General features: G+C 38.8%; 1 protein-coding gene across 4 annotated transcripts; it reads left to right on the top strand.

Moving 5' to 3' along the window:
* The first annotated feature begins 27,348 nt into the window (after positions 1–27,348).
* Positions 27,349–124,279, top strand: Etl1 (SWI/SNF-related, matrix-associated actin-dependent regulator of chromatin, subfamily a, containing DEAD/H box 1). Of its 4 annotated transcripts, none has more exons than XM_070095147.1 (23): positions 27,349–27,382; positions 31,618–31,784; positions 33,326–33,427; positions 43,333–43,605; positions 47,566–48,035; positions 50,508–50,690; positions 59,583–59,832; positions 79,006–79,090; positions 79,878–80,052; positions 84,696–84,898; positions 87,741–87,934; positions 88,802–88,943; positions 90,014–90,149; positions 96,168–96,305; positions 96,986–97,093; positions 100,075–100,185; positions 105,144–105,292; positions 107,426–107,570; positions 111,370–111,463; positions 112,937–113,054; positions 113,582–113,764; positions 123,048–123,154; positions 123,464–124,279. In XM_070095147.1, the coding sequence occupies exons 2-23, from the start codon at positions 31,652–31,654 to the stop codon at positions 123,577–123,579; spliced, it is 3,615 nt and encodes a 1,204-aa protein (XP_069951248.1). In that variant the 5' UTR covers positions 27,349–27,382; positions 31,618–31,651; the 3' UTR covers positions 123,580–124,279. The 4 variants fall into 4 exon arrangements, with proteins under 4 accessions (XP_069951248.1, XP_069951247.1, XP_069951250.1 ...); XM_070095146.1 differs by lacking the exon at positions 27,349–27,382 and adding an exon at positions 27,389–27,685; XM_070095149.1 differs by lacking the exons at positions 27,349–27,382; positions 43,333–43,605 and adding an exon at positions 27,389–27,685.
* Positions 124,280–137,317: the final 13,038 nt, after the last annotated feature.

Genomic DNA, 137,317 nt, shown 5'->3' with positions numbered 1-137,317 from the left:
TAAATTGGAAGTTGGGAGGAGGTGGGGGATTACCAAAACTGTTGTCCAGAGGGCTGGGGGAAGGGTTGTTGAGGTGGTTAAACAGAGAATATTTTAAACAGAATGATTTCCCCGGGGTGTATCAGTCTGTAGTGGGAAAGGGAAAGGGGGGTAGGGGCCCGGGCCCAGGAAAGGGTTGGGGGGAGGTAAAAGGGGGCTTTGTGGGGCTTCCCAGCAGGCATGGTGAGGTTTTATGGAGTGGGAAAGGAGACAAATGGTTTTTTAAAACTTTGACGTTGTTTGGGGTGTGAGCAAAGTAACATTTATGAAGGGGGTTTAGGAAATTTCAGGCCGGACTTGAGTCCTGGAGATGGGGGAAATACAGTGCCTGCACTCTGAAGGAAAGGAGTTTTAAAAAAAGTGTAAAGCACCCTTCTGGCAAGACAGGAAGGAATGATGGTGGGAAAATTTTTTTTTTTTTGGGGACCCTGCCTTTGGGGGGAATCGGGCCCAAAAAAAAAATAATAAAAATAAATTTTGGAAGAATTGGGGGAGAAGTTTGTTTATAGGAGGGTGGGGGGAGGAGGAAAAAGGGGGATTTTGAAATGAAGAAAAGGGGGTAAAAGAGAAAAGGTAGTTTTTTGAGAGGTTTTTTCAAAGGAAGTGTTATAAAAAAGAGTATATGGAGAGTAAAAGAAAGGTAAAGAGAGTGGGGAGAGAGTGCAAAAGGGGAGCAAAGATAGAGTGGGAGAGGCACTGTCAAGAAATTTTAAATGAAAAAAAAGAAAAATTTTGGGGTTGGGGTTCAAGTTAAAAAAGCCTAGGAAAATGGGTTTGCAGTTAAAAACAGAGTAGGGGAGTTAGTAGATGGGGAGAAGGAGGTATTGGGTAGATTTGGGGGAATATTTTGAGGAACTTTAAATGTTAAGGAAGAAACAGAGGCAGTAATTTCATGCACTGGGCAGGGGGTATACCATCTTTTTAGGAGTGAAGAAGAGCAGAATTTTAAGGGGGGGAGGTACGGGGGGCCCTTAATGAAAGGGGGTAAAAAGGGTGGGAAATGAATGATCATGATAGGGAAAAACAGGGGATATAGGGGAGTGGTTGGTACTTTTGTTTAATAAATGTATGAAAGAGGGGAAGGTACCTAGGGGTTTGGGAAAAGAGATGGGTCCCCTTTTAAAAGGGGAAAAGGGGGCAAAAGACTGTAAAAAAAATTTTGAGGAATTTTACTGATATACCCCGGAAAAAGGAATGAGGGTTATAATTGAAAGAATTAAGGGGAAAATTTTAGGGTTGGGATGAGCAAGGGGGTTTTTAAAGGGGGGAGGGGTGTAGATTTGTTTCATTGAAGCATATATTTAACAGTATTTGATAAAAAAAAAAGTTTTTATTGCATTTATGGGTTTAGGGGAAAAGGGAAAATGATAGAGTGGATAGAGGAGCAATGTGGCAGATGTTAAAAATATATGGGAAAAGGTGGTGTTATTAAATGCTGTAAAGAGTTTTTAAGGGGGATAGTGAGGCTCAGGTTAGGGGGTGTAGAAGAGAGGGGGACTACTTCCCCCAAAAGTAGGTCTTAGGGCAGGGATTTTAATGTCACCATGGTTGTTTTAAAATATTTATAGATGGGGTTGTAAAAAAGTAAATGCTAGGGTGTTTTGGGGGTGGATTAAATTATGGGGGCAAATTAAAAAGGGGAATTAAAGGTGTTATTGCAAAAGGCGAAAAGGAAAGGAATGGCGTTTTGGAAGGGAAAATGAAAGGGGAAAAAAAAGAAAAAGGGGGGAGAGGGGGTTAAAATGAAGAAAAAAAAATTGATTATCAAAAGAGGAGAAAGATTTAAAATTTTTCAGATACTTAACCCCCTTTATTGTGGGAAAAAGGAGAACCCAAACAAGAAATGAGGGGAAAAAAAATTATGGTGCCTTGGGGTTTGTTTGGAGTCAAAAAATTATTTCAAAAGGGGTGGAAAATATTACCAAACCATTTGTCCAAAAAAATACGTAAATTAACAATTTTTTTCAAGGGGAAAACAAAGAAAATTTGAGGTTAACACCCCCGGGGGGTATTAAAAAAAGAACCCGGGGGGGAAAAGATCAAAATTTTTATTTAAAAAATACAAATCATAAATTTTTAACCCCTAGGGGAAATGCAGGGGGCAGGGGGAAGGGGGGCGGAGAAGGGGGAAGGGGGTTTGGGAACTTACTTCCGAAGGGAGAAAGGTTTGAAGGGGGAAGGAACAAGGTACTTGGGCCTTCAACTTTTATGGCAATAAATTTTAAAGGGCAAACCCAATTTTTGGGGGGCCCGGAAAAGGGCCCGCCCAAAAGGGGGGGGGATAAGTAAAAGGGGTCTTAATTTTTTTGTTTTAATTTTTTTCTGAGCACCCCTGCAAAAAAAGTGATAATGTTATGTGGTGAAAGTGGAATGATGATGAAATTTTCTTTTTGGGGTTTTTTTTTTGGGTCACCCTGCCCCGTGGGGGAACCCAATTTTTTGGAAAAAAAAAAAAAAAATTTAAAGGGAAAGTTTTTTATTGGAAGAGGCTTGGGTATTCAAAAGCATGTGGAGTGGTGTTAAGAGAGGAGGAAGGGGGGCAAGTGGGTTTTTTTAACTTGATGTACTGTTTAGGGGAGAAAATAAATTTTTGAAGGAATTAGGGAAAACCCTTAGCAACACTTTTGAATGGAATTTAGAGATAGGGGGTAGCAACCAGAGGGAAAGGGTGGGTTTAAAAATAAAGGAATAAACTGGCCAAGCCCTTTCCCAGCAAGACAGTGATAGAGTGGGAGGGTAAAGTGTTTTTTTGTTTTTGATCACTTCCTCCAAAAGGGTCTGGTGTGTTAAAAATAAAAAAAGTATTTCTATTTATGGGGAAGCACAAACCCAAAGGGGAACACAGTGCTTAGGGGAATGGGAAAGGGAAATATGAGGGGGGGGGATATTTTTTTAAAGGGTTTAAACATATGGGAAAGGGAAAACTGACCCCCGCAAAAAGATTTTTTTAATGCGACTTTCCCCTTTTATGCAGCTCTGAATTGGGGGTTTAATAAAGAAATGCTTAAAATCTTTTGGGGAAAAAAGGGTTTTTACTAATGCTTTTAAAAAATTTAAAAAAATTTAAAAGGGGAATTTAAACCCGAATCAGTGAACTTCAATATTAGAACCTAATTTACAAATTTAGGGGAAAATGTTTTTCCAACAAATTTTTTCAACAAATTATCCCCCATCATTCATTTTAATTTTCAAAGTTTATATGTTAAGAAAATATTGTTTAATCAACGGAAGAAGCAGAAATATTAGGAAGAATTTTCTTTTTCACATATTGTTAGTTAGGGTTTCAAATCATGGCTGGGTTTGTACTACTGTTTTTGAAGTGCAGAAATTTTTACCCTTATAGCTTCTCTACATAATGGATGGATGTTCTGATCATTCATCTAAAAAATGGAAAAATTATTCATTCTAAGTGTTCACATTCATAATGGAAATTAGTCTACCACGATGACTTTTTTTTTAATTTTTAGATGCCACACCAAAAAGGGAAACAAAAAAAAAGTTTGGGGGAAAAAATTTTTTAATTTTACCAAGGGAAAAAAATCACGGGAATTTTAAACTCAAATTAAAAACAAAAAATAAACCATAAGTGATACAAAAAAAAAAATGGGGTTGAAAAAAAACCTTCCAGAGGGAAAATGCTAAAGGAAAATCACCAAGCTTTTGTTGTTGATTTAGAATATTTTTTAGTTTTTTTATCCCTGCTATGTGTCAAAATTATTTATTTTAATCACTATATGTTTACTTTACTGATTGCTTTTCAAGAAAAACCCCCGCAAAATTTCCCCTCTTCTTTCTTTGCAACCATGAGAAAAAATTACTCTCAGTCAGGCTGTCACACAGAAAAAACAGGGGATTTGATTATTTTGATCTTCCACTTTTCTTTTATTTTTTTGACACACAAAGTAAAAATTTGGGGCCCCACAGCTCATCTTCAATCTCTTACTATTTTTTTTGGGAGTCAAACCTTTTTCTGATAAACTAATTTCCAAAAAAAAACCCCCAGACTTGGAAAATTAAAACAGGGGGGAGCTTTGTGGCTGAAAATTTGGGTTGTGGAGATGGGAAAATGAAAAAACACCCCAAAAATTAAAAATCTTTTGTAACTAACAACTTTTCTGTTTCATTCAAACAGTTGTCCTAGCAGATCTTTCCCAATTTGTTCCATTTGAAATTTACTTTCCATAAAGGTGCACTTTTTGTAATGTTTATGTTCCCCAAATTTGATTTTTTTTTTTATACACTGTGTTTATCAAATGGTATACACTACTGAAGGTTGGGAAAAAACATTAAAAAAACATTTTTTGCAACCCTTTTTTCCAAACCCCCCTCCATTCAGGCTTCTTCATCATACAGAAAATAGGCAGGAAAAGTAGAGATGTGAAGACATGAACCCGCCCCTCACCCTTTTAAGTTTTTTTTTTTGGGGTTTTTCCCCCCACCCGGAGAATTTGGGTTTCCAAAAAATCTGAACCAACTGAAGGTCAAGACAGGGAGAATTTTTTTAAAAAATTGCTGTCTATGTTCATCTACCAACCTGTCGGGGATTGTATAACCCTTTGATAATCACTCCCGCCGGGGCACTGCAAACAATGGGAAATTTTTGGATAGAAGAGAAAAAAACCTTGGACAACTTTTCGGAGAATTGTTTTTTCTGAGAGGGAAAGACCCCCCATGGACATTTCACCACTAATACCGCACCTCTCCTTCCGCAGCATTTTAAATCTCAACACCCCGATCTTTTAAAATTTTCCAGACCCGGGGAAAAAACCCCCCAGGCTGAGGGATAAACCCCTATAACCCCCAAGGGTGATGGACTGATTACATCGCCCTTTAATTTCATCCCTGCCTACTTTCTTTTCATTTAAGAAGCCTACTGTGTAGGCGAAACGCCCAATAAAGTTGCCTAAAAGGGGTTTTTTGTCTTATTCCCCCCATGTTTATACTCTACTGTAAAATTCATGCAACTACAAACAAAAGGAGGTAGACTTTTGAGTATAACCAGTTTCTTTTTTGCATATAGGGAGAACACTGGGAAGAAATTGTTGAGAAGAGTTAAAAAGGAAAAAAAATCAGGGGATGCTTTTCCCCCCAAAACAATTTGCAAACAGTCATCAGATTTAAAAAATTTGTTTGGGGGAAAGATACTTCCAACCTTTTTTTGTTGGGTGTCCTAAGTCTGGGCTCAAAGAATGAAATGGGAAGGGGATAAAAGGTTGATGATGAGGATTTATCTTCGATGATCCCTTTGGGGGAAAGGCAAGGGAAAACCCCCTTCAGGAAATTGATTTAAAACGACTATATTGAAAACCTTTTGGTACTAAGAGGATAGTCAAGGTTTACACCTTTTGGGAAAAAAAGGAAAGTTTTTTCTTTTAACATGCTAAACCATTCCCCTTTCCAAGGGACATGACCCAACACTTCCCTAAACATTTTTTTCCCCGAGGAGCCAATACTCATTTTGGGTGCCCCCCAAACCCAGAATCTCCACATCTTTCCCTTTAGGGGGCAGGCAATTTTAACTCCCAATCCAGGACCCCAAGCCGGGGTACCTGGGGAAAAAACTGGGTTTAAAATGGCCCAAAAGCAAGGGGTAGTAACCTCTTTTTCTGGGTTCCCTCGAGCCACAGCAAGGGGGGGGAAACCCCCCCTGTATAATAAAAATGTCAGAATGATAAAAACTCTTTTTTTTTTTTCCCCCCTCCCAGTGGGAGATGGCAAAGTTAAAAAAATTGTAAAAAGGTTTCGTTTCACCCCGTTTTGGATTTAAAATTGTTTTCTAAGTTTCTTTAAAAAAAAGTATTTGTTTAAAAAGTTTTAAAATTTGATACCAAAATTTCCTTTTCCCTGGATGTTCCTTCATGTTATGAAATGTTCTTGTTCCAAGGGAATTTGGGTCTGCACCCCTTTCTTGGATTGGCCCGAATACCTATCATTTCCTAGGGGAACCCAAAACCCCCAAAAGGTTTAAAAAAGGGACAAAATTTAAAAATAGAAATAATATAATAATTTCATTGGGGAAAAGGGGGAAGAATCTTCCTCCAAAACCATGGATGCTGTAAGAGGCACCAAAAAAGCAGGGGGCAAGGGGGGAATTTTTCCTTTTAAAATTATTAAATGTAAAAAGAAAAACCCTCAGAAAACATTTCTTTTTTTTCACAACCCGATTGACCAAGGCAAAAGAAGAGCACAGCCCAAAGCTGGACCCCTTTGGTGCCCCTCGCCCCCTCCAGCCCTTTCCCAAGACCCCAATCCCCTCTTCCTTCCACACAGATTTTAAACCTCCAAATTTTATCCTCTTTTATCCCCTCTCTAAACAACCAACCCAATACCCCTTCAAAACCTTCTGGAAAAACTTTTTGTGACTCTGCACCTCCTAACCCTGCTTCAGAGTTTTGCAAACAAAATTAATTTCCCCATTGGGCCCCGCCCCATCATCTCCACTGTTTTCCCCGCCCCTTTTTCCCCACTTTGATCATTCACAACAAAAAGTTTTACATCCATATAAAATTGGGACCATTACCTTTTTTTTTTCTATGGATAACATTTTTGTTTTTACAGATTCTTTAATACACCACTTTACCTTTTTCCCCCCATCAGTTCCCCCTGGGTTTACCTGCCTTTTTAAAACCCCCTTTTTTATAAGTCCAATTTTCGGATCTGGGGCACATTCACTTCCCCCATACCCTTTGGTAATTTCTTTTTGAAATACAGAAACATCCATTGTGGTACCTCATATTTAATGGATTTTTATTCTAATTTGGTTTTTTTTTAAATGAAAAGGGTTTTTCATTCTAAAAACTTTAGATAGACTAATGCAATGTATGTTATTTTGAATTTCAGATGCCCCCAGAGGATTTGGATTTGTCATTGGTCAAGATGAAAGCTTATCCTAACTTACCAATATTGGAAATCAAGGAATTCAGTGTCTAGATTAAACCATTGAGTAACTTTCAAGTTATGGAAGGTAAAAAAACCCTTTCCCGGGGAAAAAAATGGTGGTTGCTACCAAGCTGGTTGGGTTTACAGAAAAAAAATTGTCAGGCAGGGCACTGAGCTCATGGTAAATTGGGCAAAGAAAAGAACACATTTCATTCTGGTTTTATGTATTGTTTAAAGTTCATTTCATCTTCCTCGCTTTTTTTTTAATGACCAGCAAACTATTAGCCTTTTCATTCCTTTTTTCTGCAAAAAATTGTGACAAGAATGCTACTTTCACAGTCTGGGTTGTCTAACAGAATCTGGGGATTTTCTGATTTTTATCTCCCCGTATTTTTTGATGTTTTTGTACAAATTTTTAAAGAGTTGACACAAACCGTGTTTTCCCGTCTCTGGCTTGTTCTCTTACATTGTATTCATCCTTATCTTGATGCAGTACTATGACACCGTATTTCTTATGCATGTGACGTCATTTGATTAGATTTTTTTATTGAAATTCCACTGTCATATATGCAACTACTTTTTAAAAAAAAGGGGTACAAAATTATTCTCAGATTTTCCATTTGTTTCTGCAGACGTCCGAATACAAGCCAAGAACTACTGGGGAGTTGGGAAAGGAATTTAAAAACATGGAGTCCTAACTTTACAAGACATAAAACAACTTTAAATTGTCAGGGGCAACTATAACTGTTCTAACACCAAGGAAAAATCAAAAAACCTCTTTTTTTTTAAATTTAAAATGGATTTCAAGGATGAGAATGGGAAAAGCAATAATGTGGGGGGGATAATGATAATTATCATCTAACAGTCCCTTTGGGGGGAAAGTCAGTGAAAAAAACTCCCGGGAAAAAGACAAACTGACTAAGGATTCTGCAAAAAATTTCAGGCACCGAAGAAGATAGTAAAATGATGCGGGATGTGCCTTGTTAAAAATTTATTTTATTTAAGGAGTGCATAGGGGGATTGATGAACATTTTTTTTTTTAACAAGTCCCGCCCCCACCAAGGCAGGTGACCCAAAAAAAAAAAGAAAATCCCCAAAAAGAAAATACTTTCATAATCATTCCCCTTTCAACCCCATCACAATAATCACTGTTTTTGCAGAGGGGTTTTTAAACAACAGTTTTGGGAAACATATACATAAAGATACACAACATATCCCCCCCAAACTGCTATCCAAAACCCCCCTTTTTGGGGTGCAGGCATTGTACTTCCCCTTTCCAGGACTCAAGTCCGGCTATATAAAAAAAAAAGTTTCCTGAACCCTTTTTACTAAATATTACCCCACCCACCCAACAGATCGCCCGGTCCCAAATACCATTCTTCTCCATTCACTCCTATCGAACACGCCATGCACGCCCGCTGGGAAATCCAAGCCCTCACCCCAAAGTTTTCCTTTTTTCCCCTTCCCTTTCCCAAACCTTTTAGGAAACCCCCCCCCCTCCCTTTCCTACAGATTTAAATGCTTTCCATTATTCTTTCTTTGATCCATTTTTCTCTAAATGACCAAACCAATTTTAACAACCCTCTTCAGCCCCCTTTACTAATACTTTTTTTAACTCCACGCCCCCCTAATTTCCAAACCCCCAATTTTTTGCATAATATTTACACCCCACCTTCCCTTAGAAGGGGGAAATTTCCAATTTTCCTTCCCAAACCCCCCCTCGCTGCTGGGATTTACAACCCGGGGCCCCACCCATATAAGAATTTTTGGTACTTTCTATACTTTCAAAATTCCCCTTTTTTTAAAACCGATAAATTTTTACTCCAAATACCCAATGCACCAATTTTCCACTTTTCCTTTCATCAATTTGTGATTAACCCCATCCTTCATAAATCCATCCCTGGGAACCCAACTCCCGGGGCTGAAAACATTCACTTCTTCCATTTCCCTCCCCAATTTAAAATCCAACCCTTTTTCTAAATCATTTTATACCTATCACCTTCTTCTTTTTTATGCTCACTTTCAACTTTCTACCTTTAAAACACTCCCCAAACTCATCCACTAACCTTTGCAATTTTTCTTTTGAATCTCCCATAACACAGTATCATCAGCAAAAAGTAACTGTGTCAATTAACATTTTGATTTTATTTCCCATAATTTTAATCCCCCCCCTCCCAACACCCAGCATTTACTTCTTTTTTCGAATTTATCTATAAATATATTTTTAAAAACCATTGACATTACAATCCCCGTCTAAGACCTTTCTTTTTCCGGGAAGTAGCTCCCTCTTTCCAAACTTAACCGAGCCCCCACTATCCTCATAAAACTTTACAGCATTTAGTAACCCCCCCACCCATTCCAAAAACGGGAACATCTGCCACATTGCCCCTCCCTATGCACTCTATCATATTTTTTTTTTTTTTTTAACAAGTCGGTCGTCTCCCCAAAAGGCAGGGGGACCCAAAAAGAAAGAAAATCCCCAAAAAGAAAAAAACTTTCATCATCATTCAACACTTTCACCACACTCCCCATTATCACTGCTTTTGCAGAGGTCCCAGAATACAACAGTTTTGAAGCAAATGATAAAAATACAACATATCCTCCAAACCCAAAAATCCCAAAACCCTTTAAAGTGCAGGCATTGTATTCCCCTTTCCCGGGGGACTCCTCCCACTATATGAAAATAACCGGTTTTCTTTTAATCCTTTAAAAATTACCCTGCTCACACTCCAACAGATCGCCCGGTCCCAAGTATCATTCGCCCCCATTCACTCCCATCTAACACGCTCATACGCTTTCTGGGAAATCCAAGCCCCTCGCCCCCCAAAACCTCCTTTACCCCCCTTTTTTCCCAACCCCCTTTGAGGACGACCCACCCCTTTTTCCCTTCCCCATAGATTTTTTGGGGTTTCCATGTCATTCTACTTTTGATCCATTCTTCAAATGACCAAAACCCCTCAACAACCCCCTTTTGCCCTCTGACTAATGCTTTTTTTTCCCCCACCTTTTTCCTAATTTCCCACCGAATTTTTTGCATAATATTTATCCCACATTGCCCCAGACAGACATTCCACTGCTTTTCCCAAAGCCCCCTCGCTGCTGCATTTACCACCCAAGCTTCACATCCAATAAGAGTGTTTACTACTTTTACTTTCATACATTCATATGCCTTTTCTAAATCCATAAATGCAAAAAAAATTCCCTTTTTATCTATTAACCCTTTTAGGGTCGACAGGCCCCCTCCAAACTCGCTTCAGGGTTTGGGCCCAAAATTTTAAAAAAAAAAAGGTTTTTCTTATGAAAAGGAAAAGAACTTTTCCCCATCATAAAGACACCAAAAGTTTGAAATTTGATGGAAAAAAATTACGAATTATGCTCCGGGTTTGTGGTCTCGCCCATGTTTACGATCAGCGATTTTGCCCCCTTTTAGTTTTATTTTTTAATTCCACTGTAATTTTGGGCAAAAAAATGAATACCTTTGCTAGAACTCCCTTTTTTCAAACAATTTCAAGAAACCACCCATTTATCAAATTCAACTATCCAGTAAAGTGGCGGGAAATTTTGCAATTTTGCCACTTCACACAAATTTCAAAAAAATGCCAACCGGAAAAGAGTCCAGAATAAACAAGAAAGACATTCCTGGCACTAAAATGACATTTCCCCCTGGTCATTAGTCAGTTCATTTCCCTCTATATTTTTTTTGCTTTCCACTTTGAATTTTTTTTAAACACAAAAATATAAATTTACTGTTATGGACTTCAATTTTGTGAAAAAAGGTATAAAAAATTATTGGCGGACTTTTTGAAAGAATAATTTGACTACCAGTTATTATTTTATTGGGCGCCAAAACATTTGTTTACTTTTAAAAATTTGGAAAAATCGAACATTTCTTTCTACTTTGAGCTCAATTCTCGGACCTTCATTGTAAAATCAGTCAAAATCATCTCAATTTTTGTAAAATGTCTTCCATTCTATAAAAAAGAGACCAAGAAAACTATAATACAACAATAAATACCAACGAAAACAATGGCCGCTTTTTTTATTCCAAAAACGGTTTAAAGTTTTGTTTTTCCCATTTGCACTTTTGCTGCAGGGTTTTTTAGACTGTGCAAAATGACCCATAGACCCCTTCTTTCATAATGAAGGCCTACCAGCTTTTCCCACTAGATTTGGGCGCTAGAATTTAGGGGTACTAGTATGTCAAAACCCCTTGGGCTGTTTACTAGTATGTCTGAAACCCCCAAAGGGTTAAATACTGTTCACAAAATGCTTCAATGTAAAACTTGGGTCTAAAATCCCATACCCCCTTGAAACCTCCTTGCTCATCCACAATCCCCCCCCTTCCCGTCTTAATTTAATTTTTAATAATAACCCTACCGCACACTTTTCTGTTATACCAATAAATTTTTCCCCTATAATTTTTTTAAAACCCCTTTTTCCCTTCCTTTAATATAAAGGACTATAACATGCTTCTTCCCTTATTTCCTTCCCCCCTTTCATACATTTATTAAAAAAAAGTACCAAAAAATTTTAAAACTATATCCCCCCTGTTTTTTTAAAATTTTACAATCCCATCAGTTCCAGCCGCTTTACTCCCCTTTCATTCTCTGTAATTTCCTTTCATACTCCCACACTTACATTCTGCTCTTCTTCACTCCTAAAAAAATGGTATAATTTCCAAAACATGAAAATTTACCCCTCCCCTTTCTTCCTCAAAAATTTAAAAATTCCTCAAAATATTTTCCCCTCTACCTAATACCTCCCTCTCCCCCTCTACTAACTCCTACTCTGTTTTTAACCACAAACCATACTTTTTCCCCAGGCTTTCTTTTAATTTTTTGAACTCTAAAAAATTTTTTTTATTTTCATTAAAATTTTTTGACAGGTCCTCCCACCCTTTTATCTGCCCCTCCTTTGACCCTTTACCACTCTTTCACCTTTTTTTACTTTCCAAAACTCTGCTCTTCTTTTAACACTTCTGCTTTGTAAAACCCCCATAAGCTACCTTTTCTCTTTTATCACACCCCTTTTCTTCATCATTCCACCAATCCCCTCTTTTCCCCCTCCCCACCCTCCCATAACCACAAACTTCTGCCCCCATTCTAAAACTGCATTTTAAACTCATCCAACCCTTCCCTTTAACCCCCCCCACTACTCATATTTCAAATTTGCCTTTCCTTTTCTGCCAATAGTCGCTATATCTCACCCCCAACTTCCCCTCCCTTTTGTTTTACACTTTCACTTCCTCCCCACTTTGTTGCCACCTTCCTTTTCCCATCTACCTTTTTTCCCAACTGTAGCTAAACCAAAAATGATCCGATATATTTAGTTGCCCCCATAAACATTTCATCCTGGGGCCTACCCAAACCCTTTTTTCCACCACATACATGTTTCATACATACATACATGTCCCAAACAAAATATATACACCCCTCTGTTTTTTTTATTTTCTTTTTGTTTTTGTTCTTGTTTTTTTCCTTACCCCCTGGGGAAGTAACAGAATTCTTCCTCCATGTTTATAAGGGTTTTAAGAGTGCTTACTAAAAAAGCCAGGAGCAAGGGTCAGAACCCCCCTCCCGATAAATTTAAATTTAAAAAGGGGGAAACTTTCTTTCTTTTCCCCAACCCCGCCTTTGGGGGGTACCAAATTTTTTGGGGGAAAAAAGGGGAAACTTTGGGGTTTTTTCCTTTTTTAAACCCCCCGGGGGGATTGGGCCCGTGTGTTGAATGAAAGAAGAAGTTTTTTTATATAACCCGGAAAAAGGGATGGTAGGGGTTTTTATTGGAAAAAATTTGAGGTAAGACAGAGGGTAGCATTGCAGATGAACAAGGAGACTTAATGGGAGGGATTGGGAGAGCAAGTTTTACAAAGAAGTATATGAAGTTTTAAAATAATATATGCCTGTGGGGGACGGGGACTTGTTGAAAAAAAAAAAATTTAAAAAAGGTAAAAGTTTTATTGAAGGATTTTGGATATGGGGGAGTGAATAGGGGAAAATGTTAAAATGAATATTAAAAAGGTTAAAAAAACCAATTTTTAGGGATGACAAAATTTAAAAGTTCGGATCTTTTTTTCAAAAAAGCTTACTTAATAGAAGCTTCTTCAAAAAGAAAATACAGAAAAGTTGGGTAGAAGGGGAAGATATGTAAACAAAGGGAATCAGTCATCACCCCTGAAGTTTTGAGGTGGTCAGTCCCCTCAGTCTGAGAAGAGTATTGTTCCAAAGTTTGAAACAATATGGAGTTAAAGGGCAGGATGGAACCCTATACCCAAAGGGGGAATAGGGACTGAGAGGTAAAATGGTGTTGGTAGGCTGGGCCCTCCCAAACCCCGCCATTTCATAGTAGAAGTTGTCCAAGTTGTTTTCTGTTCTGTACCAAGAAACCATTGTGTTGCAGTGTCTGACAGTGAATATTAAAATGGATAAAATACCCATAGGGGTTTTTAGGAAAAACACATATGCAAAAGTTTAGGGATCTTTATTTAAAACGTTTGCCTTCCCGTAGGCTTTTCAGTCGAAATACAGAAAAAATTGGGGTAGAAGCAGAAGAGACGGAAGACAAAGTGAAAAGCCCCACCTTAAAATTTTGAGGGGGCAGTCCCGCCCGAAAAAGAGCCCTTCCAAAGTCCGAAACAATTTTTTGGGGTTGAAGGACAGGATGGAGCCCAAATGCCAGATTAATTTCCAGTATGTACTTGGAATACAAGACTTTTTTTAATAATGTATAATTGGGCATTTTTTTGTTTTTCTGTCAGCCAGCATCTCAGGGCGGGCGCCCGGGCAGAGCCCATAGCCTTTTTTATGATGAGTTTTTCATGTTTTTTTAATGAGTTTTTTTTTTTCAACAGGTAGAAGATGAGGAAAATAGGGGCAGTGTTGTGAAGACGAATTTGGGGGGGGAGTTGATGAGCAAGTGATTTTTCCATAACCAGAATTTTTCATCTGGTTTTCTTTTATAAAGGAAAATTTCTTTGACAACCCCCTTTAAAAAAAAAAGAGAGTTCTCTTTTATGATACACCATATTTGATTTAAAGAAGAAGGAAGTTCAGCAATAAAAATGAGATTGATGATTACCTTTTCTTCAGCTTAACAGCTGGGAAAGTTAAAGACAGAGTTTTGCTTTATGATGGTTTTATTAATAATATTTAGACTTTACAATGGTGCAACAAAGATTCACTTATTTGTCATCCAACTTTATTTTTAAAAAATTTTCCAAGCCCATTATATCTGGGAAACGCCCCAAGGTGTCTCCCGCTTCGGGATTTAGTTAATGCATTCATATATTTATTTATTTATTTATATATTCAAATTTAACTTACAATATTTTCAACTTACGGGGTGTTTCTCCGAACATAACTTTGTCGTAAATTGGAAAAAACCATGTATCTGTCCAGTCATCTTAGATGCTGAAATTATTAAAACCGAGGAAAAGGGTAGTATAAAAAAAGGGTTTTTTTTTCAAAAAGAAAAATTTTATTGCCTTTTAAAATTAATCATGAAATACTGTACTAGTTTTTGGGAAAATGCAGCAAAATGTAGCACAAGTTGCTTCCCCAACTTTCATATGCACTGAAAGTAATATATATAACAAATTAGGGGTTTTGGAATTAGCTCACGGAAAAAACTGATAATTGCAAACATGAGTTTTTTTACCACTATTTTCTTTAGCATTGGGGTGATAAATTATTATATTGCCTTCCTGGGGAATTGGGGGAAAATTTTACGGTGAAGGCCCTTTTTTATCACCAAGTGTAAAATTTTGTTACTTCCCAAAATCAACCTTGATTACCTTCCCCAGGGACTGTATGAGCCCCATGTTTAAAGGGACTTCCCCATAATTATGATAAATTTCAGATATCATCTCCAAAAAATTAATTGCTTTTGGTTTTATTTTTTTTTCTTTTCCGGGTAATTTTTGAAAGTTGACTAGATTAATTTAAACCTTTTTATATTAATGGATTTTTTAACTTGATGCAGTATGTGGGATTCATTTTCTTAAAAATGGGGGTCCTATTATCACTACTTTACATGTAATAACTTTTCTCCAGGGATCACTTGGTCATTTTAAAGGATTTAAAGTATTGAAGGATTTTATTTATAAAAAAATAAAATTTTTTTAAAACCCCTATTGTGTACAATCCCCCATGTGGGGAAGGGGGGATTTGGGTCAAAAAAAGGTTCTTATTCCCAAAGGGAAATTTAATTTAAAAACCCTTTTATTTGGGTTGCTCTCCCATTCCCAAAGGGACTACAGAAACCCCATGGGTTTAGCAATGCCATGAAATAATTATACACATGCCTTTTTTTCCAGGTGATCTGTTCATTAATCTTGAAGATTTTAATTTTCCGCTCCAAAAATATGGGGGTTAATCTTTTTTAAATTTACTTCAAAAAATTAAAAACTTTTTTTAAAATTTTTTTTTTAAATTTTTTCATTTTTTGGTTAATTTTAACAAAAGGGTTTCAGAGCAAATTACCCCAAATTTGTAGTACATATGCTTTGGATTACAGTATAATTAAAGTGGATTTTAATTTTTATGTAAATGGGCCCAGGCTTGAGGAGGAAAAAATACTAGTCCATCAGTGATTTGCGACGGGTCATTGGGTAAAAAAATAAAAATCCAATATTTTATTACAGCAAATGGGAAAAGTATGAAATGTGTGTCAAAAAAAATTATTTTGCAATTTTTAATTTATCAGGTATTTAATGTTTTTTTGTATATTCCCAAAAATATACTAAATGTGCCAGATCTTAAAAATTAGCTGGTTGCTTTTGTACAAATCACCCCATCAAACTCTTTTCACACACCCCCCAAATAAAGAAGTTTTAAAAAGATAAAAAAAAGTATTAGTACTAAAATTTTTTTTAAGGTTTTAAAAAAACAGGGACCATACCTACAGTAAAGAAAAAAAATAATACAGCTTTCCCCATTTTGTAAAAGCATTTGTTTAATGAAACCCGACTTAAATGGGGTTTTTTGGCCAGTATGCAACTCTACATAATGTATATTTGGTTTATTTTTATTCTGTTTTTACAATATGCAGAACTACTGTATAAACATTTAAAATTTTACTAAAAAAATTTTTTAAATTTCGAAAAAATTAAATTTCAATGTCAAAGATTTATACAAACTCAATACCTTTTTTTAGTAAGCTCCTTTTCTTTAATAACAAATTCATTTACTGATGGGCTTAGAACGGAATTTCCCATTAAGGAGGGGAGGGGCCCGGGGGCCCCAAATCACCCAAATGCCCCCAAATTTAATTATTTATTGAAGGGGCCGGCGGTATGTTTGGGGGGGCTGAAATGGGCTAATTTTTTTACAATATTCCCTTTGGGAACAAATTCGGTTTTAAAACTTGTACCTTGAACAATTTGGAATGAAAAAAAATTATAATTGGGGGCCAATTGATTTTTAAAAAAAGGAAAAAAAGTAGTTTGATGGGTTTTTTTTTATCCTACATATCTTTTAAATGATAAATATCATTTTTTAAATGGCCTTTACTTTTAAAGCCTTCAGTGCTTGATCCGTTCAATGGGACGCCCCCTTTTTCTTTTAGTTAACATTGATAGTTCATCCAAAAAATTTTGGGGGAAGGACTTTTTCTTTTTCTTTTAAAATTTCATGTTAAACATTGTTGACCCTTTCACAAGTGTTAATTATCATCATTAATGAGACCATTTGGGCCCCAAATTTTTACAACCCAAAGTTTTTAATAAGAACATAAGAACATAAGAACGAAGGAACACTGCAAAAACCTTATTTTGGCCCCCCAGGCAGGTCCAAGTTTCATCGGGGGAAGCCAAGCACCCAACCAGTTTGGGTCAGGTCACAGGGCTTAAGGGAAAACACGCAATCCAAACGGGAGCACGGGATCAAAGGCCTTTAAATCACACCCCCCACATCCACTCCCTGTATTTAAACCAACCCATTTTTAAAGCACACAACGTTTTGGCCTCTTTTAACGGGGTTTTGGGGGTTTGGGTTTCCCCCTTATCCCCAACTCATTACCAAACCAGATTTCCTATCCTTTTTGAATTTTGAATTTTTCCAAAATTAAAACCCCTTGCTGGGAGTCCTGCCCCAGGCTAGAATTTTCGACACTTTTTTTACATCCCCTTTTTTTTATTCCTGTCTTCCATTTAAAAACCTCAACATATCCCCCCCAAAGCCCTTTTTAAAAGAGTGCAGATTCAGGGCCCCTTTGTCTAACCCCCATAGGGAAGGTTTCGATACATGGGGTCAATCTTTCCCTCCTCCTTTTGTACATTTTCCAGAGAATTTTAAACCATTTTGTTTCGGGATCAAAAAATTTGCAGCAAAACTAAAGGGGGCCAACCAAGGGTGTATAGAGTTAAAAAAACAACCTTAGGGTTTTATTATTTATGTTTTGAAAGAAGCCAAATTTTATTGTTTTTTTTAAACACTTTTGCATGTTGTCTTGGTTTTAGAACAAGCCCGGGAACTCCCCAAAACTTTTTTGCAATCCGAATTTTTAAGATCTAATTATTTTGTTTTTATGGCATGGGTTTTTGTCCTGTCCAAATTTTGAATCCCCTTTCATTTTTATAAAACCGATCTACTTTCCACCAATTTTACGCTATTCAAATCTTCCTGGAGGCTCAAGGTTTCCCCCGAATGAATTCCCACTTTATTTTGGTGTCATCGCAAACCTGCCCCGGGGCGCCTTTTTTGCCCTCCTCTCTTTTGACCAATCAGATATTTTAATCTATTGTTCATCCATTTAGGATCATTTTTGTTTGATCTGATTTCCCTATTTGGAACATAATTTGACTGAGCAGCTAGAACTATGCCCTGGAAAGCATCATATCGGCAACCATCACCACCTACCTGACCCTTAGTCAGGTCATTCCAGTTCAGCCCACCTAAGTAATTTTTCAGTCCTATGAAATCAGCCAAGCGAAAGTCAGGGACGGAGACTTGATTGCCATTATTAGGGGAATTCCATGATATATTAAAACTGAGTGATTTGTGATCACTTTCCCCAAGCTCATCATTAACCTCAAGATTATTAATTAGTGTTTCCCTACTGGCAAGAACCAAGTCAAGGAGGTTATTTCCCCTAGTTGGCTCTGTCACAAACTGTTTTAAAAAACAATCCTGGATCGTATCAAGAAAGTCACCTGACTCTAAATTTCCTGTCAAATTGCTCCAGTCAATCTGTCTATAGTTGAAATCTCCCATTAGCACAACATTTTCGTATGTAGATGCCTTACGAATTTCGTCCCATAGAAGTTTACTGCACTCCCTATCAAGATTTGGGGCCCTGTAAATCACACCCAAAATTAGTCTGAGATGATCTTTCCCAAGCTGTACAATGTTATCACAAAGTTTCAATATATGATTCAAAACTAGTAAAATCATTGGAACAATGCTGTAAAAGAAATTGCCGAACAGCTCTCATGTTGCTCGCACTTACTTCAGGCCATGATTCAATTATGTTTTCAGCTGCATTTCAGATATTGTAACTTGTCCAAAATTCATTTAAACCTATGGCATTTTCTCCCATTGTTACTTTTATAACTTAGCAAACGTATGTCTAGGAGACTCTAGGCCTTAAATGTGGCAGTGACATCCTGATCCATTGGCTGCAGTAATGATGTCATGTTCAGTGGCAGGAAAATTACATTGACATTTTCATTCAAGTCAGAAAGAGAAGTAGGATGACCTGGTGGATTGTCCAGTTACAACAAAATTTTAAAATCCATGTCATTATCTTTGCAATAACATTCAACTGCAGGGCAAAAATAATTTGCAAACTAATCTTCAAACAATTGTTTCATTACCCGGCTTTCTTATCTGACTGCCATGTAACAGGAAGAGCATTTTTTGAACAGGATTTAAGAGCCCTTGGATTTTCCATACACCAGTGTAGTCTCTAAAGTTACCAGATGCATTCCCACCTTAAAAAATGTGTTAAATGGTCTTTGGAGACTCTATAGCCTGGTTGTGATGATTTTTTTTTTTTTGCCAAGTTAGTAGGTGACGGCATCATCTTTCAAAACAAACCCATTTCATCTACATTAAAAATTTGTACATCTTTGCAGCCATTTTCTTCAATCAAATTTTTTAGATCATTAGGAAATCTTGCAGTTGCCTCATTGTCTGCACTGGCCCTTTGACCAGTAATTTGAACTTTATGAAGTCTCATATGCTTTTTAAAGTTGTAAAACTAGCCATGACTTTCCAAAAAACTTTCCCTTCATTTCATTTTCTTTTTATAACATCGAATAGAGACTTATTGCTTTAACGTGAATCGTCATCTGACTTAATGGAAATCTTTTCTGGCTGCAGTCTTCAGTCCATAACATTAAAAGACATTCAGTGTTATCTCTTTCAGAGGTATGATTTTTAACAGTCACTTATGGCATATGAGATGCTGTAGACATTCCATGTCTTTTTATTTTAACTTTATTCCTTATATACGCATGTACCAATGCTTCGTTCGTTTTCTTGTCATGTGCTATTTTAGCATACAATTCACCATCTTCATGTTTTATAATTTCTAGTTTTTTATCTAATGTTAATCATTGACGTTTACTAAAACGTTCATTGCATGTACTCTTTGCATTCATATTTGCTTATAAAAGGGGTACCAGTACTTTATATAATAAAGAAAAAAGCTGTGTATACCAGTGGTGGCTCATAACACCAGTAATACCTATACTATTGTACTGCATCAAACTTCTATTGTTAATCATTTTTTTATCTCGTTCCAACAAAAATAAAAAAATAGCTTATAAATACGTTGAAAATAACATGCAACAGATTTTTCTTGTAATATATTTGTCAGTTGCAAATTATTTTAGCGTAAGGTTGATGAAGTCATATGTCTGGCAGTGAGCATCTGGGGGGACTGCAGCTCCTATGGATGAGCCGCCATTGGTGTGTACATATGTACTATATAAGACTACACAACTTCACTGCTCAGAGTCTGGAGCAATACTGATGTTGGCATCGCACTAGTCCAGTACATACCAGCAGTCTAATATCGGTGCGTAATGCAGTTAAATCAAATTTATATTATTATTATTATCACACTGGCCGATTCCCACCAAGGCAGGGTGGCCCGAAAAAGAAAAACTTTCACCATCATTCACTCCATCACTGTCTTGCCAGAAGGGTGCTTTACACTACAGTTTTTAAACTGCAACATTAACACCCCTCCTTCAGAGTGCAGGCACTGTACTTCCCATCTCCAGGACTCAAGTCCGGCCTGCCGGTTTCCCTGAATCCCTTCATAAATGTTACTTTGCTCACACTCCAACAGCACATCAAGTATTAAAAACCATTTGTCTCCATTCACTCCTATCAAACACGCTCACGCATGCCTGCTGGAAGTCCAAGCCCCTCGCACACAAAACCTCCTTTACCCCCTCCCTCCAACCTTTCCTAGGCCGACCCCTACCCCGCCTTCCTTCCACTACAGACTGATACACTCTTGAAGTCATTCTGTTTCGCTCCATTCTCTCTACATGTCCGAACCACCTCAACAACCCTTCCTCAGCCCTCTGGACAACAGTTTTGGTAATCCCGCACCTCCTCCTAACTTCCAAACTACGAATTCTCTGCATTATATTCACACCACACATTGCCCTCATACATGACATCTCCACTGCCTCCAGCCTTCTCCTCGCTGCAACGTTCATCACCCACGCTTCACACCCATATAAGAGCGTTGGTAAAACTATACTCTCATACATTCCCCTCTTTGCCTCCAAGGACAAAGTTCTTTGTCTCCACAGACTCCTAAGTGCACCACTCACTCTTTTTCCCTCATCAATTCTATGATTCACCTCATCTTTCATAGACCCATCCGCTGACACGTCCACTCCCAAATATCTGAATACATTCACCTCCTCCATACTCTCTCCCTCCAATCTGATATTCAATCTTTCATCACCTAATCTTTTTGTTATCCTCATAACCTTACTCTTTCCTGTATTCACCTTTAATTTTCTTCTTTTGCACACCCTACCAAATTCATCCACCAATCTCTGCAACTTCTCTTCAGAATCTCCCAAGAGCACAGTGTCATCAGCAAAGAGCAGCTGTGACAACTCCCACTTTGTGTGTGATTCTTTATCTTTTAACTCCACGCCTCTTGCCAAGACCCTCGCATTTACTTCTCTTACAACCCCATCTATAAATATATTAAACAACCACGGTGACATCACACATCATTGTCTAAGGCCTACTTTTACTGGGAAAAAATTTCCCTCTTTCCTACATACTCTAACTTGAGCCTCACTATCCTCACTATTATTAAATTTATAACTGTATTACAGTATCAAAACCCATACTGTTCAAAACTGTACTATGCAAGGTATTGCTGTACTGTGATCATTGTTGGAAAAGATGAATTGGTCTTTGGGAGATTTCATAATCGTGATCATTGTTAATTTAACCTTGAAAGCAGGGGTGACTCCAGAAGTTTTATAAAGGAGGGGCCTTGGGATGCAGAACTGCAGTTCAAGCATGGGGGAGGGTAAAGGTAATTCCCAAATTCTAGTCTCGATGCACTGTATGATTCCTATAGGTTTAGTACTTCCCCATGAATAATTCATCAGTTTGGTGATATGACCCACTACACCACTAGACACAAGGGCTCTACTCTACAATAGCTACAGACACCGCTGTCTCGTTCATGATTCTGATCTCTCACAAGTGGAAGTGAATGGGTGAGTGAACTGACTGCTGAAGCTGAGTCTAGTGAGTGAACTGACTGCTGAAGCTGAGTCTAGTGAGTGAACTGACTGCTGAAGCTGAGTCTAGTGAGATGACTGCTGATGTTATGTGAATCAGGTAAGTGAGCTGACTGCAGAAGCTGAATAAGTCATGTGAGTGATTGATAGGCTAAATAACATGAAAGCAAATTTTTGTTTTGTGCTGGACTTGAGTCCTGGAAATGGGAAGTACAATGTCTGTACTTTAACCCTTAAATGGTCCAAACGTATATATACGTTTTTTCAACATCTGAAAGTATGTAAAAAAATATAGATCTTTTTTTTTGTTTTACATGTGAAAATGTGTAAAAAAACTTTTATCTTCATTTGTTTTTTGTTATATTTGAAAATATGTAAAAAAAAGTATATCTACTTTTGTAGCACTACGAATTTGAACGTCGATCTGTTTGGACCGTTTGAGGGTTAAAGGAGGGATTTGGGATATTGGCAGTTTGGAGGGACTTCTAAACTGTCGTATCTGAGAGCCTCTGCAAAGACAGTGATTATGTATGAGCGATGGTGAAAGTGTTGAATGATGAAAATATTTTTCTTTCTTTTTGGGTTTTCTTTCTTCTTGGGTCACCCTGCCCAGGTGGGAAATAGCCAATGTGTTAAAAAAAAATGGTAGAACATACTGACAGGTATATTAATAAGACAGTACATGTATACACTTATGGCATTTTATTGAGAAAACATATCATGCACCTTGGACTTTACCAATTGAAAAAGTCTTTGGTGGGACTTTTTCAATTGTCTTGTTTAAATACACAAAATTTTTAGTGAGCAAAATCACATTATAATGAAATGCAAGAACCCTACTAATGTGCTAGTGATATAGGTGGGGTAATACAATGCACAGATAATATGCATTAATGGTAGTCATTGTAGCCCTGCTGTAGCCAGTTTTAATGTACACAAACTTTTCTTCCTCATGGAACTGTAGAGTATTAACCCTTTCAGGGTCCGTCCCGTAGATCTACGGCTTTACGGTGAGTGTCCAAACCGTAGATCTACGCCATGAGCTCAGCTCACTCTGATAAACTGTGAGTGGTACATTTGGGCCTAGATATGAGAGAATACATCTATGTGGTATGTGTGCACCACATAAAACAGATCCTGCAGCACACTGTGTATAATGAGAGAAAAAAAATGAAATCATGATTTTTCGATTAAAACAGCAACTTTGCAGTGTTTTTTCGTATGTTTTTTATAGTTGTATTTACGATTTCTTGGTCTCATTTGATAGAATGGAAGACATATTACAGAAATAGAGATGATTTTGATTGGTTTTAGCACTGGAAATGGCTTGAAACTGAGCTCAAAGTAGCGGAAATGTTAAATTTTTGCCGATATTCAAGAGTAACCAAACGACCTCACACGTCTAATACACATCAGCTGGTGGGTCTAATATACATTCACAAATATGGTGATGATATTTATACAATTATTACAGTATTGAATAACAGTAAATCTTCTATTTTTTGGTGTGAATAAAAATTCAATATGTGAATAAAAAATCAAAATGGAATTTATTTGTAAAGCCTCAAAACATAACTAATGAACAGAGGAAATGTTAGTTTAGTGCCAGGAATGCCTACATTGTTTATTCTGGACCCTATTTTGAAATTGGAATATTTTGAACTTTGTGTTAAATTGGCCAAATTAACAATTTCCGATCACTTTATTTTGTAGTTGAAACAGTTGACTTGGCGATTTCTTGTGCTCAATCGATAGAATAGAAGTAATACTAGTGAAATAGCTAAGAATTTGGTTGATTGGAATAATGTAATTGGCCTAAAATGGGAGTCAAAGTCGGCAAAATCGCCGATTCGTAAATATCGCTGACACATCAAAATTCGCGAGAGCATAATTTCGTCAATTTTCCACCAAATTACGTACTTTTTGTTTTATTACCTTCACAAAAAGATTCTCTACGATTTCATAAGAAAAAATAACAAATTTTTTTTTTGAAAATTCTTGGACACTGGTGCGTGACTCCAGATTTGGGCCTTGGACCCTGAAAGGGTTAAGAATGTACACACATGCACAGCACTGCTGTAAGGCATGTGCACATGTATGTTATGTGCATTTTTACCATTTTAACTGCTAGGGCAAGTTAGATTTCAACATTCCACAATAAAAAGGCAAGTAAGTCTTTTATTATTTTTCAATTTTCTTTTCACATTTAAACTTGGTTATTAAGAGTTGTATGACCCATACCATGGGCTTAGTACTTCAGTTTATTATTATTATTATTATTATTATTATTATTATTATTATTATTTTTATTATTATTATTATTTGTATTCTTGATTTTCAGTGTTTGTTATGGCATAAATATTTTCAGTGACTAAACTGAATACAGCTCCTGTGTCTCTTGATTTTGTTGGTATACAGCTCCTGTGTTTCTTAAGTGTGTTGATCTACAGTTCCTGGGCTTGATGAGTTAGTCTACAGCTCCTGTGTCTTCTGTGTTGATCTATAGCTCCTGGGCCTGTTCTGTGTTTTTTGAGTGTGTGGTCTGCAGCTCCTGTGTCTCTTGAGTATGTTGCTCTACAGCTCCTGGGTCTGCTGAGATATACCTTTGTATTAAGGTACCATCACACTGCTGCGACTACAGCACATCATCTAGCTTGTGAACTTTTCCAGCGATAACCCATCTGGGTTTAGCACATTTTTATTCTGCTTAGAGACAAAGTATACACATGACTGTAGAGATAGAGAGAGGGATACCTGAAGGATGCTTCCAGGGTCACTGTCCCCACAGCCTGGTGCCAGACCAGACAGAGCAAAACAGTGTAGAATAACAGCAGGGATACACAAGAAAGTGTAGAGAAACAAAAGGAATTCACAAGAAAGTGTAGAGAAACAACAGGTATAAACAAAATAATGTAGAAAAACAGTAGGGATACACACAATAATGTAGATAAAAACAGTAGGGATACACACAATACTGTAGATAAAAACAGTAGGGATACACACAATACTGTAGATAAAAACAGTAGGGATACACGAGAAAGTGTGGAGAAACAGCAGTGGATACACACGACAGTGAAGAACATCATGGGTACACAGGGTAATTAAGAGAAACAACAGGACAATGTTGAGAAACAGTAGGAATACAAAAGACAATGTTGAGCAACAGTAGGAATACACAAGACAATGTTGAGAAACAGTAGGAATACACAAGACAATGTTGAGAAACAGTAGGAATACACAAGACAATGTTGAGAAACAGTAGGAATACACAAGATAATGTTGAGAAACAGTAGGAATACACAAGACAATGTTGAGAAACAGTAGGAATACACAAGACAATGTTGAGAAACAGTAGGAATACACAAGACAATGTTGAGCAACAGTAGGAATACACAAGACAATGTTGAGAAACAGTAGGAATACACAAGACAATGTTGAGAAACAGTAGGAATACACAAGACAATGTTGAGAAACAGTAGGAATACACAAGATAATGTTGAGAAACAGGAGGGATACACAAGACAATGTTGAGAAACAGGAGGGATACACAAGACATTGTTGAGAAACAGTAGGAATACACAAGATAATGTTGAGAAACAGGAGGGATACACAAGACAATGTTGAGAAACAGGAGGGATACACAAGACATTGTTGAGAAACAGGAGGGATACACAAGACATTGTTGAGAAACAGGAGGGATACACAAGACAATGTTGAGAAACAGTAGGAATAGAAGATAATGTTGAGAAACAGTAGGAATACACAAGATAATGTTGAGAAACAGGAGGGATACACAAGACAATGTTGAGAAACAGTAGGAATACACAAGATAATGTTGAGAAACAGTAGGAATACACAAGATAATGTTGAGAAACAGTAGGAATACACAAGATAATGTTGAGAAACAGTAGGAATACACAAGATAATGTTGAGAAACAGTAGGAATACACAAGATAATGTTGAGAAACTGAAGGAATACACAAGATAATGTTGAGAAACAGGAGGGATACACAAGACAATGTTGAGAAACAGGAGGGATACACAAGACATTGTTGAGAAACAGGAGGGATACACAAGACATTGTTGAGAAACAGGAGGGATACACAAGACAATGTTGAGAAACAGCAGGAATACAAGATAATGTTGAGAAACAGTAGGAATACAAGATAATGTTGAGAAACAGTAGGAATACACAAGATAATGTTGAGAAACAGGAGGGATACACAAGACAATGTTGAGAAACAGTAGGAATACACAAGATAATGTTGAGAAACAGTAGGAATACACAAGATAATGTTGAGAAACAGTAGGAATACACAAGATAATGAGAAACAGTAGGAATACACAAGATAACGTTGAGAAACAGTAGGAATACACAAGACAAACAGCAGGAGACGCAAAAGAATACAGATATACAGCAAGGCATACTCAAAATAAAGTGAATCAGAAGCGGATACTTTGTCTACGCTGTGGTATACCCTTCAGGCCTCTTTATCCAAGAAATTACACCTGCCCTCCCCTTTCTCGGATGAAAATTGAATGCCTCCCATTCCGCAGGGTGTTGCATGACTCCCAACAGGTTTAGCGCTCCTCTCTTAAATGTGAAAATCACGTGGATCAAGAGCCCTTCACCGGATCAAGGGATACTTATAGTGGTGAAATTGAAAAAAAAAAACTTTACCAAGGTATAGTAATATCAATAATGTAACATTAAAAAACAGTTATATTTTACAAATATAATTGCATCGCTGTTGTTAATTTTGTTAACAAAAAACGTCTGTTGTTTGATCGGTCATTTATTTATTGTCAGTGTTAATTTTCATCGTTTAATTCATTTTCTAAATTTAATTTCTTTTCGTCCCGTAGCTGGATCGCTAGCACATTCAGCTCACACACAGGTCCGGGGTTCAAGTCTCCTCCAGTACGGCTGGAAAACATAAGGGACGTGTTTCCCTTCCCTAAGACACCTGCTGTCCCTGTCCCTGTTCACCCATCAGTTTAAAATTGGTACCTGGGTGTTAGTTGGCTGGTGTGGGTCGCATCCTGGGACAAAACTGACCTAATTTGCTATATAGTAGTATGTCAGTGATGTCAGCTATGGTCTATATACCAGAAATAAAGATATGATTATTATTGTCGTTATTTTGTGTATATATTGGAAAACGTTTTAGTTTATCCTTATAAAACTATTAAAATTAGCACTTTGTATTCACGAGGAACATATTTAAATAGATGGAAACAAGACAATTATTTTACTTAAAATTTATGGGGAAGATTCTTAATTAAATTAAAAATTAAATAGGGTAAATATGTGAGACTAAAAGAATGTAACCAGCCAAGGAAGATTTTTGAAGCCAGTAAAAATCTCATGATGCGGGGAATTGGAGCTACCCTTACATTAAATATAATTAATTATCATTTCCATGGCACTGCATGGCCCCTACGAGTTGAGTTCCCCATAATTATGATGATTATAATTATTCTAAAAGAATGTAATTTCACGAACTACTAAAAACTTTGACCATTCATAGTTCATGTGAATCGAGGGTTAAAAAAAAAACACGTACTCAGTTTTTAAAAGCGTTTCAATAGTAAGTTTTCTTAAGGGTCTTTGTTATTTGTTAGTGGTGAAGAGGAGACTTGGGATGAATAAAAAGAGATTTATGAGACGTGAGACAGTATAAGTTGCATTTTTGAATGTTCTTGTTTACCTTCCCGGAGCCCGCTGCCCTGGTATACACTACACTGCCACGCTGTGTTATAATGCCCTGTTTTACCTCTCTGCCAGTGTCTACGTAGCTCCTAGCACCTCTATCTCACCATATTTATATTAGAATTATGTTGGAAATGCGTGGAGGAGGAGAGCATCTTGAGGTGTCTTGGGAGACCATGTGAAGTCACCTAAGCATCTTGGCTTGTGTGAAGGACCCGATGATTTTTCTTTGAAGTTCAGTTTCTTGATGCTCGTGAAGAACTCGTAATTCAAGGAACTGGAGTTGCCATCTCCTTCCTCGGATCAAGCCTGATTACTTTCCGGTACCCTTTCGGTCCTATTTTTTTCCTCAATTTGTATATTGAGATCTTTTATTACGACTAAAAAATTTTTTTTAGGCTTTATGTACGTAACATAATTTTTTTTTGCAGTGATCTTGAGGGAACACATGATAGACACCCAAAATGTACATTATGTAGTGTTAACCAAGATTTACCTAATACATCACAAATACAATTTTTATTTCTTTATGCGGTATAAATAATGTAGTTTACATGTAATTAAACATTGGTAGGCACAAAAAAAAACACTAATTATGCAATGCATTTCGGGCAATTACTAAGGCTTGAATGTTACTTATTTGCAGTGTTTCACTTCTTGATGTCATCTGTTTTTTCATATTCTTATATAACCTTATAGGTTGTTATTATATCTTTGTTGCTTTCAGCCTTTCATCATATCTCCTTGTTATTGTTTTTTGGCTCCTAGATCCATTTTGCAACTGTTCTTAGATTTTTTTTTGTCTCACCCCACATGTGCCTTTAGATGTGGACACTACATAGTACAGTGTTGTGCTCCAACTCCTGGCACCACCCAGGGTTGTACTTCAGTTCCTTTACTCAACCAGGGTTATCCTCCATCTCTGTAGGCCAACTGGAGTTGTGCTCCAAGTCCTGGGATCTCCCAGGGTTCTTCTCCATTACCTGAGACCACCAAGTATTGTGCTCCAGTTCCTGGGATCTCCCAGGGTTGTTCTCCATTACCCAAGCCCACTCAACATTGTGCTCCAGTTCCTGGGACCATCCAGTTGTGCTCCAGTTCCTGGGACCATCCAGTTGTGCTCCAGTTCTTGGGACCATCCAGTTGTGCTCCAGTTCCTGGGATCTCCCAGGGTTGTTCTTCATTACCCAAGACCACCCAACATTGTACTCCAGTTCCTGGGACCATCCAGTTGTGCTCCAGTTCTTGGTATCTCCAGGGCCCAAGACTGTTCAACAGCCTCCCACCAGCAATAAGGGGGATTACCAGTAGACCCCTGGTTGTCTTCAAGAGGCAGCTGGACAGATACCTAAAGTTGGTGCCGGATCAGCCAGGCTGTGGTTCGTACATTGGAGTGTGTGCTGCCAGCAGTAACAGCCTCATTGATCAGGCCCTGATCCACTGGGAGACCTGGTCGTGGACCGGGCCGTGGGGGAGTTGATCCCCAGAATACCCTCCAGGTAGACTCCAGGTAGGGTTGTTCTCCATTACCTGAGACCACCCAACATTGTGCTCCAGTTCCTGGAAACTCCCAGGGTTGTTCTTCACTACCTGAGACCACCCAGCATTGTGCTCCAGTTCCTGAGACCATCCAGTTGTGCTCCAGTTCTTGGTATCTCCCTGGGTTGTTCTCCATTACCTGGGACCACCCAACATTGTGCTCCAGTTCCTGGCATTTCCCAGGGTTGTTCTTCAATTCCTGCAATCAACCAGAGTTGAGTTTAAATTCCTGAGACCACCCAGCATTGTGTTCCAGTTCCTCTGATCACTCAGTGAAGTGTTTCAGTGCCTGTGACCACTTAGGGTTATGTTGTAATTCCTAGGACTACTCTGGGTTGTGCTCCAGTTTCTGGGACCACCCAGGATTGTAATTACTTATGGGTATTTGTTATTACAAGAGCAGAGCTCTGCTTATATCTTTATAATTTGATTATCATATATTTTTTTGTAATTTCCAGTAGTTTAGCACTTAATATTCTACCTCATTTTTTAATTCATTCCTTCAGTCTACCACATTCACCCATAGTTAGTTCTATTTTGTCATTGCACTGCCACCCATGGTTGGTTCTACCTAGTTGCATGTCACTTAGTGCTGGCTAGAGTTGATTCTACCTGGTGTCATGTTAGTGCTGGCTAGGGTTGGTTCTACCTGGTGTCATGTCACTTAGTGCTGGCTAAGGTTGGTTCTGCCTAGTGTTATGTCGGTACTTCTCATGGTTGGTTCTACCTAGTGTCATGTCACTGTCACCTATGGTTGATTCTGACTAGTGTCATGTCACTGTTGCTCAGGGTTAGTTCTACCAAGTGTCATGTCAGTGTCACCTGTGGTTGGTTCTACCTAGTGTCATGTTACTTAGTGCTGCTCATGGTTGGTTCTTTATGATGCCATGGCTGAAAAGAGTCACAAATATCTCACACTTTGAAGAGAAACATTTAATAATAATAATAATAATATTTTATTTTGACATGAAACGTAGTTGTACAAAGGAATATAATAGTTGAGTGTACATGCCAAAAGCCCCTTGTATTACCTGGAGTTTACCTGGAGAGAGTTCCGGGGGTCAACGCCCCCGCGGTCCGGTCTGTGACCAGGCCTCCTGGTGGATCAGAGCCTGATCAACCAGGCTGTTACTGCTGGCTGCACGCAAACCAACGTACGAGCCACAGGCCAGCTGGTCAGGAACCGACTTTAGGTGCTTGTCCAGTGCCAGCTTGAAGACTGCCAGGGATCTGTTGGTAATCCCCCTTATGTATGCTGGGAGGCAGTTGAACAGTCTCGGGCCCCTGACACTTATTGTATGGTCTCTTAATGTGCTAGTGACACCCCTGCTTTTCATTGGGGGGATGTTGCATCGTCTGCCAAGTCTTTTGCTTTCGTAGTGAGTGATTTTTGTGTGCAAGTTCGGTACTAGCCCCTCTAGGATTTTTCAGGTGTATATAATTGTGTATCTCTCCCACCTGCGTTCCAGGGAATACAGGTTCAGGAACCTCAAGCGCTCCCAGTAATTGAGGTGTTTTATCTCCGTTATGCGCGCCGTGAAGGTTCTCTGTACATTTTCTAGGTCAGCAATTTCACCTGCCTTGAAAGGTGCTGTTAGTGTGCAGCAATATTCCAGCCTAGATAGAACAAGTGACCTGAAGAGTGTCATCATGGGCTTGGCATCCCTAGTTTTGAAGGTTCTCATTATCCATCCTGTCATTTTTCTAGCAGATTCGATTGATACAATGTTATGGTCCTTGAAGGTGAGATCCTCCGACATGATCACTCTCAGGTCTTTGACGTTGGTGTTTCACTCTATTTTGTGGCCAGAATTTGTTTTGTACTCTGATGAAGATTTAATTTCCTCGTGTTTACCATATCTGAGTAATTGAAATTTCTCATCGTTGAACTTCATATTGTTTTCTGCAGCCCACTGAAAGATTTGGTTGATGTCCGCCTGGAGCCTTGCAATGTCTGCAATGGAAGACACTGTCATGCAGATTCGGGTGTCATCTGCAAAGGAAGACACGGTGCTGTGGGTGACATCCTTGTCTATGTCAGATATGACTTAATAGCAAACTTAATAGCATCATTAGTACTTTTTGTCAGTCTGAACCCAAACTGACGGGTTGAGTATGTTGTGGGATACTAAGTAGGAGCAGACTTGTTTGTGAATTAATTTTTTGAAGATTTTAGATAGTAAGGGCAAGTGTGATATAGGCCTATAGTTGTTCAACTCAGTTGGATCACCACCTTTGAGGATTGGGGTGACCCTTGCTGTTTTAGAGTATGGATGGGAAGGTGGAAGGTTCAATGGATTTGTTAAACAGAGTTGCTGGTAATGGGCTCTCATTCCAAGGACTTGGAGCCATTCTTCCCTTTGGGTCAAACCTATTTGCTTCATATTCCTCAGCAACTGTGGTGAGGGGCTCTTGATCTAGGGAATTGGATCTGTGCTCCAATTCCCTGAATTGAACCTGAATGCTTTTTATAACCTTCCCCCCCCTCCCCAGGAGCTGTATAATCCCTACAAGTTTAACACTCCCCCATGATAATAATAATAATCATAATTATTATTTTAATAATAATTATTTTAATAATAACAATACTGTAATAATATCAGCCATTAAAGTCTTACTTTTTGTTTTTCTTCCAAAAATTTGTTCAGGTTTTAATTTGCGTTTTGACATTTTTCTTAAACGTTTTAAAAAAGGTGCTTTCTTATTTTCATTTCAGACAACCTTAGGAGCTTTGGGTAATTTTTTTCAACATGGAAGATGGAGAGGAAGGGGCCACTGTCAGCAGCAACAGTAGTTTAAATGGAAGTCTTTCCCCTAAGAAAGGCTTAAGGGACGACCTTAGAACTTTCCGTATGGACAAGGATGAAGCAAATAAAAATCAAGGTACTGTAGTACTTATGATTTTCATGATTCTTTCAAATAGTGACTTAATTGGTGTTGGAGAATTTAGATTACAGCATGATTAATAACCTAGACTAGCAACAGACTTCACATTACAGCACAACACCAGTAATGGCTATAGAGACTTTGTCACAGCTCATAACAGCCACAGGGACTTCACATTACAGCACAACAGCAACAGAGGCTCCATGTTATGATACATAACAACAACAGAGACTTCACATTACAGCACAACAGCAGTAATGGCTATAGAGATTTTGTCACAGCATATAACAGCCACAGGGACTTCACATTATGGCATAACAGCAACAGAGACTTCACATTACAGTTCAACAGCAACAGAGACTACTCCATGTTATGACATAAAACAGCAACAGAGACCTCACATTACAGCACAACAGCAACAGACTTCACATTACATCACAACAGCAACAGAGACTTCACATTACAGCACACAACACTAAGCTGCTTGCAGATGCCCCTCAGGTAAATACCTTGCTGCTGGTGAGGGACTTGAGTCAAGGAATTGGACCTGAGCTACTATTCCTTGAATTGAACCTGTTCTTTTAACCTCGGCTCTCAGGCCATTAACATTGATTGTTACAACCTTGAATTATGACAGTAAAGGCGGCTTGCCCCACCGCCTTGGAATGGCACCCGCGTGACCTGGCTGCTGACTAGAGCCCCGTTTGTCACCTTGTCTGTCCAGTCCCCCAACCCTACCTCATAGTTCCCAGGGTGATGTATGGCTCTTAGAGTTTTAGCACTTCCCCCATGAATATAATAAGAACAATAACTGATGAGCACATGACCCGACCTCTACTACCAGAAATTAACATTCTTGATGTTATCATCTCCATTATTATTAGCTATATTTAACAAGAAATGACAGGTTATAATAATTTTGAGGGCATATTTAGTTAATATTGTCACATATGGAGTGTACATATTCTCTCAAAGTCTAGACTGGGTCAACAGCTTGTGTACTGTATTATTTGTGAATGTGATAAGCTGGGCCCATGGCCGGGCTCTGGGAGTAGACTCTTGAAACGCATCATCAAAGGGAGGTTGGCAGTTGAGAAAAATTGAGCTATAGTGGTTCATATAAGAAATTTGGAAAAAGTAGGGCCAGAGACTGCCTGTATCACTAAAATCTGGACTCCCCTACTCTGTACACTAAAATTAATTTGGTTGATTGATGTATTAAATAGGGATGTGCCACAGTTAGGGTATCAGCTAATTTTGTTGGCATTAGTATCTCCCAAAATTGAGTATAAGTTTAGGTATCAATGGGTATCTGCTAATTTTGGTATTATCGGTATCAGTTTTGGTGCATATCAGCTAATTTGGATGATATCGATATTGGCCTTAAAGTGAGTACCGTATTGGTATTGATATTTGCAAAAATTTTAAATTTGTATTTGAGGATTGTTGCAACCAGTGGTGCTTTATCCTATAGTTTTAATTTTAATCTTTATTCATGTTTACTGTGTATCATTCAACAATGTTTTTCTTATTTGCAGTCTCACTTTTGAGGTATTTTCGAAGTGAGGTCAAACCATCCGGAAAAGAGAAGTCTTCAGACTCGATGAAGAAGGAAAGTTCTGGTGACTCAGGAAACAGTGGTAGGTTATATTATGGCACTGAAAAATATTGTTCATTTGCAAAGCAAAGCAAAAATTTAACTTCCAAAAATGTATACAATTTCTACAAAATTTGGTAACATTTCATTCATTATGAAAAGCTCCTGGTTATACTGAGCATTTAAAGTTTGATATTCCTATCAACTTACTTTTGAAAGAATGTCCACTGTTTAAGAAATTGTTAGATATGTGGTGGTTGTAATTGAAGAATTTTGGTTTGTTGTCATGGTGTATACCTCAGTTTTCCCTCATCTTTCAAACTATTTCCTTGCATCTGTCCCTCCTGTAAGGAAAAGACGGGGAAGACTTAATGCTGGTGAAGGGTTCTTGATTCAGAAAACTGGGGCTACTCTTCCCATTTTTGGATCAAACCTAATTGCACTCCTTCCCTCCCATTCCTCAGGTGCTGTATGACCCTTATGGGTTCACTTCTTGCCCATGAATATGATAATAATATTCCCCATTTTGAAGCTTAGTGATTCAGTGGAGAATATCATGACTAACTAAGCCATTGTTGTTGGCACTCTGCAGCTTGTCTCCTTATGTTCTTACATTGTTATTATCTCACTTTTAGTTTTTATAATTACCTTCACAGGTCCTCCTAGGAATTAGAGCTACTCTCCCCTTCCTCAGACCAGCCTAATTACTTCCCATTCCCAAAGTGCTGTATAACCCTCTTGGGTTTAGTGCTTCCTAGTGAATATAACAAACCCTTCCAGTATTTTTATCTGTACATGATGGTAAAATATGGAATATGTATGCAGTAGTTTCCCTGTATCCTTGGAGGATACATTCCAAGACCTACTGTGGATACCCAAACCCGTGGATAGTTGCGAACTCTATATATAAGTCTTTTTTCATTTACATTCATACCTATGATAGTTTAATTGATAAATTACACATAATAAGTTGAGAATTAGCACTTTTTTTTACTGATGGAAGCACTTCACGACTTCTCTTAGGCTTTGAAGAATTACCATCATCACTACTTTTGTACTTTCGGGTCATTATTAAGCAAAATTAAGGGTTATTTTTGGGCCATGGTAAACTGCGGATAACTGAAACCACAGAAACTGAATATGTGGATGCAGGGGTTCTACCATATCAGAGTATAGTGGCACCAACACTTTTATATGAGTGAAGCATGGAGGAGGTAGCTAGAGGTAGTGAGGAGGCAGCTGGAGGTACTCCTCTTCAGTACCTCCAGAGTGTAGAAATTAAAAGGCGATGTGGGGTCACCAAAGGTATAATTCAGAGGGCTGAAGAGGGAGCTCTTGAAGTGGCTTGGATATGGTAGAAAATGGAGAGGCATAGGATTATGATAAGGGTGTATTCATTTGTCCATATAAATGCTAATATAAGTACACAGAAATGTTAAAAGCAGGTGGGGATATAGTTTTGGAGTGGTTGGTGCTATTTAATAAATGTTTGGAAGAGGGTAAGGTACCTAGGGATTGGCAGAGAGCATACATAGTTCCTTTGTATAAAGGCAAAGGGGACAAAAGAGAGTGCAAAAATGATAGGGGAATAAGTCTGTTGAGTATACCTGGTAAAGTGTATGGTAGTTATTATTGAAAGAATTAAGAATAAGACAGAGAATAGGATAGCAGATGAACAAGGAGGCTTTAGGAAAGGTAGGGGGTTTGTAGACCAAGTGTTTACAGTGAAACATATAGGTGAACACTATTTAGATAAGGGTAAAGAGGTTTTTGTGGCATTTATGGATTTGGAAATGGCATATGACAGGGTGGATAGGAGGGCAATGTGGCAGATGTTGCAGGTGTATGGAATAGGAGGTAGGTTACTGAAAGCGGTGAAGAGTTTTTATGAGGATAGTGAGGCTCAGGTTAGAGTATGTAGGAGAGAGGGAGATTATTTCCCAGTAAAAGTAGGTCTTAGACAAGGATGTGTGATGTCACCGTGGTTATTCAATATACAGTAGACCCCCAGATTACGTTCTCACCGGAATTCATAATATTCAGAGTAAGTAATGTTTTTTCATCAAAATATTGGCTCGGTGATCGTCATTGAACTCGGTATTAGTCATTCGTCATGAACGTGTCCGCACAGCTCGAGTGGTCCGACACGCCATTTACAGTTAGTGTGCTATTGTTTATCAGCCAGTGACGACAATCCCACGTGTTCATACGATATATTTTGTATTATTCCATTCTTTTTATTGCTTGCAACTGCTAAATAAGCCACCATGGGCCCAAAGAAAGTTCCTAGTGCCAGCCAGCCCTTCGGTAAAGGGCTGAGAGAGAGAGGGGAGAATGTGCCTTTTTCAGTGATTCTGTAATACGTAGATACTAAAGCAGCAGGAGTCGATAAAGGCTATAGTGCCAGTCAGCGATAAAGTGTAGCATTAACAGTGCAGCAAGTAAGTCAAGCGATTAATTGCTAGAAAAAGAACAGCATGAAACTGACTTTTCCATTGTTGTTGGAGGTACATAGGGCTACTGACTAACACAGCTGCCTATGCTGCCTCTTGCTGCCGCCTTCACCACCACTATGTAAGGCTTATCTTTCAGTGGCCCTTATACGCCCAACAACAAACAACACACCACCACTCGTGACATTCTTAATGCCATATTTTATTCATTCTAGAGTATATATCATGTTTCTATATTATTAATATTGTTTATTATGTCATATTAGATGAATTATGCTAGATAAATAAGCCATAGAGCTGATATTAGTGTCATATTGAAGGACTATCTTGTCCTGTCTCCCAACACAATTCCTAACATTTGCCAGAAACAGACCTCTCTGGAACACTTTTTTGAGCTACAGGGGTCCAGTGACTCTCAGGCTGGTACTAGTGGCATTAAAAAACAAAGAAGGGAAGTAACCCAGGATAAGAACTTGGTACCTGAAGTCTTTATGGAAGGGGATTACCCTTCCAAACAATTGTAAACTCCTCCATCTTCTCCCCTCCTCCCCTCTTCCATACATCACCATGTCTTCAATAAAGGTAAGTGTGATGTATTGTTTTATTTTTCATGTATCATTGTTTTCTGTGTGGGTAAGTGTATGTTTCACGTAGAAAACATTTTTTGTTAATCCGTTTCAGACACCCAAAAGTATTAATTGGATTTCAATTATTTCTTATGGGGAAAAAAAATTCAGAATTTGTCACTCTCTCTCTGGAATGGATTAATTACGAAAACCGGGGGTCCACTGTATTTATAGATGGGGTTGTAGAGAAGTGAATGCGCGGGTGTTGGCAAGAGGTGTGGGGTTAAAAGATAAAGAATCTAACACACAGTGGGAGTTGTCACAGTTGCTCTTTGCTGATGACACTGTGCTTTTGAGAGATTCTGAACAGAAGTTGCAGAGGTTGGTGGATGAGTTTGGTAGGGTATGTAAAGGAAGAAAATTAAAAGTGAATATAAGAAAGAGTAAGGTGATGAGGATAACAAAAAAAAATTTTGTGACGAAAGATTGGATATCAGGTTGCAGGAAGAGAGTATGGAGGAGGTGAATGTATTCAGATACATGTATTTAGGAGTGGATGTGTCAGGAGATGGGTCTATGAAGGATGAGATGAATAATAGAATTGATGAGGGAAAAAGGGTGAGTGGTGCACTTAGGAGTCTGTGGAGACAAAGAACTTTGTCCATGGAAACAAAGAGGGGAATTTGAGAGTATAGTTATACCAACACTTTTGTGGGTGTGAAGCATGGTGGTGAATGTTGAAACAAGGAGAAGGCTGGAGGCAGTAGTATGTCATGTCTGAGGTCAATGTGTGGTGTGAAGATAATGCAGAGAATTCATAGTTTGGAAATTAGGAGGAGGTGCAAGATTACCAAAACTATTATCCAGAGAGCTGAGGGGCTGTTGAGGTAGTTCGGAGGATAGAACAAAATAGAATGACTTCAAGAATGTATAAATCTGTAGTGGAGGGAAGGCTTGGTAGGGGTTGGCCTAGGATAGTTTGGCAGTAGGGGATAAAGGAGGTTTTGTGTGCTAGGGGTTTTTTACTTTCAGCAAGCATGCATGAGCATATTTGATAGGAGTGAATGGAGACAAATGGTTTTTAGGACTTGATGTGCTGTTGGAGTGTGAGCAAGGTAGCATTTATGAAGTGATTCAGGGAAATGGGCAGGCTGGACTTGAGTCCTGGAGATGGTAAGTACAGTGGAATCCCAGATTTCGCATGCACCGGATATCAAATGTTTCAGATTTGGAACACTTTTTTGGGCGAAATTTTGCTCTGGATTTCGTACCTTGTCCCGGGAATCTTACATATCAGACGTGTCCGCCCACTGGGACACAGCCTCAGTCTGGCTCTGTCATTGGTTGAGTGACCATTCATCTGAAACATTTTGCAAATTTTGTGCTTGTTTATTGATTAAGACTGTGAAATAAGCCACCATGGGCCCAAAGGAAGTTCCTAGTGTCAGCCCTTTGGTAAAGAAAGTGAGAACATGATAGAATTCAAGAAAGAGATTGTAGAAAAATGCGAAAGTGGCGTACATTTAGCAAGACTTTCAACTGGAACAGCAACAGATTGCAGCTGAGGAAATTGCTTTAGAGGAGGAGGAGGAGAGAGGGGAGAAGGTGCCTTCGTCAGTGATTAAGGACATTTGTGCAAAATGGAATGAGGTGCAAACTTTTGTTGAAGAATATCACCCTGACCAAGCTGATACAAGCTGTATTTGCAACATGTTCAGTGACAATACCTTGTCCCATTTTAGGCAAATCTTAAAGAGATGCCAGAAACAGAGCTCTCTGGACAGACTTTTAGTGTGACAGGGGTCCAGTGACAGTAAAAGATAAAGAAGGGAAGTAACCCCAGAGAGGGCTTTGATATCTGAAGTCCTTATGGAGGGGGATTCCCCTTCCAAACACTAACCTCAACTCTCTCTCCCCTCCTTGCCTTCTTCAATACGCCAACAAGAGTCTTCAATAAAGGTATGTAATGTTCATTTATCATTAAAGTTAGTGCTTTATATTTATTTCTTAATGTTTTCTGTATGTAAAATTATAGGTATTCTTTAAAAAATGATTTTTTTGTCAATATTTTTGGGTGTTTGGAATGGATTAATTCGATATACATTATTTCTTATGGGAAATATTACTTCGGATTTTCGTACGTTTCAGATTTAGAATGATCTTCTGGAACGGATTAAGTATGAAATCCGGGGTTCCACTGTACAGTGTCTGCACTCTGAAGGAAGGGTATTAATGTTGCAGTTTTATAACTGTACTGTAAGCACACCTCTGGCAAAACAGTGATGGAGTGAATGGTGAAAGTTTTTCTTTTTCGGGCCACCCTGCCTTGGTGGGAAACGGCCGATGTGTTAATAAAAAAATAAAAGATATACACATGCTGTGGTGTCACTTCTAGTCTCATTCAGTCCATGCTTCCTCCATTATTATGTTGAAATTCTTCAACTTTATTTAGGAACATTGATCCTCTGATCATTTGGTCAACTGATGTAGCATGTTTAAACCATTCCTACATTGTTCTGCATAAAGTGTCTGAATCACCCTTTGTGCCTCACACAAGCCTGTTGGCTTGTGTGAGACAAATCTTGCTCACAAGTGAGTGGAGGCAAGTGTTGTTTATGATTTGATGTGCTGTTCTTGTGTAAGCAAGGTAATATTTATGAAGGGATTCAGGGAAACCAGTTAGCCAGACATGAGTCCTAGAGGTGGAAGTACATTCCATATACTTTATGAATGAGGGGGTGGGGATGTTGCATTTTGGAGGGGCATCAGGACCGTAATGTCAGCACACTTAGGCAAGACAGTGATTGAATGAGGGACAGTGAGTTTTTTTTGTCTTTGTCAGGTCACACGACCTCAGTGGGAGACAGCTGGAATGTGTTAAAAGAGAAAGTTTATGTTTAGAGGGTTATGTCTGAAGAAGTTTTTAATAATTTCTACCTTTTGTCTTATAAATTTGTACACTGATGCTGTACTCACCTATCCAAATGCATGAGAAATTTGGCTTTATTGTCCAGCATTAACAAAGGCCTCTTATGCTTATTAGGTGTTTAAGAACTTTTTCTTAAAAAGTTATCACAGTACACTTGTTGATGGTGAGAGCAAAGAAATATCATAACCCTAGAGGCGTAGGTGTGGTGGGTGGGTGGTGGTTCGTGTACTAAGGTTTTGCTAATGAAGAATCTGTGTTCTCTCTGCAGACCTCTACTAGTAAAAAACACTGCAAAGGATGTCCTCTCATGTCCTTTATGACTCCAGTATGTTTAGCACCTTTCCATGAGGATAATAATGCTTTGGTTTGACTGACAGATGGTGCCAATGATTATATTAGTGAGTTTATAGAGCAAGTCATTATTTTGACAACTTCTTTGTTCATTGTTATGCTTTATTAAGTTGTGACCTGATTAAGCTCAACTCTGAGCAAAATATTGTCAGAGTAAAACCTTGCTCAAGAATCTCTCTCTCTCTCTCTCTCTTTTTTTTTTTTTTTTTTTTTTTTTTTTTTTTTTTTTTTTTTTTTTACACATGGTTTGACAAGGTTAAGGATCCCTAGCTTTATTGACAAGCTATTTACAGGTTAAGGATTCCTAACTTTATTGACAAGCTAAGAGCTGTTACCTACATCAGCTCATTTGAAAGCATTTTTATTGTTATGAGACATACAAGTAGGGAACAGGATGAAGTTGGAGCCATCTGTGGGCCAGCATTTTCATTTGATCAACTGACGTTATCTCGTTGACATCATTATGCTGAACGAATGTGTTCCATACTCGAGTCATCCTGGGTATGTATGATCTCAGATGGAGTGATGTTCTGGAGAAGGGTACAGCCAGAGTGAAGTTGCTGCTTTCTGCCCGTCTTGTGGCATAAAAGCTTGTTTCGCGCTGTCCTCGAAGTGGATCTCTCTCCCTCTCCCTCTCCCTCTCCCTCTCCCTCTCTCCCTCTCCCTCTCCCTCTCCCTCTCCCTCTCCCTCTCCCTCTCCCTCTCCCTCTCCCTCTCTCTCTCTCTCTCTCTCTCTCTCTCTCTCTCTCTCTCTCTCTCTCTCTCTCTCTCTCTCTCTCTCTCTCTCTCTCTCTCTCCCTCTCTCTCACTCTCTCTCCCTCTCTCACTCTCTCTCTCTCCCTCCCTCTCTCCCTCCGTCTCTCCCTCTCTCTCTCCCTCTCTCTCTCTCCCTCTCTCTCTCTCCCTCTCTCTCTCCTCTCTCCTCTCTCCTCCTCTCTCTCTCCTCTCTCTCCTCTCTCTCCTCTCTCTCTCTCCCTCTCTCTCTCACTCTCTCTCTCTCTCTCTCTCTCTCTCTCTCTCTCTCTCCCTCTCTCTCTCCCCTCTCTCCCTCTCTCTCTCCCTCTCTCTCTCCCTCTCTCTCTCCTCTCTCTCTCCCTCTCTCTCCCTCTCTCTCTCCCTCTCTCTCTCCTCTCTCTCTCTCCTCTCTCTCTCCTCTCTCTCTCCTCTCTCTCTCCCTCTCTCTCTCCTCTCTCTCTCCTCTCTCTCTCTCCTCTCTCTCTCTCTCTCTCTCCTCTCTCTCTCCTCTCTCTCTCTCTCTCTCTCTCCTCTCTCCTCTCTCTCCTCTTTTTTTTTTTTTACAGGGTTTGACAAGGTTAAGGATCCTAGCTTTATTGACAGCTATTTACAGGTTAAGGATTCCTAACTTTTGTAAGCTAAGGCTATTACCTACATCAGCTCATTTGAAGCTATTTTTATTGTTATGAGACATACAAGTAGGAACAGGATGAAGTTGGAGCCATCTGTGGGCCAGCATTTTCATTTGATCAACAGCGTTATCTCGTTGACATCATTATGCTTCGAATGTGTTCCATACTCGAGTCATCCTGGGTATGTATGATCTCAGATGGAGTGATGTTCTGGAGAGGTACAGCCAGAGTGAAGTTGCTGCTTTCTGCCGTCTTGTGGCATAAAAGCATTTTCCGCTGTCCTCAGAAGTGGATCAAGTGTGTATTTTGACAATATTGGCCTTGTACATAACAGTAGGCCACCCACATCCCTCCTATGTTGAAGGCTCTGCTGAAATGACAGATCTATCAGGATGGGTCCAGGCGAGAGATGAGGCGTCTTGCTCTGTTCTCTACTCTGTCAAGCGATGCAGATGAGAGGGGCAGGCAAACCAAGAAAGTGGAGCATACTCAAGGTGTGGCGTACTTGTGCCTCGTGCAGGATCTTGCACCTACTGTCAAGCAGATGAGATCGGAAGTGCTGTAAGCTTCCTGGCTGCCTTGTTTGCAAGATTTACAACATGGTTCTTCATGGTTGGTTTGGAGTCAAATTTCACCCCAAGGATATCAACTTCTTCTCCAGGTGCCAACATCGTCCCATTCATCCTTACTACTGCACAGCATTACCATCATGGTGCCTAGAGGCGATCATCATTTGCGTTTTCTCAGGTGCAAATGTTACTTGCCATCTATTTCCCCAAGCTGATATGCTCTCAGCTGGTGATTGATGTAACTAGAGCAGCTGGCATTTCTTCTCTTGGATAAGTGAATGTCAGTGTACAGTCGTCTGCATATGCATGTGATTCTGGGATGAGATGAAGAAGGTCGTTGAAGTAGACATTCCATAACAGTGGACCCAGCACACTTCCTTGTGGGCACTTGCCCCAATAGGATGCCTTGCTGATTCCGTTCCATTGAGGACTACACTTAGAATCTACCATGAAGGTAATCACTGAGGAGACATAGCGTAGAGCCTGCAATTCCCAGTGCTTGAAGTTTTGCTAAGAGGCCCTGGTGCCACCCCGGTCGAGCGCCAGCAATGCCCAGTGCTACCACACAGCTGACTTTGGATTCATCCAGTGACTGGTGCCACTTAGTGGAAGGTTTAACAACAGATCAGCAGCAGAGTAACCTTTCCTGAAACCATATTGACGATCACAAAGTAGTGAGTGGTAGTAAAAAAATCTGTCTTTTGTCTTGAGATTATTGTCTCAAGGATCTTACCAGTGATTGACAGGGTGACACTGGTCTGTAGTTGCTGATTTCTGCTCTGCTCTTCTTTTTGTGAACAGGGACTACATTTGCCTCTTTCCATGGAGAGGGCCATTTGCACTACTAGGCAGTGCTGAAAGATGCGAGTTAGAGGTGCTGCTAGCTCGTCTGCACATCTTCTCAACAATCTTGGGCTCAACTTGTCTGGGCCCTGCCTTTCCTGGTCAAGTGATTTAGAAGGAAATGCACCTCCTCCTGCCTTATTGTCACCACTGACTCTCTCCTCTCCCCCTCTCTCCTCTCTCCCCTCTCCCCCTCCCCCTCTCTCTCCCTCTCTCTCCCTCTCTCTCCCTCTCTCTCCTCTCTCTCCCTCTCTCCCCTCTCTCTCCCTCTCTCTCCTCCTCTCTCTCCCTCTCCCTCCTCTCCTCTCTCTCCTCTCTCTCCTCTCTCTCTCCTCCTCTCTCCCTCTCTCTCCCTCTCTCTCCCTCTCTCTCTCCTCTCTCTCCCTCTCTCCCTCTCTCTCCCTCTCTCTCCTCTCTCTCCCTCTCTCCTCTCTCTCCCTCTCTCCCCCTCTCTCTCCCTCCTCTCTCTCCTCTCTCTCTCCCTCTCTCTCCTCTCTCTCCCTCTCTCTCCCTCTCTCTCCTTCTCTCTCCCTCTCTCTCCCTCTCTCTCCCTCTCTCTCCCTCTCTCTCCCTCTCTCTCCCTCTCTCTCTCTCTCTCTCTCTCTCTCTCTCTCTCTCTCTCTCTCTCTCCCAATAACAGTATTAGCAACAATTCCAGACTTACTGTTCATCTTGCCTGCTTATGATTCAATTGCTTCCCTGCCACACAAATGCACAGAATCTTGAGGGCTGCAGTTAGGTGCTGGATAGTAGAGGTTCCACTGTATTTATACTCAGGATCTAGCACCTCATTTATTACAAGTTTAAATTTAAATCGTTCTTATAAGAGTGATACAGTGGAATATATCCCCTCTCAATTTCTCCTTTCAGCCGAGGGCTCAACTAGTCCAGTTTTAAAATCTTCTATCCCAAGAAAGTCATATGATGGTGCAGCCAGAGATTTAGTCCTCAAATCACGAAACTGTAATTTCACCTCAGTTACTTTAGTGAATAAACCGTCGACTGTTGTTTCTTTTCGACATTCAACTCCGCCCACATCAACAGCATCATTAAGGGATCACAGTAAACAACTAACTGTGGGTGGGGACACAAGTGAGGATGAAACTTCAGCTCAGAAAATTGATAGATATAATTATAAAAAAGGTGTGTGGTATTGATTTAGTTTTTAAAGTGCAGTATAAATGATAATTGTTGCTATTTACACTGTGATAGTTTATGTAACTTTTCTTTGAAAAAAGTAAAGAAGAGATGGTTGCAGAAAGGGCTTTCATTGGGACAACATTTTGATGTGTTAAGATTTATATCAAGTTATGACTTGATAAAGATCTTAACAAATCAAAACATTGGGCCAATGAGAACTCCTGCAAACATGTTTTTCCTTCACTATTGTTGGCAGTAAGCCTTTTGATTCTACTCTAACTCAAAAGCTGTTAATTACTGCATGTGTTTGAGAACAATGTTTGGTATGAATATTATGCAAAGGGTTCAGAGTGTAGAATTTAAAAGAGGGTGTGGGGTCACCAGAGGTATAATTCGGAGGGCTGAGGAGTTGTTTAGGTGGTTTGGGCATTTACCGAATTGTGATGTCAGCATACTTTTTGAATGATGGTGAATGTGTTTCCTTCTTTGGGTCACTCTTCTTTGACAAGAGATAGCCATTGAGGTAAAAAAATAAAAATAAAAATTCTTAAGAAAATGAGTGAAATGAACCTTGATTACCATTTGTATACTGTTGTATAGTGGGAAATAAGTTTTGAATGTGTATAAACTCTTGGAACTGGCTCTGGCTTTTGCTGCACGAGACTTGGAAACTATCAGGCATAACCCTTTTGCAGGGGAGAAGACTCCTCAATTCAAGATTTCACATTTGCTGGGGCGCTGCTTACTGCATGTTGTTGATCTTTTGTATATTTTGCTTAAATTTATCTCTTATAGTATTTCATTTTGTTTGGTTTCTTTGCAGTATTGTTAGGTCTGCATACTCTACATTTTTGTTGTAATGCATCCTCTTGTTCTGTGTGTTGCTCTTTTTTCATTTCCTGAGTAATACTTATAGTTGTGTGCTGCTTGTTTTGTTTACAGGAATATGATTGCTTTTGACATGTGGGTTTAGTTAATTAATTTTGAGGACTTTTTCTTTTTTAGAAGAGATTGGCACCTCTGCCCAGACATAATATTGGCCAAACAGTTTCTGCAATTTTGGATCATTTGTATTACCGATAGTCATCTAATAGGCATGTAACATGTTTGTGGGTCACAGACTGAAAGGCAGTGGGTGCCCATCTTGTGGCTTTGCATAAGGTTTTGGCAACAGTCTTGAGTGAGACTGGTCTATAGTTTAGAGTTCTTCCTTATCACCTCTTATAATATCACTCCCTTCAAAGGGGTAGTCGATACTGGGGAAGGGTTCTTGATTCAAAGAACTGGAGCTACCCTTCACTTGTTTGGATCAGACCTAGTTATCTCACATTCCCTAAGTATTTCATGATCCCTTGGGTTTAGTGCTTTACCATGAATCTTTCAACACATCGGCCGTATCCCACCGAGGCAGGGTGGCCCAAAAAGGAAAACAAAAGTTTCTCTTTTTAAATTTAGTAATTTATACAGGAGAAAGGGTTACTAGCCCCTTGCTCCCAGCATTTTAGCCGCCTCTTACAACACGCATGGCTTATGGAGGGAGAATTCTGTTCCACTTCCCCATGGAGATATAATGTAGTTACCTACTGTATATGAGTTTGTGAAGGATTAGCTGATGGTCTTGCCTCCTAACTTTAGACCAGATAATGTGAAATTGCTTTGTGTGAAATGTATTGCATATGAATGCATTGACTTAGTTCACCTTTAGTTAAACATTTTGATCCTTGGACCTTAATTACCTCAAATACACAAGGAGTATGAGAGGAGGCAGGCTGTATGTAGCAGCAGGATAGTGCAGTAGTGGTAGTAGTTGTAGTAGTGGTGGTATTAATAGTAATTGGAAGTAGTAACTGTAGTTGTCAGTTAAAGACTCTGCATCCTTAACCAACTGTTACCACTTATTATTACACTACTACTACACTCTCTTGCCCCTATATATAGCCTGCTTTCTCTCATACTCCTTTATGTACTTGAAGTGTTCAAGGTTCAAGTACCTAAATCTCTTTCAACACACCGGCCGTATCCCACCGAGGCGGGGCGGTCCATAAGGAAACACAAAAGTTTCTCCTTCTACATTTAGTAATATATACAGGAGAAGGGGTTACTAGCCCCTTGCTCCCGGCATTTTAGCTGCCTCTTACAACACACATGGCTTACGGAGGAAGAATTCTGTTCCACTTCCCCATGGAAATAAGAGGAAATAAACAAGAACAAGAGCTAGAAAGAAAATAGAAGAAAACCCAGAGAGGTGTGTATATGCTTGGAGATGTATGTGTAGTGTGACCTAAGTGTAAGTAGAAGGAGCAAGACGTACCTGAAATCTTGCATGTTTATGAGACATACAAAAGACACTAACAGTCCTACAATCATGTAAAACAATTACAGGCTTTCATTTTACACTCACTTAGCAGGATGGTAGTACCTCCCTGGGTGGCTGCTGTTTACAAACCTACTACCTATGAAGTACCTAAATGCTTACAATAAAAGTATCTTATTTGAATATATTCATGTCCATTTTGCTAAGGTTAGTGGCGGTGAAATTGCTTTATCATTAGAGGTGCCAAGTGGACAAGTGACAAAAGTAAAAAAAAAAAAAAAAAAAAAAAATTGTAGAAAACGCATTTAAAAGTTTGTGGTTGTGAACTAACTTTCATCTTTAGCAAACATAGTTTAGAATGTGTAAATTATAATGGTATAGAAGAAAGTAAACATACATTATTCTAGTAAGAGGTATATTATTTTGTTATATTTGCATGCTAATAACAATGAGTTAATGATGATAAACTGGCTTATTAAAAAATAATCAATATCAAACAATTCTTCATAATTGTAGCTGAAGCTTTTACAAGAAAATTCTGCGGCATGAAACAAGTCTTTCTGGGAAATTTATTTTTTTAACCACATCGGCCATTCTGGCACCAAGGTAGAGCAACCTGAGGGAAGGAAGCACACTCACCATCACTCATTCAATAGCTGTTTTGCCTTTTTTTTTTTCTTTAGAAGAAAAATGTGAGGTAGAATCTTTGGAAGTTTGGAAGAGAAAATGAATGATGTACACCGTGACATATAAGAAAGATAAATGGTAAAGTGTGTTTATAAGGCATATTACCCACAAGGGCAGGTCTTAGATGCTTGTCAGAGGCTTTTGTTTTGAGTACTAGTAAATTTTGTTAAAAATATAAATTAACAGAAAGTGAAAATTACTTTATAAATGTTTTATGGGAGGTTTAGCGAGGAAGGGAGCGGTTTGAACTACAGTATTGTTTGACTGCACCTGGTGCTGTGTTTCCTCTACTGTGTAGCCTAGTACTGTACAGGCATGGAAAACGTCTGGGCTTGGCATATTTTGATCTGGCCTCTGTGGTACATTGTTCAGTATTTTATATGCCTACTATGTAGGAATATTAAAGGCTTCATAAACTTGACAAATGGTTTTTAATACTTGACGTGCTGTTGGAGTGTGAGCAAAGTAACATTTATGAAGGGATTCAGGGAAACCGGCAGGCCGGACTTGAGTCCTGGAGATGGGAAGTACAGTGCCTGCACTCTGAAGGAGGGGTGTTAATGTTGCAGTTTAAAAACTGTAGTGTAAAGCACCCTTCTGGCAAGACAGTGATGGAGTGAATGATGGTGAAAGTTTTTCTTTTTCGGGCCACCCTGCCTTGGTGGGAATCGGCCAGTGTGATAATAAATAATAAAAAAAAAACTTGACTATTAGCATGCAAGCTGGATCAAAGCATGCCTCAGACTGAATCAAAACATGCCACAAGCTGGATCAAAACATGCCACAGGTTGGATCAAAAGATGCCTCAGGCTAAATCAAAACATGCCACAGGCTGGACCAAAACACCTCACAGGCTGGTGCCTCTAGCACCACCATGTATCTAATGTCCAGTTAATATTTAATGTAGGCAATTTAGGTGCTAAAGTTAAGATCTCAATGATTTGTATTATTTATTTAAGCAGACCAGAAAGGAAACACAAGCCAAGTATCACTGAGAAATTTTAAGAAAGACATGGATGACTCAAATCGTAACTCCCCAAGAAAAGTCATTATGGGACCATCTGATGTCACCTCTGATACATCTCGGAAAAAAATTATAATGAGGCCATCGGATATTCGGTCTCGTATATTGTCCAGACCACTTTTCGTTGATGCTCCAAGTCCAGTTTCAAAGGAAGATGAGGAAAGTAGCAATACTGAGGTTGATGATGATGATGATGATGATGAGGATGATGATGATGATGAGGATGATGATAATGATGATGAAGAGAATGATAATGGTGAGAAAGATGATGATGATTTATCATCTGACAGCCCCTTGGGTGGCATGTCAGTGAAGAGGCTAGTCAACAAGATGTCACCAACAACGAAGGCAGTAAATATCTCAGATGCTGAACAGGACAGCCAGGATGGGCCACTTGTTAGAATGAAGGTATGTAAATTTTTTTAGACAGATTCATTTTAAGTGCCTGAAGGACTTTGACCTGTATCTGTAAATTGTAAAAAGCGTATACAGCCTCTCCTCACTTAGCGATGTACTCGTTTACCAACCACTCGGACTTACTACAAGCTCTCCAACCAGTATGCAAACCTAAGTAATGTGTATTAGAGCTGATTTCCTCTATTTTGTTTATTACAGTATACAGTACACTACTATAATCATTTAAAAATATACTAGAAATGTTATAAATGGTGCAAATGTGATATTAAAAAAATGTCCGAAGGTGGTTCACACAAACCCACTACAGGTAAGCTTTTTGCTTACCGACCTACTCTTAGAAACCCCATTGTTAAGTGAGGATAGGCTATATTACAGTTTGGGTTGCAGTGAGATATAGAGTAATTTTCAAATAGGGCAACATTAATAATCATGGTACAATACTGTACCATGTTAAAAGATAAAGAATCACACATAAAGTGGGAGTTCTCACAGTTGCTCTTTGCTGATGACACTGTGCTCTTGGGAGATTCTGAAGAGAAGTTGCAGAGATTGGTGGATGAATTTGGTAGGGTATGCAAAAGAAGAAAATTAAAAGTGAATACAGGAAAGAGTAAGGTTATGAGGATAACAAAAAGATTAGGTGATGAAAGATTGGATATCAGATTGGAGGGAGAGAGTATGGAGGAGGTGAATGTGTTCAGATATTTGGGAGTGGACGTGTCAGCGGATGGGTCTATGAAAGATGAGGTGAATCATAGAATTGATGAGGGGAAAAGGGTGAGTGGTGCACTTAGGAGTCTGTGGAGACAAAGAACTTTGTCCTTGGAGGCAAAGAGGGGACTGCATGAGAGTATAGTTTTACCAACGCTCTTATATGGGTGTGAAGCATGGGTGATGAATGTTGCAGCGAGGAGAAGTCTGGAGGCAGTGGAGATGTCATGTCTGAGGGCAATGTGTGGTGTGAATATAATGCAGAGAATTCGTAGTTTGGAAGTCAGGAGGAGGTGCGGGATTACCAAAACTGTTGTCCAGAGGGCTGAGGAAGGGTTGTTGAGGTGGTTCGGACATGTAGAGAGAATGGAGCGAAACAGTTTGACTTCAAGAGTGTATCAGTCTGTAGTGGAAGGAAGGTGGGGTAGGGGTCGGCCTAGGAAAGGTTGGAGGGAGGGGGTAAAGGAGGTTTTGTGTGCGAGGGGCTTGGACTTCCAGCAGGCATGCGTGAGCGTGTTTGATAGGAGTGAATGGAGACAAATGGTTTTTAATACTTGACGTGCTGTTGGAGTGTGAGCAAAGTAACATTTATGAAGGGGTTCAGGGAAACCGGCAGGCCGGACTTGAGTCCTGGAGATGGGAAGTACAGTGCCTGCACTCTGAAGGAGGGGTGTTAATGTTGCAGTTTAAAAACTGTAGTGTAAAGCACCCTTCTGGCAAGACAGTGATGGAGTGAATGATGGTGAAAGTTTTTCTTTTTCGGGCCACCCTGCCTTGGTGGGAATCGGCCAGTGTGATAATAAAAAAAAAAAAAATACTGTACAGGCACACCTCGTTAATACAGTGCTTGCTTTAGAGCACTTTGCTAACACAGCGCTTTTCAATTATAGTCACATTTATGATTTTGGCTCCTCTCTTGCTCTTGGCGATGGTTTTCTGCAGTTTTCAAAAAAAATCATTAATTTTACTTCTGTATGTTTTTTAGGCTTAGTTCTATTGTGCACTTAATAAATGAAAGTGTAAACATGTTTTTTGGCTTTTATATGCACTGGCAAGTGAAAAAAAAGGCTGTGACTCACTTTAAGGTGATACTCTCTTTATGGTGGCAGTCTGGAGCCTAACCCAAAATATTAGTGAAGTATGCCTGTAGTATACAATTTCATTTCAAATTATCAGAAAATCTAGAAAATCTTCCTAAACATTTTTGTTGTCAATATTAGGGACCATCAATAATCTTATTGTACTACTGTATTTAGAAACTGACCCTGATTTGTGTGTGTTGCTTATATGCAGAATGCAGGCCCTGGAAGTATTAAAATTTTAAGTAGTAAGAGATGGCAGAGTAATGAACAGGAATATGAGAGTAGTACAGTATGTATTTGGAAAAAAATGCCCTGTATAAAAAATAGAGAATGAGTCCTTAAATTTTGTTTGTATGTCGGGGAGGGGAGTGGTGGGACACTGGTCACCAACTTACAAATGTGATGCATTCCTGGTTTGTCAACTTACAAACAACTTAGCTTAGAAAACAATGGTACAAAATGCAATAGTGCAAAGAATAATTATATCTCCCACATTTGTATTGCTGCTTGGCAGCTGGTGAACCAGGCTGTTGCTACTAGTAGCCCTTAAGCCTACATAACTCTCACAGCCTGGATGATCAGGCACTTGAAGTAGGTAGCAGTCCAGTTTCTTCATGAAAAATTCTTTATTCCAGTAATATTTCTGATCACAGCTTATTTTTTCTCGCAGGTTGTTAAACGTGCTCGACTTGTTTCCAGTGATGAAGATGAAGATATAACACCTCCAGCTAAAAAACAACAGCTAAATGGCCACAATAGTGCTTCAGAAGATTCATCTAGCATGCCAGATGATGAAATAATTGAAAAATTCATTGAAATGTGGGAGAAAGTGTATCCATATATGGAGAAAATGGTAAGTCACATCATAGTTTATGCAGTATGGGATGTTAAACTCCACATATGTGATTTTTTTTTTTTTTAACATACCAGCCATCTCCCACCAAGGCAGGGTGACACAAAAAAAGAAAAAAATGCTTTCATAATGTTTGTCTTCCTTTTAAAATTAATTTATACAGGAGAAGGGATTACTAACCACTTTCTCCCAGCATTTTAGTTGTCTCTTGTGACACCCATGGCTTATGGAGAAAGGATTCTTCTCCACTTCCTCATGTAGAATATACAGTGGACCCTCGGTTATCGGTCGTAATCCATTCCAGAAGGTCGGCCTAAATCCGAAAAGGCCGAAAACCAAAGTAATATTACCCATAAGAATTAATGTAAATCCAATTAATCCATTTCAGACACCCAAAAATATTAACAAAAAATACATTTTTTAAAGATTAACTATAGTTTTACATGCAGAAATCAATGAGAAATAAATATAAAGCACAAATCTTGAAGAAGGCAGGAAGGGAGAGGGAGTTGGGAATCCCTAACTCCCTCTCCCCTCTGTGTAGTGTAGCCCCCCCCTGGGCTACACTACACAGCCATATTATTACCATGTTCACTGAGTTTAATAGTTTCTAACAACTACCTTTAGATGCCAGCATAAACAAAGGGAGAAGTAATGAATAATTCATGCCGAGAATTGTAAACAAATGCATATGAAGGGCGGTCACTGGGCGAGACTCCAAATTCATAGTTTTCTCTAACGTTGAATTGGAGAAAACGTAATGTTTCCTCTCCATCCGACTCTCTACTCGATGGCATATAAGCATTGCTTGTTTATATGCTATGTGATGTATTTCTTATATAATTTTGAAGAAAATATCATAGATGGATTATAGAAAATATCTATATTTACCTAAAATACGACAGTGTGCCCAAGAGTGACTATTATTAAACATAGAGGGGCAATGTGGCAGATGTTGCAGGTGTATGGTGTAGGAGGTAGGTTACTGAAAGCAGTGAAGAGTTTTTACGAGGATAGTGAGGCTCAAGTTAGAGTATGTAGGAAAGAGGGAAATTATTTCCCAGTAAAAGTAGGCCTTAGACAAGGATGTGTGATGTCACCGTGGTTGTTTAATATATTTATAGATGGGGTTGTAAGAGAAGTAAATGCGAGGGTCTTGGCAAGAGGTGTGGAGTTAAAAGATAAAGAATCACACATAAAGTGGGAGTTGTCACAGTTGCTCTTTGCTGATGACACTGTGCTCTTGGGAGATTCTGAAGAAAAGTTGCAGAGATTGGTGGATGAATTTGGTAGGGTGTGCAAAAGAAGAAAATTAAAAGTGAATACAGGAAAGAGTAAGGTTATGAGTATAACAAAAAGATTAGGTGATGAAAGATTGGATATCAGATTGGAGGGAGAGAGTATGGAGGAGGTGAATGTATTCAGATATTTGGGAGTGGATGTGTCAGCGGATGGGTCTATGAAAGATGAGGTGAATCATAGAATTGATGAGGGGAAAAGGGTGAGTGGTGCACTTATTAGTCTGTGGAGACAAAAGAACTTTGTCCTTGGAGGCAAAGAGGGGAATGTATGAGAGTATAGTTTTACCAACGCTCTTATATGGGTGTGAAGCATGGGTGATGAATGTTGCAGCGAGGAGAAGGCTGGAGGCAGTGGAGATGTCATGTCTGAGGGCAATGTGTGGTGTGAATATAATGCAGAGAATTCGTAGTTTGGAAGTTAGGAGGAGGTGCGGGATTACCAAAACTGTTGTCCAGAGGGCTGAGGAAGGGTTGTTGAGGTGGTTCGGACATGTAGAGAGAATGGAGCGAAACAGAGTGACTTCAAGAGTGTATCAGTCTGTAGTGGAAGGAAGGCGGGGTAGGGGTCGGCCTAGGAAAGGTTGGAGGGAGGGGGTAAAGGAGGTTTTGTGTGCGAGGGGCTTGGACTTCCAGCAAGCATGCGTGAGCGTGTTTGATTGGAGTGAATGGAGACAAATGGTTTTTAATACTTGACATGCTGTTGGAGTGTGAGCAAAGTAACATTTATGAAGGGGTTCAGGGAAACCGGCAGGCCGGACTTGAGCCCTGGAGATGGAAAGTACAGTGCCTGCACTCTGAAGGAGGGGGTGTTAATGTTGCAGTTTAAAAACTGTAGTGTAAAGCAGCCTTCTGGCAAGACAGTGATGGAGTGAATGATGGTGAAAGTTTTTCTTTTTCGGGCCACCCTGCCTTGGTGGGAATCGGCCAGTGTGATAATAAATAAGAAAAACATCACATATAAACATTGCATGTTTTTATATACTATGTAACGTGTTTCTTATATAATTTTGAAGAAAATATCATAGATGGATTAATGAAAATGTCTATATTAACCTAAAATAAGACACTTAATATGCTCAAGAATGATTTATTGCCCATCCAGTACGGCCGATAACTGGGATAGAATTTCGGCCAAAAAGCCAATGTTCGGAACAGCTGATAACCGAGGGTCCACTGTATGTTTTTTTTTTTTTTTTTTCAAAACTTGATGTTCTGTATATGTGATTTAAGATATGTCTACAACTAACTTAAGAACTAGCTTGATTCTAGACAGTGTATAGCTTGTCTTGGACTGTTATCATGTCATGACTAGTTTCAGCCTCAATTTATGGGTTAGTTGTGAATTGTTCCAGCTTTGGTTTTGTGACTTAACCTTTATTCTGCATGACTTAATACAGTGTACATATTGAACCTTCATCATTTATTTCATAATTCTGGCTCTTGGGGTTTAGCTTTGTGACTCAAGTATGTATTAGTGGCATAGTTGATAACTTTGTGATTCAAAATATGTATTATTGGTGTTGTTTATAACTTTGTGATTGAAAGTATGTATTGGTGAATAGTTTTCCATCTTTGATCTTTGGATTTTTTTTTTTATTATAGCTTCAATCAAGCCTCTTTTAAATTTGCACATATATTCCAGAATTCCATATTAATTTTAGATTCTTGGGAGGAATGTGTAACATTTAATTGTTCATTTTTACTTTCAGTTTGTGTAATTTTCATTATTCTTTGTTATAATCCATCCAGTTATATTTCAGTTCTGACCATTGACCATACTGGAGCTATGGTTTGGCCATCAACCTGACTCTAGTTTCACGGTGTCACACCCTTAATACATAAGAACATAAGAAAGGAGTACTGCAGCAGGCCTACTGGTCCATGCTAGGCAGGTCCAAGTCACCAACTGGCCCAAGCCAGTCACACCCACCCACATCCACTCATGTATTTCTCTAACCTATTTTTAAAACTACACAATGTTTTTGCTTGAGTGACACTACTCTGGATTTTGTTCCACTCATACACAACTCTATTACCAAGCCAGTGCTTTTCTATATCCTTTCTAAATCTAAATTTTTCCAACTTGAACCTATTGCTGCGGCTCTTGTCCGAATTCTATGCTTTCCTAGAGAGTGCAGATTCAGGGCCCTCAATCTATCCACATAGGAAAAATTTCTGATACATGTACATCAAATCAACTTTGTCATCCTTCTTTGTACGTTTTCCAGGGTACATATTTATGTCCATTCTGTAATAGTGACCAAAGGTGCGCAGCATAATCTAAATGAGACCTAACCAATGATATATAGAGTTGAAGAATATCCTGGGAAACCTGTTATTTATGCTTCTTGATATGAACCCAAGAATTCTATTTGCTTTATTGTGAACACTTACACGCTGTTGTCTTGGTTTAAGATTACCCCTAACCAGAACCCTAAATCGTTTTCACAGTCAGTGATATTAAGATCTTCATTATTATTTGTTATTTTTTTTATTATTATCACACTGGCCGATTCCCACCAAGGCAGGGTGGCCCGAAAAAGAAAAACTTTCACCATCATTCACTCCATCACTGTCTTGCCAGAAGGGTGCTTTACACTACAGTTTTTAAACTGCAACATTAACACCCCTCCTTCAGAGTGCAGGCACTGTACTTCCCATCTCCAGGACTCAAGTCCGGCCTGCCGGTTTCCCTGAATCCCTTCATAAATGTTACTTTGCTCACACTCCAACAGCACGTCAAGTATTAAAAACCATTTGTCTCCATTCACTCCTATCAAACACGCTCACGCATGCCTGCTGGAAGTCCAAGCCCCTCGCACACAAAACCTCCTTTACCCCCTCCCTCCAACCCTTCCTAGGCCGACCCCTACCCCGCCTTCCTTCCACTACAGACTGATACACTCTTGAAGTTATTCTGTTTCGCTCCATTCTCTCTACATGTCCGAACCACCTCAACAACCCTTCCTCAGCCCTCTGGACAACAGTTTTGGTAATCCCGCACCTCCTCCTAACTTCCAAACTACGAATTCTCTGCATTATATTCACACCACACATTGCCCTCAGACATGACATCTCCACTGCCTCCAGCCTTCTCCTCGCTGCAACATTCATCACCCATGCTTCACACCCATATAAGAGCGTTGGTAAAACTATACTCTCATACATTCCCCTCTTTGCTTCCAAGGACAAAGTTCTCTGTCTCCACAGACTCCTAAGTGCACCACTCACTCTTTTTCCCTCATCAATTCTATGATTCACCTCATCTTTCATAGACCCATCCGCTGACACGTCCACTCCCAAATATCTGAATACGTTCACCTCCTCCATACTCTCTCCCTCCAATCTGATATTCAATCTTTCATCACCTAATCTTTTTGTTATCCTCATAACCTTACTCTTTCCTGTATTCACCTTTAATTTTCTTCTTTTGCACACCCTACCAGATTCATCCACCAATCTCTGCAGCTTCTCTTCAGAATCTCCCAAGAGCACAGTGTCATCAGCAAAGAGCAGCTGTGACAACTCCCACCCTGTGTGTGATTCTTTATCTTTTAACTCCACGCCTCTTGCCAAGACCCTCGCATTTACTTCTCTTACAACCCCATCTATAAATATATTAAACAACCACGGTGACATCACACATCCTTGTCTAAGGCCTACTTTTACTGGGAAAAAATTTCCCTCTTTTCTACATACTCTAACTTGAGCCTCACTATCCTCGTAAAAACTCTTCACTGCTTTCAGTAACCTACCTCCTACACCATACACTTGCAACATCTGCCACATTGCCCCCCTATCCACCCTGTCATACGCCTTTTCCAAATCCATAAATGCCACAAAGACCTCTTTAGCCTTATCTAAATACTGTTCACTTATATGTTTCACTGTAAACACCTGGTCCACACACCCCCTACCTTTCCTAAAGCCTCCTTGTTCATCTGCTATCCTATTCTCCGTCTTACTCTTAATTCTTTCAATTATAACTCTACCATACACTTTACCAGGAACACTCAACAGACTTATCCCCCTATAATTTTTGCACTCTCTTTTATCCCCTTTGCCTTTATACAAAGGAACTATGCATGCTCTCTGCCAATCCCTAGGTACCTTACCCTCTTCCATACATTTATTAAATAATTGCACCAACCACTCCAAAACTATATCCCCACCTGCTTTTAACATTTCTATCTTTATCCCATCAATCCCGGCTGCCTTACCCCCTTTCATTTTACCTACTGCCTCACGAACTTCCCCCACACTCACAACTGGCTCTTCCTCACTCCTACAAGATGTTATTCCTCCTTGCCCTATACACGAAATCACAGCTTCCCTATCTTCATCAACATTTAACAATTCCTCAAAATATTCCCTCCATCTTCCCAATACCTCTAACTCTCCATTTAATAACTCTCCTCTCCTATTTTTAACTGACAAATCCATTTGTTCTCTAGGCTTCCTTAACTTGTTAATCTCACTCCAAAACTTTTTCTTATTTTCAACAAAATTTGTTGATAACAGCTCACCCACTCTCTCATTTGCTCTCTTTTTACATTGCTTCACCACTCTCTTAACCTCTCTCTTTTTCTCCATATACTCTTCCCTCCTTGCATCACTTCTACTTTGTAAAAACTTCTCATATGCTAACTTTTTCTCCCTTACTACTCTCTTTACATCATCATTCCACCAATCGCTCCTCTTCCCTCCTGCACCCACTTTCCTGTAACCACAAACTTCTGCTGAACACTCTAACACTACATTTTTAAACCTACCCCATACCTCTTCGACCCCATTGCCTATGCTCTCATTAGCCCATCTATCCTCCAATAGCTGTTTATATCTTACCCTAACTGCCTCCTCTTTTAGTTTATAAACCTTCACCTCTCTCTTCCCTGATGCTTCTATTCTCCTTGTATCCCATCTACCTTTTACTCTCAGTGTAGCTACAACTAGAAAGTGATCTGATATATCTGTGGCCCCTCGATAAACATGTACATCCTGAAGTCTACTCAACAGTCTTTTATCTACCAATACATAATCCAACAAACTACTGTTTATTATTTGTGTCATGGTTATTTTTCTTTCCAACATTTAGAACTTTGCATTTGTATGTATTAAACTGCATCTGCCACTTTTCCAGCCATTGCAACAGTCTCTTTTAGTGTCCTCATCAGAATTAATTTGACAGCCTATTTTGGTGTCATCGGCAAACTTGCTTTTGTCACTTTATTCCTTTATCCATATCATTTATGTAAATTGTGAACCAATATTGACCACAGTGAAACACTGCTTGTGACTTGTCCCCCGCTCTGATTTCTCTTCGTTTATACAAAAGCACTGTTGCCTGTCTGTCAACCATTCCTCTATCCAGGAAAAAATTTCTCCTATTCTGTGAGTCTCTACTTTCCTCGGTAACCTCCGATGTGGAACTCTATCAAAAGACTTACTGAAGTCCATGTACACAATATCATATTCATTACCATGATCTACCTCTTCAAAAACCTTAGTGAAAAAAGTTAGTAAATTTGTAAGGCAGGAATGCCCCTTTGTAAAACTGTGCTGAGATTCATCGATCAATTTGTCTTTCAAAGTGGCTTCGAATAGCCTTGGCAGTTATTGATTCCATCAATTTTTCCACAATGGAGGCTATTGTTATTGGTCTATAGTTTGAAGCTAAGGACCTGTCTCCTGCTTTGTAGACAGGAATCACATTTGCCATTTTCCACTTATCTGGCAACTATGCCAGTTTGTAGTCATATGTTGAATAGACTAGCCAGAGGTTTGCTAAGGTCTTCTTTGCATTCATTTAAAACCCTTGCTAATAATTCATAGGGCTCGGGGATTTGTTAGGTTTTAATTTATCTACTTGTCCGAGAACCATGTAACTGGTGACTCTGTGCATGACTTATTTTTGTCTAGTTCAACATAATGTATCATTTCTGGAATTTCACTAGTATTTTCCTGCTTGAAAACTGAGAGGAAATGAGTGTTAAAGGTTCTTTGCATTTCTTTGTCACTGTCAGTGAGCTGACTCAAGTAGTTTTTGAGTGGGCCTATCTTGTCCATAATCTTACTCCTATATACCAGAAAGAAACCTTGTGGGTTAATCTTTGACTCCCTTGCAACTTTAACCCAAGACTCATGAAATCGTAATGACACGATTGCAAACAAACCATACCATGGGCGGGATTTGAACCCGCGGTCAGAGAGTCTCAAAATTCCAGACCATCGCGTTAGCCACTGGGCCAGCTATCTTCAATAAGATTCGTCCAACTAGGTGTATTTCTACACCATAGGAAGGTTAGCATAGGCACCACTGTGTCCACAAATGCAAGTTTTTATAGACGAATCTCCCGCTAGCATGGCCGTGATGAACTCTAGCTCAGGTCCCCTCAAAGCCGTCAACATGACTCATGAAATCGTAATGACACGATTGCAAGCAAACCATACCACGGGCGGGATTTGAACCCGCGGTCAGAGAGTCTCAAAACTTCAGACCGTCGCGTTAGCCACTGGGCCAGCTAGCTTCAATAAGATTCGTCCAACTAGGTGTATTTCTACACCATAGGAAGGTCTGGAGTTTTGAGACTCTCTGACCGTGGGTTCAAATCCCGCTCGTGGTATGGTTTGTTTGCAATCATGTCATTACGATTTCGTGAGTCATGTTGACGGCTTTGAGGGGACTTGAGCTAGAGTTCGTCATGGCATGCTAGTGGGAGATTCGTCTGTAAAAACTTGCATTTGTGGACACAGTGGTGCCTATGCTAACCTTTCTATGGTGTAGAAATACACCTAGTTGGACGAATCTTATTGAAGCTAGCTAGCGCAGTGGCTAACGCGACGGTCTGGAGTTTTGAGACTCTCTGACCGCGGGTTGAAATCCCGCCCGTGGTATGGTTTGTTTAACTTTAACCCAATAATCGCTCTTTGACACATAAATATGTACTGTTTTTAAACCTTTTATTCTTATATTTTTTATATTCTCCTGCTTGTTTGTGTGTCAGGAATTATTGAAATTTCTTCTCTAAGTAGCTGATGCATTGGCCTGTGAATGTTAGGACTCTTGGGTTCAAACTGTACTAGTTCCTTTTTTTTTCTTTTTTTTTTTATATGAAAAATGTTTTCTGCTTAGTACAGTTTTATAAAACTGAAAATGATAAGCTGTTAAGCATTATTACCATAGGTGTAATGAGTTATGCTCCATAATGCTGCTGCTATTCCTCGATAAGAAATCTTAGTTAATTAGAACGTCACACAGATATGATTGTTACTCTGACCTTTACCATTGGTAAGGATTGACAACATTCATTAAAAACCATGTCATAAAGTTTTGCAGGTGAGAGGTACAGTGCCTGCATTCTGAAGGATATGTGGGGATTTCAGTTTGGATGGCCATCTTACCTTGGTGAAAGATAGCTGATAGGGTAAAAAATCAAGCATTAATTATGGTACTTTTTTTTTTATCTTATTGGCCTTCTCCACAGAAGTAGGGTGACCCAGAAAAGAGGAAACACATTTGTCATCATTTATTCAACTGTTGTTTTACAAAGGCTTGCTTTTGTTTCATATTAATTGCTCTCTTGCTTTGCAGGAAGTCTTGGATGTATATAAGGAAAGTAAGTGGGATGCACAGCTTACCATGGCACAGTTGGAGAAAGTAAATAGAATACGAAAAGCAGAAAAGAAACTTCAAAAAATTGAAGAGGTGATTTCTAAGAAACAAAAGCAAGCTGAGATACGGGAGGAAAAAAAGAAGCAGAAAGCAGCTGAGAAAGAATTAGAAACAATGGCAAGGACAGCAATGAAGCAAAAGTTGAAAGCTCGAAAGGCTGCTTGGAAAGGTAAGACTATTAAGCAGTTTTGCTGAAGCAATTTGTAAAATAATTTGCATTTTTGATGAGAATCTTGGATTCACTTTTAACCCTTTCCGGGTCCAAGGCCAAAATCTGAAGTGGTGCACCAGTGTCCAAGAATTTTCAAAAAAAAATTTTTTTATTTTTTCTTATGAAATGGTAGAGAATCTTTTTGTGAATGTAATAAAACAAAAAGTACGAAATTTGATGGAAAATTGACAAAATTATGCTCTCGTGAATTTTGATGTGTCAGCGATATTTACGAATCGGCGATTTTGCCGACTTTGACTCCCATTTTAGGCCAATTACATTATTCCAGTCGACCAAATTCTCAGCTATTTCACTAGTATTACTTCTATTCTATCGATTGAGCACAAGAAATCGCCAAGTCAACTGTTTCAACTACAAAATAAAGTGACTGAAAATTGGTAATTTGGCCAATTTAACACAAAGTTCAAAATATTCCAATTTCAAAATAGGGTCCAGAATAAACAATGTAGGTATTCCTGACACTAAACTAACATTTCCTCTGTTCATTAGTTATGTTTTGAGGCTTTACAAATAAATTCCATTTTGATTTTTTATTCACATAATGAATTTTTATTCACACCAAAAAATAGAAGATTTACTGTTATGCAATATTGTAATAATTGTATAAATATCATCACCACATTTGTGAATGTATATTAGACCCACCAGCTGGCGTGTATTAGACGTGTGAGGTCGTTTGTTTACTCTTGAACATCGGCAAAAATTTAACATTTCCGCCACTTTGAGCTCAATTTCAAGCCATTTCCAGTGCTAACACCAATCAAAATTATCTCTATTTCTGTAATATGTCTTCCATTCTATCAAATGAGACCAAGAAATCACAAATACAACTATAAAAAAACATACGAAAAAACACTGCAAAGTCGCTGTTTTAATCGAAAATCATGGTCTCAGTTTTTTCTCTCATTATACACAGTGTGCTGCAGGATTTGTTTTATGTGGTGCACACATACCACATAGATGTATTCTCTCATATCTAGGCCCAAATTTACCACTCACAGTTTATCAGAGTGAGCTGAGCTCATGACGTAGATCTACGGTTTGGACCCTGAACGTAAAGCCGTAGATCTACGGGACGGACCCTGAAAGGGTTAAAATTCTGATGGGTTATACATGTAGTAAACCAGTTAGTCTTGAGAAATATTAAATGATTGGCTTTTATTTGGCTATTCTAATGTGAAATGTCATTGACTTGTGTGATATATTTATTAATACAGTGGACCCTCGAGTTTTATAAGCTTTGCGCTTCGTAAATTTTGCCTTTTGACAACTTTTTTCGTCAAAATATAGCCTCGCGGTTCGTAATTTGCCTCGCCATTCGCCTCTTGTCTGGAACGTGTACAAGTGGCCTCCCAGTGTCCATGCCACACAGAGGCACCCCACACACCATTCCCAGTCAGTGTTGCATTGTTTATTGCCGAGTGACCACCACCTCACGTGTTCATGCAATACATTTCGTAATATTCCATTCTTTTTTGTGCTTGCAACTGCTAAATAAGCCACCATGGGCCCAATTTAGAAAGGATACAGGAAAGTATTGGTTTGGAAATAGGGTAGTTAACGAGTAGAAGTCTGCCTAGTAGGGTTATCGAGACTAAAACCTTGGGGTGTTTTCAAATTTAAGTTGGCGAAATACATAAGTGAGAGGGGTTGGATTTGAGTGGGACTTGCACATGGGTAAACAGAATTTTTTTTTTTTTTTCCAGCAAGTCGGCCGTCTCCCACCGAGGCAGGGTGACCCAAAAAGAAAGAAAATCCCCAAAAAGAAAATACTTTCATCATCATTCAACACTTTCACCTCACTCACACATAATCACTGTTTTTGCAGAGGTGCTCAGAACACAACAGTTTAGAAGCATATAAGTATAAAGATACACAACATACCCCTCCAAACTGCTAATATCCCAAAATCCCTCCTTTAGAGTGCAGGCATTGTACTTCCCATTTCCAGGACTCAAGTCCGGCTATATAAAAATAACCGGTTTCCCTGAATCCCTTCACTAAATATTACCCTGCTCACACTCCAACAGCTCGTCAGGTCCCAAATACCATTCGTCTCCATTCACTCCTATCTAACACGCTCGCGCACGGTTGCTGGAAGTCCAAACCCCTCGCCCACAACACCTCATTTACCCCCTCCCTCCAACCTTTTCGAGGACGACCCCTACCCCTCCTTCCTTCCCCTTCAGATTTATACGCTCTCCATGTCACGTTTAGTCACGTTTTAGTCACGTTTAGCCTTTCTAATTCCCTTTTTTACTTCTCTTTTAAGTTGAGCATATTGGTCAGTAAGGTTAGCCTCTCCTCTTCTGATGTGCCTATAAATTCCCCTTTTCTCCCCTAATAGATGCTTTAGCCTCCTGTTAACCCATTTGGGATTGTTTTTTGTTTTTTTCAACAAGTCGGCCGTCTCCCACCGAGGCATGGTGACCCAAAAAGAAAGAAAATCCCCAAAAACAAAATACTTTCATCATCATTCAACACTTTCACCTCACTCAAACATAATCACTGTTTTTGCAGAGGTGCTCAGAACGCAACAGTTTAGAAGCATATACGTATAAAGATACACAACATATCCCTCCAAACTGCTAATATCCCGAAACCCCTCCTTTAGAGTGCAGGCATTGTACTTCCCATTTCCAGGACTTAAGTCCGGCTATATAAAAATAACCGGTTTCCCTGAATATTTTTTTTTTTTATTATCACACCGGCCGATTCCCACCAAGGCAGGGTGGCCCGAAAAAGAAAAACTTTCACCATCATTCACTCCATCACTGTCTTGCCAGAAGGGTGCTTTACACTACAGTTTTTAAACTGCAACATTAACACCCCTCCTTCAGAGTGCAGGCACTGTACTTCCCATCTCCAGGACTCAAGTCCGGCCTGCCGGTTTCCCTGAATCCCTTCATAAATGTTACTTTGCTCACACTCCAACAGCACGTCAAGTATTAAAAACCATTTGTCTCCATTCACTCCTATCAAACACGCTCACGCATGCCTGCTGGAAGTCCAAGCCCCTCGCACACAAAACCTCCTTTACCCCCTCCCTCCAACCCTTCCTAGGCCGACCCCTACCCCGCCTTCCTTCCACTACAGACTGATACACTCTTGAAGTCATTCTGTTTCGCTCCATTCTCTCTACATGTCCGAACCACCTCAACAACCCTTCCTGTAAATCACACCCAAAATTAGTTTTTCTCGGCCCTCGAGAAGCTGTAACCAAACAGATTCAGTGGCTGACGCTTCTAATTTAATATCTTGTCTAACACAACAATTTAAATTGTCTCTGACATACATCGCTACTCCACCACCTTTCCTGTTGACCCTGTCAGTGTGGAATAATTTATAGCCTTGTATGTGACATTCAGAGGGCATCTCTGGAAAGAGGAGTGATCGGCTGAATGATGAGGTAAAGGGTGTGATAAAAGAGAAAAAGGTGACTTATGAAAGGCTTTTACAAAGCAGAAGTGTTATAAGAAGGGCACAGTATATGGAGAGTAAAAGAAAGGTGAAGATAATAGTGAGAGTGCAAAAAGGAGAGGAACTGATAGAGTGGGAGAGGCAGTGTCAAGAAATTTTGCTGAGAATAAGAAACCTTTGGAGTGAGATAAACAAGTTAAAGCCTAGGGAGAGAATGGATTTGTCTGTTAAAAACAGAGTAGGGGAATTAGTTGATGGGGAGCTGGAGGTATTGGGTAGATGGCAGGAATATTTTGAGGAACTTTTAAATGTCGACGAAGAAAGGGAGGCACTAATTTCATGCACTGGCCAGGGAGGTATAACATCTTTTAGGATTGAAGAAGAACAGGATGTGAGTGTAGGGGAGGTGTGTGAGACATTATGTAGAATGAAAGGGTGTAAAGCAGGTGGAACTGATGGGATCATTACAGATATGTTAAAAGCAGGGGGAGATATAGTGTTGGAATGGTTGGTATTTTTGTTTAATAAGTGTATGAAAAAGGGAAAGGTACCTAGGGACTGGCAGAAAATGTGTATGATTCCTTTATGTAAAGGGAAGGGGGACAAAAGAGATTGTGAAAATTATAGGGGAATAAGTTTACTAGGTAGTAGGTTGGTAGACAGCAACCACCCAGGGAAGTACTACCGTCCTGCCAGATGACTGTGAAACAGAAACCTGTAACTGTTTTGCATGATGGTAGGATTGCTGGTTTCTTTTTGTGTCTCATAAACACGCTAGATAACAGGGATATCTTGCTACTCCTACTTACACTTTGGTCACACTTCACAGACACGCACATGCATATATATATATACATACATCTAGGTTTTTCTCCTTTTTCTAAATAGCTGTAGTTCTTCTTTATTTCTTCTATTGTCCATGGGGAAGTGGAAAAGAATCTTTCCTCCGTAAGCCATGTGTGTCGTATGAGGCGACTAAAATGCCGGGAGCAATGGGCTAGTAACCCCTTCTCCTGTAGACTTTTACTAAAACAGAGAAGAAAAACCTTATAAAACTGGGATGCTTGAATGTGCGTGGATGTAGTGCGGATGACAAGAAACAGATGATTGCTGATCTTATGAATGAAAAGAAGTTGGATGTCCTGGCCCTAAGCGAAACAAAGCTGAAGGGGGTAGGGGAGTTTCGGTGGGAGGAAATAAATGGGATTAAATCTGGAGTATCTGAGAGAGTTAGAGCAAAGGAAGGGGTAGCAGTAATGTTGAAGGATCAGTTATGGAAGGAGAAAAGAGAATATGAATGTGTAAATTCAAGAATTATGTGGATTAAAGTAAAGGTAAAGTAAAGAGAATGGAGCGAAACAGAATGACTTCAAGAGTGTATCAGTCTGTAGTGGAAGGAAGGCGGGGTAGGGGTCGGCCTAGGAAGGGTTGGAGGGAGGGGGTAAAGGAGGTTTTGTGTGCGAGGGGCTTGGACTTCCAGCAGGCATGCGTGAGCGTGTTTGATAGGAGTGAATGGAGACAAATGGTTTTTAATACTTGACGTGCTGTTGGAGTGTGAGCAAAGTAACATTTATGAAGGGATTCAGGGAAACCGGCAGGCCGGACTTGAGTCCTGGAGATGGGAAGTACAGTGCCTGCACTCTGAAGGAGGGGTGTTAATGTTGCAGTTTAAAAACTGTAGTGTAAAGCACCCTTCTGGCAAGACAGTGATGGAGTGAATGATGGTGAAAGTTTTTCTTTTTCGGGCCACCCTGCCTTGGTGGGAATCGGCCGGTGTGATAATAAAAAAAAAAAAAAAAAAAAAAGTAAAGGTTGGATGCGAAAAGTGGGTCATAATAAGCGTGTATGCACCTGGAGAAGAGAGGAATGTAGAGGAGAGAGAGAGATTTTGGGAGATGTTAAGTGAATGTATAGGAGCCTTTGAACCAAGTGAGAGAGTAATTGTGGTAGGGGACCTGAATGCTAAAGTAGGAGAAACTTTTAGAGAGGGTGTGGTAGGTAAGTTTGGGGTGACAGGTGTAAATGAAAATGGGAGCCCTTTGATTGAACTTTGTATAGAAAGGGGTTTAGTTATAGGTAATACATATTTTAAGAAAAAGAGGATAAATAAGTATACAAGATATGATGTAGGGCGAAATGACAGTAGTTTGTTGGATTATGTATTGGTAGATAAAAGACTGTTGAGTAGACTTCAGGATGTACATGTTTATAGAGGGGCCACAGATATATCAGATCACTTTCTAGTTGTAGCTACACTGAGAGTAAAAGGTAGATGGGATACAAGGAGAAGAGAAGCATCAGGGAAGAGAGAGGTGAAGGTTTATAAACTAAAAGAGGAGGCAGTTAGGGTAAGATATAAACAGCTATTGGAGGATAGATGGGCTAATGAGAGCATAGGCAATGGGGTCGAAGAGGTATGGGGTAGGTTTAAAAATGTAGTGTTGGAGTGTTCAGCAGAAGTTTGTGGTTACAGGAAAGTGGGTGCGGGAGGGAAGAGGAGCGATTGGTGGAATGATGATGTAAAGAGAGTAGTAAGGGAGAAAAAGTTAGCATATGAGAAGTTTTTACAAAGTACATAGAAGTGATGCAAGGAGGGAAGAGTATATGGAGAAAAAGAGAGAGGTTAAGAGAGTGGTGAAGCAATGTAAAAAGAGAGCAAATGAGAGTGGGTGAGATGTTATCAACAAATTTTGTTGAAAATAAGAAAAAGTTTTGGAGTGAGATTAACAAGTTAAGGAAGCCTAGAGAACAAATGGATTTGTCAGTTAAAAATAGGAGAGGAGAGTTATCAAATGGAGAGTTAGAGGTATTGGGAAGATGGAGGGAATATTTCGAGGAATTGTTAAATGTTGATGAAGATAGGGAAGCTGTGATTTCGTGTATAGGGCAAGGAGGTATAACATCTTGTAGGAGTGAGGAAGAGCCAGTTGTGAGTGTGGGGAAAGTTCGTGAGGCAGTAGGTAAAATGAAAGGGGGGTAAGGCAGCCGGGATTGATGGGATAAAGATAGAAATGTTAAAAGCAGGTGGGGATATAGTTTTGGAGTGGTTGGTGCAATTATTTAATAAATGTATGGAAGAAGGTAAGGTACCTAGGGATTGGCATAGAGCATGCATAGTTCCTTTGTATAAAGGCAAAGGGGACAAAAGAGAGTGCAAAAATTATAGGGGGATAAGTTTGTTGAGTATACCTGGTAAAGTGTATGGTAGAGCTATTATTGAAAGAATTAAGAGTAAGACGGAGAATAGGATAGCAGATGAACAAGGAGGCTTTAGGAAAGGTAGGGGATGTGTGGACCAGGTGTTTACAGTGAAACACATAAGTGAACAGTATTTAGATAAGGCTAAAGAGGTCTTTGTGGCATTTATGGATTTGGAAAAGGCATATGACAGGGTGGATAGGGGGGCAATGTGGCAGATGTTGCAGGTGTATGGTGTAGGAGGTAGGTTACTGAAAGCAGTGAAGAGTTTTTACGAGGATAGTGAGGCTCAAGTTAGAGTATGTAGGAAAAAGGGAAATTATTTCCCAGTAAAAGTAGGCCTTAGACAAGGATGTGTGATGTCACTGTGGTTGTTTAATGTATTTATAGATGGGGTTGTAAGAGAAGTAAATGCGAGGGTCTTGGCAAGAGGCGTGGAGTTAAAAGATAAAGAATCGCACATAAAGTGGGAGTTGTCACAGTTGCTCTTTGCTGATGACACTGTGCTCTTGGGAGATAACAAAAAGATTAGGTGATGAAAGATTGGATATCAGATTGGAGGGAGAGAGTATGGAGGAGGTGAATGTATTCAGATATTTGGGAGTGGATGTGTCAGCAGATGGGTCTATGAAAGATGAGGTGAACCATAGAATTGATGAGGGGAAAAGGGTGAGTGGTGCACTTAGGAGTCTGAGGGCAAAGAGGGGATGTATGAGAGTATAGTTTTACCAACGCTCTTATATGGGTGTGAAGCATGGGTGATGAATGTTGCAGCGAGGAGAAGGCTGGAGGCAGTGGAGATGTCATGTCTGAGGGCAATTTTTTTTTTTTTTTTTTTTTTTATCACACTGGCCGATTCCCACCTTAAGGCAGGGTGGCCCGAAAAAGAAAAACTTTCACCATCATTCACTCCATCACTGTCTTGCCAGAAGGGTGCTTTACACTACAGTTTTTAAACTGCAACATTAACACCCCTCCTTCAGAGTGCGGGCACTGTACTTCTCATCTCCAGGACTCAAGTCTGGCCTGCCGGTTTCCCTGAACCCCTTCATAAATGTTACTTTGCTCACACTCCGACAGCACGTCAAGTATTAAAAACCATTTGTCTCCATTCACTCCTATCAAACACGCTCACGCATGCCTGCTGGAAGTCCAAGCCCCTCGCACACAAAACCTCCTTTACCCCTTCCCTCCAACCTTTCCTAGGCCGACCCATACCCCGCCTTCCTTCCACTACAGACTGATACACTCTTGAAGTCACTCTGTTTCGCTCCATTCTCTCTACATGTCCGAACCACCTCAACACCCATTCCTCAGCCCTCTGGACAACAGTTTTGGTAATCCCGCACCTCCTCCTAACTTCCAAACTACGAATTCTCTGCATTATATTCACACCACACATTGCCCTCAGACATGACATCTCCACTGCCTCCAGCCTTCTCCTCGCTGCAACATTCATCACCCATGCTTCACACCCATATAAGAGTGTTGGTAAAACTATACTCTCATACATCCCCTCTTTGCCCTCAAGGACAAAGTTCTTTGTCTCCACAGACTCCTAAGTGCACCACTCACCCTTTTCCCCTCATCAATTCTATGATTCACCTCATCTTTCATAGACCCATCTGCTGACACATCCACTCCCAAATATCTGAATACATTCACCTCCTCCATACTCTCTCCCTCCAATCTGATATCCAATCTTTCATCACCTAATCTTTTTGTTATCCTCATAACCTTACTCTTTCCTGTATTCACTTTTAATTTTCTTCTTTTGCACACCCTACCAAATTCATCCACCAATCTCTGCAACTTCTCTTCAGAATCTCCCAAGAGCACAGTGTCATCAGCAAAGAGCAACTGTGACAACTCCCACTTATGTGCGATTCTTTATCTTTTAACTCCACGCCTCTTGCCAAGACCCTCGCATTTACTTCTCTTACAACCCCATCTATAAATACATTAAACAACCACGGTGACATCACACATCCTTGTCTAAGGCCTACTTTTACTGGGAAATAATTTCCCTCTTTCCTACATACTCTAACTTGAGCCTCACTATCCTCGTAAAAACTCTTCACTGCTTTCAGTAACCTACCTCCTACACCATACACCTGCAACATCTGCCACATTGCCCCCCTATCCACCCTGTCATACGCCTTTTCCAAATCCATAAATGCCACAAAGACCTCTTTAGCCTTATCTAAATACTGTTCACTTATATGTTTCACTGTAAACACCTGGTCCACACAGCCCCTACCTTTCCTAAAGCCTCCTTGTTCATCTGCTATCCTATTCTCCGTCTTACTCTTAATTCTTTCAATAATAACTCTACCATACACTTTACCAGGTATACTCAACAGACTTCTTCCCCTATAATTTTTGCACTCTCTTTTGTCCCCTTTGCCTTTATACAAAGGAACTATGCATGCTCTCTGCCAATCCTTAGGTACCTTACCCTCTTCCATACATTTATTAAATAATTGCACCAACCACTCCAAAAACTATATCCCCACCTGCTTTTAACATTTCTATCTTTATCCCATCAATCCCGGCTGCCTTACCCTCTTTCATTTTACCTACTGCCTCACGAACTTCCCCCACACTCACAACTGGCTCTTCCTCACTCCTACAAGATGTTATTCCTCCTTGCCCTATACACGAAATCACAGCTTCCCTATCTTCATCAACATTTAACAATTCCTCAAAATATTCCCTCCATCTTCCCAATACCTCTAATTTTTTTTTTTTTTTTTATTTATTATCACACTGGCCGATTCCCACCAAGGCAGGGTGGCCCGAAAAAGAAAAACTTTCACCATCATTCACTCCATCACTGTCTTGCCAGAAGGGTGCTTTACACTACAGTTTTTAAACTGCAACATAAACACCCCTCCTTCAGAGTGCAGGCACTGTACTTCCCATCTCCAGGACTCAAGTCCGGCCTGCCGGTTTCCCTGAACCCCTTCATAAATGTTACTTTGCTCACACTCCAACAGCACGTCAAGTATTAAAAACCATTCGTCTCCATTCACTCCTATCAAACACGCTCACGCACGCCTGCTGGAAGTCCAAGCCCCTCGCACACAAAACCTCCTTTACCCCCTCCCTCCAACCTTTCCTAGGCCGACCCATACCCCGCCTTCCTTCCACTACAGACTGATACACTCTTGAAGTCATTCTGTTTCGCTCCATTCTCTCTACATGTCCGAACCACCTCAACAACCCTTCCTCAGCCCTCTGGACAACAGTTTTGGTAATCCCGCACCTCCTCCTAACTTCCAAACTACGAATTCTCTGCATTATATTCACACCACACATTGCCCTCAGACATAACATCTCCACTGCCTCCAGCCTTCTCCTCGCTGCAACATTCATCACCCATGCTTCACACCCATATAAGAGTGTTGGTAAAACTATACTCTCATTCATTCCCCTCTTTGCCTCCAAGGACAAAGTTCTTTGTCTCCACAGACTCCTAAGTGCACCACTCACCCTCTTCCCCTCATCAATTCTATGATTCACCTCATCCTTCATAGACCCATCCGCTGACACGTCCACTCCCAAATATCTGAATACATTCACCTCCTCCATACTCTCTCCCTCCAATCTGATATCCAATCTTTCATCACCTAATATTTTTGTTATCCTCGTAACCTTACTCTTTCCTGTATTCACTTTTAATTTTCTTCTTTTGCACACCCTACCAAATTCATCCACCAATCTCTGCAACTTCTCTTCAGAATTGCCCAAGAGCACAGTGTCATCAGCAAAGAGCAACTGTGACAACTCCCACTTTATGTGTGATTCTTTATCTTTTAACTCCAATACCTCTTACTCTCCATTTAATAACTCTTCTCTCCTATTTTAAACTGACAAATCCATTTGTTCTCTAGGCTTCCTTAACTTGTTAATCTCACTCCAAAACTTTTTCTTATTTTCAACAAAATTTGTTGATAACATCTCACCCACTCTCTCATTTGCTCTCTTTTTACATTGCTTCACCACTCTCTTAACCTCTCTCTTTTTCTCCATATACTCTTCCCTCCTTGCATCACTTCTACTTTGTAAAAACTTCTAATATGCTAACTTTTTCTCCCTTACTACTCTCTTTACATCATCATTCCACCAATCGCTCCTCTTCCCTCCCGCACCCACTTTCCTGTAACCACAAACTTCTGCTGAACACACTAACACTACATTTTTAAACCTACCCCATACCTCTTCGACCCCATTTCCTATGCTCTCATTAGCCCTTCTATCCTCCAATAGCTGTTTATATCTTACCCCAACTGCCTCCTCTTTTAGTTTATAAACCTTCACCTCTCTCTTCCCTGATGCTTCTATTCTCCTTGTATCCCATCTACCTTTTACTCTCAGTATAGCTACAACTAGAAAGTGATCTGATATATCTGTGGCCCCTCTATAAACATGTACATCCTGAAGTCTACTCAACAGTCTTTTATATACCAATACATAATCCAACAAACTACTGTCATTTCGCCCTACATCATATCTTGTATACTTATTTATCCTCTTTTTCTTAAAATATGTATTACCTATAACTAAACCCCTTTCTATACAAAGTTCAATCAAAGGGCTCCCATTATCATTTACACCTGGCACCCCAAACTTACCTACCACACCCTCTAAAAGTTTCTCCTACTTTAGCATTCAGGTCCCCTACCACAATGACTCTCTCACTTGGTTCAAAGGCTCCTATACATTCACTTAACATCTCCCAAAATCTCTCTCTCTCCTCTACATTCCTCTGTTCTCCAGGTGCATACACGCTTATTATGACCCACTTTTCGCATCCAACCTTTACTTTAATCCACATAATTCTTGAATTTACACATTCATATTCTCTTTTCTCCTTCCATAACTGATCCTTCAACATTACTGCTACCCCTTCCTTTGCTCTAACTCTCTCAGATATTCCAGATTTAATCCCATTTATTTCCCCCCACCAAAACTCCCCTACCCCCTTCAGCTTTGTTTTGCTTAGGGCCAGGACATCCAACTTCTTTTCATTCATAAGATCAGCAATCATCTGTTTCTTGTCATCCGCACTACATCCACGCACATTCAAGCATCCCAGTTTTATAAAGTTTTTCTTCTCTTTTTTAGTAAATGTCTACAAATGTCTACTAGCCCATTGCTCCCGGCATTTTAGTCGCCTCATACGACACGCATGGCTTACGGAGGAAAGATTCTTTTCCACTTCCCCATGGACAATAGAAGAAATAAAGAAGAACTAGAGCTATTTAGAAAAAGGAGAAAAACCTAGATGTATGTATATATATATATGCATGTGCGTGTCTGTGAAGTGTGACCAAAGTGTAAGTAGGAGTAGCAAGATATCCCTGTTATCTAGCCTGTTTATGAGACAGAAAAAGAAACCAGCAATCCTACCATCATGCAAAACAGTTACAGGTTTCTGTTTCACAGTCATCTGGCAGGACGGTAGTACTTCCCTGGGTGGTTGCTGTCTACCAACCTACCAATGTGTGGTGTGAATATAATGCAGAGAATTCGTAGTTTGGAAGTTAGGAGGAAGTGCGGGATTACCAAAACTGTTGTCCAGAGGGCTGAGGAAGAGTTGTTGAGGTGGTTTGGACATGTAGAGAGAATGGAGCGAAACAGAGTGACTTCAAGAGTGTATCAGTCTGTAGTGGAAGGAAGGCGGGGTAGGGGTCGGCCTAGGAAAGGTTGGAGGGAGGGGGTAAAGGAGGTTTTGTGTGCGAGGGGCTTGGACTTCCAGCAGACATGCGTGAGCGTGTTTGATAGGAGTGAATGGAGACAAATGGTTTTTAATACTTGACATGCTGTTGGAGTGTGAGCAAAGTAACATTTATGAAGGGGTTCAGGGAAACCGGCAGGCCGGACTTGAGTCCTGGAGATGGGAAGTACAGTGCCTGCACTTTGAAGGAGGGGTGTTAATGTTGCAGTTTAACCCTTTCAGGGTCCGTCCCGTAGATCTACGGCTTTACGTTCAGGGTCCAAACCGTAGATCTACGCCATGAGCTCAGCTCACTCTGATAAACTGTGAGTGGTACATTTGGGCCTAGATATGAGAGAATACATCTATGTGGTATGTGTGCACCACATAAAACAGATCCTGCAGCACACTGTGTATAATGAGAGAGAAAAAAAGAAATCATGATTTTTCGATTAAAACAGCAACTTTGCAGTGTTTTTTCGTATGTTTTTATAGTTGTATTTGCGATTTCTTGGTCTCACTTGATAGAATGGAAGACATATTACAGAAATAGAGATGATTTTGATTGGTTTTAGCACTGGAAATGGCTTGAAACTGAGCTCAAAGTAGCAGAAATGTTAAATTTTTGCCGATATTCAAGAGTAAACAAACGACCTCATACGTCTAATACACGTCAGCTGGTGGGTCTAATATACATTCACAAATATGGTGATATTTATACAATTATTACAGTATTGCATAACAGTAAATCTTCTATTTTTTGGTGTGAATAAAAATTCATTATGTGAATAAAAAATCAAAATGGAATTTATTTGTAAAGCCTCAAAACATAACTAATGAACAGAGGAAATGTTAGTTTAGTGCCAGGAATGCCTACATTGTTCATTCTGGACCCTATTTTGAAATTGGAATATTTTGAACTTTGTGTTAAATTGGCCAAATTAACAATTTCCGATCACTTTATTTTGTAGTTGAAACAGTTGACTTGGCAATTTCTTGTGCTCAATCGATAGAATAGAAGTAATACTAGTGAAATAGCTAAGAATTTGGTTGACTGGAATAATGTAATTGGCCTAAAATGGGAGTCAAAGTTGGCAAAATCGCCGATTCGTAAATATCGCTGACACATCAAAATTCGCGAGAGCATAATTTCGTCAATTTTCCACCAAATTTCGTACTTTTTGTTTTATTACCTTCACAAAAAGATTCTCTACGATTTCATAAGAAAAAATAACAAATTTTTTTTTTTTAAATTCTTGGACACTGGTGCGTGACTCCAGATTTGGGCCTTGGACCCTGAAAGGGTTAAAAACTGTAGTGTAAAGCACCCTTCTGGCAAGACAGTGATGGAGTGAATGATGGTGAAAGTTTTTCTTTTTCAGGCCACCCTGCCTTGGTGGGAATCGGCCAGTGTGGTAATAAAAAAAATAATAAGTTTACTGAGTATACCAGGTAAAGTGTATGGTAGGGTTATTATTGAAAGAATTAGAGAAGACAGAGAGCAGGATTGCAGATGAGCAAGGAGGCTTTGGAATGGGTAGGGGATGTGTAGATCAGGTGTTTACATTATATATATATGAACAGTATTTAGATAAGGTAGGGAAGATTTCAATGCATTTATGGCTTTAGAAAAGGCATATGATAAAGTAGATAGAGGAGCAATGTGGCAGATGTTGCAAATGTGTGGACTACTTAGTAAGTTAATAAATGCTGTAAAGAGTTTTTATGAGGATAGTGAAGCTCAGGTTAGGGTGTGTAGGAGAGAGGGATGTGTAATGTCACCTTAGTGGTTTAATATATTTATAGATGGGGTTGTAAAAGAAGTAAATGCTAGGGTGTTGGAGAGATGGGTGAGATTAAATTATGTGGAATCAAATACAAAATGGGAGGTGACGGTTACTTCTTGCTGATGATATTGTGCTTTTGGAGGATTATAAAGAAAAGTTGCATAGGTTAGTGGATGAGTTTGGGTAGGTGTGTAAAGGTAGAAGTTGAAAGTGAATATAGATAACAGTAAGGTGATGAGGGTATCAAACAGTTTAGATAAAGATAAATTGGATATCAAATTGGAGGTAGGGATAATGGAAGAAGTGAATGTTTTCAGATATTTGGGAGTTGACTTGTCAGAGGAGGGGTTTATGAAGGATGAGGTAAACCATAGAATTGATGAAGGTAAAAAGATGAGTGGTGGGTTGAGGTACCTGTGGAGACAAAGAACATTATCCATGGGGGCAAAGAAGGGAATGCATGAGAGTATAGTGGTACCAACACTCTTATATGGGTGTGAAGCATGGGTTGTAAATGCTGCAGCAAGGAAGTGGCTGGAGGCACTGGAGATGTGTCTAAGGGCATTGTGTGGTGTAAACATTATGCAGAGAATTTGTAGTGTGGAAATTAGGAGGAGGTGTGGAGTTAATAAAAGTATTAGTCAGAGGGCTGTTGAGGTGGTTTGGTCATTTAGAGAAAATGGGACAAAGTAAAATGACTTGGAGAGCACATAAATCTTTTTGGGAAGGAAGGCGGAGCAGGGGTCATCCCCGAAAAGGTTGGAGGGATGGGGTTAAGGGTTTTGTGAGTGAAGGGCTTGGATTTCCAGCAAATGTGTGTGTGTGTGTGAGCATGTTATATAGGAGTGAATGTAGATGAATGGTTTTTGGGACCTAACAAGTTGTTGGAGTGTGAGCATCGTAATATTTTGTGAAATGATTCAGTGAAACCAGTTAGCCAGACTTGAGTCCTGGAAATGGGAAGTACAATGCCTGCACTTTAAAGGAGGGGTTTAGGATATTGGCAGTTTGGAGGGACATCTAAACTGACGTATCTGAGTGCCTCTGCAAAGACAGTGATTATGTATGAGTGATGGTGAAAGTGTTGAATAATGAAAGTTTTTTCTTCCTTTTTGGGTTTTTGTTTCTTTTTGGGCCACTCTGCCTCGGTGGAACGTGGCCGATATGTTAAAAAAACAAACAAACAAAAAAAAAAAAAGTGCATGTGCATGTGTACCTAAGTGTAAGTAGAAGTAGGAAGATGTACCTGAAATCTTGCATGTTTATGAGACAAAAAAAAGATGCCAGCAATCCTTCTTCTTCAACAAACTGGCCATATCCCACTGAGGCCGAGTTGCCCAAAAAGAAAAACAAAAGTTTCTCCTTTTAAATATAGTAATATATACAGGAAAAGGGGTTACTAGCTCACAGCATTTTAGTTGCCTCTTACAATACGCATGTCTTACAGAGGAAGAATTTTGTTCCACTTCCCCATGGAGAACCAGCTATCTTACTATCATGTACAACAATTACAGGTTTCTGTTTTACCCTCACTTGGCAGGATGGTAGTACCTCCCTTGGTGGTTGCTGTTTACCAACCTACTACCTAGGCTTTTCATTCTCATTTGTGACAATTATGGCCCTGAGCAGATGAAGTGTCTGAAGCTTCATTTTCATTTTGTGGATTACTTGAATTTTTCTAGTCATTGTATTGTGAGTTCTAAATCTTCATTTACATGTTCATTCTTATTTCTGAATGCCTGTTACCATCAAGTCCAGTCATATGACAGTCAAATCATCATCTTTCATTATCCTCTTGTTGACCAAGCTTTTTAAAACCCTAGACCTTCCAGTTCAAGCATTCTTTATTTACTCCATATTGTTTTTTTACCCTTTATATTCTTTGTCATGTATTCAATTTCAACACTGTTCTCTCTTCTCACGATTTTCATATACACATTATACATGGTCACTTATTTATAGTTGATAATGGCTCTCTCTCTTCATCTTAAGATGAATGCTGATCATGACATTTCAGTAGTTTGCCAGCTGCTTTGGTCATTTCAGTCTTAACAGAGTATTTATAGTTATCAAGGTATCTGTTTAAACCATGGTGAAGTTTTAGGGGATTTTTGTATTGCTAATTATTTTGTGCTTTCAATTGATACAGGGTTGTTTCACCTAGTGTGAAAGCAAGGTTCAAATATTTGGCATGCTGCCAATAATAGGCAAGAAGAAACACACTTTGTAGAATAAGCTTCTACTGGGGCAATATTTTATATAGATCTAAACAGATTGAAATATTTGTTGATAAGACATAATACATATGCAGTTTATGGCATTTTATTACAAAGATGTTTCTTCCACCAGGGACTTTTATTGAGCCTCACAATTTTCACTCGATGAGAATTGATAAAGTCCTTGGTGGACAAAACGTCTTCTAGATAAAATGCCATAAACTGCACATTGTCTTATTAACATACTTGTAGAGCAAGTGTTATATAAAAGAGGCCTGGGGACATGATTAATGAACAGAGAAAAGGTTGCTCTAGTGGCTGGAATACCTGCAGTGTTTATTTTTGACTTTTAAATTGGAATTTTCTTTAACTTTGTGTAAAATTAGCTATATTACTAACTTTTGTGCACTTTATGGAGTTGTTGTAAAGGTTGAGTGGGCAGTTTCTTGTACTTAATCAACAGAACAGAAGGCTTACTAGTGAAATAGTTAGGAATTGAGACTTCTTCTTTCTTTCAACACACCGGCCGTATCCCACCAAGGCGGGGTGGCCCAAAAGGAAAAACGAAAGTTTCTCCTTTTACATTTAGTAATATATACAGGAGAAGAGGTTACTAGCCCCTTGCTCCCGGCATTTTAGTTGCCTCTTACAACACGCATGGCTTACGGAGGAAGAATTCTGTTCCACTTCCCCATGGAGATAAGAGGAAATAAACAAGAATAAGAACTAGAAAGAAAATAGAAGAAAACCCAGAGGGGTGTGTATATATGTGCTTGTACATGTATGTGTAGTGTGACCTAAGTGTAAGTAGAAGTAGCAAGACGTACCTGAAATCTTGCATGTTCATGAGACAGAAAAAAGGACACCAGCAATCCTACCATCATGTAAAACAATTACAGGCTTTCGTTTTACACTCACTTGGCAGGACGGTAGTACCTCCCTGGGCGGTTGCTGTCTACCAACCTACTACCTTGAAGGAATTGAGACATTTTGAGCAAAGAAATTAACTTAAAATAGGTCTCAGATTGGGCAAAATTGCTGGTGCATACAGTAGGGCCCCACTTATATGGCAAGTTAGGGTCCAGGGTACCGCCGCAATGCAGACATTGCCAGAAAGCAGAACGCCATTTGTTTCTCTTATAAATGCATATAAATGCCAGATAACAAGTTTACACTAACATATATAAAGTTAACAATAGAACTAGGCATTAAAAAATTAAAAAGTAAAATTGCACACACAATGCATTCATTATTTACCTCAAAATATTTGTAGTCGCAATATAGGGCAAAAGGTAAGTAGTATTTATTGTAAGAAGTTAGGTGTGGGTAGGCATGGTAGCCCTCCGGGCCACTCCACCCACACATAATATACTACAACGCTTAAAGTGCCCTAGATTGATAAAATGCATATACAGTACACTCATTTCTTACCTTAAAATATTTGTAGTTTTAATGGTCTTGATGTAGGGTGAGAGGTGAAAAGTATTTATTTGTAGAAAGTCAGGTGTGGGAGGTAAGTTAGCCCGCCTGGCCACCCCACCCACGCAGAGTACTATGTAAACAAACGGACGAAGTGTCTGGTTATGGTTCATACACGTTCATACAAGCAACTTGTGTACAAGTTGTCTCCACAGTGGTACAGTAGAGTAAATAAAGACCAACACTTCCATTCTCATGTAACATCATTTTTAGAAGGAATGATGCTCTTGACAAGTTAGTACAGAATAAATAAACAGCAACACTCCCATTCTCATGCAACACACTATTTTTAGAGTGAATGATGATACTGTTATTATAATCAAAATAAAAAGGAAGTCCTAAACCCACAAGGGTCATGAATAGCTATAGATAGAGTGAAGGCATACAAAAGGAATATTTTTCTACTATTAAGTCACTAGTGTTTGACTTGAGAAAACGTAATTCTTCTGACACTCCTACAAACCGCTTGGTAAACAAATCTCATATTTATGTCAATTTTTATACTGTGGGTGTATGTATAATGTTTGTTACATAGCATGTTTATTACATAATTTGAAAAAAATATCATAGATGGTTTAATGGAAATGTCTATTTTTTTTTTCCTCAACAAGTCAGGTGTCTCCCACCGAGGCAGGGTGACCCAAAAAGAAAAAAATCCCCAAAAAGAAAAATACTTATGTCATCATTCAACACTTTCACCTCACTCATATATAACATTTAATCCACCCAGGAGATTATTATATGGCTCAGGAGTAGAGACACACTTAGTGATTTTTAATGTGTACCTGCATGCCAACACAGTGTGTAAGTACATTTAGGTACAGGTACACAAGTATAATTATCAGAGTACATATAAAATATGCAGTAACTTTAAAACACTTGAAATTTTGGAAAATTTCCAGACGAAATAGAGAGATGTACTCACGGAGAATGTAAACAAACTGGGTGGGGGGCACCGTATTAGAAAGAGTGCTCACTGTATGGCAAGTTTTGATCATAATTTGAAATTGCTGTGTTAATGGAATACTGTAAGGTGAAATGCTGTAAAGTGGGGCCCTACTGTATATTGCGAACAGACTGCCAACTTTGTGCTTTTCTAATTTCGTAAGTTTTCTATTGTTTCCCAGTTTTAGTGCCTTTACCTTCAGAAAAAGATTTTCTACCATTTTAGAAGAATGAAACTTTTAATGTCAGGGGTTGCAACAGGATAAGGGTTAAAATATTTTGTACATATACCACAATTTTTGTTCAGTACTCTACTGAGAAATAAATTTTTCTTATCTTTCAGTGAAAGCAGTCAGAAGAACTGATGATCAAGACTTGGAAGATGAGGAGGATGACTTTCATTTTGGAGGTTCAAAGGTGTATGATAGGTTAGTCTGGATGTTGTACAGTTTGTGAAAGATGGGTGGGGATGTGGCAGTTTGAAGAGTAATGTCTAGTTAACCAGTTTCCCATGAATCCTTACATATATACTAGCTTGCTCAAATTCAACTGCATCTTAAGCCATAGAAACCACCGGTTTTCACTCACCTTGAACTAATATGTTCACACTAACCTGCTGGATGCTCAAGCCCTTAGTACTCAAAACTTTCCTTACTTCCTCCTCCTAATCCTTCCTGGGATGACCCTTATCCTCCTTTCTTCCATCCTGGAATTATCCACTCTCTCATGATCATCCTACTCTGCTCCATTCTTTCTGAATGCCCAAACCTCAATCTTTCCTATTTCCTAACAGTAATGTGATTGTTGTTCTATATACTTGAGACTTAGTTGCTCTATGACACGTACTTTCATCAGAAATGTAGCCACGTGTAGAGTCGAGACATTTCAGATGACTCTGAATTTTAAAGGAGTACATAAAATAATCCCAAAGAATACCATACACTGACCTGCTGTCACAGTCACCTGCATGAGCATTTAAACTGTTTTTGTATCTACACAGGAGCCAGATGATATCCTCATGATTAACCCAACTTGATACTTTTGTTTATTCAGCTCATATTGTTATAGTTTTTAACACAGGCAAGATGACCCAAGGAAGGAAACGTATTCACCATGACCCATTTTCTAGCTTTCTGGAAGTGCGCAGACATCACCATTCGCATAACCCGCCTTTTATTGTTTAAGATCCATTTATTTACAGTCTTTGTTTTACAGTGAGGATGAAGACTCAGGTAGTGAAGAGGACCCCAAAAAAGCTGGAGACCGGCAACTGGTACTAAAGTTCTTCAATGAAGCTTCTGTAAGTGAACTTGCAGCCATTGGAGGCTGCTCCAAAAAGAAGGCAGAAGTCATTGTCCAAATACGACCCTTCAAAGATTGGAAAGATATTGTAAGTCTATTTTTTTTTTTCTCTCTCTCTCTCTCTCTCTCTCTCTCTCTCTCTCTCTCTCTCTCTCTCTCTCTCTTGCTGTCTCTCTCTCTTTCTCTCTCTCTCTCTTCTCTCTCTCTCTCTCTTCTCTCTCTTCTCTCTCTCTCTGTCTCTCTCTCTCTTGTCTCTTCTCTCTTCTCTCTTTTCTCTCTCTTCTCTCTCTCTCTTTTTTTTTTTGAAACATTTTTATTGTTATGAGACATACAAGTGAAACAGATGAAGTTGGAGCCATCTGTGGCAGCATTTTCATTTGATCAACTGCTTTATCTCGTTACATCATTATCCTGTCAATGTGTTCCATCTCGATCATCCTGGTAGTTGATCTCAGATGGAGTGATGTTCTGAGAAGTACAGCCAAGGAAGTTGCTCTTTCTGCCGTCTTGTGGCATAAAGCTTTTCCGTGTCTCGGGATCAAGTGTGGTATTTTGACTATTCCTTCATACAGTAAGGCCACCTCTCCTCCTTCTCTCTCTCTCTCTCTCTCTCTCTCTCTCTCTCTCTCTGTCTCTGTCTCTGTCTCTGTCTCTGTCTCTGTCTCTGTCTCTCTCTCTCTCTTTCTCTGTCTCTCTGTCTCTCTGTCTCTGTCTCTGTGTCTCTCTGTCTCTGTCTCTCTGTGTCTCTCTGTCTCTGTCTCTCTCTCTCTCTGTCTGTCTGTCTCTCTCTCTCTCTCTCTCTCTCTCTCTCTCTCTCTCTCTCTCTCTCTCTCTCTCTCTCTCTCTCTCTCTCTCTCTCTCTCTCTCTCATAGTAAAGAAATATCTTTACCCCTCAGTACATCTCTGAACTTAGTTTTCAGCTCAAAATTATAAAAATTCAGTATTCTCTCTCATTTGAAATTTTATCTATATTTGGAGTATTTGTTCAGTACATTCATGAAAGATGGAATTGACAAGATAGTGTGCATAGTTCCTTTCCTCTTCAGTTCTCCATGAAGAAGTGGAACAGAATTCTTCCTCCGTAAGCCATGCGTGCTGTAAGAGGTAACTAAAATGCCGGGAGCAAGGGGCTAGTAACCCCTTCTGTATCTATTATTAAATTTATAAAGAGAAACTTTCATTTTTCTTTTTGGGTCACCCTGCTTCAGTGGGATACTGCCGGTATATAGAGTAAAAGTGTTAAAATTGTTATTGGAAACGTTAAGGGTAAGACAGAAAGTAGGATTGCAAAAAAACATGGACTATTTAGGAAGTGGAAAGGATGTGTAGACCAAGTGTTTACATTGAAGCATATAAATGAACAATACTTAGGTAAAGGTAAGGAACTTCTTGTTACATTTATGGATTTAGAAAAGGCATGTGGACTTCCAGCAAGCGTGCGTGAGTGTGTTAGATAGGAGTGAATGGAGACGAATGGTACTTGGGACCTGACGATATGTTGGAGTGTGAGTAGGGTAATATTTAGTGAAGGGATTCAGGGAAACCGGTTAATTTCATATAGTCGGACTTGAGTCCTGGAAATGGGAAGTACAATGCCTGCATTTTAAAGGAGGGTTTGGGATATTGGCAGTTTGGAGGAATATGTTGTGTATCTTTATACGTACATGCTTCTAAGCTGTTGTATTCTGAGCACCTCTGCAAAAACAGTGATAATGTGTGAGTGTGGTGAAAGTGTTGAATGATGATGAAAGTATTTTCTTTTTGGGGATTTTCTTTCTTTTTTGGGTCACCCTGCATCGGTGGGAGACGGCCGACTTGTTGAAAAAAAAAAATGTGGAAGGGTGGATAGGGAAGCAATGTGACGGATGTTGCAACTCTGTGGAATAGGTAATAAATTACTAAAAGTAGTAAAGAGCTTTTTATGCAATCTGCTCACATTAGGGTGTACAAGGAGAGTGGGGATCTTTTTCCAATAAAAGTAGGCCTTAGGGATGTATGATGTCACCATAATTGTTTAACATATTTATAGATGGAGTTGCAAATAAAGGGAATGGTAGAGTGTTGAGGAGAGGTATGGGATTAAAAATAATGATCTTCTTTCAACAAACTGGCCATATCCCACTGAGGCAGAAAAACAAAAGTTTCTCTTTTTAACTTCAATAATGTTGTGCAAAAAAGGTATAAAATACCGACAATATGAAAGTTAAGACACATGTTCAACATCTGGATATCTTTATTGTAGACGTTTTGCCATCCAGTGGCTTTATCAATACAGATTCTAGGACATAATTAGAAGACAGTAGAACTATATACAAAAGATGAGGTAATCAATCCCTCAGTCTTGGAGTTAATGTTCACAGCATCGTGGTGGTGGACCTACTTCCACTTGGGAATTCCGCCTACCAGTGACTATGCCCTCGTCTGCTACACGTCCCTATCCACTGACACCTATATAACTGTCAGTCTCCTTGCCTTTGCTCCAGATTCTCCACCACCATGATGCTATGAACATTAACTCCAAGGCTGAGGGACTGATTACCTCATCTTTTGTATATAGTTCTACTGTCTTCTAATTATGTCCTAGAATCTGTATTGATAAAGCCACTGGATGGCGAAACATCTACAATAAAGATATCCAGATGTTGCACATGTGTCTTAACTTTCAACTTCAGTAATGTATATGGGAGAAGGGATTACTAGCTACTAGCTCCCGGCATTTAAGTCGCCTCCTACAACACGCATGGCTTATGGAGGAAGAATTCTGTTCTACTTCCCCATAGAGATGAAAGGAAATAAAAAAAAAAACTAGTAAGAAAATAGAAAAAAAACCCAGAGGAGTGTGTATATATATGTTTGTACATGAATGTGTAGTGTGACCTAAGTGTAAGTAGAAGTAACAAGACATACCTGAAATCATGCATGTTTATGAGAGAAAAAAGACACCAGTAATCCTACCATCATGTAAAACAATTACAGGCTTCCATTTTACACTCACTTGGCAGGATGGCAGTACCTTCCTGGGCAGTTGCTGTCTACCAACCTACTACCTAGGAAAAGATAATGAAATTTAAATAAAATGAGAGTTGTCATAGTTGCTCTTTGCTAATGACACTATTCTTTTGGGAGATTCTAAAAAGAGTTGACAGAGGTTGGTTGATGAATTTGGGAGGGTATATTAAAAAAGGAAATTAAAATGAACATAGGCAAGAGCAAGGTGATGTGTGTATCAAATTGAATATCAGATTGGAGGGAGGGAGGGAGTATGGAGGAAAGTAAATGTGTTCAAGTAGTATTCGGGAGTGGACCTGTCAGCAGATGGGTCTATGAAAGATGAGATAAAGACAATAAACAAGGGGGGGGGGGGGGAAGGTGGGTAGTGCTATGAGACATCTCTAGACACTAAAGAACCTTATCCATGGAGACAAAAAAAGGGGAGTGTACCAGTGTATAGTGGTACTAACAATGTTATATGGATGTGAATTATGTGTTGCAGTGAAGAGGAGGCTGGAGACAGTGGAGTTGTTGTGTTTGAGCTCATTGTGTGTAGTGAATATTATGCAGAGAACTATGAACATGGAAGGCAGAAAATGTGGGGGAAGGGGGTACCAAAAATGTAATGTAGAAGGCCAAGGAGCAGTTGTTGAAGTGGTTTGAGCATTTAGAGAGGGTGGAGCACAATAGGTTGACTAATAAGCTATATAAATCAGGGGTGGAAGGAAGGGGGGATAGGGGGTTATCCCAGGAAGGGTTGGAAGGGGGTAAAAAAGTGTGATCACATTAGATATGAGTGAACAGAGTGGAAGCAAGGTAACATGAAGGGATGCAGGGAAACTGATAGCAGGACTTGAATCCTGGAGATAGAAAGTACAGTGCCTGCATGCTGAAAGATGGGTGGGGACGTTGCAATTCAGAGGGCCATCTGAACTATGATGTCAGCACACCTCTGGCAAGACAGTGGTTGAATGAATGACAGTAAATATGCTTCTTCTTTTTCTGCATCACCCTTCCTCAGTGGGAGAAAGCTGATGCCAAAAAAAATAAATATGGAAAAGATAATATAATTTTTGAAATAAAGGACAATTATATAATAAAAGATTAATATAATAAAGGATAATCGCCATTGATATCATACTTAAACATCCTAATGAATTTTTTTTGTTTTAACACGTCGTCCGTCTCCCACCGAGGCAGGGCGACCCAAAAAGAAAGAAAAACCCAAAAAGAAAGGAAAAACCTTCATCATTCAATACTTTCACCATTACTCATACATAATCACCGTCTTTGCAGATGCACTCGGATACAACAGTTTAGATGTCCCTCTAAACTGCCAGTATCCTAAACCCTAATGAATTTACCTAATGAATTTACCAGAATTATTTAATTTATTAAACAAAATGCAGCTCAAATTTCTACTCGTGTGTTTTTATACTGTAGGATACATTGAAAATCATTGCTGTAAATGTTTTGTCTCGTGCTTTAGTGTTTATGCAGATTAGAAAGTTATCTAACCATTTCTTTATAATTAAAAAAAAAAAGCACAGGTTGTAGTTATGACAAGCTTTTATTGGGATATTTCTCTCTGTAGAGCATTTTCAAGTTACGAATTCAAGTTGCACATAGAATTATGTTTCTTCACTATTGTTGGGAGTACACCCATTGGATCCAACCTGTTTAATATTCTGTACTGCTTACTCTGACATATAGTTTTCTAAAACTTTATTATATTTCAGGTCTATAAGTTCCAGACTGAAAAATTTATCACCACCGACCTCTTAAATAATGCTAGGACAATTTTACATGTAAGAAGCACGATACAGAAGCTTATGAAAAAATGTGAAAACATAGCCAAAGATATGCAAAGCATCGTATCCAGAATTGTTAGTGGGGAGGAAGATGCAGGAATCAGCAAACAGCCCGACAGTCTTAATCCAGCGTAAGTTTATTAGAATATTTTTAATGAGCCTCCTAACATAACCATGAGGTTGAAGTTTTTTGGCTAATAGTTATAGATCTTTGGAATAAGACTGCTTATTGCAGTTGTAAGTGCATAAACAATGCAGTCTCTTGTGAACCAACTTTTCAAGTAATTTTTAGATGTAAACTGAGCAGGCTATTTCAGATGTAAACTGGACAAGTTATTTTCAGATGTAAACTGGACAAGTTATTTTCAGATGTACAGTGGAACCTCAAAAATCGAACTTAATCCGTTCCAGGAGCTAGTTCTAAATTCGAAAAGTCTGAAATTTGAAGCAATATTTCCCATAAGAAATAATGGAAATACAATTAATCCGCTTCAGAAACCCAAAAATATTCACACAAAAATTACAGTTTTACATACAACAAATACTATAGTTTTTAATTATGTATAGTAATACATATAAAATAAAATTTTTACTTACCTTTATTGAAGATTGGTGATGGCATCTGGAAGATAGGGAGGAGGAGAGAGGGAGTTGGGGTTAGTGTTTGGAAGGAGAATCCCCCTCCATGAGGACTTCAGGTAAAGCCCTCTCTGGGGTTACTTCCCTTCTCTGTCTTTTAATGCCACTAGGACAGCTTGAGAGTCACTGGACCCCTGTCTCACAAAATAACTGTCCACAGTCCTCTGTTTCTGGCGCCTTTTTAACATTTCCCTAAAATAGGACATGGTTCTGTCACTGAACTTGTTGCAAAGATGGCTTGTTTCAGCTTGCTCAGGGTGGTACTTCTGCACAAACATTTGGACATCATTCCACTTGGCACAAATCTCCTTAATCTTTGAAGAAGGCACCTCATCCACTCCCTATATTAACACCTTTCACAACATCAGCTTCCTTGATTTGTTCTTTCTTTGACAGGATAGAACCGATGGTCGACCTCTTTTTCCCATACATCCTGGCAAGCTCAACAAGTCTCACACCACTCTCATACTTCTGTATTATTTCCTTCTTCACATCTATGGTGTTTCTCACTTTCTTTACCATAGGGTCCCACTAACAAGTTTCTTTGGGCCCATGACAGATTATTTCACAGTCCCACAAGCACTAAACACAACGAAATAATCGTAAAATGCGTGAATGAGAGCGCAGGTTAGTGTTCACTCAAGCATAAACAAAGCTAGACTGCTCACGGCGCCTGCGCGGGGACATGGATAGAGCGGGCCGGCAGACGGGTCCCGTACCCGGCGGTCCGAAAATAGGGGAGCATTCAATAATAGGGAGACAGTTTGTCCGAAAAAAAGGTCCTATTTTCGAAACGTTCGATATGTGATACGTTCGATTTTTGAGGTTCCACTGTAAACTGGTTAAGTAATTTGCAGGTTAGATATGGAAAGAATGAAGAACTCAAAAGACATTGTATTGATACAAAACCCAAGAAAATATATCAACTTTTATTTTTTTTCCTTGCTAAACATTCATGTACATTTTGCTATAGGTCATGAAAATGGCCGAATAGAGTAGAGAATGGGGTTAGAGCTGTCTGCTATACCATCTAATCACATTTACCTTGACAGAATTAGAGTGAGCTAAACTATGATTACTGATTTATTTTTGCTTCTTTTTATGAAAGGAGGCATGGACAAAAACAAGATTTGTTGTTCTCTCTGCTGATGCATAATGCCACTGGAAGCTTTAAAATTTTACGATGATTTAACCCTTTGAGGGTTTCGGACGTACTAGTACGTCTTACGCGCAGGGGTTTTTGACGTACTAGTACGCATAAACTCTAGCGCCGTCAAATCTCGCGGGAAAAGGCTGGTAGGCCTCCATATGAAAGAATGGGTCTATGTGGTCAGTGTGCACAGTATAAAAAAAATCCTGCGGCACACAGTGCATAATGAGAAAAAAAAACTTTCACCGTTTTTTTGGCATAAAACAGCGACTTTGCACTGTATTTTCGTATTTATTGTTGTATTCTAGTTTTCTTGGTCTCATTTTATAGAATGGAATGCATATCACAGAAATTGAGATGATTTTCACTGGTTTTACAATGAAAAGTACCTTGAAATTGAGCTCAAAGTAGCAGAAATGTTCGATTTTTACCAAAGTTCAAAAGTAAACAAATCATGCCAAGCGTCCAATACACGTCAACTGGTGAGTCTAACATTCTTTTGCAAGTGCGCCAATATGATTTATACCATTTTTTACACTAATGCAGTAGTCTGCATAACAGTAAATCTTCTATTTTTCGTGAGAATAAAAATTCGAAGTGGAAAGCAAAAGAATGTAAGAGGGGCCTTGAGACGTGACTAATGAACAGAAGAAATGTCATTTTAGTGCCAGGAATGTATTTCTTGTTTGTTCTGGACCCTATTCGGAAATTGGCATTTTTTGAAATTTGTGTGAAATTGGCAAAATTGCTAAATTCTGACCACTGTATTGGTTAGTTGAAAATGGTAAATGGATGGTTTCTTGCACTCATTCAATAGAAAAAATGTAGTTCTAGCGAAATATTCATGTTTTTTGTCGACTAGTACAGAGGAATTGGCCGAAAATGGGGCTCAAATTGGGCAAAATCGCCGATGTGTAAACATCGCCGAGACCGCTAACTTCGCGAGAGCATAATTCCGGAAGTTTTCCATCAAATCTCATAATTTTGGTGTCATTATGATCGGGAAAAGATTCTCTATCTTTTCATAAGAAAAAATTATTTTTTTTTTTTTTAAATTTGGCCGACCCTGAGAACGAGTTTCTGAGAGGGCCTGTCAACCCTCAAAGGGTTAAACATTGAAATAAGAACACAGCAAGCATATCTCTGTTCCTCTAATTACAGATATGTAATAATTTTTTTCCCAGGATGCAGTTGAAAAGCTACCAGCTGATTGGACTAAACTGGTTAGTGCTGATGCATGAGCAAGGGTTGAATGGTGTTTTGGCTGATGAGATGGGGCTTGGTAAGACAGTTCAGGCAATCTCATTCCTGTCTCACATCAAAGAAGTGGAGAATCCTGACGAACTTAGTCTTATTATTGTTCCATCATCTACATTAGGTAAGGTATTGATTACAAAGCTGTATTATTATTAGTAGACTCACCAACCTTGTTTTAATTCATTTAATATTAGTTTGCTTCAGATTCTTCCTGGAGTTAAAATTTTATTTTGTATATTAGAAAAAGAACAGTCATGCTAGTTTTTAATAGAGATTTCCTTTCTAAGCTTCTACTGGCTGTCTTTTCTACTACTAATGTAAATTTAAATCACTTAGTAAAGGGTCTGTGCATGGTAATATTTTTGTCTTCTGAATATGGCTAACCCACTGTACAAACATTTTAAGAAACATGCTCATTAGGGCATGATATTCAATGAAGACCAGCACTGTATGCCCTTGTGGGGCATACAGTTACTCCATTCAATTTTATGTAAGAAATAAATTGGTTTTGGCAGAAAAAAATATAGTCCTACATTTACTTAAAAATTACTGTAGTGCAGAAGTTATTTGATGCCAAATATCTATCTGCATGTAACGTAACAAATGTAGATCATTATGCTGCATATGATGGTTAAAAACATAAATACCAGTGTTATCCTTGAAAATCATGATAATCAGAGGAAAGAGTAGTGTAATGTAATAGTAAGTCTTAAGTTTAGTGATTGTGAAGTTATATTTGGTAGATGGATTTTGGACACAATGAATGCTTGTAGATACTTGGGAGTGGATTTATCAGCAGATGAATCTGTGAAAAATGGAGTAACAGAACTGGTGCAGTACAGAAAATAGCAGTAATGGGCATATCTCAGAGTACATTACAGTACGATGACGAGTTCTTTGGGGCTCCCTTCTTAACTTAATAGGATATGTCTGTCAAAAAAAAATATTAATTGATCTTGAAGTTATACATTGTTTGGACATGTTTCAGACAATTGGGCTCGAGAGCTTGAGTTGTGGTGCCCTTCTCTTGAAGTTCTGCAGTATCATGGAACTCAGGATGAACGACGAGCAATTAGGTGTGGCATCATGAACAATAATTTAGAGGAAGAGCCAGATGTCATCCTAACCACGTATGATTTCTTTACTCTTGTTTGCTTGCTATTGTTGATACATATTGATGGGATTTTTGTTTTGTGTGCTATAAGGCTTTCAAAATAACATACTAGAAAAAGGCAACCATAAAGGGAAATGCAGTGGACCCCCGCATAACGATCACCTCCCAGTGCGACCAATTATGTAAGTGTATTTATGTAAGTGCGTTTGTACGTGTATGTTTGGGGGTCTGAAATGGACTAATCTACTTCACAATATTCCTTATGGGAACAAATTTGGTCAGTACTGGCACCTGAACATACTTCTGGAATGAAAAAATATCGTTAACTGGGGGTCCACTGTACCTTCCACATGCAATTGTCATTGAAGCAAACAAATATAAAAACTGAATTTGTGATTGTTTGATTAGTTGCAAAGTCAAATTAGTTTTTGTTAAACTAATTTTTACCTTTTGGTCCAGTGTATAAAATCAAGTTTAATACTTCTTGAAATATATTTTGAGAGAGAAATAGACAGAAATAATAGCTCATATTTCAAATATACTGCTTTGGGAAAAGTATTTTTTTCATTAACATGATAGGTTTGTAGTTGCAGTATAGCTTCGGTTTACAGTTACATAGATTGGAAAATGTTATTACCTCTTCTTTTATTCTCTCTAAGTTTTGATTCTGGGTTCCAGACACTTGACTTATGAAAAATTTTAAGGAATACATTTACATTATTATAAGTGGGTTAACTGTTGTATATTGTCTAGTTGGCTAGACTTTTGAGACTAACTTCCAAACATCAGATTTCCAAACAGTTCTGGCATATATAGGCATTTTTTTCTTTCTCCTATATTCCTAAACTTTGTTTCGTCTGCAATAAATATTCAGGTTTCCTTCACTTATGCAGATTTGCTGTTACATGATCTCTCATTGTCATCAGCAATTCTATTTAGTGAAAATTCCTGTTTTGTGAAATTGTTGATGGTCTGATTGAGTTTAGTACAATTGTCATGGGCCTGGAACTCATGTACTGCATAAAGGACCACTTACATTTGAGACTTGTATTACAGTATATAATGGTATCATATTGTAACTTTCAGTTATAACATGGTCAGCACTAGCACAGAGGACAAAGCTCTTTTCAAAAAACTAAGGTTCCATACTGTTGTTTTGGATGAGGCACATATGCTTAAAAATATGGCTTCTCAGCGTTATGAAAATCTCATGAAAATTAAGGTGAGAATACTATATTTTCTGTTTGTATTATATTTTAGTAGTATAATTTTTTTCTTCATAGGTAGTAGGTTGGTAGACAGCAACCGCCCAGGGAGGTACTACCGTCCTGCCAAGTGAGTGTAAAACGGAAGCTTGTAATTGTTTTACATGATGGTAGGATTGCTGGTGTCCATTTTTCTGTCTCATAAACATGCAAGATTTCAGGTATGTCTTGCTACTTCTACTTACACTTAGGTCACACTACACATACATGTACAAGCATATATACACACACCCCTCTGGGTTTTCTAATATTTTCTTACTAGTTCTTGTTCTTGTTGTTTATTTTCTCTTACCTCCATGGGAAAGTGGAACAGAATTCTTCCTCCGTAAGCCATGCGTGTTGTAGGAGGCAACTAAAATGCCGGGAGCAAGGGGCTAGTAACCTCTTCTCCTGTATATATTACTAAATGTAAAAGGAGAAACTTTCGTTTTTCCTTTTGGGCCACCCCGCCTCGGTGGGATACGGCCGGTGTGTTGAAAGAAAGAAGAATTTTTTTCTTTCTTTTTGGGTCACCCTGCCTCAGTGGGAAATGACTGACATGTTAAAAGAACAAAATTATAATTTGCTTTCAGCTCAGCAGTTTTACATACTCTGTGCTGCTGAGTATTTACTGTCAATACTGTTTTCATTACAGTATAGAAAAAACTGGTAATGTGATTATTTGGTTAATGCACTTAATGCAGTGAAGTCTACTGGTACAACTGGACTTGAGTCCTGGAGGTGGGAAGTACAGTGCCTGCACTCTGAAGGAAGGGGTGGGGATATTTGCAGTTTTGAACTATAATATCGGCGCCCCCCCTGGCAAAACAGCGATGGCGAAATTGTTTCTTTCTTTTTTTTGGGTCACTCTGCCTTGGTGGGAGATGGCCAGTTTATTGAAAAAAAAAAAGTGTGGATGGAACATTGTACTAATAAACACCACTGCATTATGGGTATTTACCACTTGTTGGCATTGTTTTTTTTTTTCCAACAAGCCAGCCGTCTCCCACCGAGGCAGGGTGACCCAAAAAGAAAGAAAATCCCCAAAAAGAAAAATACTTTCATCATCATTCAATACTTTCACCTCACTCACACATAATCACTGTCTTGAGTTCTGGAAATGGGAAGTACAATGCCTGCACTTTAGAGGAGGGGTTTGGGATACTGGCAGTTTGGAGGGATATGTTGTGTATCTTTATACGTATATGCTTCTAAACTGTTGTATTCTGAGCACCTCTGCAAAAACTGATTATGTGTGAGTGAGGTGAAAGTGTTGAATGATGATGAAAGTATTTTCTTTTTGGGGATTTTCTTTCTTTTTGGGTCACCCTGCTTCGGTGGGAGACGGCCGACTTGTTAAAAAAAAAAAATGTCACCCTAACTTCCTCCTTCCATAGTTTATATAGTTTCACCTCTCTCTCTTATTTGCTGTTGCCATTTTCCTTTTGTCCCATCTACCTCTTACTCTAACTGTAGCTACAACTAAATAATGATCTGATATATCAGTTGCCCCTCTATAAACATGTACATCCTGAAGCCTACCCATCAACCTTTAATCCACCAATACGTAATCTAACAAACTACTTTCATTACATGCTATATCATACCTTGTATACTTATTTATCCTCTTTTTCATAAAATATGTATTACTTATTACCAAACCTCTTTCTACACATAGCTCAATTAAAGGTTCCCTGTTTTCATTTACCCCTGGTACCTCAAATTTACCCACTACTCTCTCCACAACATTTTTACCCACTTTAGCATTGAGATCCCAATTACAAATACTCTCTTACTTGGTTCAAAACTCCCCATGCACTTACTCAACATTTCCCAAAATCTCTCTCTCCTCTACACTTCTCTCTTCTCCAGGTGCATAAACACTTACTATAACCCACTTTCACATCCAACCTTTATTTTACTCCACATAATCCTTGAATTTATACATTTATAGTCCCTCTTTTCTGGCCATAACTTATCCTTCAACATTATTGCTACTCCTTCTTTAGCTCTCTCTATTTGAAACTCCTTACCTAATCCCATTTATTTCTCCTCACTGAAACTCTCCCACCCCTTTAGCTTTGTTTCACTTAAAACCAGGACATTCAGCTTCTTCTCATTCATAACATCCACAATCATCTCTATCTTATTATTCGCACAACATACATGCACATTCAAACATCCCACTTTGACGGCTTTCTTCTTTTTCTCTTTAGTAGGCTATACAAGAAAAGGGGTTACTAGCCCATTGTTCCCGGCATTTTAGTTGATTTTTACAACACGCATGGCTTACGGAGGAAAGATTGTTATTTCACTTCCCTATGGATATGAAATCAAAAGCAATAAGAGCAAGAACTATTCAGATAATATCAAAGAAAGCCCAGATGAGTGTGTATACATAAACATGAACATGTATGTGTAGTGTGACCTAAGTGTGAGTAGAAGTAGCAAGACGTACCTGAAATCTTGCATGTTTATGAGACAGAAAAAAGACACCAGCAATTCTACTATCATATAAAACAAATACAGGCTTCCTATTTACACTCACTTGGTAGGACAGTAGTACCTCCCCAAATGGTTGCTGTCCCCTATAATTTTTACAGTCTCTTTTGTCCTCCTTCCCTTTGTATAAAGGAACTATACATGCTGTCTGCCAATCCCTAGGTACCTTCCCCTCTTTCATACATTTATTAACCCCTTAACTGTCCAAACGTAAATCTACGTTCTCTTGCCCAGCGCTCCTAATATTTTGGAAAATAAAAAATAATTTTTTTTTTCTAAATGAAGAGGACATTTTTTGACAAAGTGATGTAAAAAAAAAATCTAGAGTCAATACTTACCGAGATATAAGGCAGGCACAAAGTCGGCACTTGTTACTCATCTGATGGCAACATGAAGTGCTGCCACTTGCAGGTGTGTTGCTGATATACCTTTTTATCTCATTTTTTTTAATTTGTATAATTTTTGTGTTCTGATAATGACAATTTGTAGTAGTTCTTGTGATTTCATAGTTAATCTTTGTTCTGACACTAATATTAGGTACTGAAATAGTGCTCAAATAGTCACAAACACAGTGACAGGTGAACATTTTTACCTACCTTAGTCACATACTATTGTCTAGAAATATATACATAGTATTTATAGGTTCCAGCAATGTTTTGGATACACAGAAGTATATATTAATAATAATAAATAATAATAATAATAATAATGTTCCCTTGAAGCTTGATGTAAGAGTGTATCACTTGTCGTATCTTATCTCTTCACTGCTGACAATGTTGAGCTTCGTCTTATCTAATCTTATCTCTCTACTAATGACAGTGGTGACATTTGATGAGCGTCGTCTTATCTTATCTTTCCGCTAATGACAGTGGTGACATTTGATGAGCGTCGTCTTATCTTATCTCTCCGCTAATGACAGTGGTGACATTTGATGAGCCTTCACTTTATTTGTTTTCACTCTTACACTTAAACATGTCTGTCTGTCTCAAGGAGTTGCTCATGAACCATCTGGTATTACACACAATCACTATCTACAAGCACAGTATAGCACATTGTCTGGATATTTTGGGTTATCCTAGGTAATTTACACTATGTATAATTGTATTTACCTATGTGTTCCTGTGAGATAGAGACATAGATATAGACAGACGGAGATAGAGACAGCCAATCAGCCAGCCGCCAGCCAGCCAGCCTGCCAAAATTACAGTTCCAGACTTATTTCTTTTTACTTAGGGCATAGGTTATAGGACATTCTGGCAAGATGACACTTTCCTCTTAAAAGGGGAGTGTTAATACGACATAATATCAGTGAATCCTTGGTGTTTATTGCGCTGTTTGCTCTAGCTGGAGCTCAATTGAACTGGTGCTCCCACAAGGTACTAAATGGTCCCAGATTTTTTAATACAGCGCACACCGAAGGTTAAGACCCATTCTATGCTGACCAGGCATCTTAGGTCAATCGTGCCAAATTTGGAAGCAGGAAAAATAAAACGTAGATCTACATATGGAGCGCTAGCGGTAAGAACGTAGATCTACGTTTAGACAGTTAAGGGGTTAAACAAAAATACCAACCACTCCAACACTATATCCCCCCCTGCTTTTAACATTTCTGTCATGATCCCATCAGTTCCAGCTGCTTTACCCCCTTTCATTCTATGTAATGCCTCATGCACCTCCCCCACGCTCATATCCTGCTCTTCTTCGCTCCTAAAAGATGTTATACCTCCCTTGCCAGTGCATGAAATTACCGCCTCCCTCTCTTCATCGACATTTAAAAGTTCCTCAAAATATTTTCACCATCTACCCAATACCTCCAGTTCCCCATCACCTAACTCCCCTACTCTATTTTTAATTGTCAAAGTCAGCTGTTCCCTAGGCTTTCTTAACTTGTTTATCTTACTCCAAAATTTTTTATTAATTTTCAGCAAAATTTCTTGACAGTGCCCCTCCCACTCTATCATCTGCTCTCCTTTTACACTCTCTCACCACTCTCTTCACCTTTCTTTTTCTCTCCATATACTCTGCTCTTCTTATAACACTTATGCTTTGTAAAAACCTCTCATAAGCTACATTTTTCTCTATCACACCCTTTACTTCATCATTCCACCAATCACTCCTCTTTCCTCCTGCCATTATTTAATATAATTATTGTTTGCTGACTGTGGCAACCTCTCTGGTATAATGGTTGATACCTCACTCACACATAATCACTGTTTTTGCAGAGGTGCTCAGAACACAACAGCTTAGAAGCATATACCTATAAAGATACACAAACATATCCCTCCAAACTGCTAATATCTCGAACCCTTCCTTTAGAGTGCAGGCATTGTACTTCCCATTTCCAGGACTCAAGTCCGGCTATATAAAGATAATAAAAATAATATAATAAGTTTGCAAAAGCATCATTTAAAAGTCCATATTATACTCTAAATTAGGTAGTTTGACATTTTATTTGAATCCTTCCTCTGTAAGCCATGCATGTTGTAAGAGGCAAGTCAAATGTCAGGAGCAAGGGGCTAGTAACCTCTTCTACTGTATAAATTTCTAAATGCAAAATGAAGAAAAACTTTAATTTCTTCTGTTTTGGATTATCCTGCCTTTGTGGAAGACAGCAGGTGTGTTAAAAAAATTTTTGTTACTCTTATTCTTAAACTACAGGAAAAGGTGTTTATAGAATCTGATACTTTACCATTGAATAACTTCATAAAAAATCTGTATACTGCAATAAATCTTTTGTTAATTTGAAATTTGAAAAAGGCCGCTTATATTCCTTAATTAAGATCTTTGTGTTTTTACTATACTTCCTTCAAAACTAATTTATCATTTTATCTGAACTTTAACATGGTGGATTGATTTGTGATGTCCATGTGCTTTTGCTAGAAAATGATTGATGGTGAAAGTGTTTTCTTCTTTAAGTCACTTTTTCTTCATGAGAATCTGACAATGTGTTATAAGGAATTTACTCTACTGTATTTTGTTTTATTTTAATCACATTTACCTTCATTAATTTTCCTTCATACACATTATAAAATTAGCTTTTTGCTAAAAAAAAACACATTCATCAAATGCAAATCTCATTTAGCATAACAGTAAGAAGCTACTCACTTATATTTTCAATTCTACTTCCTTTCTCCAATATTCATAGTCATGAAGCTTTACCATCAGACTCACCCATACCTTACTCTCATATCCAAGCTCCCTTAGATACAAGATAAATTGTTTCCACATTTTCAAGCTTTAATTTTTTTTTTATTTGTCTTCACTTCACCTCTTCCAGTTTTTATTTTTTCTGTATTTTTAACTTTGCTGATTCCTTTTCTAATAATTTTGCGCAGAAGCACAAGTATTCTTTTGCAGTTACAGTATTTTTGTTTTTGCTCTGAACAGTGCACTGATTATGAATGAAAATTATATACAGTATATGTCAGGGGACACTGTGATTAGCTTATAAGATTATTTAAAATATTTTATTTTTTTCCTTTATCATAATACAGGCCCAGCGTCGTGTTTTGTTGACTGGTACTCCTCTACAAAATAACTTGGTGGAGCTTATGTCCATTCTTATCTTCGTAATGCCACAGTTGTTTGACAGTAAAAAAGAAGAATTAAAAAGAGTATTCTCCATGTTTCCAGTAAGTTTTCAATATTGGGAGAAATTTTTATAATATCTCTACCAAAATTGCTATTTTTAGGTAATTAGCTTTTATTTTTTTAAGCTTCGATACACTATCATTCTCTTCCATTTTCTAGATTATGTAAAAAAAATTGTCTTTCAGGGTGTTACGAAAGTTCCTAACATATGAACAAGTTGCACTCCAGGTGTTTTTAACTTATGAGTCCATATTATCATAAGGAAAATGAAAACAAATGATTGTCACTCGTGTTCATTGCTGAAAATTGGAATTCATTAAACGATTATTTATCATGCAGACCATATTGGTGAGTGTGGAGTATCATAACTTAGGGTGTTCACAAGGCAAGGACTCCTGTATTAGTTTACTTAAGCCAATGATGATTTGCCAATGGGACAGCAATTATTGTACTGTATACCTTTAGTGCTACTGAAGAAAACAGTTAGTTTATTTTCGTTCTGTGAATGTTACATGAAAGCAGTACTGTACCAAATTCTTTCTTTTTTTCTATTTTTGCCTATATAATTGGAGAGGGCTAGTTTAGTAAACCATTCCTTGATGTTTAAGTTATTGCTAAAATGAATGGTGTACACATTATTGATTATAAGTGGGAAAATATAACTTTTGAATTTTTTCTTTTAGTTCTTTATTATAAAGTTTTATTTATTACTTTTTTTCAGAAATCGGATGGTGAGAGTAAAGGAAAGTTTGAACGAGAGAGGATTCAGCAAGCCAAACGTATAATGAAGCCCTTCTTCTTAAGAAGATTGAAATGTGATGTTTTAAAGGTACAGCCAAATTTTTGTCTTGTTGTTCTCCACACTAATAAGCAAAGATTCAGAAGGTAATACTCTTTGAGATCAGTACCTAGATGTTGGTGAAAGGCTCTTGATTCAAGGAAGTACAGCCACCCTCTTGTATCACACTTGATTGCCTTAGTCCCAGGTGCTCCATAAAATCTAAGGGTTTAATGCTTCCCCACGATTCTTATTCTTCTTTCAACAAATCGGCCATATCCAAAAGTTTCTCATTTTAACTTTAGTAATGTATACAGGAGAAGGGGTTACTAGCCCCTTGCTCCTGGCATTTTAGTTGCCTCTTACGACACACATGGCTTACAGAGGAATTCTCTTCCACTTCCCCATGGAGATAAGAGGAAATAAACAAGAACAAGAACTAGTAAGAAAATAGAAGAAAACCCATAGGGTTATGTATATATATGCTTGTACATGCATGTGCAGCGTGACCTCAGTGTAAGTAGAAGCAGCAAGACGTACCTGAAATCTTGCATGTTTATGAGACAAAAAAAAGACACCAGCAATCCTACCATCATGTAAAACAATTACAGGCTTTCGTTTTACACTTGCTTGGCAGGACGGTAGTACCTCCCTGGGCGGTTTCTGTCTACCTAGGTTCCTACTACCTACTACCTAGGCTCCCCATGATTATAATAATAATAATGATTCTTTTCCACTTCTTTATCTCCATGAAGAAGTGGAGAAGAATCCTTCCTTCCATAAGCCATATATGTTGTAAAAGGCAACTAAAATATCAGGAGCAAGGGGCTAGTAACCCCTTTTGTATAAATTTCTTAATCTAAAAAGAATACCTTTCATGTCTTCTTTTTTGGGTCACCCTGCTTAGGTAGGAGATGGCCAATGTATTAACCCCTTGACTGTCGCAACCCCAAATTCTGAGGTGTCTCTTGGTGTCGCAGAATTTCCGAAAAAAAAATGATTTTTTCTAATGAAATGATACAGAATCTTTTCCTAATTGTAATGACACCATAAGAACGAAATTTGATGGAAAACTGATGGAATTACGCTCTCGCGAAGTTAGCAACCTCTGCGATATTTACGAATTGGCGATTTCGCCCACTTTGAGCCCTATTTTCGGCTAATTCCATTGTTCTAGTCAACCAAACTCATAGCTGTTTCTTTAGAACTCCATGTTTTCTATTGATTGAGTACAAGAAACTCCTCATTTACTGATTTCAACTACCCAATAACGTGGTCAGAAATTTGCAATTTGGCCAATTTCACAAAAATGAAAAAAATATGACAATTTCAAAATAGGGTCCAGAATGAACAATGCAGACATTCCTGGCTCTAAAATAACATTTTCTTTGTTCATCAGTCATATCTCCAGGCCCCTCTGATATTACACTTGCTTTCTATTTTGAATTTTTATTCAAACAAAAAATAGAAGATTTACTGTTATGCAGACTACTGCAATATTGTAATAATTGTATAAATAATGTCAACCCATTCATGACTGCATATTAGAATGGCTACTTGGATATTTATTGGAAAATGAAATCATTTGTTTACTTTTGAACATCGGCAAAAATCAAACATTTCCCCTACTTTGAGCTCCATTTCAAGGTTCTTTTCATAGTAAAACCAATCAAAAATCACCTCTATTTCTATAATATGTTTTCCATTCTAACAAATGAGACCAAGAAAATGAGAACACAACCATAAATACTCTACAAAAATAGACCACAAATTCGGCATTTTAATTAAAAAAAACGGTTTGAGTTTTTTTTTTCTCATTATGCACTGCGTGCTGCAGGATTTCTTTTATATGGTGCACACTGACCACACAGACCCATTCTCTCACATGTGGGCCTACCAGCTTTCTCCTGCTTGATTTGAAGCCGCTAGAATTTATGAGTATATATATACGTCAAAAATGGTGGCTCGTGAGAAGTATATATACGACCGAAACAATCAAAGGGTTAAAAAAATATTATTAATGAGAGTAATAACCTTATTCTCTCTGGTAAGGTCTCGCACAGGAACTCATCCTCATTTTTCAATTTGTTTTCTTTTTTATTAACCGAGATCAGTCTTTGAAAGTTTACTATTTACGAGAAATTCATTATGCAATATTAGATACTTTGCATTGTTAGTTTTCTCATGCTAAGGTCACTAGTTAAGTAACACCTTGCCTGTATTAAGCACATTTTTTTTAACACACATTTGTATTAAGCACATTTTACACCCCTGGTAGAGTGAACCTTTATGGTTAGACCACATTTTGTCCTAAATAATGATTTGTCATATCTGCATTATTGGATAGACTTAAAGAAGGCCTGTTTAAGGTGAAATTTCATCTGATAAAAGGTAGTCTCAGCTACATGTTTTTTACAATAATAATTTGTTACCTGTTAGTCATTCACTACATACAAGCTCTTGCTGAAGACTTAGCTGCACTAATGAGAGAAACCTGGCAACTGTCTCAAGTCTTTTGATATCTTAGTGGCTTAAGGATATACAGTATTTAAGATATGTGAATATTTACATGTTCTGAGAGAAGAGGCAAAATAATTGAGTGTTTACTCTGAAATTCAGTTAAATTTGGTGGCAATGATTTTCACATTAGATGAAAATGAACAAAGACAACTGATTGACTCAACTTTTTACATGTTCCTCTTCCCCTCTCTCTGTTTTGGAATGCTGCTTCAGTATTGCTTAAATGAACAGTATTTCTGGCTTTGATGTTGAGCCTTTGGCTGAAATCAGTTTTACTGATAAGTGGGTTTCTCAATAGCTTTTGTTCCTGCAATATTTTCTTTCCCATCTAGGAGGCTTGGTGTTAAACTGGGCTACAGAGTTGATGATCCCTACAATCATCAACAAATAAAAAATACTGTGTACATATTTTAAATGCTTTCAAAATTTTTCATAAACCTAAAAAAAGATTTGTATTGTTCAAACAAAAGTGTTGTCACCAAGTAATATTATTTCTAAATATATCTTTTCAGGATTTACCAGCCAAACATGATGAAGTTATACGTGTTCCAATGTCAAAACGCCAGCAGGATATATACTCAGACACAGTGTCTGTGCTAAGTAAAAGAGCACAGCAGCATGAAGTAAGTTTTAATTTGACCATATTTTCTGATATCTCAAACTTAAATATATATTCTAGCTAACAAATAAACTACTCATATGCACTATAAATTGTATACATTATTTAAAAAAGTAATCAGATTAATAAATTTTTGGAGGATTTAGTAGGAAATATATTACTATATAGAAATATTTCAAAATATTATGAGCTCTGTGACCCTTCCAGGTTTAATACTTGCTTTTTAATATAATATGATAAAATTATTAATGTAACAAGATGAAAAAAGCATTTATATTCTCATGACTGTGTGTGTTTGTGTGTATGTGTGTGTGTGTGTACTCGCCTAATTGTACTCGCCTAATTGTAGTTGCAGGGGTCGAGACTCGGCTCCTGGCCCCGCCTCTTCGCTGATCGCTACTAGGTCCTCTCCCTCTCTGCTTCCTGAGCGTTGTCATACCTCTTCTTAAAACTATGTATGGTTCCTGCCTCCACTACTTCACTTGCTAGGCTATTCCACTTCCTGACGACTCTATGACTGAAGAAATACTTCTTAACGTCCCTATGACTCGTCTGAGTCATGACCCCTTGTTTCTGTGTCCCCTCTCTGGAACATCCTATCTCTGTCCACCTTGTCTATTCCCTGCAGTATCTTGTATGTCGTTATCTTGTCTCCCCTGACCCTTCTGTCCTTCAGTGTCATCAGTCCAATTTCCCTCAACCTTTCCTTGTACGACATTCCCCTGAGCTCTGGGACTAGCCTTGTTGCAAACCTTTGTACTTTCTCTAACTTCTTGACGTGCTTGACCAGGTGTGGGTTCCAGACTGGTGCTGCATACTCCAGTATGGGCCTAACATACACAGTGTACAGTGTGTTGAATGATTCCTTATTAAGGTATCGGAACGCTATTCTCAGGTTTGCCAGGCGCCCGTATGCTGCAGCAGTTATTTGGTTGATGTGTGCCTCCGGTGACGTGCTTGGTGTTATGGTCACCCCAAGGTCTTTCTCCCTGAGTGAGGTCTGTAGTCTTTGTCCACCTAGCCTATACTCTGTCTGCAGTCTTCTTTGCCCCTCCCCAATCTTCATGACTTTGCATTTGGCAGGGTTGAATTCGAGAAGCCAGTTTCTGGACCACATGTCCAGCCTGTCCAGGTCTCTTTGCAGTCCTGCCTCATCCTCATCCGATTTAATTCTTCTCATCAGCTTCACATCATCTGCGAATAGGGACACTTCAGAGTCTATTCCTTCCATCATGTCATTCGCATATATCAAAAATAGCACTGGTCCTAGAACTGACCCCTGTGGGACCCCGCTTGTCACAGGCGCCCACTGTGATACCTCTTCACGTAGCATGACTCGTTGTTGCCTCCCTGTCAGGTATTCCTTGATCCATTGCAGTGCCATCCCTGTTATATGTGCCTGATCCTCCAGCTTCTGCACTAATCTCTTGTGGGGAACTGTGTCAAAGGCCTTCCTGCAGTCTAGGAAAATGCAGTCAACCCACCCCTCTCTCTCGTGTCTTACTTCTGTTACCTTGTCATAAAATCCAGAAGGTTTGTGACACAGGATTTGCCTTCCATGAACCCATGCTGGTTTTCATTTATAATCTTGTTCCGTTCCAGGTGTTCCACCACTCTCCTCCTGATAATCTTCTCCATGACCTTGCACACAATACATGTCAGAGACACAGGTCTGTAGTTTAGTGCCTCATTTCTGTTTCCTTTCTTAAATATGGGGACTACATATGCTGTCTTCCATTTCTCAGGTAGTTGCCCAGTTTCAAGGGATGTGTTGAAGATTGTGGTTAGGGGCATGCACAGCATCTCTGCTCCTTCTCTAATCCCTCCTTACCTGTGCATACTCATTCCTGGCTCTGCGACTAATCTCCCTATTTTCATGTGTTCTCTGCTTTCTGTACTTTTCCATTCTCTATTGCACTTTGTTTTTGCCACCTTACACCGTTGGGTAAACCAGGGGCTCGTTCTGGTCTTCCCATTGTTTCTGTTCCCCTGGGGAATAAACCTATCCACTGCCTCCTTGCATTTTGTTGTTACATATTCCATCATTTCGTTTACTGGCTTTCCTGCCAGTTCTCTGTCCCAAGGAACCTCCTGCAGGAAGTTCCTCAACCCTATGTAGTCTCCTCTTTTATAGTCTGGCTTTTCCCATTCAACTCCTGTTACTCTCTCCACTTGCAACTCTACTATGTATTCAAAGCACAGAACCACGTGGTCACTAGCTTCTAGGAGACTCTCGTATGTGATGTCCTCAACGTCTGAACTGCCCAGGGTGAACACAAGGTCCAATCTTGCTGGTTCATCCTCCCCTCTCACTCTGGTAGTGTCCTTAACATGTTGGTGCATGAGGTTTTCCAGCACCACATCCAACATCTTGGCTCTCCAAGTTTTGGGACCCCCATGTGGCTCCAGGTTTTCCCAGTCAATCTCCCTGTGGTTGAAATCCACCATAACCAGCAACTTTGCTCTGCTGGAGTGAGCTCTTCTTGCCACCTCAGCAAGTGTGTCCACCATTGCTCTGTTGCTCTCTTCATATTCCTCTCTTGGCCTCAAGCAGTTCTGTGGTGGATTATACATCACTGCAATGACCACCTTGTGCTCCCCAGACTGAAGTGTATCTACTGTGTAGTCCCTTTCTCCTGTCTCGTCTATGCCTCCCATTTTCTCGAATTTCCATTGTTTTTTTACGAGCAGAGCAACCCCTCCTCCCCCTCTGCCCCTTCTATCTTTCCTCATGATCTGGTATCCTGGTGGGAAGATTGCATCTGTTATTGTCTCCGTGAGTTTTGTTTCTGTAACTGCTATGATGTCTGGGGACTTCTCATTGATTCTTTCTTGCCATTCCTCATATTTATTCGTAAATCCATCCGCATTTGTGTACCAAACCTTCAACTTCTGTTCTAATAATGTAACTGTGGTCCTGGGGGAATACTGGGGTTGGGAGAGCAGGAGCCCTGGTGGGGGTCTGTGGGGGGTTGCAGTGGAGGTGGAGGAAGAGCTCCCATAGGGGGTTGCTGTAGGGGTAGGGTTCGTGGTGTGGGGGGTGGGAACAGAGGGATCGGTGTGTGATGGTTGGTTTGGATTGTTCAGTTGCCTTGGGGTGTCGTGGCTGGAGTCCTTCTGCAGGTGTTTCTGGGGGGTGTGCTTGTCCTTCCACCTGTTCCAGGGTTATTCTGCTCTCCTTTTTCATTTTCCAGTGCATGAAATTCCCTTTCTTTGTTAACATTTAAAAGTTCCTCAAAATATTTTTGCCATCTACCCAAAATCTCCATCTCCCCATCTGCTAACTCCCCTATCTGTTTTTAACTGACAAATCCATTCATTCTCTAGGCTTTCTTAACTTGTTTAACTAGCTCCAAAAATTTTTCTTATTTTCATTAAAATTTCTTGACAGTGCCTCTCCCACTCTATCATCTGCTCTCCTATTGCACTCTCTCACCACTCTCTTCACCTTTCTTTTACTCTCCATATACTCTACTCTTCTTATAACACTTCTGCTTTGTAAAAACCTCTCATAAGCTAACTTTTTCTCTTTTATCACACCCTTTACTTCTTCATTCCACCAATCACTCCTCTTTCCTCCTGCACCCACCCTCCTATAACCACAAACTTCTGCCCCACATTCTAATACTGCATTTTTAAAACTCTTCCAACCCTCTTCAACCTCCCTACTACTCATACTTGTACCAGCCCACCTTTCTGCCAATAGTTGCTTAGATCTCACCCAAACTTCCTCCTCCCTTAGTTTATATACTTTCACCTCCCTCTTGCTTGTTGTTGCCATTTTCCTCGTTTCCCATCTACCTCTTACTCTAACTGTAGCTACAACTAAATAATGATTCGATATATCAGTTGCCCCTCTATAAACGTGTACATCCTGGAGCCTACCCATCAACCTTTTATTAACCAATACATAACCTAACAAACTACTTTCATTATGTGCTGTATCATGCCTTGTATATCAATTTATCCTCTTCTTCATAAAATATGTATTACTTATTACCAAACCTCTTTCTACACATAGCTCAATTAAAGGCTCCCCATTTTCATTTACCCCTGGCACCCAAAATTTTCCTACTAATCCCTCCACAACATTTTTGCCCACTTTAGCACTGAAATCCCCAACCACCATTACTCTCACACTTGGTTCAAAACTCCCCACACATTCACTCAACATTTCCCAAAATCTCTGTCTCTCCTCTACACTTCTCTCTTCTCAAGGTGCATATATGCTTACTATAACCCACTTTTCACATCCAACCTTTACTTTACTCCACATAATCCTTGAATTAATACATTTATAGTCCCTCTTTTCCTGCCATAACTTATCCTTCAACATTATTGCTAGTCCTTCTTTAGCTCTAACTCTATTTGAAACCCCTGTCATAATCCCATTTATTCCTCTCCACTGAAACTTTCCCACCCCCTTCAGCTTTGTTTCACTTAAAGCCAGGACATCCAGCTTCTTCTCATTCATAACATCCACAATCATCTCTCTCTTATCATTTGCACAACATCCACACACATTCAGATTTCCCACTTTGACAATTTTCTTCTTATTCTTTTTAGTAATTATTACAGGAAAAGGGGTTACTAGCCTATTGTTCCCGGCATTTTAGTTGACTTTTACAACACGCATTGCTTATGGAGGAAAGATTCTTATTCCACTTCCCCATGGATATAAAAGGAAAAGTAATAAGACCAAGAACTATTAAGAATGTAACTTAAAAATAAATAATTAACATTCATAAAAGTCTGCTCTTCATGTGGAATTAGGTAACAGCCAAACTTTCAAGAAGTTTGTGTACACGACTTTCAATTTTTTGCTGTTGGAAGAGGAAAACAAGGATTTTTGTTGTTGCTGCTTTTTTGTTGGAAAAGAAGTAAAGTTGAAAAATTAATAGATAGAAGTACAGTATTTATATCGTTATATATGCAATTAACCACTGACATCATTTTTTTTAGTTAGAGCTGGAGCAGCTAGATTTAAAAGAGCTAACAGAAGTAGATGATCTGGAGGGTACCAGAACTACAGTAAAGAACAAGGACAGGGATGGCAGTAGCAACATGGTGACCACTCTTCGCAAGATAGCCAACCATCCCTTATTAATAAGGTTAGTACAAGTAATGTAGGGAACTAATGTCCATATAGGCAACTGGGAGAGCACCAGACAAGCCTGGCCTAAGGTTGCCTCTGGGAGTACAAAAACTCTTGGAACTCATCAGTGGTATTGAAGGTATATGCATACACACATCCTAATGGAAATTTAATAAGTCTACCTGTCGGTTTGTTTAAGAAAATTAAGTCAGGTGTGTCTGAGAGAAAAAAAATTAAAGGAATACCAATATAGTTGAACAAACAATTGTGATGAGCAAAGAAGTGATGTAAATATTTACATTCAAGAATAGTGAGACTTGAAGTGTATGTGTAGGAAGTTTTGAGATAAGTGAGAAAATATTTTTCAGAGACCTTAATGCTGAAATGGGAAACACTGGAATGTCAAGTGTAAATGATAATGGTGATATGTAATTGAATTGTGCTTAGAAAGAATTTGGTACAAGGCAATACATTTTTCAAGAAGAGGACACATTAGTATACGAATGAGGGTAGGTGTATATATAATACAGGTTGACCGTCACTAATTCAGCACCATCGGAACCTGTAGGGTGCTGCATTAGTGATTTTGCTGGATTACAGATTGGTTAGGTTAGAATACACTTGACCCAATGGCGATATTTACTCATCGGTGATTTCACCCACTTTACACCCTACTTTTGGCACATTCCATTGTTCCAGTCTACCAAACTCATAGCTATTTTGCTAGTACTCCTTCTATTCTGTTGACTGAGTACAAGAAACCACCCATTTACCTATTTCAACTACCCAGTAAAGTGGTCAGAAAACGGTAATTTGGCCAATTTCACGCAAATTTCAAGAGGTGCTAATTTCAAAATAGGGTCCAGAATAAACAGTGCAGACATTCCTGGCACTAGAATAACATTTTCTCTGTTCATTACTCATGTCTCCAGGCCCCTCTTATATTATGCTTACTTTCCATTTTGAATTTTTATTCACACAAAAAATAGAAGATTTACTGTTACATAGACTACTGCATTATTGTAATAAATGTATAAAGAATGTCAAGCCATTCATGACTGCGTATTAGACTGGCCAGTTGGACATGTATTAGAGAGTGACATCATTTGCTTACTCTTGAACATTGGCAAAAATCAAACATTTCTGCTAGTTTGAGCTCAATTTCAAGGTACTTTCTGTCGTGAAACCAATCAAAATCATATATATTTCTGTAATATATCTTCCATTCTATCAAATGAGATTAAAAAAAAAGAGAATGCGACTATAAAAACCATACGAAAGTACACCGCAAACTCGATTTTACACCTTAAACACTAGCAGTTTTGTTCTCATTATGCACTGCGTGCTGCAGGATTTTTTTTATATTGTGCACACTTACCACACAGACCTATTCTCTCATATGTAGGCCCAAATTTACCGGTCACAGCTTTTCTGAGTGAGCTGAGCTCATGGCAACCAACACTGGCTTCAAAGCCACCTTATCTTTTATGGACAATGTACGGTGTATGTGCTTTACACAATAAGAAGCATTTCTTTTATTTGTTGGAACCATGGCCAGGGCTAAAAGTGAGCAGATTATAACAATAAATGGAAAAAAAGAAATTGGAAAGACTTACCCAGCAAGTAGCATCACTAAATAGTAGTGGCAGGTTGGTGTGATGACCCTGGAAATTTAAAAATATGCTAGCCAAAATTACTGGTGGAACTGGATTACTGATAGCCGACCTGTACTGTATATTGAATGTATGTATCTTCATTTAAAGTTCAATATCTTTTCTACTGTGATCAACATTGTGTAATCAACCTAATGTGTCTTAACACCACTGCACAATGATGTAAAATGGAAGCTTCTCGTCAGTGAAGTAACTGGAGCTGCCCGCATCTTGGATGAAACTTGATTGCCTCTTATTCCTCAGGCATTGTATAACCTCTACAGGTTTAGTGCTTCCACATAATTATCGTAATAATCTACTTCATGTTCAGTATCCAACCCAGAATAAATGGTATTTATAATGACCCCCCTATCTTCAATAGAAAACCTGTTCTTATCAAACGATCCAAAGACTAATTTGAGGAGTATTATATACTATTTTATTGAATTAGTGATTAATTTTATGCTTGTCATGTAAATACCACTGCTTTCTTTCAGAAAATATTATGATGATGGTAAGGTAAAGGAGATAGCCAAGATTCTAAAGAAAACCACTCATCGTGAGTCCGTATTACAGTACATTGTGGAGGATATCGCCGTCATGTCAGATTTTGAAATACATACTACTTGTGGCATCTATCATGTGAGGCTCTCCCTTTTTTTTTTTTTTAAGATTTTATCACTGTTCATGTGAATTATTCTTTGCAAGGATGATTTGAATTGTGATGTCTGTGAACTTCTGGTAAGACAATTATTGAATTATCAGTGGTGAATGCGTTTCTTTTTTGAGTCTTCCCCACCTAGTGGGATATGCCCAATGTAAAAAATAAATATTGCAAGTGTACTTGTAAGAAAATAAGAAATGTCATTTAATTCACCAAACAAGCCTGACCCAGGGCTGGGCTGCAGAAATAGGGAAACTCATAAACCTGTCAAAAGTATATTAATCATATGTCATTGTTTCAATTTCACTCTGTTAGTGAAGAGGACCTCAGTTAGAAGTCAAAATGTACAGCAACCTCTTTATTTCTTGTTTAATTTATATCTTTTTAAAAGAGACACTTATGCAGTGTTAAGTAGCTTTAGTGTGAGAATGTTTCACCCACCAGAGCCTTCATTAATCCTTAAACTCTCCAAACGTAGATCTACGTTCACTTGCGCAGCGCTCCAAATATTTTGAAAAAAAAAAAAATTTTTATTAAAGAGAACAATTTTCTATGTGTTATAAGACCAAAAAAATTTTTAGGACCAGTATGTACTGAGATACAAGACTGCGAAGTTGGTGCTGGATGCTCACCTGACGGCAACATAGAGTCCTGCCGCTTGCAGAAGTGTTGCCAATATACCTTTTTTTCTCATTTTTATTTTAATTTATATAATTTTTATGTTCTGATAATTACAATTTATAATAGTTCTTGTGATTTCATAGCCAATCTTTGTTCTGACACTAATATTAAGTACTGAAATAGTACTCAAATAGTCACAATCACATTGACAGGTGTGCATTTTCACCTGCCTTGGTCACTTACTATTGTCTAGAAATATGTACAAAATATTTATAGGTCTCAGCATGGTGTTTATGATGAGTGTCACTAAACGGCTGACAGGGTAAGCAGTGGAGTGACTCTTGATGATGACTGTTACACACAATCATGTATGTCTGTTTGTCTGTCTATCTAGCTATGTCTGTCTAGCACTGCTTATCTGTCTTTTTGTCTGCCTGTGTATCTGTCTGTCTTTCTGTCTTCCTGTGTGTGTCTGTCTTTTTGTCTGCCTGTGTGTCTGTCTTTTTGTCTGCCTGTGTGTCTCGGTCTTTCTATCTGCCTGTGTGCCTTGGTCTTTATGTCTGCCTGTGTGTGTGTGTGTGTGTGTGTGTGTGTGTGTGTGTGTGTGTGTGTGTGTGTGTGTGTGTCTGTGTGTCTGTGTCTGTCTGTCTTTGTCTGCCTGTGTATCTCAGTCTTTCTGTCTGCCTGTGTGTGCGTCTTTCCGTCTGCTTGTCTCTCAGTCTTAGAGAGCGGCTCATCAACCAACAGGTATTACACATGATGCAGTAGCCACTTCTGATTCCTGATGAAATGAAAATGCTTATTACTTGCCACTGAGTTGCCAGTCATGCTTATTGTCTTATATCTACAAGCACTCTATAGAACTTTGCCTGGAATTTTGGAGTTATCCTAGGTAATTTACACTATGTATAATAACTGTATGTAGGTGTACATGTGAGAGAGAGACAGATAGACAAAGATATAGACAGACAGAGATATAGACAGAATGCCAGAGATATACACAGATACAGAGATATAGACAAATAGACAAAGATACAGACAGACAGACAGAGAGACAGCCAGTGGTATAAAAAATGAAAGGATGTTGCACAAATGTTACACATGGGTTATTATCGAAGTTTTGATATTTCCTCGAACACTTGTGACCTCATCCATCACTTTCCTCTTAAAAATGTCGTGTTAATACGACATGACATCAGTGAATCACTGGTGTTTGCCACGCTATTTGCTCTACCTGGCTATCAATTGAACTGGTGCTCCCACAAGGTACTAAGTGGTCCCATATTTTTTTAATGCTGTGCACACTGAGTGTTAAGACCCATTCTATACTGACCAGGCAATCTCAGGTCAATTATGCCAAATTTGGAGGCAGGAAAAATAAAACATAGATCTACGTTTGGAGCACTAGCAGTACAATCGTAGAAATACGTTTGGACAGTTTAAGGGTTAATTCATTACAGACAATAAAACAAGGAAATGTGTGGTAGTAGTATGGAGGTAAATTTTAGTGTAGACAGACTGCACATAATTGTTAATGGCATCACTTAACAGCTGGGTCCTAATGATCTAAAATCAGTTTAGCCAAAACACTGGAGATATTAAAGCTTCCTGTGTTCTGCACAGCTGCATATTCTCAACAATGGCATTTATGTAAATCTTCCTTGATTATAAGTTTGGCATCATTCTACCTCCTCAAGTGATTGTTGTTATTCCTGTGAATAACACAGGCATTATTTACACTGTCATTACCGTAGGCATATTGATGCTTATTGGAACAGATTTGCTCTGTCTCCCATATATATTTTTTTTTAGCTAACATTCTAGGAAGTCTGTCTTCATCCTTTTTTCTTAGCAATTTTTTTTCCATTGCACTGGCTGTTTCTCACCAAAGTAGGTTGACTCAAAGAAGATGTATTCACCATCATTCATTCAACAGCTGTCATTCTGCCAGTAGTACTCAGGCTTCATGATTCAAATGACCCTCTGAACTACAACATTTATCTATGGGTATCCCATTTGATGAGTGAGAGACTGAATGAATGGGCTGTTAGTGGTGGTTGGCTAGGTCATACAAATGGGATGATTTGGGATGTAGTGTGGGTTGGGATCTTTCTTTCAACACACCGGCCGTATCCGACCGAGGCGGGGTGGCCCAAAAGGAAAAACGAAAGTTTCTCCTTTTACATTTAGTAATATATACAGGAGAAGGGGTTACTAGCCCCTTGCTCCCGGCATTTTAGTCGCCTCTTACAACACGCATGGCTTACGGAGGAAGAATTCTGTTCCACTTCCCCATGGAGGTAAGAGGAAATAAACAAGAACAAGAACTAGAAAGAAAATAGAAGAAAACCCAAAGGGGTGTGTATATATATGCTTGTACATGTATGTGTAGTGTGACCTAAGTGTAAGTAGAAGTAGCAAGACATACCTGAAATCTTGCATGTGTATGAGACAGAAAAAAGAAGACACCAGCAATCCTACCATCGTGTAAAACAATTACAGGCTTCAGTTTTACACTCACTTGGCAGGACGGTAGTACCTCCCTGGGCGGTTGCTGTCTACCAACCTACTACCTACTGTGGGTTGGGATATGGTGTAGATATGAATACTGATGGGATGTAGGTTGAAGTTTTTAGGGACTGTGCTTAGCTTATGGGGAGGTAGGTAGAGGGGGCTTTTTTTCAGTGCATACATGGATGGCGGAGGCTTTGTTGAGTGAGGGGAGGGCAGTTAAAGGTGGGGGAAGAATGATTGTAGGCCAAGTGGACTTGGATAGGGAGGGGTGTGAATGGCAGTAAGGAAAGATGAGATTTTATTCTTAATGTAGGGGGCTGCATATGTGTGTGTATACAATTTGAGGAGTTAAGTGAATGAGAACTTTCTGTGACAAGTCATCCAGATGAATAATGTGAATTAGGCATAAGATATTTAAATGATACAGAAGAAACCTCATTTTCCTTTCACAACTCTTTTTCAACAAAATTAGATTCATCATCTGTGTGCTGGTACCCAACTCTTTGTTAATTACATAGTGATAACAAAATCTAGCAATGTTTCCCTGTCTTATTCCATTATACAAGATGTATTTCACACTTATTATGAATTAGGAATAAGAAGGGTTCATTTGAACTTGAACTTACTTTTATTTTTTCTCAGTCCATCAAGACTCACCGTCTGCCAGATGAGATGATTCTTGACTCTGGAAAATTTCAGCAACTAGACATTCTACTACCAAAACTAAAGGAAGAAGGTATGAGATATATTATATAACCATCATTGTTTAATTAACACTTTCACCAAATTTAAAATTATATCAGAAAATACATTATGATCATTTGGACACTTAACGTTTTATCCCGGGAATGTCATAATCTCAGCCTGCAGTAAATGTGTTTTAGGTCTACGGCCATTAGGTCATCAACATTTAATTCTGTATAATAATAACCTTCGGTATGCTTTACAAAATGTGCCAATCACTTAGTGAATGTGTATTTCACATACAGAATTACCACTTGCAATGGAGCATCACATTATAGTGAATTTACATGAAGTGAGGGGATTCCTGTATTTGTTTCCAGATCACTTGGGTAATCAGTGGCCACATTGATTTTGTGCTCACACGTACTTATGTATACTAGACATTGCTGATAGTATAGTTGAATCCAACATCTTAACTAGAGTAAAAAAAATTTTTTAAACAATATAGTATTTTTCCTCTATAAAAAGTAATGAAAACTTCTGACAAAAAACTTTGAGTTCATTTGTACTAGAAATCTTCTAGAAAAAAGTGCCAGATCAGTCAGGTTGTGATGTCTCTTGGTCTACCAACCTGTTGTTGCCAGCAGTCTAGTAGACCAAGTAGTCTACAATGAAGTCTTTCTTCCAGGCTGAGCTTTGAGAGTAGGAAGACTGAAAACCTAGTTGCAGGTGTGTCTCAGGTGCATGAGAAAGATTTAATCAGGCATTGTTATTGTGTCATTATATTAATAGTATACCAGACCAACAAGTGGATGAGTAACACGTGCAGCAGTTGAGAATCTTTATTTTCACCTGCAGAATGATCAAAACGTATAAGAAATAAAGATACCCAGCTGTTGCACAATTGTCTTAGTGTTAAAGTAAAAAATACAAACACTGCAGATTTTTGACACAATAGTTATAGTTTGTGTTAAAAAAAGAAAAAGTGTATACAGTGGAACCTCGGTATGCAACCTTAATTCATTCCAGAAGGCTGTTCGAGTGCTGCTCTGTTTGAGTATTGAACAAGTTCTTCCCAACCAATTTTCTGTTTGATTGACTGTTATCACTAATCTTCATAGGCCCCATGGTGACTTATTTATACAAATGATACAAAAAAAAAAATGTGAAGAAACATGAAATAGCTTACAGTGAAGTTCTGGCAGGTTGTATTTGTTTGGTCATGTGCTGAGGTTTGTTCAAGTAGGGAGCTGGTCGTATACCAAGGTTCCACTGTATATTGATGTAGAATGAAAGCTACAGTACTGTGGCTGGAACAATTTACAGCCATCCCACAGTTTGGAAAGGAACCTTTAGACCATTATCAAATCATGACTAAATAATAATAGTTCAGGATGTATCTCAACGGTGTCTCAAATTTGCTCTCCAAATTGTGGATTAGTTGTGAATATATTTTTGTATATGTCAGTTTGTATGCACAGCCTTGCATATTTATGTAGAAAAATAATAAATAAATAATTTACAGGTTCCCGTGTATTGATATTCTCTCAATTTGTGATACTTCTCAATATCCTAGAGCAATACATTATTCTTCGAGGCCACAAATACCTTAGATTTGATGGTACAACGTTAGTAACTGAGAGGTAAGTTGTCATTTTTTATCATTGAATGCAAATACTTGGACTGTTGAAGATTATTTATTTGGTTACATATTTGATAATATATTTGAGTAAGGTTTGATAAATAATGAAAGGGCTGTGGTATGCATTATTGTGTACTTAAGATCTTTTCTTTAATGAGTTATCCCAGCAAGAACTTTAGAGAAGAGGTGGACATATTACAGCTCATGTTCCTCATCTAGCTCTTCAAATTATTCTAGCTGTCCCACAGTTTCATTTGCCATTTTGCCCACAGAGGTCAGGGGCTCTAGAATGCACCACCTTCCCCTTTTCCCATTCAGATATTTCTGTATCTATGAATTAAGGTTCTGTGATCTCATGATACACCTCCCTCACTAATACTGAGGTCTATTGCCTGAATGATGATTTATAATTTGTGTGTTTTTAATCTGATATCCTTAAAAAAAAAATCCTTATTAGCACATCATATGTAAATAAATGGATGCTCATATACATGAACTGCACTGTATATTTTTTTGTTCTTTCCATAGACAAGACTTGATTGATCAGTTCACAGAGGAAGAAGACATCTTTGTGTTTCTTCTATCAACACGAGCAGGTGGACTTGGTATTAATCTAACAGCTGCGAATACAGTTATTATTCATGACATAGATTTCAACCCTTATAATGATAAGCAAGCTGAAGATAGATGCCATAGAGTTGGTCAGACTAGGTAAGTTTTGCTCTTTGTACTAAGGAATTATTGCTACTGTGTTGTTATTATTATTCTTTCTTCTTTCAACACACCGGCCGTATCCCACCGAGGCGGGGTGGCCCAAAAGGAAAAACGAAAGTTTCTCCTTTTACATTTAGTAATATATACAGGAGAAGAGGTTACTAGCCCCTTGCTCCCGGCATTTTAGTTGCCTCTTACAACACGCATGGCTTACGGAGGAAGAATTCTGTTCCACTTCCCCATGGAGATAAGAGGAAATAAACAAGAATAAGAACTAGAAAGAAAATAGAAGAAAACCCAGAGGGGTGTGTATATATGTGCTTGTACATGTATGTGTAGTGTGACCTAAGTGTAAGTAGAAGTAGCAAGACGTACCTGAAATCTTGCATGTTCATGAGACAGAAAAAAGGACACCAGCAATCCTACCATCATGTAAAACAATTACAGGCTTTCGTTTTACACTCACTTGGCAGGACGGTAGTACCTCCCTGGGCGGTTGCTGTCTACCAACCTACTACCTATTGTTATTATTATTATTATTATTATTTTTTAATACTGGCTGTCTCCCACTGAGGTATGGTGACCCAAAACAGAAACTTTCACCATCATCCACACTATCAGTGATTTGCCAGAGGAATGTAGATATTGTAGTTCACATGTCCCTCCTAACAGCAAATATCTCCATTCCTCCTCCTGAGTGTAGGCTCTGTACTTTCCACTTCCAGGACTCGAGTCTGGCGAACTGCTCTTCATGAATCCCTTCACAAAATATTACCCTGCTTACACTCCAACAGCTTGTCAGCTCTGAAAAAAACATTTGCCTCCACTCACTCCAATTTAACATGCTCACTCATGCCTGCTTGATGTCCAAACCTTTTGCACACAAACCTTTTTTACCCCCTCCCTCCATCCTTTCCTAGGACGACCCCTACCCCACCTTCTCTCCACTACAGATTCATACACCCTCCAAGTTATCATATTTTGTTCCATTCTTTCTAAATAACCAAACCACCTCAAGAACCTCTCTTCAGCCCTCCAAGTCTCCAAACTACAAATTCTCTACAGAATATTTACATAATACACTGCCCTCAGACACAACATCTCCACTGCCTCCAACTCCCTCCTTGTTGCAACATTCACAATCCATGCTTCACACCCATATAAGAGTGTTGGAACGAGATTATATTTTCATACATTACCCTCTTTGCTTCCATGGATAACGTTCTTTGTCTCTACAGATGCCTCAATGCACCCCCCCTCCCCACCTTTTTTTTTTATGAACAAACCGGCCATATCCCACCAAGGCAGGGTGGCCCAAAAAGAAAAATGAAAGTTTCTCTTTTTAAATTTAGTAATTTATATGGGAGAAGGGGTTACTAGACCCTTGCTCCCGGCATTTTAGTTGCCTCTTACAACACGCATGGTTTACGGAGGAAGAATTCTATTCCACTTCCCCATGGAGATAAGAGGAAATAAACAAGAACAACAACTAGAAAGAAAATAGAAGAAAACCCAGAGGGGTGTGTATATATATATATATATATATTTTTTTTTTTCAACAAGTCGGTCGTCTCCCACCGAGGCAGGGTGACCCAAAACAGAAAGAAAATCCCCAAAAAGAAAATACTTTCATCATCATTCAACACTTTCACCACACTCACACATTATCACTGCTTTTGCAGAGGTGCTCAGAATACAACAGTTTAGAAGCATATACGTATAAAGATACACAACATATCCCTCCAAACTGCCAATATCCCAAACCACTCCTTTAAAGTGCAGGCATTGTACTTCCCATTTCCAGGACTCAAGTCCGACTATATGAAAATAACTGGTTTCCCTGAATATTATTTTTTATTATTATCACACCGGCCGAGTCCCACCAAGGCAGGGTGGCCCGAAAAAGAAAAACTTTCACCATCATTCACTCCATCACTGTCTTGCCAGAAGGGTGCTTTACACTACAGTTTTTAAACTGCAACATTAACACCCCTCCTTCAGAGTGCAGGCACTGTACTTCCCATCTCCAGGACTCAAGTCCGGCCTGCCGGTTTCCCTGAATCCCTTCATAAATGTTACTTTGCTCACACTCCAACAGCACGTCAAGTATTAAAAACCATTTGTCTCCATTCACTCCTATCAAACACGCTCACGCATGCCTGCTGGAAGTCCAAGCCCCTCGCACACAAAACCTCCTTTACCCCCTCCCTCCAACCCTTCCTAGGCCGACCCCTACCCCGCCTTCCTTCCACTACAGACTGATACACTCTTGAAGTCATTCTGTTTCGCTCCATTCTCTCTACATGTCCGAACCACCTCAACAACCCTTCCTCAGCCCTCTGGACAACAGTTTTGGTAATCCCGCACCTCCTCCTAACTTCCAAACTACGAATTCTCTGCATTATATTCACACCACACATTGCCCTCAGACATGACATCTCCACTGCCTCCAGCCTTCTCCTCGCTGCAACATTCATCACCCATGCTTCACACCCATATAAGAGCGTTGGTAAAACTATACTCTCATACATTCCCCTCTTTGCCTCCAAGGACAAAGTTCTTTGTCTCCACAGACTCCTAAGTGCACCACTCACTCTTTTTCCCTCATCAATTCTATGATTCACCTCATCTTTCATAGACCCATCCGCTGACACGTCCACTCCCAAATATCTGAATACATTCACCTCCTCCATACTCTCTCCCTCCAATCTGATATTCAATCTTTCATCACCTAATCTTTTTGTTATCCTCATAACCTTACTCTTTCCTGTATTCACCTTTAATTTTCTTCTTTTGCACACCCTACCCAATTTCATCCACCAATCTCTGCAACTTCTCTTCAGAATCTCCCAAGAGCACAGTGTCATCAGCAAAGAGCAGCTGTGACAACTCCCACTTTGTGTGTGATTCTTTGTCTTTTAACTCCACGCCTCTTGCCAAGACCCTCGCATTTACTTCTCTTACAACCCCATCTATAAATATATTAAACAACCACGGTGACATCACACATCCTTGTCTAAGGCCTACCTTTACTGGGAAAAAATTTCCTTCTTTCCTACATACTCTAACTTGAGCCTCACTATCCTCGTAAAAACTCTTCACTGCTTTCAGTAACCTACCTCCTACACCATACACTTGCAACATCTGCCACATTGCCCCCCTATCCACCCTGTCATATGCCTTTTCCAAATCCATAAATGCCACAAAGACCTCTTTAGCCTTATCTAAATACTGTTCACTTATATGTTTCACTGTAAACACCTGGTCCACACACCCCCTACCTTTCCTAAAGCCTCCTTGTTCATCTGCTATCCTATTCTCCGTCTTACTCTTAATTCTTTCAATTATAACTCTACCATACACTTTACCAGGTACACTCAACAGACTTATCCCCCTATAATTTTTGCACTCTCTTTTATCCCCTTTGCCTTTATACAAAGGAACTATGCATGCTCTCTGCCAATCCCTAGGTACCTTACCCTCTTCCATACATTTATTAAATAATTGCACCAACCACTCCAAAACTATATCCCCACCTGCTTTTAACATTTCTATCTTTATCCCATCAATCCCGGCTGCCTTACCCCCTTTCATTTTGCCTACTGCCTCACGAACTTCCCCCACACTCACAACTGGCTCTTCCTCACTCCTACAAGATGTTATTCCTCCTTGCCCTATACACGAAATCACAGCTTCCCTATCTTCATCAACATTTAACAATTCCTCAAAATATTCCTTCCATCTTCCCAATACCTCTAACTCTCCATTTAATAACTCTCCTCTCCTATTTTTAACTGACAAATCCATTTGTTCTCTAGGCTTTCTTAACTTGTTAATCTCACTCCAAAACTTTTTCTTATTTTCAACAAAATTTGTTGATAACATCTCACCCACTCTCTCATTTGCTCTCTTTTTACATTGCTTCACCACTCTCTTAACTTCTCTCTTTTTCTCCATATACTCTTCCCTCCTTGCATCACTTCTACTTTGTAAAAACTTCTCATATGCTAACTTTTTCTCCCTTACTACTCTCTTTACATCATCATTCCACCAATCGCTCCTCTTCCCTCCTGCACCCACTTTCCTGTAACCACAAACTTCTGCTGAACACTCTAACACTACATTTTTAAACCTACCCCATACCTCTTCGACCCCATTGCCTATGCTCTCATTAGCCCATCTATCCTCCAATAGCTGTTTATATCTTACCCTAACTGCCTCCTCTTTTAGTTTATAAACCTTCACCTCTCTCTTCCCTGATGCTTCTATTCTCCTTGTATCCCATCTACCTTTTACTCTCAGTGTAGCTACAACTAGAAAGTGATCTGATATATCTGTGGCCCCTCTATAAACATGTACATCCTGAAGTCTACTCAACAGTCTTTTATCTACCAATACATAATCCAACAAACTACTGTCATTTCGCCCTACATCATATCGTGTATACTTATTTATCCTCTTTTTCTTAAAATATGTATTACCTATAACTAAACCCCTTTCTATACAAAGTTCAATCAAAGGGCTCCCATTATCATTTACACCTGGCACCCCAAACTTACCTACCACACCCTCTCTAAAAGTTTCTCCTACTTTAGCATTCAAGTCCCCTACCACAATTACTCTCTCACTTGGTTCAAAGGCTCCTATACATTCACTTAACATCTCCCAAAATCTCTCTCTCTCCTCTGCATTCCTCTCTTCTCCAGGTGCATACACGCTTATTATGACCCACTTCTCGCATCCAACCTTGACTTTAATCCACATAATTCTTGAATTTACACATTCATATTCTCTTTTCTCCTTCCATAACTGATCATTTAACATTACTGCTACCCCTTCCTTTGCTCTAACTCTCTCAGATACTCCAGATTTAATCCCATTTATTTCCCCCCACTGAAACTCTCCTACCCCCTTCAGCTTTGTTTCGCTTAGGGCCAGGACATCCAACTTCTTTTCATTCATAACATCAGCAATCATCTGTTTCTTGTCATCCGCACTACATCCACGCACATTTAAGCAACCCAGTTTTATAAAGTTTTTCTTCTTCTCTTTTTTTAGTAATTGTATACAGGAGAAGGGGTTACTAGCCCATTGCTCCCGGCATTTTAGTCGCCTCATACGACACGCATGGCTTACGGAGGAAAGATTCTTTTCCACTTCCCCATGGACAATAGAAGAAATAAAAAAGAACAAGAGCTATTTAGAAAAAGGAGAAAAACCTAGATGTATGTATATATATATATGCATGTGCGTGTCTGTGAAGTGTGACCAAAGTGTAAGTAGGAGTAGCAAGATATCCCTGTTATCTTAGCGTGTTTATGAGACAGAAAAAGAAACCAGCAATCCTACCATCATGCAAAACAGTTACAGGTTTTTGTTTCACAGTCATCTGGCAGGACGGTAGTACTTCCCTGGGTGGTTGCTGTCTACCAACCTACTACCCTGAATCCCTTCACTAAATATTACCCTGCTCACACTCCAACAGATCGTCAGGTCCCAAGTATCATTCGTCTCCATTCACTCCTATCTAACACGCTCATGCACGCTTGCTGGAAATCCAAGCCCCTCGCCCACAAAACCTCCTTTACCCCCTCTTTCCAACCCTTTCGAGGACGACCCCTACCCCTCTTTCCTTCCCCTATAGATTTATATGCTTTCCATGTCATTCTACTTCGATCCATTCTCTCTAAATGACCAAACCACCTCAACAACCCCTCTTCTGCCCTCTGACTAATGCTTTTATTAACTCCACACCTTCTCCTAATTTCCACACTCCGAATTTTCTGCATAATATTTACACCACACATTGCCCTTAGACAGGACATCTCCACTGCTTCCAACCGTCTCCTCGCTGCTGCATTTACCACCCAAGCTTCACATCCATATAAGAGTGTTGGAACTACTATACTTTCATACATTCCCTTCTTTGCCTCCATAGATAACGTTTTTTGACTCCACATATACCTCAACGCACCACTCACCTTTTTTCCCTCATCAATTCTATGATTAACCTCATCCTTCATAAATCCATCCGCCGACACGTCAACTCCCAAGTATCTGAAAACATTCACTTCTTCCATACTCCTCCTCCCCAATTTGATATCCAATTTTTCTTTATCTAAATCATTTGATACCCTCATCACCTTACTCTTTTCTGTGTTCACTTTCAACTTTCTACCTTTACACACATTCTCAAACTCATCCACTAACCTTTGCAATTTTTCTTTAGAATCTCCCATAAGCACAGTATCATCAGCAAAAAGTAACTGTGTCAATTCCCATTTTGAATTTGATTCCCCATAATTTAATCCCACCCCTCTCCCGAACACCCTAGCATTTACTTCTTTTACAACCCCATCTATAAATATATTAAACAACCATGGTGACATTACACATCCCTGTCTAAGACCTACTTTTACCGGGAAGTATTCTCCCTCTCTTCTACACACCCTAACCTGAGCCTCACTATCCTCATAAAAGCTCTTTACAGCATTTAGTAACTTACCACCTATTCCATAAACTTGCAACATCTGCCACATTGCTCCTCTATCCACTCTATCATATGCCTTTTCTAAATCCATAAATGCAATAAAAACTTCCCTACCTTTATCTAAATACTGTTCACATATATGCTTCAATGTAAACACTTGATCTACACATCCCCTACCCACTCTGAAGCCTCCTTGCTCATCCGCAATTCTACATTCTGTCTTACCTCTAATTCTTTCAATTATAACCCTACCGTATACTTTTCCTGGTATACTCAGTAAACTTATTCCTCTATAATTTTTACATTCTCTTTTGTCCCCTTTCCCTTTATATAAAGGGACTATACATGCTCTCTGCCAATCCCTAGGTACCTTCCCCTCTTTCATACATTTATTAAACAAAAGTACCAACCACTCCAACACTATATCCCCCCCTGCTTTTAACATTTCTGTCATGATCCCATCAGTTCCAGCTGCTTTACCCCCTTTCATTCTACGTAATGCCTCACGTACCTCCACCACACTTACATTCTGCTCTTCTTCACTCCTAAAAGATGGTATACCTCCCTGGCCAGTGCATGAAATAACCACCTCCCTTTCTTCCTCAACATTTAAAAGTTCCTCAAAATATTCTCGCCATCTACCTAATACCTCCCTCTCCCCATCTACTAACTCCCCTACTCTGTTTTTAACGAACAAATCCATACTTTCCCTAGGCTTTCTTAACTTGTTTAACTCACTCCAAAATTTTTTCTTATTTTCATCAAAATTTCTTGACAGTGCCTCTCCCACTCTTTCATCTGCTCTCCTTTTGCACTCTCTCACCACTCTCTTCACCTTTCTTTTACTCTCCATATACTCTGCTCTTCTTATAACACTTCTGCTTTGTAAAAACCTCTCGTAAGCTACCTTTTTCTCTTTTATCACACCCTTTACTTCATCATTCCACCAATCACTCCTCTTTCCTCCTGCCCCCACCCTCCTATTGGAAAATGGTAAAACTGAAGGGGCCATGCAGCACCTGGGAAATAGGAGGTAATCAGGTTTTATCTGAAGTAGAGGAGAATAGTTCTAATTTCTTAGATCTTTGTTAATAGCACGTCACCAAGATTAACCCTTTCAAGGTCGGTCCCATTGTTCTACAGCTTTGAAGTCAGTGTCAGTCCCATAGTACTATGCCATGAGCCCAGCTCACTCAGATAAGCTGTGAGTGGTAAGTTTGGGCCTAAATATGAGAGAATGGGTCTGTGAGGTAAGTTTGCACCATTTAAAAAAAATCCTGCAGAAAGCAGTGCATAATGAAAAAACTGCAACCGTGTGATTTTGGTTTAAAACAGCAACTTTGCAGTGTATTTTTGTATGGTTTTTAATGTTGTATTATCGGAACCTTGGTCTCATTTAATAGAATGGATGATATCTTAAAGAAATAGAGGCAATTTTAATTGGTTTCAGGACTGAAAGTAGCTTGAAATTGAGCTCAAAGTAGTGGAAATGTTCGATTTTTGCTGATATTCTAGAGCACACAAATGATGTCATTCGTCCAATACTTGTCCATCTGGCCACTCGTCAGTGCATTTATGAATGCACTGACATTATTTATACAATTATTACAATATTTACAATACTGCATAGCAGTAAGTATTCTGTTTGGTAAAAGGACACAAGTGCAACTAATGTGACATTTTATTGTGGCAACGTTTCATTCTCCAGGAGCTTTGTCAAGCTGTTACAAACAATATATGGACACAGAGGGTATATATAGGCTTTGAGTGAGGTGTAGTAGTACTTGCAATACTAGTGGAGGTAGTAGTAGCAGTAGTAGTGGTACCTCCACTAGTATTACGACTGCTGCATCTCACTCGAAGCCTATATAAACCTGTGTCCATGTATTGTTTGTAACGGTTTGACAAAGCTCCTGGAGAGTGAAACATTGTCACAGTAAAATGTCACATTAGTTGCACTTGTGTCCTTTTACCTGACATGTTGGTAATTCTACTAACATTGATACAGTGTGAATAAAAATTCAAAATGGAAAGCAACTGTAATATAGGAGAGGCCTGGGGACATGACTAATAAACAGAGGAAATGTTATTTTAGTGCCAGGAATGTCTGCATTGTTTATTTTGGACCGTATTTTGAAATTGGCATTTCTTGAATTTTGTGTGAAATTGGCCAAATTGCCAATTTATGATCACTTTATTGGGTCATTTAAATAGTTGAATAAGCAGTTTCTTGTACTCAATCGATAGAGTGGAAGACATACTAGCAAAATAGCTAAGAATTTGGTCAACTGGAACAATGGAATTGGCCTAAAATCGGACTCAAAGTAGACACAATCACCGATGCCAAAATATCTCTAACACAGCAGAATTCACAAAAGCGTAATTTTGTCAGTTTTCCATCAAATTTCGTTTTTTTTTATTTTATTACCTCCAGAAAAAGATTCTCTACCATTTCATATTTTTTTGGGGGGAGGGGGGGTCCTGAGAGCAAGTTTGAGAGTGGGGGTTGCAACCCTGAAAGGGTTAAGGCTATATTAAGGAGGACGACATCAACTGTACAGAGTGAGACCAGTAAATATACTTTTTTTTTTTTTATTTTTATATACATGCTGTATCATAATTTTAGAAACTGTCTACTTATTCAGAAATTGTCATTATGTGCTTTTTAAAAATTTAGAAGAATTTGTTTTAGGTTTTGTTAAGTATTGTAAATGTTGTAGTTCTTGGTGAAGTAATTTGTCAAAATTATGTGTATGATTATAAAACTATTTTAAAATAAAAATTTCACAGGCCTGTGAAGATTATTCGATTGGTCAGCAAGGACACCATAGAGGAAGGAATGCTGGAAATTGCTCAGGATAAGCTACAGCTGGAACGAGATGTCACTGGCCTTGAAGGTATGGAGTGGAAAAACAGCCATTAAGTTTATAAATAAGAACCATTTAAGAGAGGAAGCTGGTGACAGCATTTTGGTACTTCCTGGACCATTGTTAAGTCATAACACTGTAAACTGACAGTGGTCCAGAATAGATAAAAATATCGTCGCACATTTCCTCTCCTAAGTGCGGGTTATTTGTGAATTGTTCCAGCCACAATGTTGTCTTTTCTTTCTTTTAGCCAATAAGTTTTAGAATACTAGATATGGCATATAATTACTGATGAGAGTAAATCTTGTTTTAAATACATTATTCTTTTTATTGATACAGATGACCAACAAAAGAAAGGTGATGTTGTAACACTACTGAAGGCTGCTCTAGGCTTGGTGAAGACTGACGGACAAAGTAGTTCCTTAGCATCTACGAGTAACAGTGAGCCATCATAGTCATATGGAGCATTAGTTCCTTTGTTAAATAATGAATCATCAAAGTCACTTGGAAATTACCTTTAAATTTTAAAATTGATTGTGAAAGTAAATGTACACTTTGTTTATTTCCTTTTTATTAATGGAATCACAAAAAATTTAGTTAGCTCTTCATATTTAATTATTCTTTGGAAAGTTTCTTAAACCATGTTGCAACCAAGTGTTGGCCATGTTAAACAACATGTAGCATAATTAAAGGAATTTATTCAAGAATGTTGCTTCAGTAATTTATGTTTAGAATTGCTACTTTGACAGTTTATTCTTGTTGTTATAGTTTTCATACGCAACTATAGTCGGTGTTTAAGAGATGTATATATATAGGTATTTATATTTTTATTATTCAATGCCCTATTTATCCTATTTCCTATAGCATGAGAGAGGAGCTTATTCTTTCTCTGCCCTCCTCGCACTCTCAGGCAGTGCAGTAATGGTACAGTTTTATATACCCCTCCCCTTAATCTAACTTCCCATTGCTCATGTACAGGGAAATCTCACTACAATGTGTCACATTTTTATTCAAATGCGAATATAGTACATTATTGCCTTGAAACCAAAATTTATTTCATGTACGATTAAGATGGTAATAATTAAAGGAGGTCAATAGATGTACCATTTTTTTTTTTTTTGTAAAAAAAAATAAAAGATCAATAGATGAATAATTTTTCTGTTTTTAACTATTTTCCTGATAATCATCATTTTTTTTCTTTTTTGTACTATGTATCTGAACATCAGAGAAGTATGAAACACACTAATGTATCTTCTCATAACTTCAGATTGCAGATATGATTAGATATTGTTACGATTCATCAGCCATTATAAAGTCATTTAGTCATGAGCTGTGAATTGTTCCAGCCACAACATTGTGACTATTCTTCATGAGTCTTTGTAAAGCAGTCAGGTCAAGTCAAGTGTACTCAGAACAAACGACTTTGTAATATTTTGTACATGATGAATTGACTTTTGGAGAACTGGTTATTTTGTAACTTAATCATAATATGGGAAATGGCCAATGTGGTAAAACAAAAAAATGGAGTTAATATATATTTATTTTGACTTGTACTACACAACTCCTTATATTGAAGAGCCACATGTCGACTTAGGCTAATACAAGTATGGCTTGCCAGTGCGTACTTTTCAGACTTCCTTATTTTATATGTTCCATTTGAAATTAAATTCTGTAGATTTTCTATTATAATTAATTAAAAAATTTCACATCTTTCTTACTTCAACGAACTGGCTGTAGCCCGCCGAGGCAAGCTGACCTAAAAACGATTTTTTTTTTTTTTTTTCAATTTTGTAATTTATACAGGGAAAGGGGTTACTAGCCTCTTGCTCCTGGCATTTTAGTTGCCTCTTGTGACACATGTTGTTTATGGAGGAAGAATTCTTTTCTACTTCCCCATTGAGAACTTTTCACATATCTGTTAGTATTTTTTTTTGGGGGGGGGGGGGGAGGAACCTTGCAGTCTTGACTTATAAAACAGAGCACTGATCATTTAGTCAGGTAAGCAAAATGTAAAAAAATTGTTGAAATAACAGTGAAAACTTGTGTGAAAATAATAAAATTAAAATATTCATCAGTATTAAATAAACCTTAATTTTTGCCTCATCTATGATAGGTTTGGTAGAATTAATCTCAATTATATTATGTAAACTGTAGTAAGATTAGGCAGGGTTGTTAAGTTAGTTTTGGTACAAAATTGCAGGCCCATGGTAGCAGTAATGAGCTCAGTTAGGCCATCATCAATTGATTCCAAATAAGAATCTTCAGTGCATTTTGTGAGCCAAACTAATCATATATGGCAAATGTTTATCGCACATACAGAATTACTGATAGAAATGGGAGATTGCATAAGGCAAGAGAAAACTTGTACTATTATTTTTTAATTTTAAGAAAGTTTACCATTTGTTTGGTTAACCATTGTAAATCTCCTAGGCATGATAAGTTGTTATACTGCTAGAGCAAACTTCTATAATGTATTGATTTCACTATTTGCTTCAAATTTTTTCCACATGAAACTTTTGTTTCTTTTTCTAGTATTCTTTGTTCTTATATAACAGGAATTTAATCCTCATAAAATGTTTGTATAACACTAAGAAATGTAAAGGACTCGAGAAAACTGAAAATCCTTTATTTATAGAGATACGTGACATTTGTTCATGTGTAGTGAACTTTCTTACTAGAAAAAGTTCGCTACATGTGAATGATACTGTGTAGGTGCTCCTTGACTTAAAGTGAACCCGTCATAAGTTGAAAATATCGTAAGTTGAATATTTATTTTTTTAACAAACTGGCCGTATCCCACCGAGGCAGGGTGACCTAAAAGAAAAACGAGTTTCTCTTTTTAAATTTAGTACTGTATAGAGGAAAAGGGGTTACTAGTCCCTTGCTCCCGGCATTTTAGTCGCCTCTTATGATACGCATGGCTTATGGAGGAAGAATTCTGTTCCACTTTCCCATGGAGAGAATATGAATATTGTTTTTTTAACACATCGGCCATTTCCCACCAAGGGAGGGTGACCCAAAAGAAAGAAAAATCCAAAAAGACAGAAAAACTTTCATCATCATGCAGCACTTTCACCATCACTCATACATAATCACTCTCTTTGCAGAGGTGCTCAGATATGACAGTTTTTGTCCCTCCAAAATGCCAGTATCCCAAATCCCTCTTTTAAGTGCAGGCATTGTACTTCCCATTTCCAGGACTCGACTCTGGCTAACTGGTTTCCCTGAATCCCTTCACAAAATATTACTCTGCTCACACTCCAACAGCTCCCAGAAACCCAAACCATTCATCTCCATTCACTCCTATCTAACACGCTCACGCACGCATGCGGTAAATCCAAGCCCCTCGCCCACAAAACCTCCTTTACCCTCTCCCTCCCACCTTCTCAAGGGCGACCCCTACCCAGCCTTCCTTTCCCTACAAATTTATACGCTCTCCAAGTCATTCTACTTTGTTCCATTCTCTCTAAATGACCAAACCTCTCTTTAGCCCTCTGACTAATACTTTAGTAACTCCACACCTAATTTCCACACTGCGAATTCTGTGCACAATATTTACACCACACATTGCCCTTAGACACAACATCTCTGCCTCCAGCCTCCTTGTCACTGCAACATTTACAACCCATGCTTCACACCCATGTATGAGTGTTGGTACCACTGTACTCTTCTACATTCCCTTCTTTGGCTCCATGGATAACGTTTTTTTTTGTCTCAACAGATACATCAACGCACCACTCACCATTTTTCCTTCATTTCTATGGTTAACTTCATCCTTCATAAACCCATCTGCTGACAAATCAACTCCCAAATATCTAAAAACATACACTTCTTCCATGCTCCCTCCCTCCAATGTGATATCCAATTTTTCTTTATCTAAATTGTTTGATACCCTCATCACCTTACTCTTATTTATGTTCGCTTTCAACTTTCTTCCTTTACACACCCTCCCAAACTCATCCACTAACTTTTGCAACTTTTCTTTAGAATCACCCAAAAGCACAGTATCATCAGCAAAAAGTAACTGTGTCAACTCCCATTTTGTATTTGATTCCCCATAATTTAATCCCACCCTCTCCCCAATGCCCTAGCATTTACTTCTTTTACAACCCCATCTATAAATATGTTAAACAACCATGGTGACATTACACATCCCTGTCTAAGACCTACTTTTACTGGGAAGTAATCTCCTTCTCTCCTACACACCCTAACCTGAGCCTCGCTAACCTCGTTAAAAACTCTTTACAGCATTTAGTAACTTTCTACCTATTCCATAAACTTCCAACATCTGCCACATTGCTCCCCTATCCAGTCTATCCATAAATGCAATGAAAACTTCCCTACCTTCATCTAAATATATGCTTCAAGGTAAACACTTGATCTACACATCCCCTACCCATTCTAAAGCTTCCTTGCTCATCTGCAATCCTGCTTTCTGCTTATCTCTAGTTCTTTCAGTAATAACCCTACCATACACTTTACCTAGCATACTCAGTAAACTTTTTTTTTTTTCTGTTTTTTTTGTTTCAACAAACCGGCCATATCCCACCAAGGCAGGGTGGCCCAAAAAGAAAAACGAAAGTTTCTCTTTAAATTTAGTAATTTATACAAGAGAAGAGGTTACTAGCCCCTTGCCCCCGGCATTTTAGTTGCCTCTTACAACACGCATGGCTTACGGAGGAAGAATTCTGTTCCACTTCCTCATGGAGATTTTTTTTTTTTTTTTTTCAACAAGTCGGCCGTCTCCCACCGAGGCAAGGTGACCCAAAAAAGAAAGAAAATCCCCAAAAAGAAAATACATTCATCATCATTCAACACTTTCACCACACTCACACATTATCACTGCTTTTGCAGAGGTGCTCAGAATACAACAGTTTAGAAGCATATACGTATGAAGATACACAACATATTCCTCCAAACTGCCAATATCCCAAACCCCTCCTTTAAAGTGCAGGCATTGTACTTCCCATTTCCAGGGCTCAAGTCCGACTATATGAAAATAACCGGTTTCCCTGAATCCCTTCACTAAATATTACCCTGCTCACACTCCAACAGATCGTCAGGTCCCAAGTATCATTCGTCTCCATTCACTCCTATCTAACACGCTCATGCACGCTTGCTGGAAGTCCAAGCCCCTCGCCCACAAAACCTCCTTTACCCCCTCTTTCCAACCCTTTCGAGGACGACCCCTACCCCTCTTTCCTTCCCCTATAGATTTATATGCTTTCCATGTCATTCTACTTTGATCCATTCTCTCTAAATGACCAAACCACCTCAACAACCCCTCTTCTGCCCTCTGACTAATGCTTTTATTAACTCCACACCTTCTCCTAATTTCCACACTCAGGAATTTTCTGCATAATATTTACACCACACATTGCCCTTAGACAGGACATCTCCACTGCTTCCAACCGTCTCCTCGTTGCTGCATTTACCACCCAAGCTTCACATCCATATAAGAGTGTTGGTACTTCTATACTTTCATACATTCCCTTCTTTGCCTCCATAGATAACGTTTTTTGACTCCACATATACCTCAACGCACCACTCACCTTTTTTCCCTCATCAATTCTATGATTAACCTCATCCTTCATAAATCCATCAGCCGACACGTCAACTCCCAAGTATCTGAAAACATTCACTTCTTCCATACTCCTCCTCCCCAATTTGATATCCAATTTTTCTTTATCTAAATCATTTGATACCCTCATCACCTTACTCTTTTCTATGTTCACTTTCAACTTTCTACCTTTACACACATTCTCAAACTCATCCACTAGCCTTTGTAATTTTTCTTTAGAATCTCCCATAAGCACAGTATCATCAGCAAAAAGTTTTTTTTTTTTTTTTTTTTCAACAAGTCGGTCGTCTCCCACCGAGGCAGGGTGACCCAAAAAAGAAAGAAAATCCCCAAAAAGAAAATACTTTCATCATCATTCAACACTTTCACCACACTCACACATTATCACTGCTTTTGCAGAGGTGCTCAGAATACAACAGTTTAGAAGCATATACGTATAGATACACAACATATCCCTCCAAACTGCCAATATCCCAAACCCCTCCTTTAAAGTGCAGGCATTGTACTTCCCATTTCCAGGACTCAAGTCCGACTATATGAAAATAACCGGTTTCCCTGAATCCCTTCACTAAATATTACCCTGCTCACACTCCAACAGATCGTCAGGTCCCAAGTATCATTCGTCTCCATTCACTCCTATCTAACACGCTCATGCACGCTTGCTGGAAGTCCAAGCCCCTCGCCCACAAAACCTCCTTTACCCCCTCTTTCCAACCCTTTCGAGGACGACCCCTACCCCTCTTTCCTTCCCCTATAGATTTATATGCTTTCCATGTCATTCTACTTTGATCCATTCTCTCTAAATGACCAAACCACCTCAACAACCCCTCTTCTGCCCTCTGACTAATGCTTTTATTAACTCCACACCTTCTCCTAATTTCCACACTCCGAATTTTCTGCATAATATTTACACCACACATTGCCCTTAGACAGGACATCTCCACTGCCTCCAACCGTCTCCTCGCTGCTGCATTTACCACCCAAGCTTCACATCCATATAAGAGTGTTGGTACTACTATACTTTCATACATTCCCTTCTTTGCCTCCATAGATAACGTTTTTTGACTCCACATATACCTCAACGCACCACTCACCTTTTTTCCCTCATCAATTCTATGATTAACCTCATCCTTCATAAATCCATCCGCCGACACGTCAACTCCCAAGTATCTGAAAACATTCACTTCTTCCATACTCCTCCTCCCCAATTTGATATCCATTTTTTCTTTATCTAAATCATTTGATACCCTCATCACCTTACTCTTTTCTATGTTCACTTTCAACTTTCTACCTTTACACACATTCTCAAACTCATCCACTAACCTTTGCAATTTTTCTTTAGAATCTCCCATAAGCACAGTATCATCAGCAAAAAGTAACTGTGTCAATTCCCATTTTGAATTTAATTCCCCATAATTTAATCCCACCCCTCTCCCGAACACCCTAGCATTTACTTCTTTTACAACCCCATCTATAAATATATTAAACAACCATGGTGACATTACACATCCCTGTCTAAGACCTACTTTTACCGGGAAGTATTCTCCCTCTCTTCTACACACCCTAACCTGAGCCTCGCTATCCTCATAAAAGCTCTTTACAGCATTTAGTAACTTACCACCTATTCCATATACTTGCAACATCTGCCACATTGCTCCTCTATCCACTCTATCATATGCCTTTTCTAAATCCATAAATGCAATAAAAACTTCCCTACCTTTATCTAAATACTGTTCACATATATGCTTCAATGTAAACACTTGATCTACACATCCCCTACCCACTCTGAAGCCTCCCTGCTCATCCTCAATCCTACATTCTGTGTTACCTCTAATTCTTTCAATTATAACCCTTCCGTATACTTTTCCTGGTATACTCAGTAAACTTATTCCTCTATAATTTTTACATTCTCTTTTGTCCCCTTTCCCTTTATATAAAGGGACTATACATGCTCTCTGCCAATCCCTAGGTACCTTCCCCTCTTTCATACATTTATTAAATAAAAGTACCAACCACTCCAACACTATATCCCCCCCCTGCTTTTAACATTTCTGTCATGATCCCATCAGTTCCAGCTGCTTTACCCCCTTTCATTCTACGTAATGCCTCACGTACCTCCACCACACTTACATTCTGCTCTTCTTCACTCCTAAAAGATGGTATACCTCCCTGGCCAGTGCATGAAATTACCACCTCCCTTTCTTCCTCAACATTTAAAAGTTCCTCAAAATATTCTCGCCATCTACCTAATACCTCCCTCTCCCCATCTACTAACTCCCCTACTCTGTTTTTAACTGACAAATCCATACTTTCATTAGGCTTTCTTAACTTGTTTAACTCACTCCAAAAATTTTTCTTATTTTCATTAAAATTTCTTGACAGTGCCTCTCCCACTCTATCATCTGCTCTCCTTTTGCACTCTCTCACCACTCTCTTCACCTTTCTTTTACTCTCCATATACTCTGCTCGTCTTATAACACTTCTGCTTTGTAAAAACCTCTCATAAGCTACCTTTTTCTCTTTTATCACACCCTTTACTTCATCATTCCACCAATCACTCCTCTTTCCTCTTGCCCCCACCCTCCTATAACCACAAACTTCTGCCCCACATTCTAATACTGCATTTTTATAACTATTCCAACCCTCTTCAACCCCCCCACTACTCATCTTTGCACTAGCCCACCTTTCTGCCAATAGTCGCTTATATCTCTCCCGAACTTCCTCTTCCCTCATGGAGATATGAGGATATAAACAAGAACAAGAACTAGAAAGAAAATAGCAGAAAACCCAGAGGGGTGTGTGTATATATGCTTGTACATGTATATGTAGTGTGACCTGAGTGTAAGTAGAAGTAGCAAGGCGTACCTGAAATCTTGCATGTTTATGAGACAGAAAAAAGGACACCAGCAATCCTACCATCATGTAAAACAATTACAGGCTTTCATTTTACACTCACTTGGCAGGACGGTAGTACCTCCCTGGGCGGTACTCAGTAAACTTATTCCCTATAATTTTTACAATCTCTTTTGTCCCCCTTCCCTTTATATAAAGGAACTATACACACTCTCTACCAGTCCCTAGGTGCCTTCCTCCCTTTCGCACATTTATTAAACAAAAATATGAACCACTTCAACACTATATCCCCCCCTGCTTTTAATATTTCTGTCATAATCCCATCAGGTCCATCTGCTTTACCCCTTTTCATTCTACGTAATGCCTCATACACCTCCCCCATACTCACATCCTGCTATTCATCACTCCTAAAAGATGTTATGCCTCCCTGGCCAGTACATGAAATTACTGCCTTTCTTTCTTCATTGACTTTTAAAAGTTCCTCAAAATATTCTCGCCATCTACCCAATACCTCCAGCTCCCTATCTACTAACTTCCCTACTCTGTTTTTTAACTGACAAATCCATTCGTTCCCTAGGCTTTCTTAACCTGTTTATCTCACTCTAAAATTTTTTTCTTATTCTCAGCAAAATTTCTTGACAGTGCCTGTCCCACTGTATCATTTGCTCTCCTTTTGCACTCTCTCACCACTCTCTTCACCTTTCTTTTACTTTCCATATACTCTGCTCTGCTTATATCACTTCTGCTTTGTAAAACCTCTCATAAGCTACCTTTTTCTCTTATATCGCACCCTTTACCTCATCATTGAACTAATCACTCCTCTTTCCTCCTGCACCCACCCTCATATAACCACATAATTCTGCCCCACATTCTAATATGAATATATGATAAATAAATAAATAACTACTGTCATTGAATAAGTGAATAAACAAATAATTACTGTAAATATCAGAATTGAAAATGGTAAATAAATGGATACAAGTTTATCCTATCAATAAATTTACAATACTACAGTACAAAATTTTTTTTTATACAGTACATTGACTTGATTGCCTAAGGATGATACAGATATAGTACATGTAGTAATATGTTGTACAGGAACTCGCACTAGCCCTGGGAACAGGTCAAAATTCAAAGTTTGATGACTGAATGTGCATCGCTCTTGCACCAGTGTAAAGTTGAAATATCTTAAGGTGCACCGTCACAAAGCGAGGAACATCTGTACATCTATAAATAACAGTTCTGCATTCTTAAAATTTTCTGTCATTACTTGTCATTCATTTACATAATTTCACAACATTAAGAAACATGTCTACCTATTTTTTTTTTTTTTTTCAACAAGTCGGCCGTCTCCCACCGAGGCAGGGTGACCCAAAAAGAAAGAAAATCCCCAAAAAGAAAATACTTTCATCATCATCATTCAACACTTTCACCTCACTCACACATAATCACTGTTTTTGCAGAGGTGCTCAGAACACAACAGTTTAGAAGCATATACGTATAAAGATACACAACATATCCCTCCAAACTGCTAATATCCCAAAACCCCTCCTTTAGAGTGCAGGCATTGTACTTCCCATTTCCAAGACTCAAGTCCGGCTATATAAAAATAACCGGTTTTCCTGAATCCCTTCACTAAATATTACCCTGCTCACACTCCAACAGATCATCAGGTCCCAAATACCATTCGTCTCCATTCACTCCTATCAAACACGCTCATGCACGCCTGCTGGAAGTCCAAGCCCCTCGCCCACAAAACCTCCCTTACTCCTTCCTTCCAACCTTTTCGAGGATGACCCCTACCCCGCCTTCCTTCTCCTACAGATTTAAATGCTCTCCATGTCATTTTACTTTGATCCATTCTCTCTAGATGACCAAACTACCTCAACAACCCCTCTTCAGCCCTCTGACTAATACTTTTATTAACTCCACACCTTCTCCTAATTTCCACACTCCAAATTTTCTGCATAATATTTACACCACACATTGCCCTTAGACAGGACATCTCCACTGCCTCCAACCGCCTCCTCGCTGCTGCATTTACCACCCAAGCTTCACACCCATATAAGAGTGTTGGTACTACTATACTCTCATACATTCCCTTCTTTGCCTCCATAGATAACGTTTCTTGACTCCACATATACCTCAACGCACCACTCGCCTTTTTTCCTTCATCAATTAACCTCATCCTTCATAAATCCTTCCGCCAACACGTCAACTATTACCTATTATTACCTATTACCTATTATAGGTTTTATTCAGACATTTTCCATGTTTATTTTCAGTGTGGCTGTTCATATTTATAATTTGAATCTTGTTCATGCATTTTGTATCGTATTTTCAGGAACCCAGTCATCATTTTGAATTGTATTTTTCTTTTTTTTTGTATCTTATTCTCTTATTGTCACAGTGATAATTCTTAACTATAATACTGTATATTGAATAGCCAGCTGTATGTGCCCTGCTCACCTTAATGGCCAGAGAAATGAACATGTATCACTTGGTACTGAGGTGTTCTATTAAGACTGCTTTTTTTTTTTTTATCACATTGGTAGTGTTATACTAAGGTAGTGTAACTATACAATGAAACACATTCACCATCACTCAACTATGTAGTTTTCTATCCAAAAAGTGCATGAATATCACATATCATATGACCCTCCAAACCACAACATCACAACCCATCCTTCAGAGTTCAGGCATTGTACTTCTCAGTGAAATATTAAAATAAATGCAGATTTTTTCTAAATCATTTAGCAGATATTCAAACCCTGAAATTAAAATTGATCTCAATGTCCAAATTAAAAAAAAAAACTTATAGATTAAAGACTTTATTTTCCTGCTGGTAATGAAATAAAAAGAAAAATTTCCCATCAGTACTTATGAGATATAGAGGCATAAAGTTGAAGGTCGGTGATTCGCTGACGGCAACATCGGCAATTGCCACACCCTCTTGTTTCTGCTTTATTATTATTTTTTTTTTCTAAATTTTTTACTCATTCCAGTAACTTTTGAACATAAACTCACCTGTTGTATGCAATACAATACCCACAGTAATAGTGTCTTCAATATGTTGTTTACAAAACACATTTACACAACAACATAAACACTTTGAGGTACAAATGTTTCACATTACTACTGTTCTAACAGTTATGTACATATATACAGGCACTGGTCATGTTCCTAGAGCTGTTGCAGTCTGTGGAAGTTCTTAAAATACAGCTCCATACACAGTGGTGTTTTACACGTCTCTACATATAAAACAGTGACTGCCGCTCCCTCCACATTTTTCTATTTTATTATTTTCTTTTTCTGAGGTTTTCTAATTTTTTACCTATTCCAGTAACTTTCGTAGCCCGTGAGATTCATATTAAGCACAATGTATGTATTTCCACCACTAACAGTGTCACCAGTACATTGTTTGCAAAACATGTTTACACAACAATGTAAACACATATAGGTACAAATGCTTCACATTACTATTGTTCTAACATTTATGTAAATATATTCAGGCATTGGTCATGTACGTAGAACAGATACAATGTGTAGAAGTCCTTGGTGCCTTATTGTGTGTGCATAGATATAACATCTCTTCTAAGCCCACTTCTTCTTTGCTGTAGCAGGAAGTGTTGTTAGGAAGTGAACACCAACCTTCTTAAGGGAGGGAATTTGATGATCTCAGCAATATTTCCAGTGGTGTCACTTTCAGTCATTACATGCTTGAAACCAAAGAACTCATCATCAGTTCCATAATTATAACTGTTGGAGCTGTCACTGGGGAATAAAACTCTGTTCAGTTTACCTGGGAGTGAGGCCTTTGTGTCTGCACTATGGGGGCCCAGTTTTTTGTATACTGTGGACACTGTACAGACCCATTCTCTTATATGTAGGCCCACCAGGTCTCCCACCAAATTTGAAGCTGCTAGTATTTAGGCATAGATCTACATGAGGGACCCCTCGTATGAATGACTTAACCCTTTCAGTGGCTGTCACATAGAATTATGTACTGAGAGCATAATGTTTATAAGTTTTATATGCAGTTTAGGGGGTTAAGCATTATTTAAAGTTTACCAGTGTCATGTAGGGCACTTACTCTCTTGTTTTGAAAACTAATCTTGTATAAATTAGGATTAAAGGAAACTCGGTTACCCTTTGGACCTAGAAGTACTCTTTGAGTATATACCACTGCATATAGTCATGTACGTAAATGCACCACATTTATAATGTTTTGTGTATATGCAGGTACTGTAAAACCTTGATACAACAGACAAAATATTTGGCTTGATAAAACTCGATGAAAAATACCATTTGACTGTTATTGGTAGTGTTTATTAGGCTTCTTATTAACCAGACCAAGGATGTTGCATCGAACATTGCAATGCAGTGGTGTGTTGTACTGAGGTTTTGCTCTATGCCCCTTCCCTTCCTCCATCTACATTCATGTTTCCTTAAGAGTGGTACCTTGATGCCAGTGAAGGATTTTTAATCCAAGGTATTGCAAGTATCCTCCTTGGATTAAGCATTTTATTTCCTATTAGGTTCTGCATGATCTGTATGGGTTTGCTGCTTCCTCATCCTATTAATAATACACTTATCGTCTTTCCGTAATAGACACAGACACAGTTCACCATGAGGATGCTTAGTGAAATGCACTACAGGAGAAAGTAATGGATGGGTATTTCATAAATGAATTCAAGTGTTAATGCTGGAAGCTTTGCAAGATTGGAGAGGTGTCACCTAGGTTAATTAACCCTTTCACTGTCAGGAGCCCTGAAATTAAAAATGCTGACAATGTTGTGACTAAAAAAAAATTGAGATTGTAGAGAATCTTTTTTTCACGTAATGAGACCAAAAATACAATATTGATCAAAAACTTACAGAATTACGTTGGTGCAAAGTTAGCAGTCTGGGCACAATTTATGCATTAGTAATTTTGCCCAATTTGAGTCCTATTTTAAGTCAATTTAATTTCTCAATTGACCAAATTCTTAGCTACTTCACTAGTATTCCTTCTATTCTGTCAATTAAGCATAAGAAAATGCCTATTCAGGTCTCAGAACTACCCTATAAAGTGCACAGAAATCAGTAATTTGGTCAATTTTTCACGAAATTCAACAAATTTCATTTTAAAAACAGAAAAAAATAAACACTGCATGCATTCCAGTCATTAAAAAAATCCTATCCTTAATTCACTAATCACATTCTGAGACCTCTCCTATATTACTCTTGCCCCTCCCTTTGGAAACCATCATCACAAAAAATCAAGAGCTTTGCTCTGTTTCCCAAATAATAAAATACAACCAGGAATGATTAGTCATGGTTTAGGGCAACTCAATAATTAAAACAGACCTTGTAAAATCCCATAAAACAAACTGGATGGGAAAAATCATCAAAAATTTAATATTTCTTCTACTTTGAGCCCTTTTTCAAGCTACTTCTGCTCCTGAAAGCAACCAAAATTATCTCCGATCAATAACACGTCTTCTTTATTATCAACTGATTCCAAGAAGCCAATAAAACCATAAAAACCATCCAGGAAAACATCTTTTAGTCACTATTTTCAACCAAACACAATGTCAGAGGTTTGTTTTTCCCTTCATGAACCATGTGGAGAAGGATTTTTTTTATATTGTGCACATTCACCACATAGACTCATTCTCTCATGTCTAGGCCAAAATTTACCACTTGCAGCATGTTTGAGGGTACTGTGCTTAAAATATAGATCTACATGAATGGTGATGGCATCAATAACATAGATC

The sequence above is a fragment of the Cherax quadricarinatus genome, chromosome 49 (assembly GCF_038502225.1).
Source record: "Cherax quadricarinatus isolate ZL_2023a chromosome 49, ASM3850222v1, whole genome shotgun sequence".
Taxonomy (NCBI): Eukaryota; Metazoa; Arthropoda; class Malacostraca; order Decapoda; family Parastacidae; genus Cherax; species Cherax quadricarinatus.
Note: the sequence above shows the minus strand (reverse complement) of the source record. Positions and strands in the feature narration are given on the sequence as shown.

Coding starts and splice junctions, on each gene's coding strand:
- Etl1 (XM_070095147.1), top strand. CDS start 31,652: ATGGAAGATGGAGAGGAAGGGGCCACTGTCAGCAGCAACAGTAGTTTA. Junction 84,899..87,740: donor CCCGACAGTCTTAATCCAGC/GTAAGTTTATTA, acceptor TTTTTTTCCCAG/GATGCAGTTGAAAAGCTACC. Junction 111,464..112,936: donor ACCAAAACTAAAGGAAGAAG/GTATGAGATATA, acceptor AATAATTTACAG/GTTCCCGTGTATTGATATTC.